Source organism: Perna viridis, chromosome 7, assembly GCF_037379345.1.
Source record: "Perna viridis isolate PV_CMFRI_1.1 ecotype Kerala chromosome 7, ASM3737934v1, whole genome shotgun sequence".
NCBI lineage: Eukaryota > Metazoa > Mollusca > Bivalvia > Mytilida > Mytilidae > Perna > Perna viridis.
This window is the reverse complement of record NC_142451.1, coordinates 39,722,697-39,855,596: the sequence shown is the minus strand read 5'-3', so window position 1 is coordinate 39,855,596 and position 132,900 is coordinate 39,722,697. Positions and strand designations below refer to the sequence as shown.

The 132,900-nt window shown below is 32.4% G+C and overlaps 3 protein-coding genes, 1 long non-coding RNA gene and 2 pseudogenes across 10 annotated transcripts; 1 reads left to right on the top strand and 5 right to left on the bottom strand.

The window, feature by feature from the left end:
• The first annotated feature begins 18,487 nt into the window (after window positions 1–18,487).
• LOC148612670 (uncharacterized) lies at window positions 18,488–55,809 on the top strand. 2 transcript variants are annotated; one of them, XM_088594319.1, is made up of 16 exons: window positions 18,488–18,642; window positions 22,827–23,010; window positions 23,567–23,621; window positions 24,464–24,630; window positions 26,709–26,796; window positions 27,466–27,543; window positions 28,072–28,240; window positions 28,812–29,188; window positions 29,363–29,450; window positions 29,820–30,237; window positions 33,606–33,825; window positions 34,603–34,744; window positions 35,702–36,558; window positions 38,248–38,346; window positions 39,590–39,672; window positions 40,254–55,809. In XM_088594319.1, the coding sequence occupies exons 2-16, from the start codon at window positions 22,973–22,975 to the stop codon at window positions 40,297–40,299; spliced, it is 2,925 nt and encodes a 974-aa protein (XP_088450445.1). In that variant the 5' UTR covers window positions 18,488–18,642; window positions 22,827–22,972; the 3' UTR covers window positions 40,300–55,809. The 2 variants fall into 2 exon arrangements, with proteins under 2 accessions (XP_088450445.1, XP_088450446.1); XM_088594320.1 differs by having other exon boundaries at window positions 18,510–18,642; window positions 22,878–23,010.
• A 265-nt stretch (window positions 55,810–56,074) lies between these two features.
• LOC148612669 (uncharacterized) lies at window positions 56,075–62,868 on the bottom strand (annotated as a pseudogene). The gene is made up of 8 exons (XR_015924461.1): window positions 61,018–62,868; window positions 60,473–60,554; window positions 59,900–60,010; window positions 59,515–59,606; window positions 58,137–58,227; window positions 57,749–57,878; window positions 57,103–57,255; window positions 56,075–56,333 (listed from the first exon to the last, which is right to left on the bottom strand). The product of XR_015924461.1 is annotated as an uncharacterized LOC148612669 (transcript).
• Window positions 62,869–71,867: 8,999 nt separating this feature from the next.
• LOC148612668 (uncharacterized) lies at window positions 71,868–73,080 on the bottom strand. The gene is made up of 2 exons (XR_015924459.1): window positions 72,855–73,080; window positions 71,868–72,319 (listed from the first exon to the last, which is right to left on the bottom strand). It is a non-coding gene; the product is annotated as an uncharacterized LOC148612668 (long non-coding RNA).
• Window positions 73,081–73,284: 204 nt separating this feature from the next.
• LOC148612667 (uncharacterized) lies at window positions 73,285–87,593 on the bottom strand. Of its 3 annotated transcripts, none has more exons than XM_088594316.1 (10): window positions 87,497–87,587; window positions 80,106–80,143; window positions 78,567–78,645; window positions 77,951–78,032; window positions 77,394–77,504; window positions 77,031–77,122; window positions 75,702–75,792; window positions 74,956–75,085; window positions 74,365–74,516; window positions 73,285–73,604 (listed from the first exon to the last, which is right to left on the bottom strand). In XM_088594316.1, the coding sequence occupies exons 2-10, from the start codon at window positions 80,110–80,112 to the stop codon at window positions 73,485–73,487; spliced, it is 864 nt and encodes a 287-aa protein (XP_088450442.1). In that variant the 5' UTR covers window positions 80,113–80,143; window positions 87,497–87,587; the 3' UTR covers window positions 73,285–73,484. The 3 variants fall into 3 exon arrangements, with proteins under 3 accessions (XP_088450442.1, XP_088450443.1, XP_088450444.1); XM_088594317.1 differs by lacking the exon at window positions 87,497–87,587 and adding an exon at window positions 79,525–79,570 and having other exon boundaries at window positions 80,106–80,126; XM_088594318.1 differs by lacking the exon at window positions 74,365–74,516 and having other exon boundaries at window positions 87,497–87,593.
• Window positions 87,594–91,764: 4,171 nt separating this feature from the next.
• LOC148612666 (uncharacterized) lies at window positions 91,765–101,492 on the bottom strand. 2 transcript variants are annotated; one of them, XM_088594314.1, is made up of 10 exons: window positions 101,439–101,492; window positions 99,864–99,903; window positions 97,986–98,064; window positions 97,004–97,085; window positions 96,092–96,202; window positions 95,640–95,731; window positions 94,238–94,328; window positions 93,833–93,962; window positions 92,855–93,006; window positions 91,765–92,444 (listed from the first exon to the last, which is right to left on the bottom strand). In XM_088594314.1, exons 2-10 carry the CDS (start codon window positions 99,868–99,870, stop codon window positions 92,325–92,327), a joined length of 864 nt encoding a protein of 287 aa, XP_088450440.1. In that variant the 5' UTR covers window positions 99,871–99,903; window positions 101,439–101,492; the 3' UTR covers window positions 91,765–92,324. The 2 variants fall into 2 exon arrangements, with proteins under 2 accessions (XP_088450440.1, XP_088450441.1); XM_088594315.1 differs by lacking the exon at window positions 101,439–101,492 and adding an exon at window positions 100,418–100,795.
• Window positions 101,493–105,727: 4,235 nt separating this feature from the next.
• On the bottom strand, window positions 105,728–120,128 carry LOC148612665 (uncharacterized; annotated as a pseudogene). The gene is made up of 11 exons (XR_015924458.1): window positions 119,849–120,128; window positions 119,529–119,578; window positions 117,887–118,028; window positions 117,497–117,578; window positions 116,469–116,579; window positions 116,172–116,263; window positions 112,288–112,378; window positions 111,939–112,067; window positions 110,788–110,939; window positions 107,740–109,063; window positions 105,728–105,942 (listed from the first exon to the last, which is right to left on the bottom strand). The product of XR_015924458.1 is annotated as an uncharacterized LOC148612665 (transcript).
• Between the last annotated feature and the right edge of the window lie 12,772 nt (window positions 120,129–132,900).

Here is a 132,900-nt window from a genome sequence, read left to right as displayed (position 1 = left end):
TGAGTATCCTTCACAAAATTATCTCCCCTGATTTTGAATTCTACAATTTAAATCTCTTATGAACAAGGGCTGACATTTTCATCCCGATGAGCTTGTTGTCTCTTTGACATATACACCATACCTATTCCCGTTATATTATAAGAAAATCCACATGTTCACTTCAGCATTTTAAACAAAACATCAATAAAATATAAATATGTAAGCTTTCTAACTATGTATCACATTTTGCATGAATCTTAGCTGAAATGTTACTCTACTTTCTATGCAAAATTAAAACTTTATCTATGAGAACAATCATTGCACTACTCTAACGATGATTTCATTTCTCTTTAAAGTTTGGAATATTTGTTTTTTTTTAAGAAAAATAACGATTCAGTAGTATTCAGAACTATGGAGGGGGGATACCGAGGCGACAATAAGACATTTTTTTCAAAATGGGTACATTTTAAAATACAAAATATCGGCAATATAGATGGGTGAACAATGAGACAATTCAAACATGAAAATGTGAAAACAGGAAATATTATTTACATTTTACACAAAGAGGGAAACCGATTAAAACAGATAACATTTGACATTTTATATCTGAGGTAAATTTTATTTAAAAAAAATACTTAAAAAAAGTATATATTTTTCGGAATATGAATCATGTTGTAGTCCAAATATCAGAACTAGATAAAATAACAAACTTTTCTGTGCTAAGGAACCAAAACAAATATAGGGATGACGGGTAATTACAGAATTACCGAACTAATAAAATCTAGGCAGAAGTCAAAAGAAGTAGTTTGAAACAAAAGTTCGTATAACAAATGGCAGCATCACGATAAAAAACGGAAAGTTGGAAAACCACCGCAATGGTCCTGAGTTGGTAAAGGCAATGAAAGGTAGGTCAAACAAATTTTTATAGCGCGCCAAACCTCCTACTTCGATTACAGTACATTTTTCCGGTATATTTGAACACATGTACAAATTGGCAGAATCAAATTGCCACCAGTTATAATCGGTATCAACATGACACATTCAAGGCAATTGCGTTGTGAATATGAATTTAAAACGAATAATACATGTGTCCTCAATGTAAACTCAAAATCCTACTTCCGCTTCCTTGTATAGATTAAGAGACAACATATTTGCTAAAACCCAGGCTTAAGAAATTGAACTCAAGTTACCATTACTTTCATGAATCAGTGACATGTTGAAATGTACTTTCGCTTAAATGCTTTTACAGCTCTAATACCCTTCCTGTTAGCTCTTATATATCGCACTAGGTTGAAAAAACTTATTTAACTTAGTTGTTTTTTCTCACCTTAATTCAACACCTTGAGCAAAATATCGAAACTCTGAAGCTATAAACGTACATTTGGATATTACGACCACTACGGAGCACAGTCCGCCGATAAATGTTATAATTGAATTGGAATATTTTATATGACCACAAGCTATTACTTTGGTAAGTTTTCTTCATTCGATATGAAATCAAGTCTGTTTTTGTCAAAGAAAATTATTAGTGTCGGGTAATATTTTTATTAGTATAGATCATCTGTGACTATGCCAGTTCATAGAATGAAGTATCTTCGTAAAACGGCTTGAGGCATCATGGTTAGATGTCTTCATTTAATTGACTCGATGTGTTATTCTGTACAGGTCTTAGCAGGTCCAACTTACAAGAATATAATTTATCATTAGATAGGCTTAAAGATTTTTTTTAAAAAAGGCATTTCTGGATGAAAGAGTAATCAAGTAAACCAAGATTATAGCGGAAATCAAAAGAATGTAATCCAGGGACAAAGACCAGACAATGAAAACAATGATTGATTGATTGATTGATTGTTGGGGTTGAACGCCCGACCAGCAATATTTCAGCTATATTCAGGCGATGAACATGAAGTGGATGATAAAATGAACATGAAATGATGATGAAATGAAAAATGGGATGGGACATAACGATAATGGGGTCGACAAATTTTGATTGCCACTGGAAATAGGGAAAGGTGGGTAGGGTCGGGCAATTTAGCCTACTGTGGCGGAGCTAAAAGTTCCTACTCCGGAAGAATACCACAGTAGGGTATTTTATTGTGCGAGGAAAGTGGCGTCTTTCCCAACACGTTGCACCATTATGGTTTGCAGTCAGGTTTTCCGTATTATAGCCTGACAACCCCAGCATGTAACACGCCAGGGGTACCCCATTCCACCATCTGGGGCACACAACCCAGTTGCTCTGTAGGCAAAGCGCCCTAGCCCCGGGCGAGGGTTTTGAGCACTATTTAGTCGCCATTTACGACAAGCTTAGCGCTGCTGCAGGCCTATTCTTTTGAGACCCGGACCTGCACGGGGCAACAAAGAACATAAAGTATCTAAAATACTAGTAGTACATACAAGGTAACAAAAGTAAATGAGCAACTCGGACTCCACTAAAAACTGGGAGCATGGACCAGGTGCAACGCTAAGGTAAGCGTCATGTGCTTTTCTAGAAACATCCGCCGAGTTGCTCATAAAAATTCAAGGGGTAGACGAAAGAGGAAAGAAAAACTATGACACGTTGAATAAACCAGTTTTCATGGTGCAGGTGGATAAGATCCAGGAGTTCATGATGACGACTATAAAACTTCTGAAGTGATGACTTCAACTTGTAGCAACATAACCCTGTTTCAGAACCTAATTGTAAGAAGTATAGCGCGATACAAAAAGTCTGCGTAGTTACGGCAAGCTCTGGCATAAGGTATAAGTTGTGATATGAAAACTCCGTACGCAGGTGCTGAAGGTATGTTGCCTCAGATGAAAGGAAAGTTGACAATTCTGAATGAAAAATTGATCACATTTGTCTTAAAACTTGGTCAATAGTTTTCCTTTACTATCGACCTCTAAATGTAGGTCAAGATATAAGGCTTGACTTCACAGTCTCTGTAGTATACTTTATCTCAAGTTCTTTAGGGTAGATGCGATGTATCAAATCCTCGAAACTAGGATTGTTTAACAATTATACGTCATCTATAAAGCGGAAACTGAGATTAAATGATCTTGCTAAACGATGTTATTTCTTTCGGATCAGATCAGCTATGAAATCAACCTAAGGGTGACGGAAAAGATCAGCAAGTAAAGGAGCACAATTTGTTCCCATTGGAATGCCGACCGTTTGTTGAAGAAAACACACTGGAAAATATGATCTCGATAAAATCATCTTCTGTATATTTGAAAGATGATTTGGAATTATGTTTTACAAAGTATGAGTAATCTCTACAAGATGTACTAGGTGTACCAACTTTTTTGGAGAAACAACTTTGTATAATGTTTTAGTCGGGATTTTAACTGAGTATGGGGAATTATGTTTTGATAAGAATCTTGAATTGAGGATCTCCAAAAGAGGAAATCATTGGCAAGGATGGTGCTTGAATATCTTTTTGCACTGTCCGTATGTACCGTTTGTACTCTTACGTACAATGTCTTAATCCAATTTTGAATTCCATATTTATTATTCTATTAACTAAATTTCCCGTCAATAGACCTCAACAAAAACCCTATACCGCTAATAAATCACATCACTAAATCTCTTCGTTCATCATTTTGAAAATAGAAGTATGGGACACAAGACTGATAATTGTCAAAGAATATGCAACGAGGCAAATGTAATATGCATTATATTGACAACTCATCTTCGTCATAAAGTAAGTGATGGGACAGAAGGTATTTCTCTGCTATGATATTACTCTATATAACACTCCAATCAAGTGGTTTTTTTTGCTAATGAAATGAACTTCATTATTTTAACATTTAATATATTAGAAAACACACAAATGAAAAACAAAATTATGCTTCGGTAGAAATTACATTGATGTGAAGTAAATGAGAAAACTTGTTTAAAGAGTATTATACCTATGTTTGTTTCGGCATCGTAATGTTTGAGACTAGGCTTGTTTTCCATTAACAGGTACGAACCAACTTTAATTCTACTTCCGGTTTGTCTGGTTCGTCGTCTGAGACGAACCACTTGGTACGAATCCATAATGGTACACGAATCTGTGGTTCAACTGGCACGAACCACATAACCGTGTGAAAACTTACCAAATTCAAACATCGATACAAAAACATCATTTGTAAATATTAATATATTTGTATACATTGTATATGCATGACACATCCAATCTGTTATCATGGTACTCTTTAAACAACACAAAAACGCCCATAAGCATCCTAATATAGGAGAACATAAATCTAAACTTTACACAATATAGTAACTTACAACGGTTGTAGTTATCAGTTAGTTATCAAATCAATGAAGGTGGTGTGTTTTGGATTGAATATTGATTCTTTCTTTGGAGCTTAACATCAAAATTAAAAATGGTATTTTTAACCTGATTGCTGACATGCAAAGGTTACGCTCTCATCACGTACTTTACGATGTCTTCATGCAAAAATACACAAATGCACAGATCAAAAGATTCTAATTTAGGATTTCCATTTCATAAAATTGAATTTGTAATCAAAATCAAGATCAAAAATGATAAACCGTTCAAGCAAGTGCTATCCATATAGTATTTTAACACAATATTCAAAATATAATTATTGGAATGATACGGGTTATGCTATTCTAATGTGAGAAGAGATATCATTATAATTTACCATTAATTGAAAAAGTGTTAATATGCAGTAGGCATTATCTTCGGGAGAGCACAGCATTTCTTTTTGGCCAGTATTATGCTTCACTGTTAACAACAGCAGATACCGTTAAATACTCATATTTATTTGAAATAAAGTTATAATTAAACTATTTGTATGTTTTGAACCACGTATGCATTTGTCCATTTACCTAAAATAATGGCATTTTAATATTTACAGTCTCAGAGACAAGTTTGCAATTCAGGTGAGTGCAAAAACAGTCTCCGTCATCCGAAGCCGCAGCGAAAAAAAAACAATTGTTACAGATGATGCACAACATACATGTAATCAATTGAAATCAGTTACATTCTCACAATGCTTGGCACAGTAAGCATTTAAAATTGAATTTTCTCTGAGGAAATATGATTTCCTTTAAGGAAATGCGGTTTTCCTTTAAGGCAATGCCAATTCTTTGAGGAAAAATTACACATCAGATGTCCTTTGAAATTTCAAAATAAGACTTTGCTTAAAGGAAAAGTTTTTCCTTAAGGGAAAACATCCGGGTGAAATTTTCTCAAAGAAAATCTCATGTGTAATTTTTCCTCAAAGGAAATCTCAAGTGAAATTTTTCCTCAAAGGAATTTCCTTACAGGAAAACCGCATTTTCTCAAAGGAAATTCATTTTTAAATGCTTGCTGTGCTTAGACGCTAAGCATTGTAAGAATGAAGCTTATGTCAATTGTTTACTAGTATGATGGTGCATCATTTCACTGTTTGTCTTCGAAACTGAGTTGTAGATGAAAACAAAAGGGACGACATTAATTGCAATGTGACAATCAACATTGTACTTACTGCCAATCGTCTTTTGCTATTCTAACACAAAAAGCTAAATTACCGTATTATGAATGAGAAATCATTTTAAGGTATTCTTATTCGTGGTATTAAATATCGTACTTGGAAAAGGTCGTTGACAATTTTATATCATGGTTTCAAATTTTAAAAATTCATTTGGGCTTTGGATAATTCATTGATTGAATGATAAAAAAATAAATGGCACTCAACAGCAGATAGTTTTTCCGCGTGTTTTTATACATTATTCTGAATCTTTTTCCTCCAGCCGAGGAAAAATTAGATTATAGTTAAAATTATTATGTACAGTACCAACAATCACTAGATTGCAGATCTGAAATATCATTCCAAAGGAATAGGAAACATTGAAAAATAGTAATAAATCAGACACTGTTTTCAAACGAGTAAACTTGGCTTTGACGTTTTATTTGGCTAATAAGGGAAACTTATGCTATGATTTGTCCATTTAAATGAATTACTCTTAATTGCTGTCTTCGTTTCTGTGTCACGACGACATTGTCCCAAGACATTCCTTGACCATTACGAATAATTTGAGTAAATTGACTCCAAACGGTTAAAACTGAACTTCGGCTTAAAATTGACTTCGACAAAGCCCTTTGGTAAAGTACAGTTGTCCTCAAAGCATTTGAAATGCTTCAGATTTAAAATCTGAGACGATTTTTGCTTTCAATTTATCTGAACAAAGACAATACGTTTTATATAAAGTAAAGAGTTGACACTGTTAGGATTCTTATTTTAACATCTAACGAGTTTGTCAACTGGAGAATAATACAGTTGATTTTCTTGGTAATCTCCTAAGTATGGATTATAACGATAGTCCATCGTTTTCTCTTAATGAAATATCATAGGAAACGAGTAGTTAGGAATAATGAAATGGGTATTAACTCAGTGGGCAATTAAACAATAGTATCAATTAACTGAAAACGCTAAATATTCTTCTGAAATTCACCATTTACGTCTCTGAGATGTCTTAATGAAAATTCGTTTTAATATGGGCTTTTATTTCATTGGGTATGAAGAAATAGATAATTTCATTTCAAAAACGTGTGGTTTTGTTTTTGTTTTGTTCTGTTTTCTCTTTGTTTTGTTTTGATTTGTTTTTGATTTGTTGTTCTTTGTTCATATGGTTTTAAAAAATACTTCAAAAAAAATGGCGGAAACGAACATCATTAAAATTCCTTATTAACAACAATGCTTTGATAATTTGTATATGCTTTATGTGCTGTCGTAAAGAGTCATTTGTTTTTCTTTTTGTTCATATCAGTGTATTCTTGGCTGTATCATTTGTCCTTTCAAATTTAATTATGCTGTGAGTATTATTATTTTTTCAATTCTATAGAAAGGGACATTTTTCCGATAAATAAAGTATTTTGGCTAATGCAGGCCATTTCGTTTATCCCAGTCAGATGCGTTTAAACTGTAGTCATAAGTCATATGTTATTATTGGTTCTTTTCAAACTAAGCTGACGTATTTTTAACTCTTAGACATACTTATTCCGGAGTTCGGCATTGATTAACTAAACAAGAAATCGGCATTTCCATAACACAAATCTTTCTACATGATCCAATATTGTATGCGTTGCTTGATGTAGAGATAATGATCATATTGAAACATTTATCCCCTATATAAACAAAATTTAATTTAAAAAACAAAAATGTCAATAAGAATGTCCAAGAAGAATAAAAACGATTTTTTTCCTCAATTCTCCTTAGGGAACATGAAAACACCACTGTATTTTAACAGCCATTCAGATTTCAGTAAGACTTCTTGACGCCGTAAGTCATTTTGATATCGTTTTTGTTAACTTGGCGTAATGAAAGAAAGTTTCGTGGAGAAATGTCAAACCAGGTATAAAAACATGAATTGCATTCTATTTTCTAGGAGAAACGGGATTAAAAACACACCTTACATCATACAGTCGACTCGACTTTACTTAAGGACTTTTTGCATCGCGCTAGAATTCCAACAAGTAGACTCTAGAACAGGATTATGTTGCTGCAAGATTAAAGTCATCATTACACAAGTTTTATGGCAGTCATCATGAACTCGTTGCTCGTTCTGGTGTATCTATCTGCGCCATGAATACTGATTTACTCAACGTGTCATAGTTTTCCTTCCTCATTCGTTTACCCCGGACTTGACGTTTGATGAACAACTCGGTGGGTGTTTCTAGAAAAACACAGGACGCTAACCCTACCGGTGCACCTGGTCCATGCTTCCAGTTTTTAGTGGAGTTGCTCATTTGCTTTTGTTATTTTGTATGTATGATTTTATTTACTTCGTGTTCTTTGTTGTGTGTGTCTATTTTCCATGTCTGGTCTTTGTCCCTGAATTACATTCTTTTGATTACTGCTATAACCTTTGTTCCCTTGATTATTCTTTAATATACCTTGTTGGGTATTATATGACCATGCCTGACATATAACTTCCGCCAGGTAAAACTTGGAATGGAACTAAAGAATTTTCATCACGGTAATCAAAGAATATAATACAAGGAAAAAACTAGACTGGGAAACACACACAAACAACAACAAAAATGAGACTTCACTAAAAAATTGGAGCATGTGCCAAGTACACCGTAAAGCGTGCATATCGACTACTCTGCAGGTAACACGAAAGGGTCTTTCACCTAACCGATAAAAAAAATGAGTCGTCATTTGAGTGCGCATGCCAACTGTACCACTCATGCTCGCCTAAATCAAATAACGTTTATGCAAATGTTTCTTTCACCGTTAAGCAATTCCTTGGTGTACGTTTCTATGCATAGCTTTCCATTTTACAACGTTAACCACAAAGCAGGGATTTTTCGATGCATTTATCGTTTAATGAGATCTTCCTACAACCTTTCAGAAACATCTCTGCTTCACCCGTAAGGAGAATGTATTAGTACACGCGTGTGGGAAATTTCAAATTTTGATATTAAAAAGTTGAACAAACCTATTACTCTGAAGATTGGAAAACTAACTCCATTATTTAATCAAAACTGAAAACATTTGAACGCATCAGATTTTCATCATTCCAAAAATTGATTTAAAAGATTATTAATGATAAAACTGCGAAATATTTTAAAGACCCATTCTTGAATTCTCCTTAGTACACCTTACATCAGAGATTACATAACCTTTTAAGAGGCTGTCCATGTAAAAATCAGGCGGATCTTATGGTTTAAGTGGCACAGGTTCAATTTTATCTCACTGATTTTTTTATTCCAATGTAAGAAATATATCATACATATGTCAAATAGTATAAATGGATGACTCGTAAAATGGTTTATAAATTCCCTCCCCCCCCAAAAAAAACAACCAAAATTTTGTTCAAATTAAAGTGTTATTCCCCTTTTTTAATGAATTTTAATGTAACTTATTTCTCTTCAGGTGTAACAAATTAATCAAAAAACAACTTTCAAATTGGAGAAAGGGTGTATTTGTGATATGAAATAGGTGGACATTTTTAGAAAAAAAAATTGCCACCCATTGCCTGATTTTTGCTTGGACACCCTTTGGAGTACGGGTACGATTATGATCTTATATGAACAATTACGTGCTTTACTTGTTTGCTTGATAATAATAATATAATTTTGTAATAAAGTGCATATTTAATAATAATATGATTTTGTAATAAAGTGCATATTTGAATCAGAACGCTTAAAACGCATCATGTTGAAGATAAGATATTGCCACCTACTGATTTGTCATTCGGTGTCCTTGAACAAATTAAAATAAAGAGATGAAAAAAGATACCAAAAACTTGGATTAAGAATAGATAAATGCCAAATGCAAGAAATTGACTGTTGAAATATAAGAACAAGTACAAAAATACTCAAATTAAGCAATCAACAAGAACTATAGTTCATAAATCACAACAAAAGTAAGTCAACTTTATCGGAATACAAGTGTCAAAGAATTGTGGTTCACGTGTGGTTGCAGAATTAAGATTTAATTTAAAATTAATATAGTAAAAGTTTGTACACGTCCTAATTTGAAGTTAAACAATGAAGTAAAAATAATGAAAGTACTATATAACATTCCATGACCAGAAATTCCTTTGAAATACACACACACACACACACACACACACACACACACACACACACACACACACACATACGAAACAAATCGTACAACCCACGAACCCTACTATTACAACTAAACACAGACTAAATATCACACAAACCTCTTCTTAAACTCAGTTGTTTCGTAAGTAAAAATTAGAGTTTCCCGCTTCTTTCAAAACACCCACCATGCTGCTCGTTGGAGGTTAAGGTCAATTACAGAAGAAGGATATTTACGGCAGATACGGATAATGGTCATTGTAACGACCTTGAACCTTTTATAATGACAACTGTAATTTATTGACAACCTATGCTTGTCTCGGTAGTAATGAAGTAATTCGCTGAGCACATTACAAAACAAATCTGTGTATTGGTTACAATTGTAGAAAGGATTATCAGCTAAGAAACGAAAGTGCTGTATAAAAAACTTTTTGAAAATTAAGTTTGGGTAATGTAAGTCGTCGTACTTGTCATAGATTTTAATTGAAAGTTTACTCATTTGTTAATTTCGAGATGCATGAAGTTCAAGGTAAGAGGTTGGCTATAGAATCTATAACTTTTAGCTCTTATTAGGAAGGGGCGATGAGATATTGTGTGGGTCACTAAATTTAGGATAAAATATTTTCAAACCTCATCCATATAACAGTAGATGAAATAAGAGGACTCTGTCATATTGTAATCCTTTTTTTAATCAGTTATAGGTAAAGTCAGCCTCGTTGGAGTATTTGAATGATCAGCAAGTAGAGGAGCACGATCAGAGAATCTCTACTGTTAAAACTGATATTCCAATCTGATCAAATGTGTTGCCTATCAAAATGTTCAAGGTGGTAATGATTTCATTGTGGCTTCTTGTGACATTTGACAAGGTAATTAGGACCGTATACCTGCGCTTCCCGTCCTTTGTAGAAATAAATAAACGCCTTTCCTTTGCGAATTTGGAAAAGTAGCATAAAAAGTAGGAAATCGAAAACTGTTACGTTACTACAAATTCTCTGTAAGTCTGTGACAATTTGTCAAAGGTTACATCTGGATCTTCCTTGTATAGCAGGTATCACATAGTTTGGTTAAATATTAGCTTCAAAATACAAAATTTCAATATCATTTTGTTTAAATTATCTGTTACAGTATTGAAAAGGGTTGTTTTCAATATGAAATATATAATAGAAATTGATGAAGCATTACTTAAAGCTGACAAGATTGTAATGCAATTTAATGAAATAGATGGTGTTAGAGTTGCTTGTGTATATGAACTATTATTTATATTCTTTTTTTTAGTTAACCGTTCTTGGACTAAACCATCACCATATATTTCACCAGCGTCTGAAATATTGAATCAAGCGGTTTTTTTTACGTTTGGAATAAGATATTTTAAAAATGTTATCATAGAACCCGGTGGAGATAGACAATATTAAATAATTAAATACCAATCCATATAAAATAGTAGAGGTGATTCGTGGTGCAGAAAACCCCAATTGAACAAACGATGATTTTCGATCTATGCAAATTAGTTACTAGTATTATAATCTCTCTTGCTTACAGTTCTGCATTTTGAAGAAAACCATACATGTATAACCCACTTATATTAACTAAATCGAGAGTGAAAACACTTGTTACGAAGTGCACATTTCATGTAGAATCTATAAAATTTGTATCACAAAAGCTCAACCAAGTGAAAACTAAGAGTGGTAATGTGGTCTGTAACTGTTTCTGAACCAGAAATAAAAGTGAATTTATTGGATTTTTGATACGCATGAGTCATCCCTGTCTGATTTTAATAAACACTGCTACTTGATTTTCTATCTTTTATTAATTAGATACTAGTCCATATAAATTCAGGCACTGCCTAAAGTGGAGGTTATACATGATACAGATAAACCCACTGTACAAAAATATTGTTGGGGCTACTTATGCTATGTTTTAAATAACGATAGTCCTTTCCAGTAGTTAGATCTGTACGCTTTAGAAAATCATATATTCATCTCCCACTTAAATCAACCAAATCAAGAACGATCATTCTTACAAAGTACAAATTTCATGTACAATCATATAATTTTTATTTCAAAAGCGCAACAACCAAATGATAAACTAAGACGTTATTTTGTTTGTAACTGTTTCTGAACAAAAAATTAAGTGAATTTGTTAGTTTTTTTAATATGCATGAACCACCGCATATCTGATTGTAAAAAAGGCTGTTTCCTAATTTTGTTATCCCTTTTCAACTAAGCAGTCAATGAAGCAACGATTCAATTTTAAACAGTTACTGTTTTAAACTGATATTGTGCACATATATTGTGATATATTTTCAATCTTTAAAAGTAAGTACAGTATAAACTTACAAAACCATTAACGCAATATTTTAAAATGAAAAATCTAGATAAAAGGGGGGATGTTTCATCCTTTCAAAAAACTGGTCATTATCATTTGAAAAAAAAAATCAAAAAATCAAAAAGTTTCAAAACTCGTTCTAAGATTTGGCTTGAATTTGCAAATGCATGTAACAATTTTTTTGGCAGATATTTTAGTCTACTACAAAAATACCGATAATATCCAGTATAGATCTCAGTCCACTACAAATATCGGTTATTTTCTGTAGATATTCTCGGTCTACTACACATATCGATATTTCCAGTAGATAACTGAGACTACTACAAATATCGGTTATTTCCAACAGATATTTCAGTCTTCTACTGATATCGGTAATTTCTAGTAGATATCTCGATCAGTCTACTACAAATATCGATATTTCCAGTGTATATCTCAGTCTACTACAAATACCGGTATTTCCAACAGATATCTCATTCAACTACAAATATCGCTATAAGTTCTAATGAAGTATCAATGTTTTAAAAAAAAATATGTCTACAAAACATTACACCTGTAAGTCTCGCTGTAATACCTAAAGTATTTATTTTCATTCTATAGGCATCATTTTTTTAGTACATTGACTTTTTAGTTGGGTATTGGTCATATATCGGCAATATATCAATTATTGCTTTCCTTTTCTTTTACATTACTTGTTTCATGTGAATTTTACTATGTTCGTGACGGTGTCGTATAATTGACATATAATTAACAATTACTGATGGAACAGAGAAACGGTGATTCATATGACAGCAACCTCGACGTTTGAATCGTGACCAATATTAATTGAAACTTTCCGTATTGGATGCTGTAATTGCACTCCGAAACCCAGTGCTCTCTCAATCTGCTTCTCCTTCTTATTGTTGGGTTTCAGTATTCTGGTTTTATGTGTAAAATAAATCATTTAATATTACATAATGAGGATTTATGTTTGACATTTGCGTAGTATCATGACAGATGCCACTAAGGGAATGGGTTGTTCAATCATAGCCATATGAAATACTATCATTAATTAGGATAAAAAAAAACATTAGCTCTTATAGAGCTGTCTGTTTAATAAAGTCGCACATTATTAGCATCTGATGGGATTGCGTCATCTATAAAAGCAAAATTCATTCAAAGTTGATCAAACGGTAATAATTGGTAATGTGAATTTTCTGTGACTTTGGCACTTCGGCAACAATGAAATAATATATAATTATAAGCCACTGTGGTTATGTAAAGCCCATTGAACTGGTAGACTTTACAATATATTTTCGCGAAAATGACGATTGGTCTTTCTTAGCTGTGCCATCGCGTAAAAATGGGTTTTACAAGAGCTAGTCGATCATCTGTAAATCCACTTGTTGCTAGATTATTACTGGATTATACTCGATTGCAATACGAGTTACCATTCCGGAGCACCTGATGTCATTCCCGATTTTTTGCGGGGTTCATATTGCTAGTGCTTCATGTGTGTGTGTGTGTGTGTGTGTGTATGTGTGTGTGTGTGACGTCTTATTTCCCTTATCTTCAGTTCGGTTCGCTACACTGTATATGTAGTCTCTGCTTCATGTGTTGATTTTTCACTCAAATTTAGTAAAAGTGCGCCAAAGCCGATTTTCGTAGTCACAAGCTATTTTCAAAGACAAAAAGCTATTTCCTGATATAGTTTTGGGTTGAATTTACTATCAGGGTTATGCCAGATTGTAAAAAAAAATAGTTTACGGGGCATTGATCGGATTCACTGAACAAAAACGATAAATATCTAAGACTCAATCGACAAAAACCCTATGTCACAAATTAGGGTCCCCTTAAAAAAATACATAGAAAAATATAAAATACTCAAAATGAAGAACGCCCAATAAGTTTTCTAGGGGGAAAATGGCTAGAAAACACAATTTTAACAATTATTTTTACATCGAAAACGATTTAAAATTTTCCCACAATATACGGATGTTCCATGAAATACAGTGAATTACGTTACAATATTCCAGAAACTGTAATGGAAATGTAACTGACACATATGGTAAGTCTATGTGAGGAAAAAAATACCATGAAATAAAAAACAATAAGAAAATAAATGATTCACACGTAATGGATAATGTTTTTATCGAAAAAATACATGATTTTTATCTTTTTTTCCAAATGTGCATTTCATTGTGAATTACGTTACGGTGTCTCTTGCATCTGTTAATGGTAGTAGCAAACTTTCCATATTCTTATTTATACACACACCGATGTCAGTCATAAATGACTCTTAAACAGATTTTTCAGGTGCTACATATTTTTTCACATCCTTGGTAAATTACAATTCCATGAATTACGTTACAGTGAATTACGCTACGGTAATTTCTTTTAGAGGGATAAAAAACACTGTTCTCTGAACAAATTAACTGTAAATCATTATTACTGACATCGATTATCATACGGGCATCTTTAGAATTGAAGTTGTGACGCGGGAACAATTGTAAAGGCGTTCCTGATTAAACATTTCCTCTAGTACCGGTGTCCTTAATTTCTGTTAAGTGCAATTATTTAGATATTATTAATTTTCAGTTTAATTTAACTTAGAAACGGAGAATAGATGTATTGGGTAGATGTTATGACAATAGGATATTGCTATGTATGATATATATAAATCAAGCATTGGTATATATTACGATGTAACTTATTTCACAATATTGTAACGTTATTCACCTGTTCATAAACTGTGTATTTTGATTACAGAAAATGGTTTTACATGTTAACTTGTCGTGAGAAACATTAAATTAATGCTAAACAAACATAATAATACCTTTCAAAAAGCAAAAGCCATTCAAAAACGATTTAATCATTGCGAGAACTTAAGTAAGCACAAAAACGATATGTAAGCTTCTTCGTGAACTGATATAGATAAATTATTTCTTGTTTTTGTTTATTCAGATCACTTGAAAACAAGGAATATATATTGATATCAAGCATCATTACAATAAAATATTTGATAAGGCACCTTTAAGTATATACCAATGATCAATTTCAATTTCTCCGCTATAGAGATGATGTATTATCTTTAAACAATCCTAGTTTCGCGGATTTGATACATCGCATCTACCCAAAAGAACTTGAGATAAAGGATACCACAGACACTGTAAAGTCAGCCTCATATCTTGACCTACACACAGAGGTAGAGATTGACGTTAAATGAAAACTATTGTCCAAACTTTACGACAAACGGGATGATTTTTCATACAGAATTGCCAACTTTCCATTCGTCTGTGGCAACATCCCTTCAGCACCTGCGTATGGAGTTTTCATATCACAACTTATACGTTATGCCAGAGCTTGCCGTAACTACGTAGACTTCGTATCGCACCAGACTTTTTACAGTTAGGCTTCTGCACTTCTGCAACAGGGTGTATGTCTGTTTTCCATGTCTGGTCTTTGTCCCTGGATTATATTCTTTTGACTACCGCTATAACCTTGGTTCCCTTGATTACTCTTGCTACAAAATTGAAGTTATCAATACAGAAATTTTACGGCCGTCATCATGCACTCATGGATCGTTACGGTATATTCATCTGCACCATGAAAACTGATTTGTTCAACGTATCATATTCCCCTTCCTCTTTCGTCTACCCTGGAATTGACATTTTATGAGCAGCTCGGCGGATGTTTCCAGAATTGCAGAGGACGCTTACCCTACCGGTACACCTGGTCCATGCTCCCAGTTTTTAGTGGAGTCCGAGTTGCTCATTTACTTTTGTTACTTTGTATGTATGATTTTAGTTACTTTATGTTCTTTGTTGTGTTTGTCTGTTTTCCGTGTCTGGTCTTTGTCCCTGGATTACATTCTTTTGATTTCCGCCAGAATCTTAGTTCCCTAGCTTGATTACTCTTTCAAGTGACGTTACAATATCAGCGGAAAGTTGTTTCTGTGAATTAAGTTACATTTTAAATTTGACATTATAATTATTTCTGCTAGAAGATTACTCGTTGATCAAACATCTTATGTTTTGAAATATACCATAAATATTAATTATAATACGTTAAACAATTGATCGAACCAATTGTACCATTATTTCCTTGCATGCCAATAAAGACTTCTATATTTCTTCATGTGGTGCACATAAAAATGACAAACTTAACATATATGATTTTTTTTTATATTACTGGCCAAAATATTACATTTAGTTGTCTTTCGTGTTTAACCTTCCAATTCTGTTATGTGTTCTAATTAGAGCATGAGAATGCCATGGGTTTTTATATGTTACACTGTTATAAGTGAATTACGTTACAAAGTCGGTCATTCCCTTTAAGCTAATCATAAACATTCCAATTAGATTTGAATGCACAATTGTTTTCTATGTATCACCTAAAAGATGTATGAATGGAAATAGGTTGCTAAATTGGCCTTCATCATTTGCTAATTATATTTCCAAAGAATAAAAAAAGGAAACTTGTTTTCAATTTCATTTTGTTTTATTATTTTGACTAGATGTTATAAAATACAGAATATCTAAAAAAAAAAAAAAAGATAACAATTTCTCAACAAATATTTGTTTCGTATTGTGAATTTATTATGCATTTATCGGATGATATCATTTGAAGCTCAGTTTTGAATAATTGTATGATGAAACCTTTATTAATCAACATGGATGTCCAGAAGTAACGTAATTCACTACCAAAATACACCGGGCATTTTCAAAATTTCGTACAGGACATAAATCAACTTATCAAGAGCTATCTAATGCGTTTTCTTGCAATTCAAACTGTTTTTTTTTTTTTTTTTTTTTTTTTTTGTTATTAAATCATTTAAATTGTTTTCAGTGTTCAAAATGTCTGGTCGTTTTTCCGTCCCTATTGGGGCACTTTAACTGAATTTGAATGTTTTAGGCCTTGCGTGCTTATGGATTTAGACGTACATGAATAACCTCAATGCTAACGCTTTGGTATTTTTGCCGAAATTTTGTCACAATTTCAAATCAAATTATAATCACTTTCTAGGGACAAACAGAAAACATACATTTGAACCAGGAAAGTACCGGTGTGGTGCTTATTGAACGAAGCTCTTGCAGATAGTGCAATGGGTTTGCTTTTACTGTCCATAAGACCGTTGGTATTGGTGTCTGATTCTGGAATACGACCGTGTATGATTCTTGAAAATTGTCGGCTTTGTCAGACAAGTAAGATTTTTATATCCTGCAAGGTATTATATGATTCCCTTGAAAATTTGCATGTCCGTCTGTCCGTCCATCCACTCAGTGTCAGATGATAACTTAAAAAGGGCTCAATGTTTTTTTAACTTTGCCAAATTGTTTACATGATAAGTTAAATTATACGCTCCCGAAGAAAGCGTTTATGATTTTATTATCAACTTGGTTCTGTATACTTATGGCAAGAAAAAGCATCAATATCCGGTTTGTACCTGCATTTTCAGGAGCTGAGAAACAGCATAATGGTAGCTTCATTTGCGTATACTTGCGTATGTGCGATTGAGAGCCAAACCAAAATATTTGCTAGTTTCGATAATTAAATACAAATCAAAACAAAGATTTTCCAAGATAGGGTTGGCCTTATAGCCTGCAGTATGGCGTCCAGATGTTTACGGAAATTACGTAATCAATATTACCCATAATTCTCAGGTCATAAAAATTGCGAAACGAAAATAATCGATAAAAGAAAGAATCGAAACGAATCTATTCGATAAAATGAATCAAATTGTTATAAAAACATAATTTAACTATACAAAATGAACAGAATGAAGCGAAAATAAATGCAACAAAAGAAATCTTTGAAGACTTTTCGAAAATATAAGAACCATAATGTTAACCAGTGTCGGACAATTCGACCCAAATGCATTTCGGACCATGACAACCAATAATTCCTTATGAATGCAGGACATATCGCCGAATAGACATTTCAGACCACGACAATCAGTAAAATACTTTAGAACAATTATGTATCATTACAAAATTTGCCATACTTGACGGTCATAAGTATAAAATATCCAATCAGAGCTGACAAAAATTATCAAAGTTGTTTTTAATTAATGTTTCTTCGGGAGCGTTAAAAGGTTTCACCTTCATCATATTAAGTATCAGCAAAATCCAAAACGTTATGATAAAAAAAAAGAAATCGTGTTTGGGATTATTTGAATCGCGTAGATCAGACTAATCGACGTTCATGTCGACGTCATGTTAAAGTTTTATAAAGTAATTTGGTTTGCTGAAAGCTTGTTTCAAATCACATTCAATTATAAAAGTATGAAGCTTATCGTCATTTTTATTTTTCAAGCTTGTAAATACTGTTACATGTATATGCTGGTACAGTATATATTATGTACTAGAAGCTACTTTGATTTCAAAAGGTTTTAGTTTAAATTTTTCGGGTTGGAGGCTGTTTTTTGTTTTTGTGTTTTTGTTTTGTTTTGTTTTGGTTTTTGGTTTTTTTTTGTTTTTGTGTGTCTTTGTGTTTTTGTAGTGTTTGTTTGTTTGTTTTTTTTTTGTTTTTGTTTGTTTTTTTTGTAAATAGTATAATTTGTAACCCGAATAATCCAGTCGTTATATCCTGGCCTGAAACCAGTAATCCTGTATCCAACAAAATACGACCGTTATTGTTTCATGTTTTATAATTTTGAATTTCTTTTGGGTCATAAGCTTATCCGGAAAACAGGAAGCACGCCATTTTTCCAAAACATCTGTCCCGAAGTTAATCCAATTGAGTTGAAACCTTGTTTGTCAAGCTTAAGATGATGTTGCACGAATGCAGTCGTTAGTGACACAAAACAATTGTTGTTTTCTCACGGGTACGGCAGGTTTGATGAGATTTACTTGCGACAATTACGTTAATGTCGGCTTACAAATCAGGCTCTTGACAAGTTCAAGTTTTATTTTAAGTCTGTGCGTATAAAACATTACAACACAAGATCTAATGAGTTTTTAAAACCGACATGAATAACGGAAACTATACTACACGTTACTCACATACACAATTAAATACCAACAGTAGCAATGCGTGCACCAGGGGCAGGGGTTCGTAACGTGGAAATTGAGAAATTCTTTTCATACAAATATATACAAAATGATACAAAAACAATTTAAATGGTAACTAATGTAACAAATAACAATTAAAATTCATTCTGAATTAATACAAGATTCACATTTAACAAACTAAAGAGACTATTTTAAACAGTTAAGTTAGTTTACATTGAGAAGGATTATTTTGGCACATTTTAAATCATAATGTGGCCATTCCAGACAGCAGATGTGAAACATATCCGTTCACTCTGGTCCTTCTTTGTTCCATAAGTTTTTTTAACACATGGGCCATTTGTATTTTAGACCAAGGTTTAATTGATTTTTTCGCCCCGTGCAGGTCAGGGTGTTAAAAGAATAGGCCTGCAGCAGCGCTAAGCTAGTCGTAAAAGGCGACTAAATAGTGCTCAGAAACCTAGCCGGGGGCTAGGCGCTCTGCCCACAGAGCAACTGGGATGTGTGCCCCAGGTGGTGTAATGGGGTACCCCTGGCATGTTACATGCTGGGTTTGTCAGGCTATAATACGGAAAACCTGACCGCAAACCATAGTGGTGCACTGTGTTGGGAAAGATGCCACGTTCCTCGCACGTTAAAGAACCCTGCTGTGGTATTCGATAGGAGTAGGAACCTTTGCGCTCCACCACAGGAGGCTAAATTGCCCTACCTTACCCATCCAGCCTTTTTCCAGTGGCAATCAAAATTTGTCGACCCTATTATCCTTGTGACCCATTCTTTTTTATTCTTCATTTCATGTTCATTTCATCATCCATTTCATGTTCATTGTCTGAATATAGCTGAAATATTGCTGCTCGGACGTTAAACCCCAACAAACAAACAAATTGATTTTTTCTTTTTTAAACCAGTAAAGACGATGCATCAACTTTGGCGTTAGTCATCATAACTTCTGTGACTTGTTCTGTGTCTGACTAACATAAAACCCATCCACTTTTAAGCACATGGGCCTGTTTCCGCTATCAAATATGCAGTCTAACTAGCATATAACACGAACAAAAAACTGTTCAGTTTATTGTGAACACAGTTCGTGATGACATTAAATTAAATTCAATATTCAATATTTTTATTAGTTCTAACACATTTACAGTAAATGGTCATAACACAAATAATAGAAACAAAGTATGTAATAATTTCAGACAACAACAACAAAGAAAAAAGAAAGATATAAAATTTGATTAACGTAGGAACTTTCTCGGTGGTGACTCAATTGTGCCAAAAAAAAAAGGGTAGTAAGAATATGCGACGTGTGACAAAATAAAGTGCATATAGACATCATAGAAAGAGTGGTTGTAAATAATTACAGTATATTTTGGGGTTTAATATTAATTATTTTGAAACCGAGTTTCTTAACATCTCATTATCTCAACAATTTAAAGTTAGTGGTCTTGACATTTACTGATATATTCAATGAAGGCCTTGAGAGCTATTATTGGGCTGCAATTCAAAACAAATTGTATTTTGTTTTCTGTTAATGAGTTTTCATTATTAGTTTTAAGCTTAGTAATTAGTTCTTTTCTATATGAATTGTAGGCTTGGCAATGAATAAAGAAGTGCAATATATCTTCTATTTGCCCAGTGGTACATTTTGTTCAAATTCTGTTATTTTTAAGGATACTTTATAGCAACCTTTCTCTATTGCTAGAGTGTGGGCACTTATTCTATATTTACAAATTGTTGAACTATCGGACTTGTATCTACAGACATCAACATAGGAAGGCCTTTGGTTTTGTCTATAGATAGTATTATAGAAAGATAATTTATTGATTTCACCTATACTACTATTTTGGTTTTGTAAGGTTTGATCATGGAGTCTTTGTTTGATATTAGATAAGACATTTTTGATATTGCTGTTATTGTCAATTAAGTAGCCAAAACCAAGTTTCTTTATCCCTAATTTAATTGTCGTTATCCATTTATTTGAATCCAGGATATTTGTATATATTTTGTTTACCAATGTATTCGCTGAATTGGAGATATGTTCCCAAAATTTTATTGCTAGTATTTTTACTTTCTCTTGTACAGGGTGTCTATTAAGCTCAGTTAAGTATAGTCGTACATTTGTGGATAAATTCAACAACAAATGTCAAACGAATTGGGTGTTCCCGTCATGATTCCATATGTTTTTAACGCAAACCAGACGTGTGGAGGATTAGCCTGAAAGGGCTCCCCGTCCTCGTATGCATGGACAAGGACTGCCTTTATTTAGAGGTCCATGTTTTTTTTTCAAGTTTGAATTCAATGGTATCCTGAGAAAAATCAAAAGTGCTTGATAGATTGGCAACTTCAAGTATAATATATGGGTACAGGACCTAGATAAATGAAATTTCAATGGTCCTTCATGTAGATTTGAAATTGGACCGTGACTATTTTGAACTCCTGGCATTTTTAATTAGATACTGATACCTCTGATCAGGGTGAAAACAATTTCATTTTCAAAAAATTCAATCATTAGACATGATGATGTCTGTTTTGTTGACTTGTTGAACAGTTTATACGGATTGCATATGCAGAGTTGGACAGTTTGTTACTTGTGAGATGAAACAGTAGCTCTTTTGTTTATGGCTATATGGATCACTACTAGTGCAATTTATGATGAGTGTGCACATACAATGTTTTACATGGAAAAGCTCCAGATGAAATTAAAATTTCCTCATAATCTTGGTCAGCTACATGTACATGTATCTGATCTTAACAAATATTAACTCATTCTAAAATTAATGATTTCTGCCTTCTGGAACAGAATAAATTATCTACAAGATTAAAGTCATCACTACAAAAGATTAATGGCCGTATCAACAAGTCATGGATAGTGAAGTGTATCCATCTGCACTTGTTCACTGTGTCATAACTTTACTTTCTTCTTTTGTTGAAGAGGGACTTTTTATAAGAACCTGAATGTTTCCAGAAAAGCAAAGAATCCTACATGTACCCTACTGATGAATCTGGTCTATGCTCCCAGTTTTTCATAGAGTCCAAGTAATTTGTTTTTATTTCTTTGCACATGTTATTTTGGTTATTTATTGTTCTTTGATGTTTGTCTCTTTCCACTGTTTGGTTGTTATTTTTGGATTGTATTGTGAAACCGGGTTCCCTTAATTTCCATTCCATGGGTTAACAGGGCAATGAATGTAATATAGAATAATGTTTACTAAAGAAAGATCAATATATGAACATATCAAAGTGAAATTAGAGACAATACGCAATTATAAGAATTAAATTAATATTCATAATCACATGTTTACAAAATTTTATGGCTGTAAATATACACCTACCTCACCATATGATATGCAATGTGATACAAGGGTGACGATACAATACATTTTGATCTGATACACCACAGTAAGTTGTCGTATACAAAATGTATTCCTTCAGTTGGGAATAAAAAATATTCAACAGATTTAAAAATGAAAAATTCTGTTGGTCTAGTTTCATTCTTAGAGTTTATTACTTTGATCTTAACATAGATTAATGGATTTTTTCTTGCAAGACATGTCCTACTTTACTATATGCATAGTAATTTCATCAATTGATTGAAAAACAAGTTGGTGTTTTGACCTGTATTGTATCGTGACCAAAGGTATTGTGATACATTGATATTGCGAAGAATTATTTTATCCATACAAAACATATGTAATATAATATATACTAATTAGTGACTTATAGATTACCATAATTTGCTGTGGATGGTGGGAAAATGTTATCTTAGAATTCCACTTACATTTACATGTTGATGTTTCCTGTTTTGGTGCTAGGACTTGTCAAAATTCAATTCCGGTCCAGTTTTTTTTTTTGGTCTCAAATTTCATGTTTGGCAAATTGAATAGCAGACTGTTTAAGATACATGTATCATGGATTTTTCTAAAAAGATTTTTTCTAATATGTTAATAAACAGTAATATAGAATTCTGGAATGGACTTTTGTTAATTTTATCTAATTTCAGATTAACTCAATGGTAGTGAATGTGTTTGTGAAATGAAATATCTTCTTTAAGGGACTGGTTCTTGTGAATCAAGAATTGAATTTGTACCTGTATAAGTAGGAAGCCAACATCTGAATTGCTGATACACAAACATTGAGAATATAGACATGCCAAGAAAAAGACCAACAGAAGCTTCTTGGGATAGGTAAACTTCCATTTTGACTTCCCCATAGGGTGCTACAATTCCTTATCCTATGGCATGTTTCACATGTTCATTTTTGTCATTGAAAAGTAAAATTTTGTAGCAACCTTTCCTGCAGATTACAGAAAGTTTTTAGAATATACCCAGCAGACCCTACTTTCAGCTGCATCTGTAGTTCATTCTTCTGAATAATAGTTGAAGTCCAGAGTAAAAACAAATGTTATCAGGACCTTTACATGCTTAATGGCATGTACATGTAATTCATTATGATATGAACCTGTAGATGTCATTCAAACCATGTTAAAATTACTGTAAGAAAACAATTGAACATAGAAATTAATTTCTGGTGTTTATTTTTCTCAATCAAATTCATGTTCTTTTTTCGCACTTGCTGATGTTGTAAATAAAATGAAAACCCTGCCGAACAACCTACTGAAATTTTATAATGAGGGAATCATAAACAGACTGTATTTCTTTGTGGCTTTATGCAAAGATATATATTTGTTCTTTTTAATGATAAAAGTTACATGCAGAAATTACTTTTTGTTTTTATTTTCAGTGATGATGAGCTTTTAAATGAAGATACCTTCAGTTTTTCTGCATCTCGGTCTAAGGTAGGTATTGAAACTGTTACCAGTAAAAAAAAATTCTGTAAAATACCTCTGTTATTCGGCTGTTTCCCCTAATGAAAGTTTCCAAACTTGTCCAAAAGTGGCTAAAAAAAGTTATTCCAAATAAGATTATAATTCCAAAAAGTAAGTGAAAGTGTTGCATATGGTGTTTCTGCTGAAAACAACACTGGTAAATTGTTTATAACTTGTTTCTTTTTGTAATCATCTACTAAGTACAAATTCAAGGTTTGTACCATTTTCCAAAATTCTCCAATTAAAAAAAATTGACGGTTATTTTGCCAATTGATATATGATGGGGCTGTTTTGAAAAAAAGCTGACAATATCACAAGTTGTACATGTTGGACAGTATTGGTGTGAAATAAAAAGGGTCCTTTAAACTTCACACAAAAATGTTATTTAACTGTAAAAGTGAAGTGTCGGTTGAAGGATTGAAAGTCCTTTTTAGGTAAGTGAAATTTCAAAGCTCTTAGGTCAGAAATTAAGGGTCCTGGACTTTGGACCACCATCAATTGGTATCCCTGTACAATAAGTAGTAGAGTCTTGGTAAGTATCTGACAGTACACTTTCTATTTCCTATACAAATGGTCAGTCTAAATGTCTGAAAATTTCTGTAAGACCTGTAGGGATGCCATGCTTCATGCTAATGTATACACTTACATCTAACTTTAAGTAATCTTAGATAAAATCGGTTAGAACTAGACATTGGCTGCAGTTCCAACAAATGTTTTAATCTGAACACATGTTAAAACTAAACAAAAGCCTCTGGTTGTTCAATTTAGCCAAGTTTCACTGTATTAGTATTTTATATTTTGGTTTTCTTTAGGATTTTGAGGAAGAATTGGATGAGGACGCCCTATTGGGTTCAGATGAGGAGGTAGATTCAAAACCTAGGATAAAACAGGAGATCTTTGCTGGCAAGAAACCAACACCTGTAAAAGTCAAAAATGAAAGGAGATGCATCTCCCCTATCAAATGGGAAAAGAAGGAGGAGTGAGTGTATTTATACATCAATAGTTTATTACGTTTCTTCCACTTTGTTGGGGAAACATATTGTCATAGATGGGCAAGTGGTCCTTCGTGAGTAAAATGGTGAGGGCTCCTCATTATTATAATAATAATAAGATATGCTGCTTCGATATTATATTAAATGAAGTTCATTTTATTCATACAAATACATGTAATTCTGTAAGTCAACAAAGGTAATAATGGCCTTCTGTAAGTCACCAAAATTTATATAAATATCAAGTATAAGGCGGGGAGCGTCGATGTGGTGTTAAACTTCTTTTATATCTAATGTCGGAAAATAAATTAACTTAAAAGTTTCTTCTTATTTTATGACTGGTTTATTTTTAGGATCTTAATGTAGAACTTGTGGAAATCGATTTGAAAGTAAATAGTCGCCATTGTTGTTTTTAATTTAGTGGTATCTATAAATAGTTACAGTGTCTGGAATATGTATACTGCTTATACACGACAGCACTTGTATTATAATTTTGAATGGCTTATTTACGACTTTAAGTCAGCTGAAAACCCATTTCCAATCATTATAACGGCTATGTACCTATTTTCTTCAGTTTCTTGTCTTCAGTAAGCTCAGGTCTTAAAGTTTGAATAAAGATAACTAAATGCATGACTTCATCACAATGTCGCTAAGGACACTAATTGCCCGAATGCTGATTGTAAACATAGTTCCTTAAAAATAGTAAAAGTGAAATGACTTTACCAATTAAAACTTTCAGATAAATATTAAACTATTAAACTTTAACTGAGATGTGAAACATGTCTGTTTCTTAATAAAAATAGAGATAATCAATATATCTAAAAATAAAACTTCTGGTTATGCTGGCATGCTGACAAAATGAAAGTAGTCAATGAAATTCTAACTTTTGAAGATAGTGGAAAAATTAACAAAAATATGACGATTCTACTGAAGCTGCAAATAGATTGCATCTTTTAAGTAGCTGTCTTTATAAAAATCAGACAGGAGGTGATTCATGCATGTCAAAAACCCTCCAACTTCTTCAGAAACAGCTATGGACCACATAAATAGTCTTAGTTTTTCATCTGGATGTTGCGCTTTTGAGATAAAATTTGTATAGATTGTACACCAAATTAGCTCTTTACAAGAGTTATTGTTCTTGATTTGGTTGATTTTAGTGGGAGGTTAAAGTGTAATTTTTTCAAAAGTACAGATCTAAGTACAGAAAAGACCTTTATCACATAAAAATATAGCCTATGTAGACCAAAGAATCATCATTTGTTCTGTGGGGTTTTCTACACCATGAATCACCTTACCATAGGCAGTGTCTTAATTTTATATGGACTAGTATTTAAAAGGTAAACATTCATCTTTAAACATGTAAAATTCCTTAATTTCAACAAAAATAACCCATATTACTCCATCCCATAAATCTCATTACTTTTGTTTTGAAACTTTTATCAAATGAGACTTTTCCCAACATATAACCACAATGTAACAACTTTAAAGATACTGAAAGCAGTTTGACGTTAATAAAGTATAAAAAGATATAAAAGAACAAGGAATGCTTTCCTTGTGGCTATTACAATATTGTTTTTGCCCTGTCCTTCTGTCCGTCTGTCACACTTTTTAAGCACAACTCTTCAGAAACTACTGCACTGAATTTCATGAAACTTTGTAGTTAGCAGATGATATGTAATTGTGCATATTATCAGGAATTCAAGATTCACTGAATTTTGTGAGAGGGCTACCCCTTTGAACTTTAGAATTGGGGAGACGTACATATTTGTAGGGAAAAACAAACTTTAATAATACCTTGCTCTACGAGTCATGGGGTACAGGAACTCTTTACATCTTCCCATCTGTTCATCCATCTCTCTGATCACCAGATTAATTTTCTTAATTATATAAGAAATTTATAAGGTGTTGGATAGGGACACAGTGTCAGATTGTCATATATACTTATTTTTTATTGCTATTAAAGCAATAAACTGACTTTTGATTTATTGCTCATAATTCTGTTTTTATTTAAGATCTTTAGCTAACCATGTTGAAGTAATAAATGTTTTCTTGTTCTCTTTTCTTGCAGGAAGCCAGATGAATTTGAGTTTGAGGCTGATGATATTGAGTTACTTGCCCCTGATGAAAGCACAGACTTTCCTGTTGAGACATCTCAGGTACAAGACAAGTATAATATGGTTGTAAATATCAGTATTATTCTTCATATGGTAATTTTGCATTTGTTCAGCATGCAATTGAGTGATGCTTTCTGTCAAGCCTCGACAGAGTCTGAGTTTTGGAAGTCTCTCTAAATACTGCAGCCAGTCCTCTCAGAAAATGCAAGAATCTTGCAAAGGCAGGAAAAAGTGAATGATTTTACACAAAGCTCTCCAATTGTCAAACAAACTTAGATTTGGATTTTGTCAGAGAATTTCTAAAGGCCTGTCTGCAGCAGTTAGGAACGTCTGCTGCTGCATGGAACTAGGCTTTCTAAATCTTAGAAAATAAAAACAATGGTATCGTTGAGATTAATTAATTCTGGTTAAAAACATAAACATTATACTATAAAGCATCTTAGTTTCACGCTTCATGATATCAATCCAATATGGCTACTATTTGTTGTTGCGACTGACATTCTGACATTATTTTCACATTTTTTTCCTAATTGGGAAATTAGTGAAAATAAATCATTCACAAAAATCTATGTATAAGTTTTATTAAATTGATACTGCACTAAACTAGGATTTTGGATAATACAGAATAACTTTTTGTAGTTGTATTTTATGTATAATTAAAATTTGTTATTTGTTTAAATTGGTTTTTAAAATCATTATTGTTTTCTATAGACCATGGACAATGATGAGGAGACAAATGGAGATGATGTTACTGCTGAAGACATTGATGAAGGGGAGACAACTCATGAAGTATGTTTTTTTTTATCATGATCATCTATTTCATGTAAGATTAATATCATGTGTCAAGTAACATACTGTGAAAGTACTGTTTTTCTTGGGTACCAATATTTGTTGTTTTCATGGGTATGCCAAAAGCTGAAATTTGGTTGCCAATGAAAAGGAGAATCCCATTGTTGAGTATACTGAAAACTTCAAAACCACGTATTTATGAATCCATGAGCTTGAGGTTCTCTCTTATCCACAAAAATTGGTATCCACCAATTAAAGTCCTTTCACGGTATATTAGTCATAGTTTCCATTAATAGGCATTTTGGAACTGTTATTGAAATTGATGGAAGGCTTGGTCACATGTATTTATGTATCTGGTCTTAGTATATTTTAGCAAATTTTTTTTTATGAATTTTTCAGCATTTTATCACAAGGGTATGCCTCCTCTTTTTGCCTTGCAATAATTCAGTAGTAATTTAGGCTTTTAATATCAATAAAATGTAGTCTTTTAATATATTTATGGATTATTCAGGTTTTTTTGTTTTGCAGAAGTCCCATTTGGAAGCTGAAGTAACACATGATGACACTGAAGATAGTGATGATGATGATGATGACAGACGAGGTGGTCGTTTCAAATCAGAACGACAAGATATTGTCAAGGTTGCAGTAAAAACTTCTAAATCCTCCTCATCAACAACTGTGATACCTGATAATCTAGGTAGGGAATTATGGACCATTTGGAACTATCTTCATTAGAGATAAAACATAGTTACATTAATTTCAGAAAAATCTTTTTGAATACTTTTTCTGACATAATTGTATAGGTAAAACTAGGACTCATCAGTCCTTTCCACAAAAAATCATTAGTGTAATATTAGTCATAGGTTATGCTGTCACAACAGATCAAAGTATTGTGATGTCCTCAGTGAGGACTAATTTTACTCGTTTGATTTTTTGTGTATTTTTAACCAGAATACTGTAAATTTTGAAAGATTTTGAACTTTTTAAAGAAATGTTTCACTGTTCACAGATACTGCAATACTTCTTGATTTTTGAAAATTAGTTATTTCGCTTATTCTGCAAGCAAGGAAATGAATGTTAATCAGTCTACATTTAATGTAATTCATCATTGTGTGAGTGGTAGACACAAAACTAAATAGCCATGAAATAAGATTGACATCCTTAATCATGAAAGATAAGTACCAGCAAAAAGAAAAATTGGTTTACAATATGGTATTTAATTATGGCCAAATAAACTTATAGCATGTAATTGAACAATTTACTTACAGAAATATCTGATGAACAGCAAGCTCAGATAAATGAATTTATGTCAAATCAAAAAAACAGAAGGAAAAGACCATTTCAAAGGATTCCCCCATCACAGCAGTTTAACCAACCCAGGACGATACAGACTATTAGTTCCACTAGTAATTATACCCACAATAATTCATTTGTAATGGCACAGGAGCCACCTCCATTGGTTCCCCAGCAGCCAATGATGTTTGATCCTCCTCCACAGAAACCAAAGATTCATGTCAATCCACGGTTTTTCCGAGACAACATGCCCCCTCAGATTGCCCAATCTAGTCAGCCAATGATGTTTGACTCTCCAACTAGATCTCAACCTATACCACAGAGGCCATTTGGTGATGCACATCCACCACGGGTGAGTCCAAGTTATTTTTGGCATGAGTAAATTGTGAAATACAATTTTTAAAAATTTTTAATGTTTAGACATAAAAAAAGTTAAATTCTTTTGGAAGTAGAAGAATTAAGGCATATTGCATTATTTTACTAATTGAAAAATACTGTACAGCAACAACAAAAATCTTTTTTTCAGATGGATGCATTCAGACCACCAACATCCATGCATCATGCTCCAGGTCCTCGTCAGTTTGGTCACCCTCCTACCTCACAACATTACCATGGTAAGCATTATTACATGTAGTTATATTGGCTTTTTTTCAATTTCTCACAGTTTAATTAGTTATGTTTGTTATACTGTTTTCCTTGGACAGGAAATTTATTTATAATCAAAGTAAGCATTAATTAAACAATATCCACAAATTACTGTTTAAGATACTACAATGAGCCCAATTACCTTATTCTATTTCATCCCCTATGACTTCTTGTGAAAATTGATTCTGCTGTACCATGGGACTGTCAAAGTTTAAAAACGCATTGTAATTTACAATAGTATTATGACACAGTTGCATAATGACACTTGTCCAATAACCTGAATAATCTTTTTTCACTTCAATGTAAAGCATACATGTACTTATGTTTTTGATTTGTAGGACATCCACCAAGGTTCCCTCCACAGGATCACAGACCATCATTTTTTGGTGGTCCTCCTCGTCAAGGGCCCCCACCTCATATACATCAAGGCCAACCTCAAGTCAGACATGAACCACCTCATTTCCAGCATGGACCCCCAAGGCCACTCTTTGAACCTCAACGCCATGGTCATCCAGGTCCAAGGTCTTTTGGTCCAGGAGATCACATGCAGGCTCACCAACCGAGACCTAACCGTTTCCCTCAGGACCCAAGACAACAACCTGGTCCCAGGCCCTTGATGCAGTTTCAGCAGAGGAATGCAGGACCACAACAACAGAGACCACCATTTCAGTCTAGAAATAGTGTTCAGAATCCCAGGATGCAACAGGGCATGGGCAGGGGTCAAAGGCCAGGTGTCAATCAACAACCAGGACAGAGGTACAGTTAATTTAAGACATTTTATTGGCAAAATGTGACAAGGTAATCACTGCAAAATTTACTTGAATTTGACTTTTATTAGTGAAAGAAATGTAAATAAATTGAAATCATATGTACATGTTCCAATCAAATTGCCGTATTTTTGTGTATATTATGCGCACATTTTTTCATAGAAATCATTTACAAAGCATAGGGGTGGCCATTATACATCAATATGTAAGAATTGACCACGAAATAAAAGATTTTGGTATAAGAAAAGACATTGCGTAATGTAAACAAACAAACTGAAAGTGAAATGTTACTGAAAGGAAGTTTATCTAATCATCTCAGTATTGAATTTTAAGTGATATTTTCTTCAAATTATGTTTTACTGTTTTAATGACATATTTCAGACAATGGTTGTACAACATTTCTTTCTTATGAAACAGGGTTAGAGATTAAAATGAAACGACTAAAAACCAAAAAATAGCAAAGTCCTTTTTTGTCAAACCTTTCTTATCAAATGCTTTTACAGCTGAAAATGATTATTCTGATACTTATTTTGATTGTTTCTTACAATTTTCTTCCTTAAAACTATGTTTTAAAATGAAAAATTGCGAAATTAGACTTACAACAAAACCGGAAGTGTCCAATTTTCCCGCCTTATGATTTTATTTTATATGCCATTTTATACATCCTGTTTCAATTTTATCAAGCTTCGAAATAAAGATTACATGATATTTTAGTCAGATTATAAGTTTCTTTCCTTCACATTTTCATAGGAAATACTGCATCAAGTTAAATAATTTGATCAAGTGCAAAAAATATCGATCTTTTGTCTAACAAAATTTTACTGCAGTCTATGTCTGAAAAACTTTTTTTCACACGTTTAGACCTTCAAAATTGCACTGTGCACAATACATACATGTAAATGCATATTATACACACCAAATTACGGTACAGAAATTGAAATGATATTTAGTTTTACATACATATACAGTTCGCATGTGTACATGTACAGCAGTTGAATTTAGTTTATACACATATGCCAATTTAAAATGGATACATGCCACTTTCCATTATACCGTGTATTATACTAATGTGTCATACTTTACAAGACATGAGATGGTCACTTTGAGTTTCATAGGTTCAACATAATTCTACCTGAAAGTTAAATACTGGTATTCAGATGACTCAGAGTCAGACCTTATCTGCATGTAAATTAGCATTGGAAGCATAAATATTCTGATTTCTAACTGTTATTGGTGAAATTAATTAATACATGAACCTTTGAATGACTTTGATTTCATCAGGCTGCCACCTGGATAGAATGATGTTCCTTGTGTTTACAAGATATTGCGATATATTTTTAGCTCACCTGGCAGAAGGCCAAGTGAGCTATTGCCATCACTTGGCGTCTGTCGTCATTGTTAACAATTTTTTCAAAAAATGTTGCCCTTTTTCGATGTTTTTTTGCTATTTTGAATGTTATTTCTTTCAAAAATCTTCTCCTCTGACACCACCTGACCAATTGGAACCAAACTTGGAATGAATGTTCCTTGGGGTATTGTGCATAGAACTGATATGGGGATTTTTGATCCATCGAAAAACATGGCCACCATTCCTAAAAATAGAACATAGGGGTCAGACAGTAGTTTTTCTCATATATCTCCAAAACTGTTAGGTTTAGCAAAATTATTTCTATAGCTGAAATGACCCTTATTATAAAGCTTTCAAAAGTCTTAGGGATCAAAGTTGTCAGGTGACTTCTGTAGTAGTTATTGCCCTTGAAAAATGAGTTTTTTCTTGTTTTTTTTTTTAATAGTTTTCAGCCAATATCTTTTAAAACTATAAAAGAAAGAAACGTTCTATAACTGAAATGATCTTTATGACAATCCTACCAAAGTCTTCTTGAGTCCAGTTTGTTGGACAACTCCTTGTTAAATTCATTGCCCTTGAAAGACAAACTTTAACAGGTGAGCAATTCAGGCTCCTGGGAGCCTCTTGTTAAGTGATGTCACAATGATTGGAATTAAAATTTTGCCAATGGGACTATGGCACCCTTACCCTTCAATTCAATGGGACATTTTCAATTTTAATGGACCATTTTAAAAAATAAATACGGGACAAAATTTGGAATAGCAGTTAAGGCTGGCTAGACATAGATATTGAAGACCAAATGTACATTTGTAGCATAAACAAACTTTAATTTTCACTACAGATCAAATGTTTATAAAGAGTTAACAATTAACGTGTCAATTAATTGTCACATCGAATCAATTTTCTTTACTGTTGTTTGAGTTTTTATACTAATGTATTGTCTAGTCCTTTATCACAGTCCACAGATCCCCCGTCAGTTAGACCCTTACTTGGCTATTAAAGTAGTTTATCACAAATGATAGGAAAAAGTCTATTTTTTTGTTGGCTGCAATCAGATTTTAGATTTTTTTGGGGTGCTTCACAACCAGGTAATATGTCTCCACCTCCACCATTATCAATATTTTCAATAGGAGGTTCATAACTGTGTCCAGCTGCCAAGTTAGTTTCTACAACAATTGCAGTTTGATTCTGGTAATTACCATCATTAATATTTTTTTATGCATTGAAAAAGATAATTTCTTCTGTTTTGGGCCTGGCTTAAAAATGTCTTTGGTGGCATTTTCAATTTCAAATGGGATTGCCAGTCCATGCTTTTCTGATATTATCAAATTATTTTATTTTTATTCTTTAAAACAATTTTTATTGTTCTTTCAAACGCGTACAACTCAAGAAATATGTAATCTAAAAAATCGACATAGTACCATTTCATTCCCTGGTCTTCAAATCTTCTCGAAAACGTGGCGATCAAAACATTCGCCTGCAGCTAATGAAAACATTGTTTAATGACTCATTCATGCCTTTCACAAGTAATGGACAAGACACTCCACCATCAATGATAGAAACTTAATGTGCGCACATGATGCGACACATTAGTCACTCAATGCAAGAGAAAATGTGACTATGGCGCACGGTAATCCCAATCACTGATGTCACAAAAATTACAAATTTTATTTCACCTATGGGTGATTTAAAGAATCAAACACCACTGAGATTGCAAGACAGAGAAATCTCAGACACCTTAGGTTTCCTAGTCTTGCATTTTCTGGTGGTGTTTGATTATTTTTCTCACTTTTAAAATTGATTATATGATTAGTACGCCAATTTAGAATGCCCTCCTTGCAGAAGTTCCTTTGAATTTATCAGATGTCATATAACGTTTTATTGTGACATGTTTCATTTCACCCATGATAAGGAAATCTCACATGGCTATAATAGGAATAACCTAAATAACTTTTAGTTTTTTTTAAATTTTTAACATGTTTAACTTATTTCTGTATCAATATTTGTAGATTTCAAGCACCAAAAATATCTGCCCAGCAGCAACACAGTAACAAGATCTTACAGAAAGCCAGAGAAGCTAGAGCTAAAAGGTTTGGTGCTGTTCAGAATATCCCTGTCATTGGTAGCACCAAACAGGCAACTAAGCGACCATCTACAGATGATGAGAACGCTTCACCTCCGAAGATGGCTAAATCTGCTCCTAACATATCTACTGAGTCAGCAGTCAAGGTAGATATACTAGATATGAAAAGTAACTGTAGGTCAAATTTTATGCCCAGCTAACTATATTATGGAAGTAAGACATCTATCATGCATCAGGATTAGACAAGATTAAAATAGGTACAAATCTATCTACTGAGTAAGCAGTCAAGGTATATGTTTTTGATTTGAAAAGAAACTGGAGGTTAAGATCAAATTTTATTCCCTGCTTGTTGTATTATGGAAGTAAGACATTTCTCATGCACCTGGGTTAGCTAAGTACATGTAGTATATTAATCTATCAATATTTTTATGTCCTCCACCAGGAGAAGTCAGGCATGAAACTTGCTGTTGTCCCATACATTTAAGTCAGCTGACTCTTTAGAATACTTTGTAAACACATATAGGATATCAGCATTAGCATGATTGATTATCATATGTGAGCCTTTTGTTTCAGTCATATTACAGTCACTGATGTTTTACAGTTTGAGACATCTGTGTTACTTTTAATTTAGCTTGAAAAGCTTTCTTTACCCTACAGGTGCACCTGGTCCATGCTCCCAGTTTTTAGTGGAGTCCGAGTTGCTCATTTGCTTTTGTTACTTTGTATATATGATTTTAGTTACTTTGTGTTCTTTGTTGTGTATGTCTGTTTTCCATGTCTGGTCTTTGTCCCTGGATTACATTCTTTTGAATACACTATAACCTTGGTTCCCTTGATTACTCTTTAAGATACACATTGTGTGCACATCAGTGTGATCATTTTTTATGATGAAAATTGTCAATGGTCAGCTTTTCTTTTTCAAGGTCGGAGCCTCTGATGAATACCTGAAAAGGATGGAAGAACAGAAGGCAATGAGGGAGAGGATACAGAGACAGAAGGAGCTTAAACGTCAGATAGAGGCCTCTAAGAGGAGGAAAGAGCTCCAGCTAAAACTGGCTGCACAAGGTATGCTATAATACACTTAACCAAATATGCATGAAGTTTAAGAATGCATAATAATAGTTTCTCATTTATTGTATGATGAATTTTGATGAAATTCTTCATTATGTGTACAAAATATGTGGAAAGAGTAATCAAGGGAACCAAGATTCTAGCGGAAAGCAAAAGAATGTAATCCAGAGACAAAGACCAGACATGGAAAACAGACACACAGAACAAAGAACACAAAATAATCAAATTCACAGATACAAAGTAACAAAAGTAAATGAGCAACTTGGACTCAACTAAAAACTGGGAGCATGGACCAGGTGCACCGGTAGGGCATGCATCCTCTGCTTTTCTAGAAACACCCACCGAGTTGCTCATAAAAAATCAAGTCCAGGGTAGACGAAGGAGGAAAGGAAAACTTTAACACATTGAACAAACCAGTTTTCATGGTACAAAATTGCAGGTATTGTTCAATTATCTAATTACTTTTTCATAAAAAGTCAAGTCCAGGGTGGAGGAAAGAGGAAAACTATAACACATTGAACAAATCAGTTTTCACGGTACAAAATTGCAGGAATTGTTCAATTATGTAATTACTTTCTCATAAAAAGTCAAGTCCAGGGTAGAGGAAAGAGGAAAGGAAAAAAACAGATTAGTTTTGAAACAGAAATTTATCATAAATAGAAGCTTTCAAAGGATGAAATACATATTGCGCTTGAATGTTGAGTTTGTACTTCTCTCAACTGTTATGGGTTCTACCTCAGTATTAGTTCTTAAAACTGTATTTTGTGAACATTTCTTAGTACATGTACAAGTATGAATTTTGGTGTATAGGTTTCTTCTTTTTTAGTGGGAAGAGGGGGGGGGGCAAAAATATTGACCATTTAATTTAAATTTTAATAATGATTTACCATTAATAGAGAAAGGAACCCCCTTTTTGTTATTTTATCCTTTTAGTTATTTTATCCTTTTCAGGGAAGGATATATCTGAACTAGATGATAGTGCTGATTCAATAATTAGTGATGACACAAGTGCACCCAGTGTGGGTAGAGGTCAACAGATAGGTCAGAGAGGTCAAAGGGGACAAAATCAACGGGGTATGCCTGCCAATAGGGGTCAAGGACAAGGGGGCATGCCAGTCAACAGAGGTCAAGGGCAAAGAGGCATGCCAACAAACAGAGGCCAGCCTGCTTCTGTTAGTCAAGGACAAAGGGGTATGCCTGCTAACAGAGGTCAGACTGGGAATAGAGGAGGTACAAATGCAGGTAGAGGACAGGTTTATCAACAGCAGAGTGCTGTTGGAAGAGGGAACTCAAATAGAGGAAGAGGCAATTTGAGAGGTGGTATTGCACAAGGAAGGGGCAAGTATGCTCCTGGTCAGACAATGGAATTATTAAGTGATGGTACAGTTCGCATGCTTGAACCACATGAAATTGTTCCAATTGATAGTGAACCAAAAGTACCACTAGCAAGAACAGTCGTTCCTCTTAACCAACAGGAAATTCAAAATAAACCATCTCAAAACACTCAAGATACAAACAGACAGGTAAACCAGCCAAAGGTCAAAAGGATGAAAAGAATTATCAAGACTAAAAAGAATGCTAAGGGTGAAATTATTTCTCGAGATGTTATCATGGTGCCATTAACTCCAGAAGAGGAAGCTCAGGCTTTACATGTGGAGAAAAGTTCTCAAGTGGTAACATCAGAGAAACAACAGCCTCAACGAGTTGTTTTGGTAGGAGACAGAAAGGAAATTACTAGGACTGTAATTGGAAGTGAACAGAAAGAGAATACAAGGACCGTTATAGCATCTAGTCCTCAAAAAATGACAGTAAGTAGCAATTTTTTGCCTTGTTAAAAAAATTTGGTAATATAACATGTGAGTTGGAAATACACATGTACATGGCACAGCTATGTCAGTTTAATCTTGGTTATACCACCTTTTTAACCTGAAAGTTGCTTTTTAATATGAATACTGAACATTGCTTGTGAGGCTTAAAATAGACGTTCCATCAAACTGGAAAAGGTATCAGACAGGGCTGCAGAAATGGATCAGGGAAGTGAATTAAAAGTGAAAGAAGCCTTTATTTTTATTTGAATTAAAAAACCAAAAATTTTTTTTTTAAATATTTACATTATCTAGTTTCAGTATGGTGAATTATTCTAAAAAAATGGACAATTGTTTACCTATCCTATCTCTCCCCATTTAGCTTTCGTCCCTTTTTCTCAATGATTTTACATGAACACAATGAAAATGTACAATGTATTAGTACGATTTTTAGATGTAGACCGGGGTTTGACACTAACAGTAATACGGTAGTCCTGTGCCACCCTAATTTTAGAGAGGATTACCCAGAAATTTTAACGGATAGTCCTTTGGGCTACCTAAATTTATTCTTAAAATCTTACTATACCGCAAGATTATTTTGAGGCCTACCTAATTTATTGATGAGAAAGTCCTTTGAGCTACCTAGCTGAAAAAGTTAGTGTCAAACCCTGTAGGTTGTTGCCTAACTCATATTAAGGCAAAGAAGACAGAAAAAATAGAAGAAAAATATGTTTCCAAATGCACATTATATAACAAGCTTTATTAAAGAAAAATTTCGGATCTAAAATTTTTACAAATCAAATTTGTGAACAATGAACATTTTAATGGGAAAACTCAGGGAGATTTAGCAAATATCTCAACTGCTAATTTAACTTCGAACTGGACGTGATCAGTAATTGTGTATTTAAGAAATAAATCATGGAAACTCCATTTTATCAATGTTTTACCACGGGCTGACCATTTACATGTATGCCACATTATTTTACTGATAGCATTGGGTAAAATATCTTCATAAATGGTCAGCCCATGGTAAAGCAATGATAAAATGGAGTTTACGTGGTTTATTTCAATTCTAATATGACAATGACGGTACTTTTTTACATTTTTGTGACCTGTTACGGTAACCTTAGACCTGCCATATTTATCTGTATTTGGCAGTATACTTCACACAATGACATTTGAAATGGTCACTAGTGAAACTTTGCTTTGTATTTTTTATAATGGAGGAAAGAGTGAATTAAATTGTTTGCATTATAAGGTCACAGTGTTCACACATGGACAGGTACATTGTTTCTTTCATTGACAATTGTTACTGTTTGGTTTCATATGTGATGGCGCATGAATCACGTGCCAAATGCTACCCAGTATGAGTGTAACTGATTTTTACAGAATATAATACAACTTTTCTAAAACATAACATTTAATATTTTTATTAAATAAGAATTTCATGTTAATTCACGCTACTGACATGAATGAAAACAGCTGATACACATCAGAATGTTACATGTGATTGTTTACATGATTGAGGTGGACAGTAATTTACACACACACAAGCCACGCTCAATAAGTTGCATGCTGCTCATATAGCAATCAAAAATCTACCATAGTTGTGGTCTCAAAGCCAGTTAAGGACGTCATGTTAGAATTATTGTATTTATTATTTAGTGAAACTTCATTCAATGTGATTTTCAGGCTCAGAGTTCTAGGAAAGCTGTTAGAGTTGGTAACTTGTCATCATCAACATCTGATGCCTCCATTAGACGACTATGCTCTACTGTCGGAGCTGTAGAGGTAAACAATTATAATGGAGGGCGAAGTCCTCATAATGGTTATCAATTTAACCTTTGACCTTAGAAGCATTGACAGCCTGATTTCAATCTGTCAGGAAGTTAATTTGTAATACCAATTTTAATACAAAGCAAGGATTTTTTTAATTTTTGTATCTTTAACAACAAAAAATGATTATAGCTCTCATCCTAAAATTTTCTTGTAAGTTGATGTAAAACTTTTGTTAAGTGCAATAGGTCTGTTATTTTTTCTGACCCAGTTGATATAGTTTCGCTTTTTACCCTTTGACCTTAAGGATGCTCTTCTATGGGAATGCAAATCACCTGATCGCAATTCTGTTTTCCGATTGGCCAAATACTGCTTAGTGGCATTCCAAAAAAACTGTATCGAAAATTTGACATTGTGTGCCATGTGTTATTTTCTTGAAAGAAATGTAGAAACTTAGAAAAAGTACTAAATTTTACAGCATCAGCTATCTTTCTTTAAAGATAGTACTTATTTAAAATATCAATATATTCAGCTCTTACATATTACGCTTGCCTCATATGTCAACAAATTACTATAAGGTAAAAGAAAAATATGTTTGTTTCCTGTTACCAGGAAAATGCGTTTGAACATGTGTATTTATTTGTGATTTAATTTTTGGGCATTTTAGGTGTTAGTTATTACAAGAAACAGGCAATTTACATTATGTGATTATAAAAATTTCATTAATTTAAAAAGTTATGTGAGAAATATGTAAATGTTATTAAAACCATTTATCAAATTTTCGATATATTTTTTTAAACAATAATGGTAGATTCTAATATGAAATCCTGCTTTAGACCACAGTCATGGTTTAATGGTAATAAACATATGACAGACACCATAGACTTACGATGGTCTTATTTTCAGCATCGTAGATAACTTCACCGTAGAATCTAGTTCCACAATAGTTGTGCAACGAATATGTGCATTTTTTTCTTTATAAACATGCAGAAACTAGGGATATTAGAATTGGAATTATTCAAGAGACTCCATTTCATCATTGTTTTACCATGGGATGGCCATTTACGTCATTATTTTAACCCACGCTATAGATTAGGGTAAAATATAACATGAATGTCCAGCCTGTGGTAAAATGATGATAAAATGGAATCTTTTTGAAATTTTTCTAACTAGAAGATGGTTCTCTAATTTTTGAAATGTTAATAAAAAAATGTAAATATTAATGTAACATACATTTATTTGACTATATATTAAACAGAGTATTGAGAAGACTGGTAAGTCAGCTGTAGTAATGTTTGAAGACCCAGAACATGCTGTAGTTTTTCAGGAGAGATATAACAGGTTTGTATTGAAACATATTGACCTGCATTACCAGCAGTGAAAACAGGTCTAGTAGCGACTTGACTCTGTATGTCATGCTTAAGGGTACTTTCTTTGTGTAATCTGTAACTCAAAAAGTAATTAACCAAATTTATTCATACTTTGCATTGTGTTCATATACATATTGAAGATGTGCATCTTCAATTATGGAGAAATCTTATCATTTTCTCTACATTTTTAGCATGTCAACCTTAGTCATTTTTTCAGTAGAATATGCTATCATAGTAAATAAGTAGTGCAGACTGTTTTTTTGTACTTGCTCACTGTTAATATACATATTGAACACACTTGTATGCTTGCATATATATGACCGTGACACAGGTCCAGACATATAACTAATTTTCTTTTTCATGTCAAACATTAACTCAGAGAAGTTGTCATGAAACTTTGGTGGACTATGTTTATTTATTGACAAAAGCTCCTTCTTAATTTTTTGAAATAAATGTTTGATAGCACTTTAAGCACTATAAAAGGGGGACAGGCATATGACAAAAGTTTAAGTACAGCTGTTTATTGTTTAAATACCTTACCTTTCTTTGTAGACACATGATAGACCTATCTCACATCACTGTGGAATTAATTAGGTGATGCTTTGTTCAGATGTAACAAGGCATATAGTTGGTTGGATTAAAGATCAAAGCTTTTATCATCTGTGGCGTTACATACCTTACTGTATGGTAATTGTGTGATGAGGTTTATGTAAGGTAGGTTGATGAGCAGATGACAGATTGAATGGATCTGATTGGTGGATGAAATAAGCCGGCAGATATTCAGCAGTGAATGTACAGATGAAATTTTATTGATAAAAATGGCTCAGCAGATTGATCTCAAAAGGCACTATACAGATGAAGATTGTTTTTAGAAATGATGGCTTGGTTTATTTTGATATGTTATTCAAATATAAAGCCTTGAGTTTTGTACATGATTCTGCTTAAAATTTGTACAAATATTTTTGGATGTACAATTATCAGAAAGGTTAATCTTATTGCTACTATGACTTGAGCTTTTATACAATATCCTGCATATGATTGTATAATTGTTTTGGTTGTACATTGATCAGAAGTAGCATAATTTATTGCTATGCATTTGGCATTTATTGTGAATCATGCAATGTGCTACATGTATTACGCTTTTTATCATGTTTAGTTATGAAGTCTTGATGCATTTACACACTAGCCTATTTCAAGGAATTGGGCAATTTTGTTCATTAGTTGACTATGACATGGCTTTCTTGATTATAAGGAGTCCCTTCATTACATCCTTAACGGTCTTTTTCAAATGTGAAAGATGTCTTGATACATGCCAAGCAGATGTGGTATATGGAAAGACAACTCCTAATTCCAGTTTACCATGCCAGTATTTGGATACGTCTGATGAACTTTTTCTTTCCCCTTAAGTGTGTGAGAAAATGGATTTTTGCTTGCATTGCTTAAGGATTTCATTGAACTTTTTTTGTACTACATTATGTATCAAGTTCAATTGACTACAGCAAACTTAGTGCTAAACTGAAATGACAGTTTCGATCAACAAAATGATGTACCGTCAAGTACAGATTTTTGTTTCTGTGAGGGATGGATACCTACAGTATATTGACTTGGGAATTTATACATCACTGGTGTTATTTGATCACAAAAACTGTCTAGATGGAATGGGCCATTAACTTTACAAAATCATGTGATACACTGATGTTAAAAGTGACCACTGTCACTCAAACAATTGAACTGTGCTAATCTAATTCAAACATGGAATACACTGAATCAGGTGTAATAAGATGATCACCAGATGCAAACATTGGATACTTTATTACACAGATATGAAGCTCTACTGTGTTCCAATGATGACCAGATGATTGAAATGACAGAGTTACGACATTCAACCCTAATGGAATGACGTTAATGGAAGTGACCATAACCTTCCTACTCAGCATCTTAAGATTCCTCTGTAAGGGTCCTATTAAAGAAAACTTTCTCTTTAGACTATGGTTGGATTGCTTTTCTCATTCAATTGATTACAAACCCGATTATGTAGCTCCCTTTTCTACAATGATTTTCAGTGTTGATAGGCAATCTAGTTTACTCTACATTCTATCAAGGCAGGCATTGTTCTGTTTGTAAGGGCTAAAAGTGGCAATTTTTTTTCATTTGTCAATAATTTTTTGTGCTCTTTAGGTACTAAATAGGTAGTTGGATTAGAAGTCAGTTAAGTTTGAAGATGATGGACGGGTGGTCTTGAACTTCAAATACAAGATGCTACTTTGTAATCAAGATCAGTTACAGTAAGAAATTTAAAATGCCTTTCATTGTATAAATACATTTTCTTAACAGGACACAAACATGACATAGTCATCTTATACTGTTTTACATTGTTTTCAAATATTTTTTTTTTTTTTTTTTTTTTTTTTTTCTTTTTGTAAAGTATTTTCTTTTAAACTTTGTAGTCTTCACGGTGGGGAATCATGTGACAAATGCTTATGATAAAGTGTTGATTTGAGATGCTTAAATGAAAATGCATATTTCTGTGTGAAAAATTTTTATGAAACCTAGTGCACAATATGAAGGCTTTAATAAAATAAATACGTACCAAAATATTAATTTTATGTTTGACAGGAGGTGAGAATAGCTATGCACAGTATCAGTGATTACTGACAATGATAAACTGTTGGAGTGTTCCCAGTTTCTAATGAATGTAGAATTAAAGCAATGGTGTGTATTTTGTTAGAAACAAAATGTTTCACATGGTGAAATAAGTTTCATAATAATTTCTTACGTAAAATATGCTTTTGATACATTTTCTCCCATGTAAATGATCTCAAATTTACACTTTATCGGAGCTTTTAGTGATGTGATTCGCCACCTTGAGTCTTTATTATGGGCTATTTTTTATATAAATATCTATTTTTTTACATCTATTGTATAACTTTGGACATCAACCCTTTGAGCTTATAATGTACTGATGAACTTGATTACTTGTTTTGTACTTCGCCAGAATATAGCTGAAATATTGCTGCTTGGTGTTAAACTCCAACAATCAATCAATCAAAAGTAAGCAAAGGTACATTGTAGATTAAAGAAAATCTCAGAATTAGGTGCATAAGTTGTAAACTCATCTAAGAAAATGAAATTCAGCATTCAAGACATTGAAAATGTTTATTTTTCCTTGTAATATTTTTTTTAAAACTTCTATCTTTTCAATTTTGATTTGATTTTGTTTAAATCCAGTAACTAAATTATTCCAAAAAATTATGACTCAGACTTTTAACTACTGCTGTCATTGTTCCATTCATTCAATGCATGTAGGAATTAACAATAATCCAGTCTCCTTTCTGTTTAGGAGACCTTTAAAATTATTCTTCGGTTTTCCCTTTACCAATTTGTGAAAGCTAAAACCTGATTGGTTAACCAGAATGTATTCTGGAATAGGTTATTTTTATTAAGGTTTTTCACATTTGGCAAACACACTGAGACAGTTTCTGTTGAATTCTGATAAGAAGCACCATCACTTTTTAGAATTCTGAATTGAAAACCAAAGAACTGTTTTTCTCTTTGTTATTGTGCTTATAAGGGGTGGGGTGAAGGTAAATTGTAACCAAAAGTGTATATTCATCACTTCAAAATATCACTATTGAGCTAATGTTGTTATGATTCAAATTTTCATAGAAATTTCAATTTTCATTTTGAAGGATTTTCTTTTGAAAAGTATTCTTCAAGTGATGCATGATTAAAATTAAAATATTATGAACCAAGACATTTTTGTGAAACAAGAATATATGATATCTTAAAATTTTGTACTGATATGCCTGCCTTGAATCTGTCCATTTTTATTTGAAATGAATAAGAAATCTTTTTTTCTCTGTTTGACTGGAGAATGAAGAAAGTAAGTATTATTATTTTTATGTTTTTTTAATAAAAGTGTTAAACTTTTTTTTTCCCAAATTATACTTTTACACAAATTTTTAGAATTCCTTGGCACAGTTTCTCTCCAAGTTCAAGTACAATAATTTAGTTTGTAATTTTATATACTTTATAAATTTCTACCTATTATTTTACTGCGTCCAACCATAGAACGCCCCTTTCCCTTCAGCTTGGTTCTATCGTATACATGTACATGTTAAGTCCCTTTTCCTTTGAATGATGGATGATATCTATCATGAAAATATGACATCTTAAGGAAACTATCTCCTCCAACAAGTCTTGTTCATGTAGAATCCTCCTTTCCTATCAGTTCTAGATAACACTTATCGTGAAGATTTAATATTCACAACAAAATCGTCTTTCCAATAAGTCCAGGTCAATGGTGATTCCATCATATTTGCTAATGTTTACCCATGTCCAGTTTGAAAATGCAAAAAAGTTTTATAGCATCATAAACAGTATTACAAAATGAATGCTTCTGTTAGATAACTTCAGTTTAGTTTCTAATTTTATATACATCATTTCAATTCACTCATAACTGTAGATATACATAGTTAGGACTTGCATAGTTTTTATGATGAACAGACACAGTGGATCTCACCTCTCATTTGTTTTATATAACATTTGTTAAACATTCATTTCAATTATGTTTTATAAATTACATTGTACATATATGTAATATTGATGTAATAAAAATGTGTGGGTATTTTAACTCTTCTTATTGATGTCTACTGATACAGAGCTACTTGTTTTAAAATGATATACTATTTGTTGCTGACATTCTTGCTAATGATGATGGAGTATTCAGAAACCAATGTGATTTAAGTGTTATTCTATAATTGTACAATGTATTCAAGAAAACTGATTTATTTTAGCTTAAAATATTAATACTTTTTGAAGTTCTATTTCTTTTTACTCTTTGTTGATAAGCAATGTAGTTTACAACTTCTTAAGTAATCTAGATATAAAAAGAAAATGCTGAACTCTGATAAGAATTATCAATTTGTTTAAGTAGTAAGTTTATATTTGCTAATTTCCTCAGTATTCTCTACAGCTTGAGTAGGTTGTCCCTTTACCAATTTGTATGTGAATGTCTATCACTACCATTGCATTGACCTAACTGGTTGGGTTACTTTTGATTTGCTTATGTGCACAAAAGACACTTTCACAATAACAGGAGAGTCATAAGTTGTTTGGTAGGTGGGAATCAAGTGGAAACATGCATTTTCCACCGTTTGATGTCTGCAAGCAATCAAACACATTTTTTTTGTGATGTTGCTTTTTTAAGGAAAGAAGCATTTTCCCACTTGCTTTCCACCCAAAAAATAATGACTGCCGTATTTATGCAAGAGTCGATGGCAACCTAAAGATACTTAGAAATAAATGTTATTTTTTTGTTGTCGTGCATGTACAAATTGGAAATGGCCAAACCAACGGTAGCTTCAGATGAGCATAATGTTACCTTGGGCTCAAAAATGGAAATTATTCTTTTTTTTTTATTTCAGAGTGTACTGTCACTTCTTTTTCCACTAAGTGCACCTTCGTTGGTACATGTTTTCTTTTTTATTGATGATGCCATGGTAGTTTTAAGCTTTGTTCATACTCCCATTCCATATCAGTTCACAGTACTAATGAGAAGTATAGATGAGTATGAAATAGAGGTCCCCTAGACCCTTTTAGTATGGGGTTACACCATGCATCATGGCCCAATTTCTTAAATTGAGATTTTCTTTAATCCTTGAATTTTCCTCAAATATTCATTTTCAAGCAATCTGATTGTCTGATTGGTCAAAATTTCAGTTGAGGAAATATTTGAAGAGATCATCAGTTTAAGATGTTTTCTTAAAATGTGTTGATTGAACCTAGCTTAAAAATGTTCATCTATTATCTGATTTGCAATTTAAAATGTGCTCATGTTGTGTTGACACACATTTATCACAATTTTTGCATTTTAACAAATGGTAAAGGAACTGCTTCCTGTTTCGAGAAAATAAATGACCCATGCATAGGTGGGATGCCCCAAAACAACCTTCACAGATTTATTGGGAAACAACTTTAGGAAGTATGAGTTGGCTCATTAATCTTTGTATTGTAATGTCAGCTTTAAGTATATTATTCAACTTCGATTTATGTGATTTTTACTTTTTTTTTACTGTACTTCTAACAAGCATTATCCACACAAAATCTTCAACAAAAATCAAATATTGATCTCAGTATTTATTACCTCTAACTTAGTGGACCCTTCAAAGTAAACTGTATTATGTTCTTTCACTTCTTGTTTTGTCTCTTATTTTCTTATTTGTGCAATCCGTTTACTTTCCATTAATTCTTTTTGTTGATAGCAATATTTATTTTTTTATTGACCATTTTTTCATTCCTTGATAGATAAAGGTCTGTACATTTTACACCATTATAATTAATGTGAAGTGGCCTATTCCATTTTCGTCTAGTATTCTGGTGTAACAAGTTATTGTGATTGTTGTCTGAAGTGTGATTTTCTTTGATGTAAGCCTTCCACCAACTTAAAATCCAGGGCCCTGTTACATGACAAAAAAAAACAAATTGAGATTTTTCTCAAATTCTTCCTCAGCTCAAATTTTGACCAATGTTGCTTGAAATTGAAGATTTAAGGAAAGCTCCAGGATTTGAGGAAAACTGAATTAATTTTTATATGAAACCTGGCAAAGATGCTCAATTCATAGTGAATTATGTATTGCTTTGAATTTTGTACCTTTACTCTTTAATAAAAAGAACTCGTAACCTACCTGCCATATTTGGAAATATCCGACATGGAGAGAATTGCCAAACAAGATATTTTAATGTCCTTTTCTTATTTTTATAGAATCAAATAGCTGAATAGAAACACTTAAATATGTCATTGATTTCTGAATTTTCTGTTTAGTATCTCTTATGATATCAGAGATGTGACACTAAACTATAAAATATCATGTTCAGCTGAAAAAAACTTGAAGTGATGAAAGTATATGTATATGAAAAACAATATACATGTAGTTACATCCTTACAAGTATTCAATTGGATGTAGTTGTTTGACATATACCATGTAATTTGTATTTTGGTAAAATGTTCTTAACTTTTTTATTCCTGAAATGAATCTGTTATAAGTATTAAAAAATGGTAGTTTGAAAAAAAATATGTTTGTATTGACTTATTTAAAATAATCATAAGTTCATGAATCTATTTGGGCCTAGAGAAACAATGGTTTGGATTTTCTTCTTCAGTTAGCCACAATCTTGGGAAAGTTTTAATGTTTTGTCTTATACATAAATGTTAAGTATCAATGATTCAATTTTTGTTATGATTGGTATTTTTTAATTTTATTTTTTTTCATATTTTTAAATAAATTTTTTTAATTAAAAGAAAAAAACATTTTTTTTCTTTCGAAGCTTCTGGTAAAATAATAAAGCATGTTTTTCTTAGGTCCTATTATCTTTTCTTATCTTGCAAACATAAATGCAGAAATTAAACGTTTCTCTTTTAAACAGTTTTGGAATGTCTTTCTTGTCAAGTAAAGTATCAATATATTCATTTCATGGAATAACTTTTAGCAATTAAATGATATCAATTTTATGCATGCATGTCATTCAAAAGTCCAGTGAAATGCAGTCATTGCCTATTTTTCATGCTATTTCAGATGATATCCATTATATTGCATATTCATATTGGTGATTCAATTTTTATCTTAGTTAAGTATTGAAAGATTATTTTCCCTTGAAGCAATGACTTTTATTAATTGTCCAATTTTCTGAAACCAAAAGGCTATGCAATTTGTAGGAATCATCTTAAATTACCTTTAAATGTTTTTTTTGTTTTTTTTTTTGTTTTAAGTTTTCATTAAATTCTGTAACATGCATGTTGATTCTACTCACAGGCAAATGAGTGATTATGTTTGACAATTGAGAGTTTTGATTATGAATTGCAATAATGAAATTATCAGTTTCTAGCAAAGGAATACTGCAAAGTTATCGTCATTATCTCATGAAATATTTCAAATTAACATCCTTCAGTGGATTTTTGTACTTGTTTCTCGTGAGCTTATTGATTTATGTTGAATTGATTAGAAGTTATAGCTTTGAAAACTAATGAAGTCATATTGATTAAGAATATCTATTTGCACATAAAAACACTTTTTACATGTATGGTGGATCAGGTTTTTTATATAGAGAAATTTACGCAATTGACAGAAATGTTCATTTCAAGGAGATACTCAGGTTTCAATGGTTTACTGTTTACTGTTTTATTTAGTTATTAGTTTTTTTTCTATGTTTGAATTATTTAATTTCAGAAGTGAAACGCTTTCAGATTGGAAAACAAAATTTGTCGGTCATTTCATAGACCAAATTTTGTAATATGACAGTGATGTCAACATTTTTTAATGATTTACTCCTTGAATTTTGATATTAAAATTAAGTTTCAAGGAATGCCTTGTATATTTTTTTGTCTTTATGAAATAACCGTGGTGCACATTTGAAAATAACCTGCTATGCAGTTATTTAGTGTGCACCCCTTGATTGAGGTTATTTCTTCATAGACGGAAAAATATAAATAATTTCTTAAATGCCTGTTTTTGGTGTGCAGAAATAGAAACGAACTGTTGTTTTATCCTTTTAGTAACGTTTTCTTGTGAGTTGTGAAAAATATGTGTGCAAGGCAGATTCAAATTATTATTTTTTTTTTGCTTTGCGAAAGAAGACCAACATTGAATAATTTCTTGTTTCTCAGACACTTTCTGATCCTTTTTTTCTCCTTTTTGTATTTCCACCTCCCTTGTCATTTTATCTTTGTATACATAATGTCAAAATTCACTCCATTTTTTGTGCTGTAAAATAGTGAAAAGAAGCATTTCCTTCCTTTATTGGTCATCACGAAAAGTGGTCTGAGAACCATGAAATTAACTTCGAATGGCATAAAAGAAAAGGGGATTGATTTTCATGCACTTAAAAACAATAGTATGAAGTTGCATCTATTACGATAAAAAATCGATATGCCCATGTTTGGTCTGAAATATCATTAATTGCTTGGTTTCAGAAGTTTCACATTTAGGCTAAAATTGACTACAGGTATATGAGGATTAGATTTGTTTCTGGTTTGTTGTGCAGAATGTGAGCAAGTTTAAGACTTTTTTTGTTTTTATTTGACGAAGAAGTAAATGTAACATAAGGATGTACAGTTAATTGGATACTTCACTGCAGCTTCTGTGTAATATGGTAAATATGTATTATTAGTAGATCGAATGACTCTTTGAATTGAATATGTGGTATTTAACGTTAAGTCATTATAAAATGATTGACATTTTGAATGAAGATTGTCTTAGATTTCTAAAATGCCTGATATATTGTTACAGCTGAGTTTGACTTAAAATTTTTGTTTAGGGCCCTTGATTGTTCCATCTAAAATGCTTCAATAAAGTATCCATTTTCTTGTGATAAGGATAATCTGTTGTTTTTATATTATTGTGTTAATTATTAACACATATCACGCATGAAGATCTTGTACTTTTCACAGTTACTTATTTCTCTATAGCTTGTTTTGGACATTTGTTTGTTTTAAAGTTAAAACTAACAGAGTATATTTTTTGTCAATTTTCCTTCCTTTCCGGCCTTTATTGTGAGTCTTTGAAAGGTGAATTCTCTGACAAAATGACAATGCATTAATTTTTTTATTTATTTTATTTATTGGGAGAGTATTATTATTGATATTGAAGTCTTTTTGAACATCTTTATCATACTTTTGAGTGACTCAGAAGAAAGTTGTGAATTAACTAGATGTGGGTGAGAGATATTTTATTAGTTAGATGTGTAGCAATATATCAGCTATTTTTATTCTGAGACAACTTGATTAATTGATGACATTTTATTATATATTTTACATTTCAGTAGTCATTTTGTTTGTAAAAATCTTATGCTTGTAGTTAATCCTGTATAAAAGAAACACTTCAATTTCCAAATACAGGCATAATTTTCTTCAACTTTAAAACAGATTTTAGCTACTTTTGCTTCTGAAGTATAATATCAAATTGTGCTGGATTATGTATGAGCAGCTTGAAAACGATGTTTTTACAAGAATAACCTCCCCTATTTCTATGGTTTGATAAATCTTTTAAGTTTTTTCTCAATTGACCAAAATCATGTCTGGTAATGTGAGTTCAATAGGCTACTAATTATGAACAACACAGTTCTTGGTTGAAGCCTGTTTTTCACATTTAAAGGCTTTTTTTTTTATACCGGATTGATTATGAATGATAAGAGTTACCTATATTGTGATAATTTGACTCTACAGTTTATATGGGTATTGCTGTTTTTCTATCATCCATTACAGATACATTTTTACGTTACTCTGTATAAATCAGGCAGGTGGTGGTTCACTTATAAAAAAGTTACGAAACTTTTTATTGCTTAAATGCAAAAATACAAACCTTGAACATACTTTCAGCAAAAGTAGTAATGCTATATAACACTGCTGAAAGTGCAATACTGAGAAATCTCAGACACTCAAGGGTTATAGAAGTTAAAGAATATCTGATTTTAACCGGAAGTTGTGTAAGGGTTTCTTAGTCTTGCATTTCCTGTCAGTGGTTGATTTTTTTTTCACTTTTAAGATTCATTTTATGAATAATATGCCTATTTAGAATACCCTGCTTGCCAAAATCCCTTTGTATTCACACATCATGATTTTTTTGTGATTTCACAAACATCAGTTTTTATCTCACCCCTGATTAAAATATTGAATATCCTTGTCTTAAATTTGAGAAACCTTTGTTAAGAATGGAGAGAATTGCAAGGTGATATTTGACTTGTTAAATATGGGACAACTGACAAGGAAAGGTATTACAATTGAATCGGTGTTCAGTTTATTTTTATATTTTTTATCACTCTGGGGCCATAAAGAGATTGTTCTAAGATGTGTTAAACGTATTTCAGTAGCAGAAATTTCCAAAATTTCCACAAGTTCCTATAACCAAAGGACCTGTCTGATTTTTAAATGTTTTTTGTATTTTTACTTTTTATTGTTGCCAAAAAAGTGCCAGTTTTCCACTTTAGATATTGCCATGACCATGACATTCATTTTAGCTTAAATGAGCCCTCTTCGCAAGATCAAAGTCTAAGTAGTTATATCCATATAAGCTTGTACTTAATTTTTTACATCCAGTATTATTTTTATGGTGTAGAAAGCGTTCTTTCTAATACAGATCTCAGGTCAGTATGTTATGGTGCTAGATGTAAATGAAGTCCAAATTTTACACCTGTTATTGATATGTTATTGTTTATAGCTTATCATTTATTGACTGTGATATTTAAGCTATTGGCACGTTCACCTTGTTTTTTGTCAAAGGAGTTTTTGTATAGTATATGTTCTTGTGTTTTAGTCTGTGGTATGTTGTCTTACTCTTAGAGTCCATTTTAACTACATATACTCCTTGTATTTACTACTTATAAAAATTAAGATTATCATAAAATTGCAAAAAAGAATTAAGAATTTGAAATGCAGTAATGTTTTCCAAAATATTTTTTTTAAGAAGTTATGTTATTACTGATTTAAGAGGTAATAACATACATTTTGTGAAATTAGATTTTAATTGATAAAAGTATAGATATATGCATGTATACTAGGGGAGTCAGAGACAAGTTCTAGTTGAGGATGTCTAGTTGTAAAGGCCTCTATGCTTTCATATTGCACATTTATATTTAATACTTCGCTTATTTGCATTCAGTGGTTCCAAAATTACATATACAAGCTTCAGTTCTGTAGAATATGTTGACTAATTTCCCCCGTAAGAAGCTCTTTCATGTTTTGTATCCCATTTGTGTAAATGTATGTAATTGTTATGGTATGGCCTTTAAAGTAGGGTTGTCAAAATCATCGGAAATTACTAACCGGTTAAATGTTAGAAGGCAAATACAACTTTGAAATTTCCAATATTTTTTTCTATTTGGGGAGTTCACAAATTCATTTATTAATTGTTAGAACTTTCCATTGATTAACCAATAGATTTTATTTACAAGACAAATACAACTTTGAAATTTCCAATATCGTTTTATATTTGGCAAGTTCACATATTAGTTCATTGATGACTGTGTTGCTTTTTCTGGGGTCTGCGAAAATACTGACGAATATTTCAACTTAAGACTATTTAGCATATTGCTTGTCACGCCTGTGTATGCTGGTTCAAAGTTTGCATTTAATTTGTTTTTCATCTGCACTTCTTTAAATAAAAATAAGACCAAACTTTAACGGCGGCATTTTCACCTTTAATTGCTATGGTTATTACAGAGTGCTAAACAGTGAAACAATGCAGAAAACCAGGCTGTAAAACTGACTTTTAATTACTTATTTTGATAACTGTTAAGAAACGTTTAATGTTGTAGTTAGCCTATGGTCAAACAACCTTCGCATGTCTTAATTAGATAACGAATTTTTAATATGTATACGATCAGTTGAAAATAACAGTAAAATTAAATCTAAAAATTAATAAAGTTTCACAGTTAACCAAGTAGCTATTTTGGTATTCGATATTTGGTACCGCCGACTGTTAACGGTTTAATCGTTCCCATTCCTACATAAAAGTTGCTCTTGGTTGGAATGAAGTCTTTTATTAACGAGCTTTTTGCTTCATTTCATAAATGTGAAAAAGACAATTTGCAAATGACTTAAAGGTTCATTTAGTGCCCTTTATGCATTGTCGCAAAACTTGAGTTATACAATATAATGAGTTAGAAAACTATAGATTTCTGTAAATGACCGTTGAAATTTCATATTATTTCTTTACAACAGTGGTTGTCCTCCCTTGTCATCATTGGTTTTTGTTTGTTTGTTTGTTGGGGTTTAACGCCCGAGCAGCAATATTTCAGCTATATTCAGGCGATCAACATAAAGTGGATGATAAAATGAACAAGAAATGATGATGAAATGAAAATTGGGATGGGACACAAGGATAATGGGGTCGAAAAAATTTGATTGCCACTGGAAATAAGGAGAGGTGGGTAGGGTCGGGCAATTTAGCCTCCTGTGGCGGAGCCCTATGGTTCCTACTCAGGGAGAATACCACAATAGGGTTTTTTAACGTGCGAGGAACGTGGCATCTTTCCCAACACGGTGCACCACTATGGTTTGCAGTCAGGTTTTCCGTATTATAGCCTGACAACCCCAGCATGTGGCACGCCAGGGGTACCCCATTCCATCACCTGGGACACAAAACCCAGTTGCTTTTTGGGCAGAGCGCCCTAGCCCCCGGCTAGGGTTCTGAGCACTATTTAGTGGCCTTTTACGATAAGCTTAGCGCTGCTGTAGGCCTATTCTTTTGACACCCGGTCCTGCGCGGGTCTGTCATCATTAGCTGTGTTCAAACACCAGATCAATTAGAACCAAAATTGGTGTTAGTGTTCGTAGGATAATCCTGCTTAGAACTGAATTGAGAATTATTGATCCGTCACAAACAGGACTGTCATTTCTAAAAATAAAACATGAGGGTCAGACAGAAGTTTTTTTTAATATATCTTCAAAATTGTTATGTCAAACCAAATCTGTACATGGAAAATATGTGTATGATTGGATCTTTTTGCGGTAAAATTTCTGTGTTAATATGCTCAACCATTTTTGCGTTATCTGCCTTCTTTGACATCTATTGCTCTCTTTAATGTTATTACTTCAAAAAAAAATCCTCAGAAAATACTGAACAGAGTGAAATAAAAACTGATAAGAATGATCTCTAGAATTTTTATTCAGAATAAACATGTCCACTTGTCCATAAATAGAATGTTTCTTATCGAGAGATTCAAGCCTTTTGGAGCATCTGGTTGGGTATCCGACATTAAGTTTCATTATAAAGTCAGTCTATCTATTTTTTGTCTTTGCACTAAATGTGCTTGCATACAACTGATACTAACTTCCTAGTTCATGTCGTTGTGGAAGTGTTTCATTGTTAAATTTTGTTGACTGACAGACAGAAATTGGTTTGAAACGAATGTCCACGTCTTCGCCATAACAATGTAATGAACTCAATTTTTGTATACGTATATCAAATCTGTCAAGCATGCATATATCTTTACTTTTCAAACAAAAAATCTGATGTTTATATTTTATACTTACATCTAGTCTCGCATTTAAATTAAGTCACTTGTCGAAATTACATTTAAGTCATTATTTTTTATGAATATATATTGAATTTTACACTATTTTTGGTTGGCATATTTAAACCATTTTTGAGGGTATTTGGGTCAGTGAACATTGGTTGTATCGACGGAAGGAATTCGAGTATTAGTTTATTTTGCGTTAAAACATAAGTATATTTTGTATGATATTTCAATCGACCGTATTGCGAAGTAGATGGCAGTGTTTTTTGGGGTTTTTTTTTGGCATGTTTTAATCTGAAAACTCTTTCTTTTTTTATTATATTGAATACAAGAATACTAGATCTAGGAATACTTTCGTTCAGCAGTTTCCGGTCTGTCATACTGAATTTTATACAACAGCTTACAAATGTACGGTCTAAATGTCATCGGTGCTTCTTTTGTTACTTCTACTATTTGAAAACGTTGCCTTTGATTCTTTTTTCTACTGATTGTCTTCAGGGTTTTGTTTGTTTGTTTGGTATTGTTTTGGAGCAAGGGGTCGCAATACATTTCTAATAATGACTGTGTCTATTTATTTATTCAGTGCTATAACAATGCAAAGAGGAAATTCCATTTTGTATGCCTCTAGGATTTGCTCCGTCAAAAGTTGTTTTATGTACCTCTGTTTGTTCTGCAGTTTTTTCTATCAGTCAAATCTAGTCGAGCATTGATTTTTGTCACCATCCACTCATAGAATTATAAGTTGCGCATCTCTAGTATGATAAAACCCAAAAATGGTGTGTCTTACTTTTATTGTTATTTCAATCGTCCTTTCTCTTACCCTTTTTTATGTTATGCAAGTCTTGCACATACGCACTCACTTTACCCATTGACCTGCTTTATGAATATGACAATTTCCTTACTTGTCTAGTCTTTCTTAAAGGATAGATGTATTAAAAGCTGTTTACCATCTATGAACGAGAATTGGCTATTTGTGCTTCAGTAGACTTGATTACTCTTATCTCTTTACTAGAAATGATTAACATGCGGCCCTCTTTCAATCATTCTATTGCACAGACAATCAGAAAGTTTCATGTTTAAGGCGTAGCTAACCCAACTTTCAGACTTTGTAATGTTTTAGTCAGTTTTTTCTTTCCATTTTATACATGGGTGAAATGTCTCTGAGTTACTCAAATAATTCCATGAACATATATTGATAGTGTGTTTTCTCTCAATCTTGATCCTTAGTCTAGGTGTTTGCGCTTTGAGTTTTGTCAAATGGATTTATAAACTGACGTACATGATTTATGTACAACCGTCAAAAAGCGTTATTAATTAAAGTTTAAAAAATTATGTATTAGTATGTGGTTTTGGTGTCGAAGTAAATAGTGACTTTTTTTGTTTGATTGATAACTTGATTATTCTCTCGCGTGTATACTTGGTCGTATGTTTCCTTGGAATGTTTGTTATTTGATATCGATTAATCATGCTTTCCATCGGTTTCACTTCGAAATGTTAATCTCCGAATGTCCAATTATTGTCGTAGTTTCCAGCTCATTTTTTCGTTGATGGCGTTACTTGTAAATTTTAAGTTTCTACTATGGTATATAAGTACCAATCATATTTGTTGCCAGTTTCGATATACTGTACACGTGTTTCAAGGAGTAATCTTTACCATATTGACATTTTTGTATTGTGTATCAATATTTTTAGTGCAATACTATATTTGACAATTTTATTTAATCACCTATGTCAAACTCTAACCATTTTCATTTCAGGAAACTGAATTTATTATTACGATTTCTATTTTTTTTCAGGTTCACGTCCTGTTGTTAACAGATACCGTATATTTTGTTATGTGTGCAGCATTGTTTACACTTTTTGGATTTTATTATACAAGTTTTTTTTATAACCCCTGCTTGCAAAGTGCGGGGTATATAGTGATAGTTTAACAAATTATACTCTTGTTACTTATTATTGAACTGTAATATATAATATTTTACACATTTACTTGTTCTTCCAGGTTGCGTTTTATATGGATGAAAAGATTTAAAGAAAACTATTTATGTTCAAATCAATTTTATCTCTACTTTTTTACAATTAAATATATGATTTGGAAGTTTTGGTGTTCAGTATATTTAATTGTAACGTGGCTGTACTTAGGCCATGTTTAGAAGCTTTTGGACTAGCTGATTATAAAACTATCACTGGTCAAACGAATGGAACCGTCTTTGTACTGATGTCTCGATTACGTGTGGCATTGACTTGCGAAAAATCACTATACACGCAAAGTAAAATCCAACAAAGATCGTGATCAACAATACCAATACTTCATGAAAAATGTTTTGAAATAAAATTCCATTGGAGGATCACAGTACTGGTCGTCAGATTTAATATCTCATTTATTTCATCCATGTGCCATTTTGAACTTATCATTTTTACAATTTAAGTAACAATGTGGAGCTCTTATTCAGGTAATCGTTTACAATAAACAGCTTTACAAAATCAAAAGAGAACGGAAGCGTCATTTTCTTTCTTCAGTAGTGAACTGTCGAATCAATGTTTCTGATTTTGCCATTTCGATGAAATCTTTCCCTGTCATATCTGTTGTGTTGGTACATTTAAGCAAATCTTCGTTAGAAAACCTACAATAGATATACAACTGATGTATGAAAAAAGAACCTTTGTACCATGTTACATGACCTTCAACATTCAAGTATCCGGGACGGATACACATATTTTGAAAAGGAGGAGATGCTTTAGGTTATTATTAGCTCATTTTGACCCAAATTTAACATGAAATGTCCAAACAGAAAAAGGGTGTGTGTTTCAAGCCCTGGAACTTTTTGCCCGTTTCCACTGTTGAATATTTAAGATCAAGGACAAATATATCTTTTAAGATCAAGTAACATGGTTTAGCAATATGCCTAATATAAAAAGACCTATGACCGACGAACAACACAAAGTACACAAAAAATAACAGCTAGTTTAAAAAGAAAAGTTCCAATACAAGTTTAGGTAGGCAAGTGAGTAATTTTAATAGCTCTCGGTAGAATTTGCCCTTCATGTTTTCCAATATACCCTTTTTTATTACCAGAGAACACCTGTGTTATCTATTGGGCACTGTCTTTTCAGTTGGAAAAGCTGTCAATTATAATGATAGATGGCAAATTTATAGGTTAGACATATATTTAAAGTTCAAAGACGGTGTCCGAAACATCACATAGGTGTTCTCTGGTAGTTAAGTAGGACACATTGGTATAGTGTAGAGCAGAGTTCTACATACAGTACAATTCAAATTACTCACTAGCTTTAGTTTGCATTGAAATTGGAAATGGCCTATTTCATCTAGATATGAAACGATCAACTGGAACGGACAGTTTCTTAGTAACAAAGGATACATTTCTACCTACCTTTGTAAGTGGTGAATAAGATGGGTGATGGTGTTTTTTCGTCGAAGAATTATTTGCTCTATTATATGCCATCGCGACACATATTCTTCGTTTATCACTTGTGTTGAGCTCACTCATATGAAGTGTATTACTATGAAAGAATACAGCGTCTCCTGAAAAAAAATGTTACAAATGATGAATATTGGGTGTTGCTCAAGAGTCTTCATGCTAAGTATTTTAATATGTTTATTGTTTCGACAGTTACTTTTGCTATCAACTGAACACCGTTTTTTTCATTTTAAATCTTTAGATAAAGCGTATATTCATTTTATTCTATAGCCATGTTTAACCAAATAAACATCGAAACATTAACTCCTTGGAAAAGGATATGTTGCCGGTAGGCAAAAGCTATCATTCTAAAAGTTAAAAGTGTTACCATGATTGGCCAATATGTAGTATACGTTTTCAATTTGACGACGACCTCAGTAATAGATATGCGTCCTCATTTATCGGACTGCAAAATGCCGTGACAAATACATGACAGGTAGACACATGAACCGGCAATTCTTACTGAGCACACATAATATGGCATGTGATAGTAACGAAAATCAACCAACAGTGAATTGTGCAAAAACAATAGTAAATACTGATATCTCAAATCTTTACCTGGTTTCAACCCCACAATGTCTAAAGGAAGTTTCTTTTTGATTTCCTCCAATCGTCCCAAGTCAGGAGTTAATTGTCCGTCATATTTTGAATGTGACAGTCTTCCACATTTATGGGATCCCCTTAAAAGCTATAAATACCAGGAATAATGTGGGTTATATTCAAAAGATGTGAACTGATTTCAACATACATATTGAAACAATTAACTATAAGGATTGGTTTCTAAACCTTGCTACTAGTTTTTTTAACTATTGTTAAACTTGTCTATTTACAAAAATAAATGTATTTCTGGCCTGTAACATTAAAAGCTGTATGACTGCAATGTTATCAGAATAATGAAAACAGAATCCTAAATATGTTACGTATGACAAATGAATGGAACCTATACCTGTAAGCAACCATTTCCAGTAGTACATTCGTCGATAGCTATGAATATTATTCCCATGTCAGGTTAGAGCAATCCATTATCATACCAATACCTAAAACATATTAAATATGGGAAATTACGCGAACCATGAATCAAAATTCTGTATAATGGTGAATAAAATTTGGAATGCTTATTTACGATCAAAGGACGGTTGCAATGCAATGACTTCTAAAACACTCATTTATTTTACCCGAATTAACATGAAAAATATATTGCTCTCAGAACTTGCTATATGCAAATTAGTATATTGTAACAATATACTGTATACTGTTACAACGGATAAAGCAATTCTCTCTAGAACTGTTTTTAATATCCTGACCAAGTTTGCTGCATTACTAACTTCAGGACAAGTTGCCACGTAGCTTGAAGCGTGAACTGCCCTAAAGGTCATATCCTGATATTTTACCGCAACAAGGGGTAAAACAATTAAAAACAATCCGTCAAATTTTATTTCTTATCGATTCCAGTCCAAATTAAAATTTGATTAATAATACAAACTTCAAATCGTTATTTACTTTTGTACTATTAGAATTTTAATCGCGAACTTGGACCGATCGACGTTTTAAACGTCATAGTACCAAAGTTGTTTTTACAAATTAATTTAAGCAGCCCCAATAGTCCTGACCAATCATAAGTCTTGTAATAAATGATGCAGCAATTAACATTTTTTAGAGAAATGCCAGTTTATTAAAGGTCAGGACATGCAGATGTGGTTTAATTAAAACTACACACACTTCTTCATGAGTGTTGCAATATGCAAGGGAACAATTCTGGAAACCAAGATTCTAGTGGAAATATATAAAAAAAAATATGTAGCCATACGAAAAAGACCAAACAGGAAAAAATGACACAGACAACAAAAATATATAATAACTAAAGTAATACGTACAAAGAAACAATAATAAACGAGAAACTTCAACAGAGTTGCTTATAAACTGTCAACTACGAGGTAGACATTCGAGAGAAAGAAAACTATGAAATGCTGAACAAATCGGTTATCACGGTGCAGAGATGGATACACCCTAACTATCCTCTAGTTCATGATGACGACCACAAAACGTCTGTAGTGATGACAATTTTGTAGCAACACAACTCTGTTCCAGAAGCCTGATTGTAAGATTTTATCACTGTATAAAAGTCTGCAAGCTCTTAAATAAGCTAAGAGTTACGATGTAAAGACTCCATAAGTAGGTGCTGAATGGATATGTTGCCACAGATGAAAGGACAGGGGACAATAACGGAATGAAAAGTTATCGCGTTTGTCGAAATGTTTGGTCATTAGTTTTCCTTAAAGTAAATCTACATTTGGATATTTAGTCAAATATTAGTAAATACTTACCCATAGTCTTGGTGCCAAAGAAATCCAGCTCCATTCTTTGGCCATTTCATTGAAAACTTTGAATGGTACAGGTAAACCTCGCCTCCTAAGCACTAAAATATTGTAATTATTACTACTTGTGATAGTGATTGTTAAAACTGTTAATTCATTCTTACAAAAACTGTTTTATTAATATAAAATGATGTAAGTAATTCAAAACAGTAGGAAAGATACGAAAGTATATGCTATGTGAGTGGTAGAACTAACGAAGGTATCTACTTTCTTTCTCTGAAAATCAGTCAAACAAATAAATTGAAGTGAACATACAATAATTCATTATCTTCACCAAAAACTAATCATTCTTTGTCTGATTATGCTCAGTGTAATCTGCTTATCGTGTTCATACCTTTTCTATTAGATCAACAACCCTCTCACACCTCGCCATGGATCCGGTGACGTCATTTCCTGCTTGGTTCCAGAGAATCATTGTTGACTTGTTGCCATTCTTATCGGGTATCTGGTATTAATACATTTATAATGACAACAAAAATTAACCACGGCCTTGATGGTGAATGAAAATTATTTAGCAAGCTCAGGAAGCGGTCAGTTTAGGGCCACAGAGACACAGAATAAGCCTCTTTCAATTTATAGTTTAATTGTATTAATACTTTTATTTTAATGAAAAAAAACTATGGTCTTTTCTGTGAATAAAGATTATGGAGCTGTCAGTTTAGAAAATAACGAAAGAAATTATCATTAGAAGATTGTCAGCAAAACCATAATAGTTATAATGTGAGTAACTTGAAAACCGATAAAGTTATATTCACAAATATTACAGATTTTGTACCGAAAGATGTATTAATTCTGAATACAAGATTTCTTCTGTAAAAAATCATGATGCTGGCTAAAGATTTGTAGTGTAAATCTGTCTTGAATGTACTTTATGTAGTTTTTAAGGAACCAACAGTTCTATACGTACGTCATATCTATACTTTTTCATGTCTTCGTTATTTTCTACAATGTCTTTGACTCTTGCTACTACTTCAGGTTCGAAGAATTACCTGGAATTATAGTATTTGAATGAACATTCTAATCATGGTTGTTTCTTTTATGAAACAATGTAACTTTGTTATTACGTTCATTTTGTTCTGTCATCATAATACAGGTAAATCTACCTAAAACGAGCACCTTTTGATTGGTTTGGACAGTTGTTCGATTTACACAGGTTCAGAATACTTTTAACGAATAAGGAGGGACACCAAAGATTTTAGTTTAAACAGGTTATTTCAGTATTTCGATTTATTTAGGAATGTTTTTGACAGATTTTGCTGTAAATTATATTTATCAGCAACAAGTCTTGCTTTGTCTTGTGTACATAAATAAGTTTCCATTTTTTATTCTGTGTGTTGAACGTTGATATTGACTATAACAACATCTCTTTTTTCTGTTTTACTACATGAATGTGATAAAAAAAAAAAAAAAACACGAGTATACATAACATATTTTCTTCCCTTTTTCATTTACCTCACTAAGATATATCCATCATCATCAAACTTTTGTTTCATTTCATCTGTAATTTTGAAATCGGTAGTGTATTTGTACTCTGCACACAAAAAAAAGATAAATAACAACAACATGGCAATGGATGGAAGAAGACATAAAGAACCTTTTTGGATAATGGAACCTTAAGTGAGAATAAGTTAGTTGCGAAGCAATAATAAATAAATGAAATGCTTCACAGGGAGCAGCTTGATTAGACCATAGAGGTCGAAACCTGAACAGTTTAGGCAAGTATGGACGTACCATTCAAACAAACAACTTTGAATTTCAATTATAATTAGATATTTGACATAGGATAAAAAATTAATCAGAATCGCTGATTATAATGATTACAATCAAAACCTCAAAAAACTCCCTTCCATTGATGATAATGCCCCTTCTGAAACAATTTCAAAGCAATTCATTCCTTTTATTCAAGTTATCATGAAAATAATAAATCAGAAAAAAAAATTCTTGTTTTTGGTTCCTGGTTTTTTATTCCTACTTGCCTCAAGTCACAACCTCACAAATCAACCACAGTCTTCTCTTTGCGGCATGACACGTTGTAGTAAGAGTTAAATGAGATCCATTTACCTTAATCCAATCATCATCCAAAAATCAGAAAAAAGACTTGTTTCAGGGCTCTTTGTAGGCCTTTAATTTACCTAATTGGTTCAAGTAACAACACCAAAAATAAATCCCAGGGTTCATTTATTCAATTCTTACCCTCCCTCCCCCCCCCAAAAAAAAAATCAATCCCACTCTTCTGTTGGTGGTATGGCACTTTATAATACAGTTTCAATGTGTCCCATTCAATCATAGTCAAGTTATTGTCTGGGCATCGGGAAAATGTATGTTTCTGTCGCCCCTCTTTTGGCAAATTATTTCTAAAAGGTTCAATACAAAATATCAATCCCAGTCTGACCATTGTGTTATAAAATACTATGGAACAATGACAATCAAAATTTGTGTTCGTGTTCTATTAATCAAATATTAGTTCGTTTTCTTTTTTTTGCATAACTCGGCCTTTTTTAACGTCATTTATTTTGTGTACAACTATCGGAAAATTATGTCCATATACCAGTGAACAATAAACTCACATATAATACAACAGGCAATCAATAAGAAAATAATTAAAGTACTATCATAATGTTGGAAACAAACAAACAACCTAAGGACTTACTATACACAATCTTAATCACAAGAAAGTGCAGTTAAAAGTAATTTAGAAACAATTTTTAGATGGAAATAAATCATGATTCTTCAGGTAAAAAAATGACTTTCAGTAGTATATACACCATTAACACAAGATATGTGAGTTGTCTACAATTGTCTTGTTTCTCAAAGTGAATGTATCAGAGAAATGTTATTAGGTAGTGTTCTTCATAGATATAAAACAAGAAGAAATTTAAAAATGTCAAAAAGTGAACGAATCAGTGGAACGGTATTAGAAATATCAGAAAATATTTGTGCATAAAAACATCTAATCACTTTTATTTCTTATTCAGAAACAGTTGTGTGCCACATTTCAAATCTGAGTTTGTCATTCGTTTGATGCACGTGGCGATGAACAAGTACCTGAAACCTGCCGGTACCAGAAATACCTGCCAGTACCTGAAATTGGCTTTTGGCAAGAATTATCGTCCTTGATTTGGTTAATTTTTGTAAAAGATGAATGTATTGTTTTCTCAAAACTACATATCTGTATACAGAAAGAATGATAGGTATATAAAACATTTGTTTACGTAGATAAAAAGGCATTGTTTATTCGGTGGGTTATCTATACCTCAATTCTTGATAGTGTCTGAATTCTATATAGATCTTTTTTTTAAACTACTAGCTGTTAACTTACCATTCATAATGACAAAAAGTATACTACTAGATTTCAGTCTGAAAATTGAAGTAAATAATGTATTAACATTTCATACAGATAAATTTGTTAATAGAGTTCGTCTTTTTCATACAAATGCTGTCGACATAGGTATTTTTATTGCCGTCGCTAATATATATTTATATATAGTTCGTGAAGTTTATTCTGAATATAATATTTTTGTTTTGCTTTTATTTTACTGCTTTTCTCTCATTTTTTTTAAATTGAATTATCAACCATCAATGATTTTTTTCATTGCGCCGTATCACTAAATATTTATTTAAAACAAATCAGTCAAAAGAAAACATTTCCAGGATTTGGAATATATTTCAATGTAAAAGTTCTGATAATTTTGTAGTTGAAACGTCATTGCATTCTAATGTTGATACTTAGCCAACCAAATCCCATCAAAGACTAACTTCAGAATGATTGAGAATTCCCCTGTGCAAAATCGTTTTACGTAATAATGAACCGACACTCTTAAGTCCATCATATTAATATGTTCATAATTTGTATCCATTAAAAAGCCGATGTTGCCATTATGTTCAACTACAATGTATATGAACTGTAATAAAGATCAGGACATTGTTCAAATACAATGTATACTGGTTGTAACAGAGGACATGACATGGTACATACCTCTCACTGCAAATAATCACTATCAAATGTGTATCTTACTGATATGGAGGGCAATTTGAACATGCCTTTGGCTTACAAAGCCTCGATAAACAAACAATTCAACTATATTGCGGTAAATCACCTTGAACTAAATTCAGTGGGAAATTTAGATTTTACGTGAACATTGTTACCGTTAGCGACAAAAAGTAGTTCACTCAACGCCTATTATCAAGTTTTGATTAGTCGGAAAGACTTTTCAATTTTCTTGAATTGGTTCCCCTTTAAAAAGGCAGTGTGAAATGCATTATTCAAATTTTTATTATAAAATATCAACAAAATTAATTGAATAATATATCCCATTAAGTGTACATACTCAGCTAGAGAGTGCCCTAAACTTGCCGATTCGATTTTTACGCAGATATTGATGATATTAATTACCTTTAAGAGCAGCAAAAAACTTGATAACTTTACTGGTATATACATTTGTGTATTTACTAAAATGATACTATCATCAAATACATCAATTATTTTATAAAAAAAAATATTTAAGTTTTCACAAAAATGTGTGAAAAGTTTACATTTATTCTTATTTTATCAGATTCTGAAATTTATGGATTTTTTACGAGTTGCTGAAATCTCACAATAAATAGGTAAGCATATATTGTTCTTGCTATGACCCTGAATGTGAGAACTATTTAAACAGTAATTATCTTATACGGACAGACACCTATCCTAATTGAATTATCTCCCATTTCATTGTGATTTTTGCCTGCGCTTTCTACATGTATTGGGAACATTAAAAACGACAACAGTAGATCGTATCGCTTTCTTGACAGATTTGTAAAACGAGGATTTCTTTGGATGGATTGTTTTTTTTAAATGAATCTTGTGGTGATTTGTGGTGCCATGATCATATTTCGATGTTTAAAATTGGACCATGTATACTAATTTTGTGGGAAGTGTTTCTTGTTTCCTAGAAAGTGAAAATTAGTTTTCTCCGATGTCGCCTATAAAAGTGTCCCATTTAATCTTACAACTTTCCTTGAAGGCATACGTCTTTAAGTATACATGTGAATGTAAACACAGGGGCTCGAAGGTGGTAATGTCGAGCGTACGTACATGGGACTGTATACAAGTAGATAACCTATTTCAATTGGCATATGGAAACCGTGTTATAAAATCAAATTTCAAAACTAGTGTAGAATTTAAAAACAACTGAAGGATTCTCACAAGATGTCAAGTTACGAATATTGAACAGGTTCTATGCGAATTTTATGCTAAAACGCTATATGTCATGTTTCGAGCGAATAACACACTGAAATTCCAGTTGAAATTTCATCACAAGGTTTTGTTAGGCACCATTCTTTGAGTGAGGAGGAGCTGGATCGTAGGATCTTTTTGAACAAAACAAGTTCCAAATACTGTGATTTTTTAATTCATTCATTCATTGAATCAAATTATAATCCCATCCTCCCATAAAAATGGTCAATTTATTAAACTAATTCATTAAACTATTTTTGTAAGTTTTATTTAGAAGTAGTAGAAACAAGTGCATGCAGCACGTACCTTTAATTTAATCATTAATAAACGAAGATGAGTGACCATTGGAATTTGATTGTTTTATTTCCAGTTTCCTAGTTTAATCATTAATAAACAAATACATGTATGATTGGCAAATTGAAAAGTATTAGACGTAGTAAGTTTCAAGTTTTATTAATACTCTCTGTCAAGTATTATACTGTAACAAGAGGCAGATAACTAACACATTTACAACACAACAATGACAGACAAGGTAGACATTCATACAAATAAATAGTAAATTTTCATACAAATAAGCAAACATTATATGAGCAATATATTGACTAACATAATCACGATCGATAACTCAAAAACTATTCATAATCAGGAAGCACGTGCTAAAATCTGAGCTCAGATACTTTGTATACAAGTGGATTTGACATGTTACCAGAGACAGATAAAATCTTATTATTCTTGAATGTAAGTTATAGTAATTTCATGAGATATTTGACAAACAATGCCAATTTTTTTAGCACTGTTATATTACACAACGTCAACAGACCATACATTTTTTCTTTCGATGGTCTATTTATATAATATGCTGAAATATACTTATCACGGATTTCAGTAACTATTGCACATTTACACAAAAACAAATAATGTAATTCGTCCCCAACTACCCTCTCTGTACACAAATGACAAAAACGTTTATCTCGTGGTACCCCAGCCCATCTATCAGTCCAGTCTCTACCTGTGTTTTTGCGTTCGAATATCTGAGTTTACAGCTCAATTTTCTAAAGAAATTTGGCAGCCTCAACAAATATGGTTCAATGACCAGCTTATCTTTAAGTTTGAATAAAGTTGGCCCCTAGTAGAAACATTCATATCACTGTACATTTTCTGACAAAATTGGTCAATCAATGTCTGTTTTATTACATATTTAGCATCAAATTTACTTAAAATTGTTTGTGATTCCCACACATAACTAAGGCCTAGGTTATCAAATAATGATTTCATTCGCAAAAGCCAGGCTATATTTACATTATTATTAGAAAACAACACATATGCAAATTATACAGAGAACTTGATAATTTACTTTGGCTCAATAAATTTGACCAGAAACATAACATTCGTTGTTTTATAAGTATATCCAACGGGAATCTCCCCGTTTCACCGTAAAGCATGTAATTAGGAGTATTTGATCTAACATCTAAGATAAGTATCAAATAATACAAATGCAACTTTTCTAATTCCTTATTGCAATGAAAACCCCATATCTCTGATGAATATAATAGAATTGGTACTACTAATATATCAAAAAGCTTCAACTGTATATCAATTGGTAGACACAATCCTTTAGTTTTATGTATCAATGCGTACATGGCCTTTTGAGCTTGTTTAACTAAATGTTTTTGTGCTAGTGAAAATTTGCAGTTATAATTGAACAGTATCCCTAGATACGGAAAAGAATCAACAACTTGAATAAAAACGCCATCAAATATGGATCTATATTTTTTGTTTGATTTTCTCTTTGAGAAAACCATGATTTTTGTTTTATCCTAGTTTACAGACAGCCTTCACTGCTTACAATATTTACTAAATGCATATAGAAGCAGCTTCTTCTTCAAACAATAGGATTGTGTCATCAGCATATCATAACAAAACTATTTTCATGTACATATCAAATTCTTTTTGAAAATCTTCATTAACTCTTTCGAGGCATTTTATATCATTTTGCATGAAATATTCTTCTAAAACTGATAGAAATATTGAAAACGAAATAGGTGATAAATTTTCGCCTTGACGCACACCAATTTCTGAAGAAAAGAAACCAGATAACTCATTCCCATTTCTTACACAAGATTTTATAATATCATACATATTATAAATTATTTTAAGTATTTTTCCGTTTACCCCATTTTTTTTATCATGTTTTTGCCACAGGCCACTCCGCCAAACCGTATCGAATGCTTTTCGAAAGTCCACAAATGTACAAAATAGCTTCTTTCCAGATGAAAAGTAGATTTGAATGAGTAAATATAAACAAAATATATTATCTGTTGTGGAGTGACCATTTCTAAAGCCTGCTTGAGAAGACGGAATCATATAGATCTGCTAATTTTGTTAACCTAGAATTAAGAATCGCTGTAAAAAGTTTTCCCATTGATGACACCATTGTTATACCTCTATAGGAATTTGGATCTGTCGGATCACCTTTATTTTTGTAAATTGGTACTATTATTCCAACTAACCAAGATTCTGGTATTTTTCCAGAGTCCAGTATCTTATTAAATTTATTTTCATAGAAATGTAACAAAATATGTACAGTACTTTATATATTCATTAATAACATTATCAATGGCTGGCGTTTTCGAGTTCTATAGGCCTTTCACAATAACCATTATTTCTTCATCTGATATATATCCATTGATAATATCGTTAGTTACATCATCATTAACATTTTAAAAATTCGGTACAAATCATCTATAACATTCTCTTTATTTTTGTTTAACTCTTCAAAATAATCACGTAAAGTCTCAATTAAGACGTTGGGGGTATTGTTTTTTTACAATTATTGAAATCGTTTAGTAGCTTCCATAATCTATTCGGATCACTTCTAGCCTTCTCGCGTATTATACTCTCAACCTTAAATTCGTAATCTCTGTATGACCTATTAATGGCTCTGTGATAGTCGCTACTTGCTTGTTTTAAGCACAATCGGTTCGTCTCATTCTTATTAGCATCATAGTTTTTCTTTGCTTTATGAAGAGCTGCGCGCTTCAATTTACAATCCGCGTTGAACCAAGGCTGCTCAACCTTTTTAACACTACCGACCCGTTTTCGATTTCCAAACGTCCGTTCCGCCGTTCCAATAAAAATACTGTTCACTTTTTCAATGACAATATCGAGCTCCGTTTTAAAATTACTTTCATGAACAGCTAGTTTTTCTGCTTTGGTAAAGAAATCGTCAATCGCCTCGCGGTCATTTTGTATACTATCAATAAACTGGTTTTGTTTGTCTGCTACCCAACGAATAGGTAGAACTTTAATCTCAGCTTTGTTATTTAAATCTGTATTCTTACTCGAACATGAATAAAAATATAATGTGTATTCGACAATGTATATCGGAAAAAATAAGGTCATATTCAAGGACTTCAAATTCATTTATATAAACAAATAAATTAGGTGATGCAATCGCATAATCAATTAAACTTGTATTTTACATGTTTTTCTCCCTATATTTGCATCTTTTTCAATTCTACCATTTACTATAAAAACATCATTGTCAATACAAAAACCTATTAGCTTTAATCCAAACATATTTTGTCGACCCTGATCCTCATTACATCTAGATAGAGGGACATTTATTTGTTTCAGAATATTAACTGAATGTAGTGATTCTTGCACAGTATCAATATTTAATACATCTAATAATTTATCATCAGATTCTGTGACATCTGACAAAACACCAGTTATAGAATTAAAGTCCCAAATTAGTAAAACTTCCATATTTTCCTCCGATAGTAATAGTATATCAGCTTCAATGTCCAAATAAGCATCAACAGAGGTATATTTTGACCCTTCAGGAGGGATATAAATACACCCAATAAGTAAAGAGTCAATTTTGGAGAATGAATTTGAAAATTTCAACCACTGCACAAAATCCCAATTTGGTTTTGGACATTTAATTTTATTTTCTAATTTTTTTTTTTTTTTTTTTGTATATAACAATAATACCACGTGATTTCCTAGAACATTTATCTCTATGTTTTGCATGGTAGGAATAATTAGGAGGTATATTAAAAAAATCACATTTATCAGTTTTAGATTCTAGCATACAAAGACGTCATAATTTTGAATTGTTTCACTAAATTCAGGTATTAATAATTTATTGGCAAGCCACATACATTATTACAAATCAATCTGAGATCATTAAAAGGTTTTAAATTATCAGAAACATTCTGTCCTCTTGTTGGCCTGTCTTATTTCCAACCCTCATCATTCCGTTGATTATCGGAACGTCGGTGCTGGGACTCATCAGGGTCTGTTAAATAAATCAGTTTTCATGGTGCAGATGGATACACCATAATGATCCACGAGTTCATGATGACGACCATAAAACATCTGTAGTGATGACTTCAATCTTGTAGTAACATAACCCTGTTCCAGAAGCCTATTTGTTAGAGTTCTAGCACGATACAAAAGTCTGCGTAGTTTCGGCAAGCTCTGGCATAACGTATGAGTTGTGATATGAACACTCCATACGCAGGTGGCGAAGGGATGTTGCCACAGATGAAAGGAAAGTTGACAATTCTGAATGAAAAGTCATCACGTTTTCCTTTACCATCGATTTCTAAGTGTAGGACAAGATATGAGGCTGACTTTACAGTGTATGTAGTATTCTTTATCTCAAGTTCTTTTGGGTAGATGCGATGTATCAAATCCCCGAAATTAGGATTGTTTAAAGATAATACGTCATCTATATAGCGGAAACTGAGATTGAAGGATCTAGCCAAACGATATTCTTTCTTTCTGATCAGATCAGCAATAAAGCCAGCCTCATAAGATTGAAGGAATAGGTGAGCAAGTAAAGAGCACAATTTGTACCCATTGGGATGCCGACCGTTTGTTGAAAAACACGTCCACCACACTGGACTAATATATCTACCAAGAACTGTATATTTGAATCTAGGTATACCATCTTTTTTGGAAAAAACAACGATATATAATGTTTTTAAGTTTCTAAGTATGGGGAATAGAAATATACAGTGTTGAAAAATCATAGGTTTTAATGCTATTTTATTCAGATAATAGTCTTGAACTGATTGTCTCCAAAAGATCTTTCAAATTTTTCAGGATCCACATTGAATTAATACCACTACGGGAGTAACAAGTGTTGTGGTAGTACTGCAGACCCTCTTTGACAGTTGTGAGTATAGAAGTTAAAAGTTTTGAAAGCAGAGGATGCTTACCCTGCTTGTGCATCTGGTCCATACTCCCAGTTTTTAGTGGAATCCGATTTGCTCATTTACTTTTTCACTTTGTATTTATTATTTTAATTACTCTATGTTCTTTGTTGTGCATGTCTGTTTTCCATGTCTGGTCTTTGTCCCTGGACTACAATCTTTCAATTATTTTTGAAACTGTCCAATAAGTACCTGGATTTAGTGAAGAAATCACTTTTTTCAAATAATCTTAGAATTATTTATATATCTATAACCCTTTTTCCGTGTTGTACAAATCTTGCTTGTACACATTTACCATATCCAGTGACCTGCATCATGAATGTGACGATTTCATTTTTCAAGGATATGTTTAACATCTATGAACTATAATTGGTTATTCGTGTTTTCTACAGTAGACTAGAATACTCTTATATTTTAACTCGATGTGATAATCATGTGGCACTCTCAATCTTTCTATTTCACAGACATTCATACAGTTTCATGACTATGGCGTAACTAAACCAACTTTGAGATATTGGTTATCTCTTTATATTCCAAATCATTGGATAACAAGAATGTGTTATTAAGAATGTAGACCTAGGGAAAGGGACGTAACTCTTGAAATCAGTGATATATTTGTATCATATTCAATTTCACCAAAGCCTATTAAGCTTTCATTTGAAACAGAATGAAATCAGTCCAAGTTACTTTGATGCTTATGTGAGATTGGTGTAAAATGCTGAATACAAACGTTCCAATGATTTGTAAGTTTTGCATCCCTTACCCTAGGTTTACCTCCTTAATAGTATAATTATTAGGTAAGAGTGAATAACAAAGTACTATCATGAATGCTCAGGAATGCCTAGATTTAAGCACAAGTTATATCTTAATACGTTCTTGGCACGAGTGATTATATTTTGGTTATTCACGATAACCAATTTATTATCCCATTTATTATGTAATTTTTCTCCGTTATTGGATGTTGTTTTCAACATAAAATTTAAATTTTGTGAACGGCGGATTCAGATTCAAGTTGTGCAGTTTTGGTGGGAGAAGTTCGAGAGTGAAATTATAGAATTTATTTCACAGTGTGAAGTTTAACACAAAGATTAGTTAATAAACAGTGCTATCTATATATTTATATCTTACACTGTTCGTATTTTTGTTTTGCCTGTACTGACAACGCAACCTCGACATGAGACACACTCATTTGGTTGTTGATATTGACTTATTCCTGATTCAAGGTCCAGGTGTTTACTACATCATTATTTTATACGATATACATGGTTTATGTTTATTGTCCTGTGAGATAGAATGTTTATTTTTTCTCCGTTGTAGGAAAAGTTTTATTTGATTAGTTTCGGATTTAAATTAAAGATGTTAACTAACTTTTGGTCAATTAAAATCGTATTGAGTTGTTAATTATTGGATATCGATTAATTTTGGTCACTCGTGGTTTTACTTCTTATGTCTCCTGTTGCTCTTTCGGAAATTCTGGATTTGCAATGTTTTCATTGGGATAGCCGTTTCCAGCTCATTTTTATTGTCGATTGTGTTACTCTTACAGATCAGTTATACTTTAGTATTTGAATTTTTGTTTTGTGCGGCAAAACTTTTAGAGTGATTTTACTTTTGTTAATTCTATTAGATTACTTTGTCAATCTCTAAAAAAAAATGTGTTACTATGACGATTTCTATGTTTTACCCATGGTAAAATGCGTACAAATCTACCCCTTAGGTTGACATGAATTTCTATGAAATATTATTAAGAGTGCATTTATTTTTTTAAATCTGTTTCATCCCAGCCGAGAGAACTCATCAGGTGGCTTTATGGCTACCACTCCAGATTTAAAAATACCAAACAATTATCAATGAAAGTCTTGTGTATATATTATATCTGACTTGTTAGTACATGGTAGTACATTTGGTGAAATGCGAAAGGCTGGGGTTCAAATCCCCAGCAAGTCTTGTTTAACATAAGACTTTTATTGAATGTACATTTTGTATTATAGATTTTACATTATTATTATATAAATGTTCTATATAAATCTTATTGATACATATAAGCTCAATTGTGTTTTCTGGAAAATGTCAACATTTACTCCATGTAAAAGGATTTACTTTTTTTTATTATTTACAGAATTACTATTTAATATTGTGTGTAGATATACAATGTACCTCTAAAAAGTTTCAAACCCTGTAGGATTTGTTTATTGGTTGTCACTTTCAATCTTGATTTGGCTAATTCTTCCAGCTTCTCCTCCTCTACAATCCTAAACCTCATGGTAGGCCTGTCACTGGGTTAAGGAACTGGGATATCGACCGCTAACATTTCCTGATCAAATTGTGATAATTCAATATTAAATAATAATAATTCATTATGATCTACATTTTTAAATAAATGTGTATTAGATTAAGAGATTTTTATTTGTATATAAATGAAATATTAAAATACCTATTCATGTTAATGACATGGAATTTTTGTGGAAATAAAAGTCAGATATTTTGACAGGTCATACATGTAGACCATTAGTTTTATATGATACATTTTGTTAGTAAAAAAATATGTCAATTGTCATTATATGTAGACATGAAAGAAGTAGTTTTAAAATTAATGTTCTGACATTTACCATTTTAGCTGCAAAACTTTACTTTTTTCTTCATTTTTCTCTGTGTCTGTTGGAGGGAGGGGCTTGGCGTTAGGGGTTCGTTGATCATGAGTGTGACTTGCTGCATCATCATGCACGTATGATATAATAGGATTGTACATGGCATGGTCTGTACTTGTATAAATGAATGGTTATGTGGCTTCATTTTGCTTGAAATTATCATTAAATGGTGTAAAATTTCAGGTTTAGTAGTGGTTTTACCTGCACTAGTTGTATCACTAACTGATGTTTGTGTCTGTGGATGGGGCACGGACATTGACGTTGGAAAAATTTCCTGGTTGAAGACCTTCTTTACCACCCCGTCATCGGACGACTGTATAATGTAATGCCTAGAAAATTTGGGGATTGGCTTTTCATGGTGAACGATTTTGAACAGCCTGCCCTTGTGTTCAACCACGGTACCAATCCTCATTGGAGACACCGCCATTTTGTTGACAAACAAACATAAAAACCAGACGACCAAATATGCATTTTACATGCGCCGCCAATTCTGATAATACATTTATAGTTTTTTGTATAAATTCTCGAAGTTGGGAATTAAAAACTTTTTTTTTGCTATTTATTTACAGCAATACTGGTCTCGTCACAATAATAATGCGTGTTTACATCGCCGCATATTCTGAAAAAAAGATTGTGATCAACGGTACCAATTCTTCGTGAAAAATGCTGATGTATGTTTACGGCATTCGTCGTAAGAGATTATATATCATTGATTACAACCACATGCCATTTTGAATTTATCAATTTTACAATTAAAGTGTCAATGCGGAGCCCTCATGAAGATAACCGTTTACAATAAACAGTTTTAAAAATCAAAAGAAAATCAAAGCGTCATTTTCTTTCTTCAGTAGTAACTTGTCGAATTAATGTTTCTGTTTTTGCCATTTCGACGAAATCTTTCTCCGTCATATCTGCTGTGTTGTTACATTTCAGCAAATCTTCGTTAGAAACCTACAATAGATATGAAACTGATGTTTCAAAAACAAGTCATGACCTCTGTACTAAGCTACATGACTATAAACATTCAAGTATTTGGGACGGATTCAGATACTTGGAAAAAGAGAAGGAGAGGTTCAACGTTATTATTAGCTCGTGTTGGCCTAATTTTTATAGGAATTTATCAAACAGTAAAATGGTGTTTGTTCCAAGCAAGCAACCTTTTTTTTCACTATTGAATAGTTAGGATGAAGGACAAATATTCCTTTTAATATTGAACGAGGATCAAGTCAAATAGTTTAGCAATATAACTGATATTAAATGATCTACGGCTGACAAGCAACTCAAAGTACACCGAAAAAATAAAAGCAAATTGAAATAGACCATTTCCAATTTAAATATAAATTTAAGTAGGTTAGTGAATAATTTTAATATCTCTCTATGGTAGTACAAAAGGGTACATTGAAAAAAAAGTAGGACAGTTTGAATAGCTGTCAATTATAAAGATGGATGGCAAATTTATAGGTTACAGTCATAATAATTGACATCTATTCAAAATTAAAAGACAGTGTCCAAAAGATTATACGGGTGTTCTCGGGTAGTTAAGTAGGACACATTGATAAAGTGTAGGGCTAATTTCTACCTACAGAGCCATTCAAATTACTCACTATCCTTAGTTTGTATTGATATTGGAACTGGTCTATTTTTTTCTAGCTGTAAAACGAAAAATCTGGACGGACCATTTCTTAGTAACAAAGAATGATTTACTACCTACCTTTGTAAGTGGTGAATAAGATGGGTGATGGTGTTTTTTCAGCGAATTATTATTTGCTCTATTATATGCCATCGCAAAACATATTCTTCGTTTAGTACTTGTGTTGACCTCACTCATATGAAGTGTATTACAATGAAAGAATACAGCGTCTCCTGAAAAATATTACAAATGGTGAAAATTCTGTTTTGCACAAAAAGTCTTCATGCTAAGTATTTTAATACGTTTACTGTTTAGACAATTACTTTTGCTCCCGACTAAACGCATTTTTTTCTTCGTTTTGAATCTTTAGTTAACACGAATATTCTCTTCATTCAATAGCCATGCTTAACCAAAACAAAATCGAAACATTAACTCCTGAAGCATAAATATGTTGCCAATAGCCAAAGATTGTCATTTTAAATGTACAAAACGTTACCATGATTGGCCAAATTGTAGTGTACGTTTTCATGGCAGATGTTTTTTAAAAATAACATGAACAGTCATTAGTGAGTACAAACAATTTGGCATGCGATAGTAACACAAATCAATAAACTGGAAACTGTGCAAAAACAATACTAAACTTCCGATAAAAAATATATCACAAATCTTTACCTGGTTTCATCTCCACAATGTCCAAATGAAGTTTCTTTTTTAGTTCCTTCAATCGTTCCTTATCAGGAGTTAATTGTCCGTCATCCTTTGAGTGTGACAGTCTTCCACATTTGTGGGATCCCCTTAATAGCTATAATACCAGGAATAATACTTGCTTTATTCAGAAGATATGAAGTGATTTCCTGTGAAGTAATATCATTGGAAATTTCTACAAGCATCAAATTACAGCTACAATATTTCTTCTTTTTTTTGTTTAAATTTTTTTATTTAAAAAAAAATAAATGTATTTCTGGCTTTTAAAATCAAAAGCTGTATGACTTCAATGTTATCAGAATTAACAAAATAGATTCATAATATTATAGTATTATTGTGTAAGGTTTTACATATTGGCTTAGTTGTTGGTCCGAGGCTAGAAATATTGGGCGCCTCAGTCCAATATTTCTAGCCGAGGACCAATAACTCAGCCAATATGGAAAACCTTACGCAATCATACTTTTATTGACTAACTAGTCTAATACGCTAATCCAATATGAATTTTAAACAGTCAAATATGACGTTTTGGACGGGTAAAAGCCATATTGGACGCCGAAATCCTGTATTGGACGGGTAAGTCCATATTGGATGGCTATATTCCGTATTGGCGCACGTTTGTATTTTGTATTGTATTGGAAGTTTCGATCATATTTAGGCTAATATTCGAACGTTAGTCAATAATATTCCATATGACAAATGAATTGAACATGTACCTTTAAGCAACCATTCTCCGTCGTACATTGGTCGATAGCTATGAATATTGTCCCCATGTCAGGAAAGAGCAATCCATTATCATACCAATACCTGATACAGATTAAATATGGGCAGTTACGCGAACCACGATTCCAAACTTTATATAATATATATTTTGAATAAATACTCGAAAAACATATTTCCGATTAAAGGACGGTTGCAATGTAATGACGTATAAAACACTCATTTATTTTACCCGAATAAACATGAACCTAGTTTACTGCATTACTAATTTCAGGCATAGCTGCCACGTAGCTTGAAGCGTTCAATGCCCTTAAGTTTATATCATTATATTAAACCGCAACAAATGGTAAAAATCAAATTAAAAATAATTCGTCAAATCTTATTTCATATCGATTCCAGTCCCTATTGAAATTTGATACTTAATAATAAAAACTTCAAAACGCAATTTACTTTTGTACTATTCTTATTTGAATCTCGAACTTTGGACCGATAAACTTTTTTAACGTCATAGCACTAAAGTATTTTTTATTAAAAAATCAACACAATTTTGATAGCCCAAAAAGTCCCAACCAATCATACAGCTTGTTATAAATGATGCAGCAAATAATACATTTTAGAAAAATGTCTGGATGGTTTAATTAAAAGTGCATAAACCTCTTCGAGATGGTTACAATATGTGAGAAAACAATCCAGGAAAACTCGAATATGGTGGAAAAAAAGAATGAATCCACAGGACAAAGACCAAACCAAGGAGAACAGACACACGCAACAAAAATATGAAATGACAAAAATAGTACAAAAATGTACATACAAAGAAACAATACTAAACGGGTAATTCAGACTCAACTAAAAACTGGAGCATGGACCAGTTTCAATGGTAGGGTAAGCATCCTCTGCTTCTCTAGAAGTATCAACGAAGTTGCTCATAAACCACGGGAAACAATTGATGGAAGAAAAACTATGACATATTGAACAAATCGGTTCTCATGGTGCAAATGGATGCACCGTAACTATCCAATAATTCATGATGACAACCATAAAACTTCTGTAATGATAACGTCAATTTTGTAGCAACATAATCCTGTTCCAGAAGTCTAAGTGTAAGAAATCTAGCACGGTATAAAAGTTTGCAACTCCTGCATAATATAAGAGTTGCGATATGAAGACGCCATACGTAGGTGCTGAAGGGATGTGTTGCCACCGATGATAGGAAGGCTGACAATACGGAATGAAAAGTCATCGCGTTTGTCGAAAAGTTTGGTCAATAGTTTTCGTGAATGAAAATCAAACATTTGGATATTTAGTCAATATTAGTGTACAGTTACCCATAATCTTGGTGCCATTGAAATCCAGCTCCATTCTTTGGCCATTTAACTGAATATTTAGCATGATATAGGTAGACCTCGCCTCCTAAGCACTAAATTAAAGAAAATGATCGTTAAAACTGTTAAACCTCTCTAGTCATTCATACACAAGCTGTTTATCAAATACAAAATAATAAAAGAAATTCAAAAACTTAGGAAAGTGCGTATGAGTGGTAGAACAAACGAAGGTGTCTATTTTCTTTCCCTGAAAATTAGTCAAACAAATAAATTAAAAGTGAACATACAATAATTGATTATTTTATCCAAAAATTAATCACCCGTCTTCTGATTATACTCAGTGTAATCAGCTTATCGTGTTCATACCTTTTCAACTAGATCAACAACTCTCTCACACCTAGCCATGGATCCTGTGACGTCATGTCCTGCTTGGTTCCAGAGAATCATAGTTGTCTTGTTACCATCCTTGTCAGGTATCTAGTATTAATAGTTTTACAATGAAGACAATAGACAAAAACAACCACGGCCTTGATTGTGAATAAAACGTATTTAGCAAGCTCAAGCAATTGCCAGTTTAGGACGATAGGGAAACAGAATGTGCCTCTTTCAATTTATAAAAAAAATCACACGAAAATAACAAAAGTCAGATTTTCATTACCTGGTTGTCAAAAAAAACCAAAAAATATTATATGAGATTCTTGTAAATCGATCAAACGTGTTAAATAACTTCCCTCATATTTTATCATATTTGTAATATTCCAGATTTTTTACGGAAAGACTTGTTAATTCTGTATATTTGTTTGAGATTTCTTTTATGGAAAATATCATAATGCTGGCTAAAGCTGTAGCATCAATCTGTCCTACATGTGCTGTTTATGGAGTTTAAAAAAAAAAACAACAGTCCGTAAAACTCCTATACGTACATCATATCCATGCTTTTTCATGTCATTGTTATTTTCGACGATGTCTTTGACTCTTGCTATCACTTCCGGTTCGAAGAATTGCCTTGAATTATATTGTTTAAATGAATATTCTATCCACTATTGTTTCCTTGACAAAATAATTTAACTTTTATACTAAGCACATTAAAGGAGGTAGACCTAGGGAAGGGGACACAAATATTGAAATCAGTGATATATTTGTATCATACTCAATTTCATTAAGGTCTTCAATGTTTCATTTGAAACAGAATGGAATCAATCAAATTTACTTCGTTGCTTACACGAGATTGATATTAAGAGCCTGAATTAAAAACGTTCCAATGATTTATCAGAGTTGTGTCTCTTACCTTAGGTCAAACTCCTTAATTTTGTCATTATAATACAAGTTAATTATATCGAACAGAAATGAGTCTTACTTTGCCTTGTGTACATAGATAAATATTAAAAAGATAAAAACAGTGCATTCGTTGTCTGATAACATAAGTTAAGTTTCCATTGAAGTTTCCATCACGAGTAAACTTCTCTTTTTTCTGTTGTGTACATGAATTTGATAAAAGAAGACCAGTATACATAATATATTCTATTCTGTTTTATTTACCTCACTAAGATATATCCATCATCATCAAACTTTTGTTTCATTTCATCTGTAACTTTAAAGTCTTTGGTGTATTTGTACTCTGAAAGAAAAAAGAAACATACAAAAAACAAACAAAAAAAAAGAGACATCCATGAAATAATGCTGACTTAAATAACATGACAATGGTTCGAGTAAGACATGTAGAAATTTTTTTAAACAATGGAACCTTATACAGGTGAGATTAAGTTGTGAAACAATAAATATGATTAAATAAAATGCTTAGCAGGGCGCAGTGTGATAATCCCACCGAGGTCTAACGCTGAAATATTTAAGCAAATATGGACCTACATGTATCACTCAAACATACAGCTTTGAATTTTGATTATGATGAGATATTTGACACAGGATAAGAAGTTGACCATAATCGAAATGGTCATGTTTTTGCCACTTTTCATTAAAAACCTTCAAAATCAAGTCCAACCTTTCACTGAGTGCAATTCCCCTTCTAAAAGAATTTCAAAGCAATTTTTTAGCAGTTTTACCACCATCCCAAATCCACCTCAGCCTTCTGTTGGCAGTATGACGCTCTGTAATACAGTTTCAGAGAGTTCGATTTACTAATAGTCAAGTTATTTCCTGAACATCTGGAAAATGTATGTTTTACCCCTCCCCCTCTTATAGGCACTTATTTCTAAAATGTCGAACACAAAATATCAATCCCAATCCGACCATTTGTGTTCGTCTTTTCGTCATCAAATATCAGTTGATTTTTTTACGTTTTTTTACGTTTTCTTTTTCTTTTTTTTTTTTGAAAGTTCGACCTTTTATAATATCATTTATTGCAGTGTTCAACTACCTGAAAAATATCTCAATATACCTGTGAACAATAAACTCCCATATAATACAACATGTAATCAATAAGAAAATAATTATTATAGTATCATAATCTTCTGGAAACAAAACATAATAAAAGACTTACAATACACAAGAATTATCACATTATCACATTTCAGGTAAAAGAAAACCTATAAGTAGTATAAAAAAATCGTTAAACAAGCTATGTGAGGTTTAACATAATTGTCTACAGATTTTTGTTTTTTAAAATGAATGTATCAGGAAAATGGTATTATGTATTGATCTATAAATATGTCGAAGAAGTGCTGTAAGCATATAAAAATGAACGAATCAGTAAAAAGGTATTCAATACATCAGAAAAGATTTGTTCATAAAAAAACATCGAATCACTTTTATTTCTCATTCAGTAACGGTTGCGTGCCACATTATCAATCTTACTTTATTATTCGTTCGATGCACGTTTCGATGAAAAAGGTACCTGTAATTGACTTTTTGCAACAGTTATCCTTGTTTAATGTGGAAGACGTATGTATTGTTTTCTCAAACTACAAATATGTATGATTAAATGGCCGACAGTAATATAAAAGTCTGTTAATGTAGATCAAAATAGCATCGTTTATTCGGTTGGTTTTTGTACCTCAATTATTGACAGTGTATGAATTCTATATATATTATGTTTTTTTTAAATACTAGATGTTAACTTACCATTCATTATGGTAATAAGTATACTATTGAATTTCGGTCTGAAAATTATAATAAATAATGTATTAACATTTTATACTGATATGTTCGTTAATAGAATTTGTCTTTTTCATACAATTGCTATCGAGGTCGGTATTTTTATTGTCGTTGCTGAAATATATACTGTTCCTGAAGTTCTTCGTGCATTCCTTATCCAATGTTTTTTTTTTATTTTCTTATTACTTTTCCGCCATTTATTTTTTAAATTGAAAAATCAACTATCAAGATTTTTTCTTTGTGTGTATCCCTAAATATTCAGTTAAAGGGAAAACATTTCAAAGCTGTGGAATATATTTCAAGATAAAAGTTCTGATGATTTTATTGTTGATAGGTCATTACTTTTTATGTTGATATCTACCCAACTAAACCACATTAAAGACCAGCTTCTGAATGATACAGAATTTCTCTATGCACTTTCGTATTACGTATAACCGACACTCAAGGTCCGTCTTTTCGATGTGTACATAATTTGTATTCATGAAAATGGCCGATGTCATTATGTTCAACTGCAATATATATAGCTCACTGATCAATAAAATCTATGTCCTCTTATTGTACATAATTAAATCGCAAAATTCCTTATTATCAGGATCTACATAATAGATTAATAGATTCGATGTTTCTCGTAGATTTAGGACTTTTCCTGTTTAAAAAAAAGAGTCGAAATATTAGATAAGAGTATTAGATTTGAATTCGACTATGTACGCTAAGATTTGACCTTGTACTGTAAAATAAGAATACTATACACAGAGTAATTAAATTTGATGATATACCCAGTTAAATTCGATTTTGATCCCAGTTAAATTGGGTGTTTTTTCCAGTTAAATTCGACGTTTTGCTCTGTAATTTTCTCTTGTCTTTGATTTATAGTTTTATTTGTTTCAAACGTATTTTACATAAGACTGAGTAGCGCTCATCTGAAACTGTTACTCTGACTGAAGCGGCAAATTCGAGGTTATGATATTTATCAAGCAGATTATTTCAGTTTAGTTTTGAATAAGTCCACAACAGTTATTTTATTATTTAATTCATTATGAATCTTGATATGTTGTGTTGATCGACAAAAAGAATATTTACAACTTCCATCTCTTTCAGTTAGCTCAGAATTTTTGTAAATATCAAAGTTCCTTAACCTGAAATCTTGGATTCGCCCCTGCTAAATACAAGCCTATGATCAAATATCATCAAATGACAATTTAATACTCCTTTAATGAAGGTATGTATAAAATCGAGGTTTCGTTTTAAATTGTGAATTTACCGTTTGTCATTGAGCGTAGATTTGATGCCAGTCAAAAAATAATAATTAAACCATAGGATTTGAACGAAGATGTTAGATGATGAATACATCTAAGTACATGCATTCAATAACTTTTTTCGTGTACGAGTGCCACACCGTCTTCCTTGCCAAATTCGCCACTTTCGAAAATCATTCGTCAATGGCGAAAATGGCGAGCGCTAACTAAATCACTGTTCCTTGGTCATACGAAGTATTTGGTTATCAATCTCGACTGAAAGTAGGAAGACTGAAGGGTAATTTATTGCTGTGAAGGGAACTCTAATAAACATCCGCATATTGACGAATTGACGTGACTTAATAAGTTTGAAAATTAGAATGAAGAATTGACCTTGAACTTATTTATCTGAGCAGGGAATACTTACATTTAGTATCCTATTGTACCTGCTGCTTGTGGCATATAAATATATTCCGATGAGATGTGCAAACGACAACATAAATACTGATACTAGACTTTCGGAAATAACATTTTTTCCTTCGATGGTTAACAAACAACTTTACTAAACAATACCTTATTTAGATCAAGCAAGGAGAATTTATGCATATCCGTCTTGAAAATGAAATAAAATGAAATATACATATGTATAACATTTTAGAACGTGTTTTGCTTTTATATAGATAAAACTATATATACTGATATGGAAGTGTGATATGTACTACTAAAACACTCGGATAAAACACTAGTGCTATATCTATAAGCTGTCCTTGCTGATTTGAAACGAGGGGTATAATTTATGATTTATACGCTGTCAAGCATACGGATAGAGTCTCATAGCAACATACTTCTAACCAATCATTATCGTGACAACATGTTATTACGTTTCAAATTATAATATGCAGTGAACTATATGCATGTAAATATATTTTATTTATATCCTGATATCAATTAAAAGGTATTTTAAATTCATTTCTGATCAAATAATTTTTAATTTCGCCCTAAACGATACAATGAAATAGAATTCTACCGAGGGTGGTCAAAATATTGTTGATAGACATAGACTGCCCACTAAATAACTTGTGCTAATAAATATCCGGTCATTGTGATAGTGTGTGTTTTAGTGTCTCGTATTTTGCTCGTCTTATAGAAGCGAAGTTTAAAATATGCTAATATTTACTGTGTGGGAATGTTTTATTTAGATTAATTGATTATCTTTTTCCTTCCATAATTAGATATATATTTAGATATTTAATATAAATGAAATATTATAAATATAGTACAAGGGTATGAAGACACTTGAATACTTACAAAGAAATTAAATGCACACAATAATTACCACCACAAGACAAATAAATGTTAAAAATACAAAACACCTGTAGATAGTCCTTACGTTGATGTGTAGCATTCTTTTTAGCATTGATGAGTATCTATAGCTCTGAGGGTTTTCGTATCTAACTAAATAAGTGCGTCAACACACAATTCAGGAGTCCTGAGTGCATTTAGAACCCGACGTCGCGATAAAACATTTTCTAAATTTGAAAATGTGGATTGAACACATCATCCATCTTTCAATAGTGCTTTAAAATGTTGGTATATGTAGATTGACCAAATACGAAATATTTGAACTTAATTTGAACTTCATTTTCACAATTAGAGCCACGTGTTTCACCACATTGATGGATACTCATACCGTTAGATTAAGTAATAGACTGATTTATCAAGAATTTAGGTTATACAGATATGCATATATACATATGCATATATATTGGTGAGGTAAGCAGTGTCAGAAACTGAAAAAGGTTTATGATAAAGTAATACTGTAATGAAATGTGTAGAAAAAATCACACCATTAAATTCACACATAAATAAATATAAAAAAAACTTTGTATTTACTACTATAGAAAATACTACACTGTGTCATGATGGTCCAGCATGTGTGTTGTCCGAAAGTTATCGCACTAAATACTTTTCTGTTCTGTAAATCAAAGGGCTATGAATACGAAGTTGATCAGTTAAAAATAATAATGAATAAAGAATCAATAAATACAATGAAATAAATGAAATAATGGTTCAATTTTGAAAAAGAACATTAATATATAACAATTAACCTATGCCATGTGTTACATTAGCTAAAACGTATATAGACCTATCCCTATTTTTTTTTTACTCATTTCCTTTTAAATTGCTGGTAAACAACGTTTTAATTATAATCTACGAGTTGAAGCCTCGGGAGGTGGTCATCGATACAAACAGTGCCTAGGTGTTACCTAATCTTGTTAAGTGACACCTGTGTCTGTACCCGTGCTTTCCACCTCTAACATCTATGACCTAAAAGTTTACAACTAATAATTTTTTTACAAGCAGCAAAACTTTCGATGAGAACCATGTAATGTATTTTGGAAATCTATACGACCTGGGTCTATGTGAATGTAATTCGTCTAATATACTTAACACAAAAAATGCATACATATCTTCAGACATGATATATACGATAATGAAATCTTTTGTCTAAATTTTCTGTACTTTTCTTTTAAAGAGACCTATATTTAAGTTTAAAAATGTTATAATCCTCCATTACTTGTTCTATTCAGATAGTTTATATATGCACTAATTCTTTGCGAACAAAAATGTAGACTAATATTAGAAGTTTGATAACTCGCATTCGTTACTGGTCATACAGTACCTGTATGGGATAAACTTCCCATTTTATGGGGGATGGGGCAATGGGGATTGGGGCAGTGGGAACGGGGCGAGGGAATAATTTTGATGGTCTATCAAACAAATTGTTCTGCTTTTTTTCCGCTAGCAACGTACCTATCATAATCGTATGACAGCAATTCAAATAATTTTTAAACAAGCTTGTTTTAGAGTAATTTTTAATTACTACAAGTGTCGCAGTTCATTATTCATTGACATGTTTCTTTTTTTAATATTAACCGGAAGTAATTTGTACAATATTTAATTTCTGGTCGTTATAGATTAAATATGTTGACGCTCCCACAATATCTAAACGTAAATCATTTTGAAAAATTTATACTAAAATAATTTTGTGGCAGAGACACTCATATGATTTTAATATTGACAAATTAAACACATTGAGAGCGATAATAACAAGATCATTGAAAAAAAAAGATAAAATGCTCATTCCCTTTCAATTGGCAGAAATATGTCATTCGTCGCAATCTCGAAAAGGAGAATAATATTGCCATTTTTTATATTTTATACAAGAATTTTAGACCATTATTGAAATTAAAACTGTTCGCATCCTTAGAATCCGACGAAATATGTCATTTTTGAGTAATTTAACTGAAACCAATATGTCACAGCCAAACTTGTGATGCTATTTTGACAATTTGGCTAGATCCTTCAATCTTAGTTTCCGCTATATAGATGAAGTATTATCTTTAAACAATCCTAATTTCGGGGATTTGATACATCGCATCTACCCAAAAGAACTTGAGATGAAGGATACTACAGACACTGTGAAGTCAGCCTCATATCTTGACCTACACTTAGAAATCGATGGTAAAGGAAAACTATTGACCAAACTTTACGACAAACGTGACTTTTCATTCAGAATTGTCAACTTTCCTTTCATCTGTGGCAACACCCCTTCAGCTCCTGCGTATGGAGTGTTCTTATCACAACTGATACGTTATGCCAGAGCTTGCCGAAACTACGCAGACATTTTGTATCGCGCTAGAACTCTAACAAATAGGCTTCTGGAACAGGGTTATGTTGCTACAAGATTGAACTCATCACGACAGAAGTTTTATGGTCGTTATCATGAACTCGTGGATCGTTATGGTGTACCCATCAGCACCATGAAAACTGATTTATTCAACGGGTCATAATTTTCCTTCCCTCGTTTATCTACCCCGGACTTGACTTTTTATGAGCAACTCGGCGGTTGTTTCTAGAAAAGCAGAGGACGCCTTCCCCACCAGTGCACCTGGTCCATGCTCCCAGTTTTTTCTTCAGTCCAAGTTGCTCATTTACTTGTGTTACTTTGTATATATGATTTTAGTTACTTTATGTTCTTTGTTGTGTATGTCTGTTTTCCATTTCTGGTCTTTGTCCCTGGATTACATTCTTTTGATTACCGCTATGGCCTTGGTTCCCTTGATTACTTTTTAACGCTTTAAGCAATAATATAAGACCATAAAAGTAATTTCAAGTGTTTGCACTCATTCAATTTGCAAAAATATATCACTTTCAAGAATTTGGTCTGAAATATATGTATCACAGCCATCAACATAATAATGATATAGACCATTTTAACATGTTTACAATAAGTTTAGACTAAAAGGTATATTAAAAGTGTTCGCACACATACACTTTGCAAAATATGTTATTTTGAAGATTTTTGACTGAAATATGAGTGTCGCAACCACCAACCGGATACTAACATTGCCATTTTTAATAGTTTTTACAATAATTTGGGACCATTATTGAAATTAAAATTGTTCGCACCCTTACAATCTGTAGAAATATGTCAAGACATATATTTTGTAAGAAATTTTTTTGAAATAAATGTACCACAGCCACACAATGGTGCTTATTTTGACATTTTTTAACCATTTTTTTTTAACAATTACATAAGATCATTAAGGTAATTGTAAGTTTTTGCACTCATTTAATTTGTAAAAAATATCTCATTTTCAAGATTTTGGTTTGAACTATATGTAGAACAACAATCAACAAAAATGTTATCTGTACAATTGTAACATTTTTTAAGAATAATTTTAGAAATCAAATTGATTCACAGTTAATACATATATTTACAGTTTTAAGAATATTTTGCATGATTATATCTCATGTAGCTCGGAGTGGCGATAATACATGTAAACAATGCGGATATCGCTTGACTTCGGTAATTCTCGAACTCGCCGGCGAGATTCTAAAATCAATATTGATTGCAAAAGACTTTCTACATCCTCATGCATGTTATATGACAAAACATTTACCTCACTTTTCCTTTTCGGAATGGGGAAAGGCATTGGACAACAGGAAATAAATCGATGCAATGGGGGATGGAGCGATGGGGAATGGGGCTATAGGGAATAGGGTATGGGGAAATGGGGGATGGAGCAATGGGGTATGAGGCTATGGAGAATGGGGCATGGGGCAATGGGCTATGGGGCAACTGGGAAGTTTATCCCATACAGGGACTTTATCCCTCACGTAATAAACTTAGACTGACAAAATCAGATTTGTATCGTTTTGTCTCTTTCGATGTTAAAAAAAGTTCAGATCTATATGTAGCGCTGAAACATAAAACAACACGTTTGTCCTGTTAAAAAGAATCTAGTAAATTGTATTGTACGACACAATTAGACCACGAAGTCAAGAGTGTTGAATGTTACCCAAAATAAATTTGTGTATATCGGTGCCCGTTTGAAAATGCTTTCTTAACGTCCATTAGTTCATACATGGACACAATGAACGCATTTAAAAGGGCATTGAGTTACTTTTGTCAATAGATTCTGCCTTTGAAGAGTTTAGGATAATTACTCAGAAACAAAGTTTTGGTAGATAAGCCTTCCCATTCCTCAAGGTTCGTGCAATGGAATAACCATCAGCACCTGACAAGCGAGCCAAAATTTCCATTGAACCGTACTACTTGCCGAGTCATGCAAAACCCGGCAAATTTACACACAGTGCACTATACCGTAGTTATTCATTTATTGTTTCCCTTTGATCTATATTAAAGGACAGGAATGTTCAAGTACTCCAATATACAAAAAAAAAAATTGCTAATCATGGAACTACATTAAGCTGTACATTAACGAAACAAGGACCGAACACATTTTAGAGCAAAACGTTGAATTTAACTGGAAAACACCTATTTTAATTGAGATTATCATCGAATTTAAGCGGGAACATCATCGAATATCCTTCCGCTGTGTATTATAGTTTTACCGTACTAGGCCGAATCTTAGCGAATATAGTCAAATTTCAATTCGATACTCTAATTTAATAATTCGACTCTAAATTAAACGGGAAATGTCGTAATTTTACACGAAACATCGAATCTATTACGTAAATGCTGTACTACATGAGGAAATTAGGACATTTAGTGATCAGTGTAGGTTGCAACAAAGAAAATGACATGATACATACCTCAATACTAACTATCAAATGTATATCTTACTGATATGTAGGGCAATTTGAACCTGCCTTTGGCTTAAATATCCTTGATAAACAAACAATTCAACTAGATTGCGGCAAGTACCCTTGAACTAAATTCAGCCGTGAAGTTAGATTTTACATGAAGATTGTTGCGATAAACAACACAAATTAGTTCATTGAATGCTTATTATCAAGTTTTTATTAGTCGGAAGGACTTTTCATATTTTCCCCCTTTTAAAAAATGGGGCGCACTGAGAAAAATGCAACTTTTGAATTTTCATTTAAAGAGCAACGAAATTAATTGAAAGCTATATCCCATTCAGAGTAGAATACTTAGCTGGATAGTGCCCTACGTTTGCCGACTACAATCCTTACGTTAAAGTTCTGATGATATTAATTAGCTTTTATAGCAGCAAAAACACTTGATAACTTACATTTATTACCCTGAATGGAAGAATTCCTAAAACAGTAGCTATCTGATACAAGCAGAAATCTACCCAAGTTGAATCACTTCCCATTTCATTGTGATTTTGTCTGTCGGGAGAGAAAATGGCTGTGATAGGCAGTTGTTGGTTCTGTTACGTAAAAGGATCGAATAATAATCGAATAAATTAATTTCCCTTTCTGTTTCAACAAAATAGCATCAACGTCGAATAGTGTCGAATTTTTTTTCTCAAATAAGAGTTTCTTTGTCTGGATCTGTTTCTCTATCGTTAAATACCCTTAGCTCGTTCTCCGTGGTAAGTTCATCATTGACAGCAAACCTGTACCCTTCTCGATCTTCCCAAATATCAAAAAAGATAATTAGCCGTAGATATAATATATAACGGTCGAATCTTTGCCTCGCAACTTGTCTTTCAATGTTTTACTGTCATTTGACTAGGTCCTTCAATTTTAACCCTTTGAATGGATCCGGTAAATCTTGGCCGGTTCTAATTTTTATTCTGCGATGAGCCTCAACGACAGCAAATATTGTCACCTCAAAATATGTTTTTTTCCAAACATCAGCCTACAGCATGTTTCGGTCATTTTGGTTTTGAGTACTTCTTGCATACAAAGTTGACTCTTATTATTATTATTATTATTAAAATCTACACATTTGATTTCAAAGCTGTTGATAGGAGGTTATCCCTTAAATCACGTGAGCAGCATATCGAAATTTATAATGTATATATGAATGGTATTTTTTTTGTATTCTTATTTTGAGCCAGTCCCGTATTTTGATTAAGTCAGTTGTCGAAATTGCATTTATGACACCACTTATATGATTTTATTCTAACTTTTAGATTGTTTGTGCGTGTTATGTTCAAATCAGGTTTGATGGAGATTAGATCTGTGAACATTTGTTATATAGACGAAGGGAATTCGAGCACCAGTTAATTTTGAGTAAAATAATTCTAAGTGTATCGTTTTCGTTTAAGTTTTTATTAACCGTGTTGTAAAGCAGTGGACAGGAATCCATATATTCTCTGTTTTTAAATATGAAACATATCCCCTTTTTATTATGTTAAATACAATAATACTTGAATTACGTATACTTTCTTTCAGCAATTTATGGTCTGCCAGACTGAATTTTACAAACAGCTTACAAATGTTATTTATTAGCACATCATACCTGTTCGGGTCCCAATGTCATCGGTGCTTCTTTTGTTACTTCTACTATTTGAAAACGGTACTTTGATTCTTTTTCTATTAAATACCTTCTTTGTTTTGTTTTGTTTTGTTTGTTTTGTTTTTTTGTTTTTTAGGGGTTTGGGGAGGGGTGCCCTAACTGTGTATGCCTTTAGAATTTGTTACTACAAATGTTGTTTTAACAATTTCTGTTTGCACTGAAGTCTTTCTATGAGTAAAATCTAGTCAACCATTTACATTTGTCAACATCAATCTGATTATAACTCTACAGTATAAAGATAAAAATCCAATGGTGTATCGCGATAGACTTCTCCCAATTAGACTTCTGGATTGAATTCATGACTACAGAAGTGTTATTGTCGTCATTATGAACTCAGGGACCGTTACGATATATCCATCTACACCATGAAAACTGATTTGTTCAGCGTGTTTTAGTTTTATTTTCCTTTGTCGTCTACCTCAGACGACGTTTTATTGGTGGGTATTTCTAGAAAAGCAGAGGACGTTTACCCTGCCTGTGCATTTGGTCCATGCTCCCAGTTTTTAGTGGAATCCAATTTGCTCATTTACTTTTGTTACTTTGTACGTATGATTTTAGTTACTTTATGTTCTTTGTTGTGTATGTCTTTTTTCCATGTCTGGTCTTTGTCCCTGGATTATGTTCTTTCGATTTCCGCTAGAATATTGGTTCCCTTGATTACTCTTTCACTTATTCTTACTATTGAAACTTTCTAATAAGGACCTGGATTTAGTGCAGAAATCACTTTTTTTTTCAAATAACCTTAGAATCATTTATATCTATCACCTGTTGTACATATCTTGCTTGTACATATTTACCTTATCAAGTGACCTGCATCGTGAATGTGACGATTTCCCAACTACTGAAGTCTTTTTTCAAGGATATGTTTAGCATCTTGAACTAGAATTGGTTATTCGTGTTTTTTTTGACAATCGACTAGACTACCCTTAAATTTTAACTCGATGTGATAAACATGTGGCACTCCTTTAATCTTTCTATTTCACAGATATTCAGACAGTTTCATGACTATGGCGTAACTAACCCAACTTTGTGATATTGGTTGTCTCTTTGTTATACAGATCATTGGATTACTAGAATGTGTTATTAATAGGATAATTATTTGGTAAGCGTCAATAACAAATTACTATCATAAATGCTCAAGAATACCTAGATTTAAGCACAAGGTATATCTTAATACCTTCTTGGCACGAGTGATTATATTTTGGTTATTCACAATAACCAACTTAATATCCCATTTATTAAATTTTCTCCCTTATTGGATGCTGTTTTCAACATAAAATTTAAATTTCGTGAACGGCGAATTGAAATTCAAGTCGTGCCGTTTCGGTGGGAGGAAGTCCGAGACTGAAATTATCGAATTTATTTCGCGGACTTTTTGTATCACGCTAGAACTCTAACAAATAGGCTTCTGGAACAGGGTTATGTTGCTACAAGATTGAACTCATCACTACAGAAGTTTTATGGTCGTCATCATGAACTCGTGGATCGTTATGGTGTATCCATCAGCACCATGAAAACTGATTTATTCAACGGGTCATAGTTTTCCTTTCCTCGTTTGTCTACCCCGGACTTGACTTTTTATGAGCAACTCGGCGGGTGTATCTAGAAAAGCAGAGGACGCTTCCCTACCGGTGCACCCAGTTTTTAGTGGAGTCCGAGTTGCTCATTTACTTTTGTTACTTTGTATGTATGATTTTAGTTTCTTGATGTTCTTTGTTGTGTATGTCTGTTTTCCATGTCTGGTCTTTGTTCCTGGATTACATTCTTTTGATTACCGCTGTAATCGTGGTTCCCTTGATTACTCTTTCACATTGTTAAGTTTAACACAGGAATTAGTTGATAAACAGTGCTATCTATATAATTATATCTTACACTGTTCGTATTTTTGTTTTGATTGTACTCGATCCTTGACACATTCATCGGTTGTTTATCTTGACTTATTCCTGATTCAAGGTCCAGGTGTTTACTATATTATTATTTTAAAAGATATACATGGCTTATGTTCATTGTAGTGTGAGATAGAGTTTTATTTTAGGTTATACGAAAGGTTGTATTTTATTAGTTTCGGATTTGAATTAAAGTATCCTATTTTACCTGCTTGTTGCTTGTTACTCACTTGTATATATAAATATTGAGTTCTATGCCTTTCCTTTTTTGAGTTGTTAATAATCGGATATCCAATAATCGTAGTCACTCGTGGCTTCACTTCTGACAGTTTGTCTCCAAGTGTTTTTCAGGAACTACAACGTTTTCATTGGGGTAGCCGTTTCCATCTTTTGTTGTCGATCGTATTATTCCAATAGGTTTCAATTTTCCCCATATCAATTATACTATAATACTTGAATTTTTGTATTGTGTGGAAAACTTTTAGAGTGATTTGTTACATTCTATTAAATTACTTTTTCAAATACTAACCATTTTTATTTCGAAAAAAAATGTTTTATTATGACGATTTCTATCTTTTTCAGGCTCTTAAAAACCGTATATTTTTGTCATTTCTGCAGCATTGCTCAAACCAGGTTGAGCATTACCTAATAACATTCCTAATAATTTAATATCCAACGAGTGATCTTCCAAATGATAATGATTGAAAGGTGAAAACTTTATTTTGTGTAAAATATTATTTGCATTGCGGAGTGCAGACCATCGACCTGAAGAAAAGCATAATATATAGCCAGGTTATACAAAATAACTTGATTTTCACAAAAAGAATTAGCCAATCATAAACCTTGTTACAAATCAAATTAAATCATATGAAAACATGTACTGTCTTTAATACCAGTGGCGGTTTCTGATACTTTGAAATGGCTTGAGGGGTTCCTCGGAAAAAGGGGGTGCTTGGACATTATTTACCTTTCTTTTTTTGTGCAATGACATATTTTCTAATAAAAAGGAGGGGTGCTACCCCCTGCACCCTTGAGATCCGCGATTGTTAAAACCACAAAGTAAATCTGAAAAAGATCGTAATCAACGGTACCAATTCTTCGTTGTAGGCTTACGGCACTCGCCGAAAGAAATAATATTTCATTGATTACAACCATGTGCCATTTTGTATTTACCAATTTTTACAATTAAATTGTGGAGTTCTTATACTGGTAACCGTTTACAATTAACAATTTAAAAAAAAAGCAAAACAGAATCGAAACTTCATTTTTCTTCTTCAGCAGTGAGTTGTCGAGTCAATGTTTCTGATTTTGCCATTTCAATGAAATCTTTCCCTGTCATATCTGTTGTGTTGGTACATTTAAGCAAATCTTCGTTAGAAACCTATAATAGATATAAAACTGATGTTTAAAAAAAATCACGACCTTTTCTACTATGTCACATGACCATAAACATTCAAGTATCCAGATATTGTGAGAAGGAGATGTTCCAGGTTATTATTAGCTCATTCTGACCCAAATTACACATGAAATTCTCAATTAGAAAAAGGGGTTTATGTGTTTCAAGCCCTGAAACAGTTTGCCTGTATCCACTACTGAATATTGAGGAAAAAGGACAAATATATTTTTAATACTGAATGACGATCAAGTCAAATGTTTTAGCAATATAACTAATATAAAAAGATCCATGACTGACAAGCAATTCAAAGGACACCAAAAACAAATAAAAGAACAACTGGGACGGACATTGTCTTGGTCACAATAGTATCTTGCGTAGTGAAAGGTTTTACGTACCTTTGTAAGTGGTGAATAAGATGGGTGATGGTGTTTTTTCGTCGGGTTGTTATTGGCTCTATTATAAGCTATCGGGAAACCTATTCTTCGTTTATCACTTTTGTTGACCTCACTCATATGAAGTGTATTACAATGAAAGAATACAGCATCTCCTGAAAAAAAGTATTACAAATGGTAAAAATTTTATGTATTGCGCAATAGTCTTCAGCCTAAGTATTTTAACATCCATTCTCCGTAAGCATTTAACATTTTGAACAGAGGATGTGGCACGCATGGTCTCAGATTTACTTATAACATGCAAAAATAGTAAAGACCTATGGTACTTCTCAAACCAAAGAAACTCTTATTTTGGTTGGAAAATTTAGCAGCTAGTTATCATGGCAACAGACAGTTAAAAAGATGAAACTACTAGTTTTTCGTTCTTTTTTTTTTAATTTTCTGGTGGTAATAGGCTAGTCCTGCAAATATAATGGAAATCGGTCACCATGCGTGGCACACCATGTTAAGTGGTTACAGAGAATGGCTGTTAATATGTATATTGTATTGACAGTTACTTTCCCTAGCGACTAAAATCGATTTTTTTTTCATTTCAAATCTTTAGGTTATATTTATATTCTTTCCATTTCATAGCCATTTTAAACCGAATTAACATCGAAACATTTACTCCTTGGAAAATGATATATTGCCCATAGGCTAGAGTCGTCATTCTGAAAGTTCAACGCTTCTCCATGACCTGATTGACCAATATAGAGTGTACGATTTCATTTTGACATTGACCTCTGTCTGTGATTGATATGGGTTCTATTTATCGAACTGCAGCAAGCAGCATGGCAGATGTCTTTTCAGAAAAATGAACTGCCCATACTTACTGAGCACGTACAATATGGTATGCGACAGAATAAAAAAAAGTCAATTAACAGTGAACTGTGCAAAAAATCTAGTAAACGTCTGATAAATACTAATATCTCAATTCTTGACCTGGTTTCATCTCCACAATATCCAAAGGAAGTTTCTTTTTGATTTCCTCCAATCGTTCCATGTCAGGAGTGAATTGTCCGTCATCTTTTGAGTGTGACAGTCTTCCACATTTGTGGGATCCCCTTAATAGCTATAAATACCAGAAATTATGCTTGCTTTATTCAAAAGATGTGAACTGGTTTCCTGTTCATGTAATAACATTCATATCGAATCAATTATAAGAATTGGAAATTTCTGCAAACATCAAATTCGTCATACTATTTAAAAAAATGACTATTTAAAAGAATTAAAAAAGAGATATATTTCTGGCTTGTCAGTTTAAAAGCTGAATAACTGTAATGTTATCAGAGTGCACAAAAAAGATTCATATGACTATTCTATTTGACAAATGAATGGAACCTATACCTGTAAGCAACCATTTTCAGTCGTACATTCGTCGATAGCTATGAATATCGTTCCCATGTCAGGGTAAAGGATTCCATAATCATACCAATACCTATAACAAATTAAATATATATAATTACATGAACCACGAATCTTAATTCTATATAACGGTAAATAATATTTGAAATGTTTATTAACGATTAAAGGACGGTTGCAATCTAACGACGTATAACACATTTATTTATTTTCCCCGAATCAATAGAAAAAAAAAACATAGTGCCTTGAAAACTTGCTATATATAAATTAAAATACTGTAACAATATAATGTATACTGTTACAACGGACGCAGCTCTGTTTTTAATTTTTGACCGAGTTAATTGCTTTATTAACTTTTGGACAAGTTACCCTTGTTCATATAGCGCCACGTGGCTTGAATCGTAGCCTACCTTAAATTGGGATTATGTTATACAGCAACACGTGGTAAAAAAATTAAAAATCAATCCTTCAAATTTTATTACTAAACGATTTCAATCCAAATTAACATTTTATCCTTAATAAAAAAAAATCAAAACCTTATTTACTATTGTATTATTAGAGTCGTTAACTTTGGACCGATCGACGTTTTTTACGTCACCGAACCAAAGTAGTTTTTACAAAAAATCTTAGTAGCCCAAATATCCGTACCAATCTAAAGGTTCTTGTCACAAATGATGCATCAATTAACATCTTGTAGGGAAATGCCAGTTTATTAAAGAACTGGACATGCAGAGGTGGTTTAATTAAAAGTGCACAAACTTCTGCATAAGTATTGCAATATACAGGAGAGCAATCAAGGGACCCAAGACTCTTTAGCGGAAAGACCAGACCAGAAAAACAGATACACACAACAAAAATATAAAATTACCAAAATATAATGTCAAAGAAGTAAAGGTAAACAAGCAAATCGAACTGCACTAAAAACTTGGAGCATGGACTGGTACACCGGTAGGGTAAGCTGCCTCTGTTTTTATAGAAACACCAAACGAATTGCTCGTCGAGTCCAGGATACACGACAGAGCGAAGAAAAACTATAGCACGCTGAACAAATAAGTTCTCATGGAGCAGATGGATACACCCGTTACGGTCGTCCCCGAGTTCATAATGACAACAATAACACTCTTGTAGTGATGACTTCAATCTAGTAGCAACATAACCCTGTTCCAGAAGCCTAACTGTAAGAAGTCTGGGTATAAATAGTCTATACGCTCTGGCATAACGTAAGGGTTGTTATATGAAAATTCCATACGTTGGTGCTATAGGGATGTTGCCACAAATGGATGAAAAATTGAAAATGCCGAATGAAAAGTCATCACGTTTGTCGAATACTTAGGTCAATAGGTTTCCATTTGTAAAGCTACATTTTGAAGTGTTAGTGTGTACTTACCCATAATCTTGGTGCCAATGAAATCCAGCTCCATTCTTTGGCCATTTCATAGTAAACTTTGAATGGTATAGGTAAACCTCGCCTCCTAAGCACTACAATATTGTAATTCTTACTAATTGAGATAGTGATCGTTACATACTGTTTAACTTCTCTTTTAATTCAAAAGCTGCTCTTAAAAACTCTTAAGAAAATCTTAAAATTCTAATAACTCAAAAATCTAAAAATTAAAATTACTTCCGAAAAATAGGAAGTATAAGCCAGTTGTGTGTGTGTGTGTGTGTTTACGAAGAACAAAAGAAGGTCACCAAACAGTTAAACAGTTATCTCTATTTTCTCTGAAAATTAGTCAAACAAATGAATTAATGGTGAACATACAATTTTTTTTTCTTCTCCAAAAACTTATCATCCTTCATTTGATTGTGCTCAGTGTATTCTGCCTATCGCGTTCATACCTTTTCAACTAGATCAACAACCCTCTCACACCTGGCCATGAGTCCTGTGACGTCATTTCCAGCTTGGTTCCAGGCAATCATAGTTGACATGTTGCCATCCTTGTCAGGTATCTAGTAAATTAATCATTATACGATGAAAATAAACATAACTACGTAGGTGAATAAACATTGTTAAGCAAGCTCATGAAGCTACCAGTTTAGAGCCATGGGGACACAAAAAATTTCAATTGCACATACGACTACAAAGATTGTCGCTGGTTAATCATACAGCTGTATACCAATTTGAAAAATCTCTGAGCGTTATGCAATAAATGTAAATGGAGATAAGTCAATTTTTTGTCTATGATGAAGATAATAATACACAAAAATTGACATTTAATGTTGATCCAAAACATGTGAAATCATAATTTTTCCAATGTCTATGATAATGTTAATTCATTATAAAAATTGAACAATGAAATATATTTTGATACAAATTCAGATGATAATACCTACTAACCGCAGATAAATCATGTTAATTGAGATATTACCCTTTCCGATAAAGGAGTATAAGTGTTTACATGTATAAGACTTTGTAAATTTAGTCAAAAATAACCTGATAATAGCTACGGTCCATTTTGAATAATATTTTTTTAATACGTCTCTGTCAAGTTATAAAAAAACCATGCGATAAGACAAATTATCATTAGTTGATTGTCAGTAAGAAAAATAATATTCATTATATGAGTTACCTGAAAACCAAGGAAAAATCATTTAATAACTGTTTTTTATTATTTTTTTTCTTCTTCTTCAATTTATATTTGACAGATTTTTCACTGTAAGAATTGTTAATTATGTATATATGTATAAGGTTTCTTCAGTGCATGTACTATTTATGGAGTTTCTAAGGAAACCGAACAGTCCTATACGTACGTCATATCTGTATTTTTTCATGTCGTCGTTATTTTCAACAATGTCTTTTACTCTTGCTATTACTTCAGGTTCAAATAATTGCCTGTAATTATATTGTTTGAATGAACATTCTAATCATGATTGTCTCTTTGCCAGAATAGTTTTACTTTGTTATTAAGCATATTTAATTCTGTCATCATTATACAGGTAAATCTACCTAAAAGAACACCTTTCGTTTGGTTTAGACAGTTGTTCTTGTTTCAGAATATCTTTTAATGAATAAGTAGAGACAATCAAAAGATTCTAGTTTAGAAAGGTTATTTCGGTTTATTTAAAGCATGGTTTCGACAGGTTTTACTGTAAATTCTGAGTTTGATTTATTTTGTGTACATAGATTAAATATTAAATAGCACTCCAGCTAAACATCATGCAAAATGTGATTGATGGGTAAAAAGCCTACATATTTTTATTTTTGATATTTTGTTTGAAATGTCATAGTAAACATAAATTCACATGTGGTTTTTCATATAACCTGTGCTCTTAGGAGATAAAAATTATATAGAATGCACTGTATATTTCAAAATTAAGGGAGATAACTCTGTAAATGACGCTGAAATAGAATAGAATCTACTGGATTTTCAATGTTGATTATCTCATAAGAGCAGGAAGATTTGAATGAATAATTACACATTTCATAGTATAGACCCATAAAACAACTTAATTACAAAAATACAAATATGTAGCCTTTTTTGGGGTGTATCACATTTTTCAGATTTTGCATGATTCTTACAGACAGCTACTAAAAAAGTTAAAAATAATATATTCGTTGTTTTATAACAATAGTAAAGATTCCAGTTTTCATTATGTGTATTGAGCGTTGGTGTCGGGGGTAAAAAACTTTGTTGGGTAGAATATAACTTTTCTTTTTTTTCTTTTGTTAACATGAATGTGATAGAAAAAGACATGTTCATACATAATATATTCTATTCCCTTTTTTATTTACCTCACTAAGATATATCCATCATCATCAAAGTTTTGTTGCATTTCATCTGTAACTTTGAAATCTTTAGTGTATTTGTACTCTGCAATGAAAAAAAAACATTGCAATGGTTTGAACGTGGATCGTTATGGTGTATCCATCTGCACCATGAAAACTGATTTATTCAACGGGCCATAGTTTTCCTTTCCTCGTTTGTCTACCCCGGATTTGACTTTTTATGAGCAACTCGGCGGGTGTTTCTAGAAAAGCAGAGGACGCTTACCCTACAGGTGCACTTGGTCCATGCTCCCAGTTTTGTAGTGGAGTCTGAGTTGCTCATTTATTTTTGTTACTTTGTATTTATGATTTTAGTTACTTTATGTTCTTTGTTGTGTATGTCTGTTTTCCATGTCTGGTCTTTGTCTCTGGATTACATTCTTTTGATTACCGCTATAACCTTGGTTCCCTTGATTACTTTTTGAGGAACACAAATAGAGCTTGTTTTAACAAGAGAACGTTACATAATTGTGAATAAGTTGCAAGACAATTAGTAAAACAAATGAAATGTTTCGCAGGGCGCAGCTTGATCAGACTACAGAGTTTGAACTCTGAACATTTTAGGCAAGTATGGACGTACCATTCAAACATGAAGCTTTGAATTTTGATTATATTTAGATATTTGAAACAAGATAAGATTTTGACCAGAATTGTAGTGGTCACGTCTGTTCCAGTCAACACCTCCAAAAACAGCCCTAACGTTCCATGTATGGCAATACCCGTCTGATACAATTTCATTCTCTTTTATTTAAGTCAGACAAAAAAATCAGACAAAAAAATGTTTCTGGTCTTTTTGTGGTCCTTTATTCTTACTTGGCTCAAGTCACAACACCAAAAATCAATCTCAGTTTTCATTTTGTTGTATGGCATCTTGTAATATATTTACATATGAGATCCTTCCACTACTCAAACTACTTTCAAAGCATAAGGTAAATTATCGATTTACAAAAAACAATCCCAGTCTTCTGTTAGCGGTAAGCCACTTTTTAATATAGTTTTAAAGATTTCCAATCACTAATAGTCAAGCTATTGTCTGGACACCAGAAAAATGGTTGTTTCAGCCCCTACCCCCTCTTTTGGCCTCTTATTTCTAAAATGTACAACACAAAATACCAATCCAAGTCTGACTATTGTAATAAAAATATTGTGGAACAACGACGACTGCGCTGTGCCATCATACGACCGCATTTTGTTTTACCGCGTTCGTATTAAAATGACAATTTAAATTTGTGTTCGTCTTTTATTCATCAAATATGAGTTGTTTTTTTTTTTTTTTTTTGTTTTGTTTTTGTTTTTTTTGTGTTTTTTTGTGTTTTTTTTGTGTTTTTTGTTTTGTTTTTGTTTTATGTACATCATTAACATAAGCTGTGTGTGATTTAAAAAAATGTCTACAGATTTTTGTTTTTGAAAGTGATTGCATCAAGAAAATGGTATTAGTTAGTGGTCTTTATAGATATCAAGCATGAAGTGATTTAAGCATGTAAAAAATTAGAACAAATCAGTTAAACGGTATTAAAATATCAGATGTGATATGTGCATAAAAACATCTGATCACTTTTATTTCTTATTCAGGAACAGTTGTGTGCAACATTACTAGTCTTTGTCATTTGGGTGATGCAAATACCTGCTAGTACCAGAAATACCTGCCAGTACCAGAAATACCTGCCAGTACCTGAAAAACCTACAGTACATATCTGTATACAGAAAGGATGACAGCTATATAAAAAAACTTGTTTACGTAGATGAAAAAGGCATTGTCTTTTTGGCGGGTTATCTGTACCTCAATTATTTATAGTGTCTGCATTCTATATAGATTATTTTATGTAATACCAAATGTAAACTTACCATTCATTATGATAATTAAAGTATACTACTAACTTTCAGTCTGAAAATTGAAATAAATAATGTATTAACATTTTATATTGATTTGTTTGTTAATAGAATTCGTCTTTTTCATACAAATAGCTGTCAACGTCGGCATATTTTTTTATATATATATAGCTCTTGAAATTCTTCGTTTATTCCTAATCCAATGTTTTTTGTTTTGTTTTGTTTTTGTTTTTTATTTTTGTTTTTTTATTTTATTATTGTACCTCTATATTCTTAAAATGAAAAATCAACTATGAATGATATTTTAATTGCACCGTATCACTAGATTTTTATCTAAAACAAATCAGTCAAAAGAAAACATTTCAACGCTGCGTAATACATTTCAATGTCAAAGTACTGATGATTTTATAGTTAATACGTCCGCTATGCAAAATCGTATTACATGATTATGAACCGACACGCCATCTTTTCAATGTGTACATAGTTTGTATTCATAAAAAGCCGATGTTTTCTTTATGTACAAATGCAATGTATATAGGTTGAAGCAGAGGACATGACATGGTACATACCTTTCACTGTAAATACCAACTATCACATGTATATCCTACTGATATGAAGGGCAAACTGAACATACATGTGGCTTACATATTCTTGATAAATAAACATTGCAACTAGATTGCGGTAAATAAACTTGAACTAAATTCAGCGGGAAATTTTGATTTTACATAAACATTATTTCTGTTAGCGACACAAATCAGTTCACTTAACCCGAATTATCAAGTTTAGATTAGGCCGAAAGACTTTTCAATTTTTTTCCATTGGTTTCCCTTAAAAAAGAAAACGGCAGAGAGAAATGCATCATTTAAATGTTTTTTTTAAACAAAAACAAAATTAATTGAGAAAAAATATAACCCATTCCGATTGAAATACTTAGCTAGAGAGCCCTAAAATTGTTGACTTCTATCCTCGCATAACGGTATTGATGATACTAATTAGCTTAAATAGCAGGAAAAAACTTGATAACTTTACCGGTATATACATTTGTATATGCATTATAAATATGTAGTCATTAAATTTTTGAATTATTTATAAAAACTATATATGTTCCCAGGAATGTGTAATTATTTTTGGCATCACTCTTGTATTGCATATGCCTGAGCAGGTGTACATCAAAACGTGGAGGCTAAAAAATATAGTGCGCTTTCTTTTTGCCTTTTCCTGTTTTTGTTTTTTTGTTTTTTGTTTTTGTTTTTTGTTTTGGCAAATGCTTATCATTATTCATCAAAAGTGCAGAGTAAATATGAAGCTATGACACAAATATTTATTTTTGATGAAAAACAGTATTTTCTTGAAAAACAATTTTTCAGAAAAGGGGTCTATTTCATGAACTCAAAATACAAAAGTAGAAGAAGTCGATTTTCAGTTCGACCTGTTCTGGTGTACCAAAGTTCGTGCCTTCTTTTTATGGACATAAAAATTATTTTTGACATTTCCTTCAAGGAAAACATGGTCAAAAGTAAGATTGAAACTCCCTATTCTTTTTTTAAATCATGACAAGTTAAGGTTAACTATAGAAGCCTAGAAACCTACCCAAGTTATATCATCTCCCATTTCATTGTGCTTTTCGTCTGTCGGGAGAGGAAATGGCTGTCATTGTTGGTTCTGATACGGAAAATGATCGAATATGAACGACATTCAAGTGTGGATAACATATGACTTGTGAAAATTACTTTCTACATGTATGGGTAACAGGAAACGACAAGTGTAGATCGTGTCATTTGCTTTGCAAATTTCTTTGAAAGGATTGCTTTCCTTATCCGGGAAATATCTTCAATACATATATTTTTACCATGCGCACATATCAAACATGTCCCTACATTTACATGTATTCGATATTCCAAAGTTAATATATGCAAAATGTTTGATCAATTTTACGCATTTTCGTGTGTATAAAATCCTGTTGCTTAAGTTTCTTGTATATAAAGTAAATTTTGCAACATTTATTTCGTGTAGACACTTAAAATACCCGTATTTATATCAACATTATTACCAGATGAAATACCTTGATCCACCGTTCAGGAGGAGCATGGATGTATATGTAAATTCTTCATGTTAAAGTGTAAAAATCTGTGCCTACATGTAGTTTAAGAATTGTTATGACTGGTCTAATATAATATTTGTGCCAAGCGGTCCTGTCGTGCTAATTGTTGTCTGCAGTTCAGCTTTTTGTCGTCTTTTCGAATATTTAGTGCAAATTTTAGCGTCTATATTCTGTGTGGACGAAGTTGGCTTATATTTCAGTCAGCTGCATTCTGTGTTACGTTTGTATTCAATTCATGTCTCCAAAATTTTGTTTTGCGCCTTTTGTTAATCTTGAAAAAAATAAAGGCAGTTGCGTCACGGGTGGTGGATTTGATGGGGTGTGATAAGACCTTATAGGTTGTCAGGTTATATGAGCATAGTCTGACCGTGATACATAATGAGGTTTATTGGTGTGAATATTCACATGCCATGTATTGTAATTAGTTTTTGAACCTGAATTTAAGATATGCCAAGCTTTCATGCATTTTATCGGAGATACAGTTTGCAGAAATGTTAATCTTCGAAAACTCTACAAAAGGAGACCCCCTGTTATTTTGATCGACAATTGAAATGTGTCACTTCCGGGCTGCTTAACGTCCCTTTTCATTCCCATCATTATGCCTAATGAATAGCAAAAATTTCGAAAATTGCAGGTTTTAAGCTCCCACCGAGAGACGGACAAGACCGTCGGAGATTACCTAATGTATGATGAAATGTCGGGAGGCTCCCACATTTTAAATTTACAAGTATTCGTTATCATATATTCTAATGAAAAAGTTTCATTTTTTTCTCATTTATATATTTTAAAACTTTAAATATTTTAAAATATTATAGGAATTGATTTAATCAAAAGTAATGAATAACATTGATTTGTGTATGTACGTGCTTATTATGTTTCAGCTGTAATTGCACTCAGAAAACATTTAAAACATTAGGGATCTTTCTGTTTGTCTGTCTGCCTTTCTGTAATTACGCACGAAAAACATTAATGCCTTTTGACTCGTTATGAAGATATATATTTAGTCACTCATGCAGTGTTATCGTGTAGTTGAGGAGGAAATAGTAAAACATGATTTGTTTATTTGCCTCATCTCTGTTGATTCTGTTTTCAGCGGAACATACTTTGAGACTCGATGATCACCGAATATAATACAAGTTTGATTCAAGCAAAACGCTATTTTATGGAACAGGAGACAAAAATGATTAATTGCCTAAAGCTTTATAAAATGTAGAAGTAAAGTTACGAATGCAGACATTCTTTACAGAGCTAAGTGTGCGAGTGCACCAATTCGAAACTACCCAACGAATTATTACATCAGGCACTGAAGATAAATTTAAATATATATGCCTCCTTAATTCAAAGCTTCAATGCTTAATTTATATGCAGACATTAACACTACATAAAACATTTCTCTGACAGATTCGTGAACGCAAACCATAAAATATTAACATTACATGTATGATATGGTAAGATATTGTGTTATCGGAAGTCCATTCATCTTACATATTTAAAACAAAAACGCGCGCGCACACACACACACACACACACACACAGACAACATATCAACACTAAAGAGAAGCCTCTAAGAATAGATTTCTTCCACTCCTTGTTACTTTATATGTCTAACAAATATTGTAAATCATAACACTAAGATATAATTCTTTTTTTTTTTACTTTATTCAACATATACTGATTGATTACGCATATAATTTTGTTCTTTTAATTTTGTTAAAAACGACGATGAAACAAATTGTTTTAATTTTAAAAAAATGAAATAATATGGAGGTTATTAAAGGGAGATACTTTTATTTCTTCTAGTAGGCACTACAGCGCCTTATGTACTCTCATTCTTTGCAAAACAAAAATAGTCAAATAAGGAGCATATGTTTTGGTTTAGCGTATTATTTGTAATTAAGCACTTCTCCGTCTAAGAATTGGGCAAAATGTATATCAGGTGTGGCAATAGAAAGAAAAAAAAACAAAGGAAAAATTGTTTGCTTTAACCAATAAATTATACCTAATAACCACCAGAAATTACCATCGAAGTGTTTTTAAAATTTTCCTTTTCAAGATATTTTAGATCAAATTTAGTTGAAATGCACTTTGGAAAACATGGGAAATACTTTTCTTGGACTCTTTCCCTATATAAGCAGTCAAAAAATGTCTGCGTCACAAATGCTTCAGGATAAACTTAAACAAAATAGTTTTTTGGTTGTTTTCTAGATGTACTGAATATATTTTAGGCAAAAATGACTAAATTGGGGAAAGTGAGGTGCCAACTATTGCCTGATTCTTCCACAGAATGGCACTTAATTTTTATTTTGTATTGTTTTCAATTATCTCTTAATTGTAACGTGAAATATGAGTATAATGCAATGAATAGTGGCATCTGTGAAAATGCAACAGTTGGATGGATAAATAAACGACAATTAAGAGCAAAAAGCTTTTTGAGAACATTTGAGTGTTCATCGGCTTGTTGACATCGATTAAAATATATAGAGGTATGGGAATTTGACATAATGTGCCACAAAATGTTTAAATCAGTTGATGATTATTTCCTGTCGTAGAAGTTTCAAGGCAGTTTAAACCATTAATGACGCATTACATTGAAATTCAGACAGGAACTTTTTTTTTCATTTTTTTCTGCTTTGTTCTAGTGCTGTTATTTGTCTTGTTTTTATTATCATTTTGGATGGAGTAAAATTAATGGTAATTCACTTTTTTGTTCGAAAATAAATGCATACTGAAAAACGAGTTCCAATGATAGACAACCCTGTCTTGGGGACCACTTGTCGTCAGCAATAATCTTAAATGACTATTATAAAGTGTTCATATGTAGTGCATTCTATGTAAAATCAATGTGATTATTAACACCATCTATTTTTGAGACCAGAATTTTACTTTCCCTTGGAAGTTCTCTTAAGACAGGTTTCAAGGTATATGATCGGGACTGGGACGTCATTTAAAATGGGAAACTATTGATATGCCTAACTCTGTGGTCAAATGGTAAAACAAATGACAATGCAACATTTTTCATTTCCTTTTCTGTTTCGACAAAATAGCATCAACTTCGAATTGTGTCACACAAGTTAATTAAATAAGAGTCTCTGTATGGACCAGTTTCTTTAACAGTCTGTTATGGATTGTATTTTGGATACCCATTCTAATGATATTAGATTTATCTCTGATCATTGTGGCCCCTTACATAGCTCGTTTTTTATTGGTAAGTTCATCAATAACAACCTCGTACCGTTCTTGATCTTCCTAAATATCAGATACAACGTCAAAAAGAAAATTAGCCGTAGACATAACGTATAACGGTCGAATCTTTGCCTCTCATCATGTCGATGAATAGTTTATTGTCTTACAAAATTCTTTTAATCAGGTTTTTTTCACATTTAATCATTTAAAGAAAACGGGTAATGCTTAACCAGTTCTAATTTTGTGTATCCTGCGGTAAGCCTCAACGACAGCTATTTATTGTCACCTTAAAATATAGATTTATGCAAACATCGGCATACAGAATATTTCGAAAATTTTGGTTTTGAGCAATGCTTGCATACAATTTTTTTGTTTTTTTGTTTTTGTTTTGTTTTGTTTTTGTTTTTGTTTTTTCATGAGATATTTTTACAAAACACATTTGATTCTAATGCTGCTGATGAAGGTTATCCCTTAAAGCTCATGAGCAGCATATCGAAATATATATTGTATATATATGATTAGTTTTGTTGTATTTATATTTTGAGCTAGTCTCGTATTTTAATTAGGTCACTTGTTGAAATTGAATTTAAAACACCATTTATACAATTTTATTCTAACTTTTACACGATTTGTGAGTGGCATATTCAAATTAAGTTTGATGGTGTTTGGATCTGTGAGAGTTTGTCATATAGACGAAGGGAATTCGAGTACCAGTAAATTCAAAGCGAATGTTTGTTTTAACTTTTCATCAACCGTGTTGCAGAGTAGCGGGTAGTGTAAACAGGATTCAATATGTTCTCTGGTTTTAATCTGAAATATATCTCCTTTTTATTATGTTAAATGCAAGAATACTTTGTCTACGTATACTTTCGTTTGGCAATTAACGGTCCGCCACACTGAATTGTATGCAGCTTACATATGTAATTTGTCTGCACACCATTCATGTTTATGTCACAATGTCATCGGTGCTTCTTTTATTACTTCTTATATTTGAAAACTGTGTTTCTGATTTTCTACCGATTGTCTCCAGGTTTTTTTTTTTTTTTTTTTTTGGGGGGGGGGGTTGTTCGGGTGCCATAACTGTGTATGCCTCTAAGATTTGTTCCTTGGAAACTGGTTCCACGCACAAATTAAATCTTAACGCGTTCTTGGCACGAGTGATCATATTTTTGGTTATCCACTCTTTCCAAAAAATTATCAACGCATTCTTTTTATGTAATAAGTTGAGAAACAAAGAGACAACCAATGTAAAAAATTGAAAACCTGACTAAAACATGCCACAACGATGTTTTTGGTTACTCGGGATAACCAATTGATTTTCCTTTTCATGATATATTTTTCTACATAATTGGTTGCTATTTTCAACATAGAATTTAATTTTGTGAACGGCGGATTGATATTCATGCTGTGACATTTTGGCGGGAGAAAGTACGAGAGCGAAATTACCGAATTAATTTCATTGTGTTAAGTTTTACACAGGGAATAGTCGATATACCTGTGCTATCTATATAATAATGTCTTACACTATTCGTATTTTTTGTTTTACCTGTTCTTTCAATACAACCTCGATTCGAGACATTTATTGGTAGTTTCTCTAGCCGAAATCATGATTCGAGGTCCCGTGGTCCTTTTCACAAAACATCGTAAGTGTAAAATTAGTCGTAAGTTATGACGTCATAGTAAATCAAAGTATTGTGACGTCATAACTTACAACTAATTTTATACTTACTATCTTTTGTGAAAAGGACCACAGGACTTAATATTTAAAAAGATATAGATGGTTTGTGGTCTTTTTTACTGTGATATAAAGTTATTTAAATGAACGTTTTAGAAGAGATTTTATTTCATTAGTTTTTGATTTGAAGTAAAGAAGTTGCCTAACTTTTGGTCAGTAAAAATCTTAGCTGATGTTGTCCGTTTGTTTTGGGTAGCTTCTGTATTTACAACTCTTTTGTTCGATTGCTTTTTGAGCCGTTAATTATTGATAATAATTGATTGGTAATACAAACTTTATTTTGTTTAGGAATATTTGCATCGCGAAGTGTGGACACGGTCTCAGTATATATCCAGGCTATACAAAATAACATGGTTTGCTCAAAGAGAACTAGCCAATCATAAAGCTTATTACATATCGTATTAAATCATATGAAAAAAATCATCTATCTGATTATAAAACTAACTTTGTATGAGTAACTCGGCAGGGACGCTTTCCCTACCGGTACACCTGGTTTTTAGTGTAGTACGAGTTGCTCATTTACTTTTGTTACTTTTGTATGTATTAATTTAGTTACTTTTTAGTTTATGTTCTTTGTTGTGTTTGTCTGTTTCCCATGTCCGGTCTTTGTCCCATGATTACATTCTTTTGATTCCTGTTAGAATCTTGGTTCCCTTGATTACTCTGACGTGTGGCATTGACTTTCTCACTATATACACTAAGTAAAATAAAAAAAAGATCGTGATCAACGGTATCAATTCTTCGGGAAAATTATGTTGTAGGTTTACGGCACTCGCCGTAAGAGATAAGATTTCATTAATAAAAACCATATGTCGTTTTGAATTAACCAAATTTACAATTAAAGTATCAATATCAAGCTCTCATAGACGTACCCATTTACAATAATCCGGGTTTTTTTTTAATCACAGCATCAACTTTGTTCCTCATTTAAAATCCTTTCCCGTCATATCTGTTATGTTGGTACATTTAAGCAAATCTTCGTTAGAAACCAACACTATATATAAAACAGATGTATCAAAAACAACGACCTTTGTATCATTTTACATGACCAAAGACATTCAAGTATCCGGGACTGATTCAGATACTTTGCGTTTGATCGGAGATAAGGACTATTCATATCCAAATCAATAAAAAAATTCCAGTAAAGTCCACCGTGTAGTTTTTTTTTAATATGTTTTAATGATTGTAGGGTAAGGCATTGAAATATTTTTTCATAACTAATCATTATGGCTAAAATCATGTGAATATTCAATAAAGTTACCAAATATCAAATTATAATGACTTATATTGATGAAAGAGCATTGCCGGGCACAGCTTGACTCAACTACTGTAGCAAATTTTAATTTAAAAATATATATTCCATCATTCTGCATGAAGGGAAAAACTTAAAATTCTAAAAGTTCTAAAATTTATGCCAAACAAAGCAACGAATTGAAACAGAAAGCGTGAAGTCTGGTAAGGAATTATAATAAAGAATATATCTTAACTCTAAAAAGTTAAGGAGTTACGTAAACTGGCAAAGTTATTGATTAGCCGTACTTTCTCATTTCAATTAAGACAGAGATTATTTTCATATTTCAATTTGAATATTTTATCTAAAGGAATCTTGGTTTGAAATAGAAAGTATCATTTCAAACATTTTCCCACGTTATAAAATAAAACCCTCAATATACCCATTTGAAACATTTAATCAGTTCTTCATAAGAGCAAACTTACTGTGGACTGGTATCTTTGACTTTGTTCTAAAAGTTCAACCCTTTCTTGAAGTTATTTATCTTAAACACCAGTATCACTTTGGAGCTATAATGACTAAAATCCTTTCAATTTGGATCACCTCCCTTACCCTAAGTCTACTATCTTGAGATAGCCATTGAATGTAAACTTTTCTATGGATTAAGTCATGTCCACAAAGACGATCTCAAAGCGTTGCCATAGGATCCGTTAAATCAGACGATATTCAATTGACATATGGCGACCCGTAACGGTCTTTGATTGAACCAAAAATGTACTGAATATTTTCTAAACATATCAGCGCTTATTGCTCACGGTCCAATCTATCGTACCACCGCCACGCTGATGAGTCACAGTTATATCTAATCATTAAATCATTAAACCACCTGACAATTGGAGTGATATAACTCAAAGCTTAGAAAGCCTTGCCGTTGGGATATAAGCAAATGGATGATATCTAATTTGCTGAAATTAAATCAGGACGAGACAGTATTAACAGTATTTGCTCCTAAAAATCCGCTTAAAGATTTCAAGAATTGTCAGTTGCAGTATCGTTATTAACTAACCTGTCATTAAAATCTTGGCGTTCAGCTTGAAGAAGCGTTACAAAGTAATCAAGGGAACCAAGGTTATAGTGGTAATCAAAAGAATGCAATCCAGGGACAAAGACCAGACATGGAAAACAGACATACACAACAAAGAACATAAAGTAACTAAAATCATACATACAAAGTAACAAAAGCAAATGAGCAACTTGGATTCCACTAAGAACTGGGAGCATGGACCAGGTGCACCGGTAGTGTAAGCGTCCTTTGCTTTTCTAGAAACACCTGCCGAGTTGCTCATAAAAAGTCAAGTCCGAGGTAGACAAACGAGGAAAGGAAAACTATGACCCGTTGAATAAATGAATATGGAATAATACGTCAGAATGCTAGTGAAATCGGGTTATGCTCAATTACGATCTATTGGAAGAAAATGACCATACTTTTCAGAAAACGCGTGTAAAACTCTCGTTGCAACACTACTAACACCACGAAAAGACTATGGTATACTTCTTCTACATAGTATAAACAACAATGTAATCTCAAAATTACAAAACAATGCATTGAGGCTTGTGGAACAGGAGAGAAAGTACGGTCATTTCACACATGAACTCATTGGCTACATGTAAACTATAGATGCCGATACAAACTTCTCCTCAATACGTTCAAAGTTTTGAGTGGACAAGCCCATGTTTATCTTCAAAATTTGATAACTTTATATGTTCATCAAGATAACTCAGTTCTCAGGATTTCATGGTACTGACAACACCAAGAGTACGGCAAAAACATGTAGAGATAGACAGTTCAGTAAAGCAGCATCGACATCATGAATAGTTTACCATGGAGTATCTGTCCTGCCAAATCCATAGATGTTTTCAAAAAGCACTTAAGTCCTTTTGATGAATATATGTAATTTCCTGGGGTGTAATTTTTAAGGTGTTATTTTGTATATTTATGACATTTTATGTCTGATTCTGTGATTGTATTTATTTTTCTTATTGATGACACAAGGGAATTTTTGTTATTGCTTTTATTTTTGTAGTTAATTCTTTTATTATACCAATGACTATTTTTAATATTTTACTTTTTACTAATATAGCTCATTAGGGAAAGTTAACAGCACATTGTGACAATTCGTTTTTTTTTTTTTTTTTTTTGGTTAAATTACTAGTCTTCCCATGCTTTGTTACACTATATACTACATGTATTTTTATTGCATGATTGTAATTCAAATCTCATACTTTGTTGCTTGTGAAGTGCTTCTAGTAATGTGAAGATATATAACGCTACATAAATAGTGTATAATATGTATTATATAACATAATATTTTAAAAAGAAGATGGAGAAGTTCCAGGTTATTATTATCGCATATTGTTCCAAGTTTTACATAAAATTCCCAAATAGAAAAGGGTGTGTGTGTGTTCCAAGTCCTGGAACCTTTTCCCTTCTTCCACTACTGAATATTTAGAATAACGGACAAATATTTTCTTAAATACTAAAGAGGGTAAAGTCAAATGTTTTAGAAAAAATTACTGATACAAAAGGATCTATGACTGACAAATAACTGAAAGTACACAGAAAACAAATAACTGGGATTGACATTGCCTCGGTTACAAAAGAATCAGGCGTATTGAAAATATTCCCTACCTTTGTAAGTGGTGAATATGATGAATGATGATGTTTTTTCGTCGGATTGTTACTTGCTCTATTATATGCTATCGGGAAACATATTCTTTTTCTATCGCTTGTGTTGACCTCACTCATATGAAATGTATTACAATGAAAAAATACAACGTCTCCTGAAAAATAATAGAAACAATTAAAATGTCAATGCCTTTTTTATGTTTTATATATAAATATATAAGTCTAAAGGATGATTGTCATTAATTCTGCGTGGATGTAAAACACGGAGTTCTTTTATCCAAAATCTATCCCGCTTCCCACTCTCTCTCACTCCAGAACGTGTTTTGTTCCACGATTAAATTTTGCATTTTGTTGAAATCATCGAGACAGCGGTTTGGTAATCGGAAGTGTTGACTCTCAGCCCCCAAAAGCAAACTACGCAAACCGTCTGGCTGTCTGAAAGCAATTGTAGTTGGTTGGGGTAAGAGTTTGGAGTTTTTCTCGATAGAGGCCCAGTGCTCACGAATGGTAATGTGGCTGTTTTTAAGGCAAGGGTGGTATGTTAGAACACAAGGAGTTCTTTTTACATTTTTTTCCTTGCCCTGTACTGCCACAGGCTACTCCTTGGGGTATTCTGAATTTTTGGAACCCTTCTTTGATGGTCTTTTTAAATTGTTCTTCAGTTGATCTAGACGTTTTTGAAGGATTCGTTATTGGTTTAGCCTATGGGCTTGACCAAATTGTATACTCTTAGTCAGGTGAGATGGATAACAGCTCTTAGGCGTAAGGTTTTGGTGTGTGCCCGTTGGTTTGGAATAAAGGTCCGTGGACAGCTCTCCCACTGATAAGGTGCTAGAAGTATCGAGGAATGAGATGTTAGTAGCAGATATTTCGTAAGTTGAAAGATGTTGATATATATACACGCTACCGTGACCTCATGAGCTGAGTGACCAATATGGAGTGTAAGTTTTCAATATAACCGACAACATCTGTCTGTTTTAGATATTCATTCTCTTTTATCTGACTGTAACAAGCAGCTTGGCGAGTGTCTTGAAAGAGATACGAGTTTCTTATCCTTACCGGACACGTAAAAAAAGGCATGTGATAGTTACAACATCTCAAAAAACACTTAATTGTAATAACCGTCCTATAAATCTTGATATATCAAATTTTACCTGGTTTCATCTCCATTATGTCAAAGGAAGTTTCTTTTTTATTTCCTCCACTCGTACCATGTCAGGAGTGATTTGTCCGCCATTTTTGGAGTGTGTCAGTCTTCCACATTTATGGGATCCCCTTAAAAGCTACAAATACCAGAAAAGAAACATGTTGTCTATGTTCAAAAAAGTAAACTGAATTGCTGTTGAGGTAAGATGAATGGATTTGTTTAACAAGCATCAACTTCTTGCTACCAGTATGTCTTTAATTTTGGCTTATGTTTTAAAAATATTTTTGTAGATTGTAGTCTAAAGGAAGAGTGGCAGCTACGTTATGAATATATATACAGATATTAAGAACCTAAACCTGTAAGCAACCATTCTCAGTCGTACATTCGTCGATAGCTACTGATATTGTTCCCATGTCAGGGTAGAGAATACCATAATTATACCAATATCTGAAACAGATTAAATATGTAAGATCTATCAAGGGAACCAAAATTCTACCAGAAATCAAATGAACGCAATTAAGTGTCAAAGACCTGAAATCCACCCAAAAAAAAATAAAAATAAAAAAATTAATAACCGAAATAACACGTACGCAGAATCAAAAGTAAACGAGCAACTCGGGCTCCACTAAACGACGAATCAAAGTTTCATGATGAAAATAATATTATGAAAGTGTAAGACAACATACCGGATGCATTGTATAAGAGAGTAATCAAGGAAACCAGGATTCTTGCGGAAATAAATACAATGTAATCAAGGGACAAAGGGCAGACAGGGAAAACAGCCAAACACAACACAAAATACATAATAACCAAAAATAACTGCATACAAAGTATTAAAAGTAAATTAGAAACCCATACGCCACTGAACACTGGGAGCATGGACCCGGTAAGCGTCCTCTGCTTTTCTAGAGACACCCGCCGAGTTGCTCATAAAAAGTCAAGTCCGGGGTAGAAGAAATAGGAAAGAAACAATATGACACGTTGAACAAATCAGATTTCATGATGCATATGTATACACCGTAATGATCCACGAGTTCATGATGACAACCATAAAACTTCTGTAGTGTTTTTCAATCTTGTAGCAAAATAACCTTACTCAAGTAACCTAATTTTCAGAAGACTACCGTGGTGCAAAAAGTATGCGTAGTTACGGCAAGCTCTAGCATAACATATGAGTGATATTAAAGCTCTAAACACTGGTGCTGAAGGACGAAATGAACATGGGCAATTCGGAATGATAAGTTATTGCATTTGTCTTATAGTTTGGTCAGTAGTTTCCCTTACCATCGATCTCTAAGTATGGGTCAAGATATGTCTGACTTCAAAGTGTTTGTAGTACTTTTCCCTTACTATCGATCTCTAAGTATGGGTCTAGATATGTCTGATATCAAAGTGTTTGTAGTATCCTTTATCTCAAAAGTTCTTTGGGGGAAGATCGATGTATCAAATTACTAAAACTAGGATTCTTTTACGATAATACGTCTATATAACGGAGACTGAGATTCAAGGATCTAGCTAAATGATATTCCTTTTTTGGATCAGATCAGATATTAAGTCAGCCTCATATGAGTGAAGCAATATGTCATCAAGTAGAGGAGCAAAATTTATTCTATTGGAATGCCGATCGTTTGTTGAAAAACGCGTCCACCACATAGGACAAATATGTTGTTTATCACAAATTCCAGTATTTTGCAAACATCTTCTTTCGACATGTTTGAATGATGATTTTGAATATGAAATATACATTGATTTATTTGTAATCCGAATTAACTATAAAAATCAACTGCGCTGAAAACTTATTATATTTTGATAAAGACGTTGTAACAATATAATGTAAACTGTTGCAACGGACGAACCGATTTTCTCTAGAACTGTTTTTTTTTTTTTTTATTTAAGTTATGCTTGTCTTACTAATTTCGGACAGTTTACCCTTGCACATAGAATGCCTCGTCATCTGCACCATGGGTACCGAATTCACAATTTTCTACAAAATCTTCACTTATTTTTTTTCACCGTTACAAAAGCTTGATGCAAAAAATATAATAGCACTTGCAGGTTTTTAATTTAAAATGATGTTGCTCACCCAGTTATTTTATGAAATATAGTCAATTAAACACATTTTTTTTCACACATAATCCGATGGATTTATCAACCACCCGGAATAGATTTATTCGTAAAGGATACGATCTTCAAATCAATGTCTATTCTTTTAAGTATTGCACTACAAATAATCTTATCCGTTTAGTACTTGACGTTACTACTCCAAATGCAGACTAATGGAATCGTATAGTGACCGTTTATTTCTCAGGCCGGTAATTTGAATGGTATTATCATTCTTTATCATTCTCGGCGGATGTTTCTAGAAAGGCAGAAGACGCTTGCCCTACCGGTGCACCTGGTCCATGCTGCCAGTTTTTAGTGGAGTCCGAGTTGCTCATTTGCTTTTGTTACTTTGTATGTATGATTTTAGTTACTTTATGTTCTTTGTTGTGTATGTCTGTTTTCCATGTCTGGTCTTTGTCCCTGGATTGCATTCTTTTGATTATCGCTATAACCTTGGTTCCTTTGATTACTCTTTTAAATATGTCCATAGCTAGATCTCAGTTGCTGTCAGCATTCTTTAACTGGTTGTTTCATTTTTTTCTATACATTGTATGTTGAGGTATTCTATAAAGAATAATTGTATATATTACTGTGTGAATTTTATGATTTGTTTATTTGTTGTTGGTGTTCATTTTTAATCTTACATTAAAGGGGTGTGGTTATAAAACTGGTTTAACCCAACCGCAGACATGCATCTTTCAACAGGCAGGATATGTAGGTCATTAATAAGTCTTCGTGTCGTTATTTGACTTTTTAGAATATTTGACCATATGTTTTCCTTTTAGCTTCGACGTCTTACCGGATTTGACTACCCTACGAACATGACACCTTCAAGCCACAATAGAAACGATAATTTGACACTAGTCAAAGGGACAAAATCACTCCAGACGATTCACTATTACAATTTTTTATTACATCGCTATCCTATGAGTGCGTTTAAATTACTAAAATTTTTATTTAGATTGATATGCCCATTTCTGGAGAGAGGTAAGATTTATTTTATCCTCTAATTATAATGCACTTTGATATTTAATGACATTGCTGTTGTATCTATTCTGTGGCTTGATTAAAACAAAAACATTTTATTGAGTTTTAGTGTATACTTACTCAAATCAAATGTTTTTTAATATGACATATGTTCGGGATACACGAACATCTTTACGCAGGTCCAGCTGTAATAAATGTTAATATTTTCGATTTCTTCTACAATTTATTTCTTATGAAATATTCCATTACATTTTGGACCTGTGTTCATTATTATTATGGCACCATTCATTGCTTTGTGATATCAAGTTCAAGATCAAATTCAAAATGTTTAACAATTCATTTATGACTGAAGCATGTTTTCTGATGATTTTCCTTTGCGTTTACCTTATTTTGTCGATTTTGGACATTTGTTAAGTATTTCCAAGTTGTATGTTGCGCATTCAGCATGATACTTGGTTCGTTTTTACTGATTTAACCCTAATCTTAATGTTGGTCAAAATAATGTCTTCGTGTCCTTAATTGACTTTATAGTTTTATTTAAAGGAGAGTCATCATTCTGTTTCTGTGCATTATTTTACTTTTGTTGTATGGGCCTTTCCGAGCTTGCTTGAAGGTATGTTTACACTTATTGAAGACCTTTGGTTATCTCTGTAAGTATTTACAATTTTAAAGGGGTTATACAATGTTATATTTGTTGTGTTTCACCATTTTTTTCTATCGTGGCTTGAAGCGTATACTGCCTTAAAATTAGTAATACCATACCACATAACTTGGTAAAAAAAATTTAAAAAAAAACAATCTGGAAAATTTTATTTTTATTGAATTTAAATTTAAAAATTTGATCCTTTATCAAACATTCAAAACTTTATATAGTAATGTTTTATTTAAATCGCGGACTCGGACCAATCGATAATTTGACGTCACAGCACTAAAGTAAGTTTTATAATAATACCCTTAATTGCCCATGTAGTCACAACCAATCACAAGACTTATTGGAAATTATGCAGCAATTTACACTAGGATTTGCCAGTTATCTGAAGTTGCAGTGGTGGTTAAATTAGAACTGCGGTAACTCATGCATGAGTATTGCAATATGTTCAACTACAGTTAAATTATTTTTATTAAATATGAGTAACTACTGTATGCTTACTCATAATCTTGGTGCCAATGAAAACTACTTCCATTCTTTGGCCATTTAATTGTAAACCTGGAATAGTACAGGTAAACCTCGCTTCCTAAGCACTGAAATATTGTAAATATTTCTAATTGAGAAACTAGTAATGATCGTAACAAACGATTTAAACCTCTTTAGCCCATTGTTTTTTTTTTCTCTAAACATTAGTCAAACAAACAAACTAAAGGTAACCATACAAAAATCTATTGTTTTCTGTAAAAACTTTTCATCCTTATCTATTATCCTCAGAGTAATCAGCACGATGAATTATACCTTTTCTACTAGGTCAATAACCCTCTCACACCTGGCCATGAATCATGTGACGTCATTTCATGCTTGGTTCCATGCAATAATAGTTGACATGTTTCCATCCATGTCAGGTATCTATTATAAATACTTTATAATAAAAACAAAACCAGTTGTCTTGTAGGTGAATAAACATCGTTTGGGTCACGGGGTTGCGAATTTAGGGTCACTGGGAAACATGAAAATTTAAAAATGCACATAAGCCCACAAAAACTGTTTAACTCTGTACTAATACGGAAAATTCATGAACGTTTTGCATTACAAATACTTTGATGAATGTGAGAAATCAGTGATTTTACCACTATGACAAAAAAAAATAATGTACGGAAGAAATGACTTCAGAGTTAGCTAAAACCTTAAAGTATGCATTGATAACACTAATAAAACAGTTGAAGATACTGATGTTTAAATCAAACTATATTGTCTGTTGTTTATTTGCTTGGTTTTGTTTGGTTGTTTTGTTTGTTTGTTTGTTTTTGTTTTTGTTTTTGTTTTTTGTTTTTTTTCCTAATAGACTGTAAAGATATATATGATATCGGGACGTGAATCATTGAGGTATTTCACTATCTAGTTGCCGGACATAAGATTTGTTTATCAAGAAAGCGAAGCGAATTTACAATGAACTGCTTTTTGGCAGTAATTTTGAGTAATTTCCTCTTTCATTTATTAAGACATCACTAAAATAACTAAATACATATTACCATTAGTTGATTGTTAGCAACAAAATAATCGTTATTATATGCGTTTCAAAAAACTAATATCAATTTAATAATTTTTATGCAATTTTTTCATATTTAAAATAGAACATTTTTTTTACGCAAATAGTTTTTAATTCTGTTCATTTGTGCAAGGTTTCTCCTTAAATGCGATACTGTGAATACATTCATGCTGCTGACTATATATTTATTGTACCATAAGTCTTTCATACATGAACTATTTGGGTGGTTAATTGTTATTCCAGGAAACCTAACAATCCTTAAGATTCCTATACGTAAGTCATATCCATGTTTTTTCATGTCATTGTTATTTTCTACGATGTATTTGACTCTTGCTATCACTTCCGGTTCGAAAAATGTTCTGGAATTATCATTATATTGTTTGAATGAACATTTTTGTCATGATTATTTCTTTGACAGAAAAATTGAACTTTGTAATTAAGAGCATATAATTACATCATCATAATACAGTGAAGCTTGCATAAACCGAACATATTTTGGACTACAATCTGTTTGGTTTAGAGAGGTGTTCGATTGACCAAGATTCAGAATACATTTAAACTGATATGGAGAGACATAAAAAAAAATTAAAGTTAAAATAGGTTTAAGTTTATTTTGGGAACGGTTTCAGTAATGTAAATTTTATCTGCCTTCATTGTTATTCATTACCTCATTACGATATACCCATCATCATCAAACTTTCGTTTCTTTTCATCAGTAACTTTAAATCTTTAGTATATTCGTATTTTGCAATAAAACCTTCTGAATTTCATATAGTAGCAATGGTTTGATGAAGACACGTTGAGTATTTCTGAAGAACGAAACATTATATGAGTTAGAATAAGTGTATGGCAGTACATATATAACGAAAATTGATAATGAAAATTTTTGGAAACAGACAACCGAACGACTAATAATACACCAAACTATATAACGAGAAGGTAAAGTATTTTAGGCAAAAAAAAATGATTTTTAACACCACTTTACTGATACATTCCCTTTCACTAATATGTTCACTTCGAAATCTGTAGAAAATATATCAGTAAAATTGTGTTACAAATTCATGAATATTGGCCTTTGTATGTAATATTGTGTTAAAAATTCATGAATACCTGGCCTCTGTATGTATTGTTTTGTTTTTGTTTTCAGTTTTCTTTTATGTTACTGGACCATATAGTGTGAGGGTTTTCTCGTCTTTAAATGAAAACCGGTGGTGGCCTTGAACTGACATTTTTCATCCGGGCTTGGATTGTTGTTCCTTGGATATTTTTACCATTTCCATTCTCGTATTATCGTTATATTAAGTAGTGGTGCTTATAAACACAAGACAAGAGGTGATTCGTGCTTGTAAAAATTGAAAGAAGCAGTAAAACGGTATAAAAATACCAGAAAAGATGTGTTTAGCGCATGTTTATGAATGAATGAATGAATATTTATTGCACAAGCAACATGATTGCTATAGCACAATACATATATTACATATACAACAAATGTAACAATGCAGTTCTATGTTTCCAAGCTATAAACATAATTTTCTGTGCCAAATTGTCAGATTTGGCAGTAATCAAAGTTTTAAGCTTATAGGCATTTGGCCATGAGCAAAAATATCATGGTAAAAAACGAAATCTAAAAAGTCTAAATGCTGGACAAACTAATATAAAGTGGTATTTGTTCTCAATGGAGTTCATATTACAAAATTTACAAATACGATTGACTCTTTCTATATTTTCATAACGACCAACCTCTAACTGTAGCTTCAAAGTACCACTACGTAACTTACATAGTAAAGAAGTATCAAAATCATAATTCAGATATGGTTCAAATTCAAAACAATATTTGTAAGACATATATAGACAGAGTATTTCGCTATCAGCAATACTAGCACTCCAAGTTTGATAATATTGGTCTACAATACGACACTTGATGTACTCAAATGATATATTTATGTTTTCTTGGTTCTACCATATATCTAGGTCAAACAACAATGGGGTTTAAACATCCCATCTTTGTTTTTTTTTGTTTGTTTTGTTTGTTTTGTTTTTTTTTTCTTATTCAGAACAGTTACGTGCCAAAAAACTAGTCTTAGTTGTTGTTGCAACTTGCGATCACAAAATATATCTGAAATTGGCTTTTTGCAAGAGTTATCGTTCTTGATTTGGTTTATTTATGTGGATGGTGGATTTATACATAAAGTTATATAAAACTTTTGTTTATAAAGATCCAAAAGGCATCGTTTATCCGGTGGGTTTGATTTTCCTCAGCTATTGACCGACTGGGTTAAATATAGTTACAATACTATATGTTTATTTACCATTCATCACGATGATTGAAGTAATGTAGTAAAAACCTTTAAACTTCAGTCTGAAAATTTGAATTAATAGTATATTGACATTCCATATGGATGTACAAATACAAAAACATCCACTATTAAACCCCATCAAAGGCCAGTTACTGGATAGTATGGAATTCCCTTATGCAAAGTCTTATTAAGTTCATTTTGATATATCTTTTCGACGTTATATAAAATATCATTCGTACATACTTATTTTTAGTCATACAAAAGCCAATGGTGTAATTAAGTTCAAACGCAATGTATATAGGTTGGAACAGAGGAAATGACATGGTACATACCTCTCACTGTCATTACTAACTATCAAATGTACATCTTGTGATTTGGAGAGTAATTTGTACATACCTTTGGCTTAAATATAAAAATAGATGACGTGATAAACAAGGCTATATCATGACTAATTGATAACTTCAGCGTTATATTTACTTATGCGTGTTCAGATATGTACCAAACAGTTACTGTCATTTAATAGATTAGTTGTTTTATGAAAACTATTGAAGTGCAAAGTTTATATTTGTTCTTATTTTTATTGGATTCCGAAATGCCTTATGTTTGTTTTTATTATTAATTGCGGCAATCACACAATTTATACTTTGAAAGGTAAACTATATTGTTCTTGCTATTACCCTGAATGGAAGAATTCTTTAAACAGTATCTTATAATTGACTAACAAACAGTTGATAAAGGTTTATTAAACAAATGCCTCATTTATATTTACATATAAAAATACATGATTTAAAGATAACTCCAGAAACCCAAATTGGTTACCAAAAGAGAGCACGTACTACTGATCACATATTCATTCTGAAAACATTTATAGGAAAATATGCTTTGTCGGTAACTCTTACTTTCATACACGTTTCATCGATTTCAAAAAAGCCTGCTGACTCAATCATACACGAAGCTTTACTGTTAAAATTATTAAATATTGGCATCAGAGGTTCTTTTTTATACAGTGCTGAAGAGAATGTATAATGAAAATGTAATGATAGTTAGAATCAATGACAAATTCACGTCTGGTTTCCGTTTATGTGTCGGTGTGAGACAAGGCGACAATTGTAGTCTCAATTTATTTAAGATTTATGTAAATGATTTGCCTATTATTGTTGATAAAACTTGTTAATCTGTACAACTTTGTTAGATTAGTTTGAATTGTCTACTTTATGCCGACGATGTTGTATTGTTTTCAACTACAAGAAAAGGGTTACATAACTGTTTGCAGAAAATAGTGAAATACTGTGATACTTGGTGTTTGAATTTCAATTTGGAGAAAACAGACATTAAGTATTCGATAAAAGCTGTTAAAATTCAATGGGAGGTTTGATGAAAATGTACTGAGCTATAAATATCTTGTACATATAGTTGGTATGGATTATTTTTCAATCAAGTTTTATTAGTATTTCTCAAAATGATTTACATCATAGGGCTCTAAAAAGCCTTTCTCAAATCAAAAAATGTTTTGGTAAACTCGAAAGAAGCTTTCATATTTTTGATCAAACGACAAAAATCAATTTTACTCTATGATTCAGAAAATTGATGAACATGCAATATAAACTCAAAGCACTGTAATACTTATGATTTGAAGCAAAAGTAAAAAAACTTCAACCAGAAAACCTTTGTTTGAAATTTTAGAAATATATTCTTAGAGTCCATAATAAGGCAACTAATTTATCTTTTAATGGGGAACGTGGTCGTTTGTCTCTTCATATGCATATCATTTGTTCAATTTCAATGTTTTCCATTGAATGAGAGGGTTTGACAAAAACCATACACGGCACCAATCACATAAAATAATGTAGATTTACACAAAAATGGTATTCGCACTGCGAATACTTGTTCCGAATATATTTTAAATCAATGGGATGTTTCTATGAATAGTTTTGATTTGTCAGCAACGGTGTGAGATAGAGTAATCAAGGGAACCAAGGTTATAGTGGTAATCAAAAGAATGTAATTTAGGGACAAAGACCAGACATACACAACAATGAACATAAAGTAACTAAAATCATACATACAAAGTAACAAAAGCAAATGAACAACTCGGACTCCACTAAAAACTGGGAGCATGGACCAGGTGCACCGGTAGGGTAAGCGTCCTTTGCTTTTCTAGGAATACACGCCGAGTTGCTCATAAAAAGTCAAGTCCGAGGTAGACAAACGAGGAAAGGAAAACTATGACCCGTTGAATAAATCAGTTTTCATGGTGCAGATGAATACACCATAACGATCCACGAGTTCATGATGACGACCATAAAACTTCTGTAGTGATGACTTCAATCTTGTAGCAACATAATCCTGTTCCTGAAGCCTATTCGTTAGAGTTCTAGCGCGATACAAAAAGTCTGCATAGTTTCGGCAAGCTCTGGCATAACGTATCAGTTATGATATGAACACTCCATAAGCAGGTGCTGAAAGGATGTTGCCACAGATGAAAGGAAAGTTGAGAATTCTGAATGAAAAGTCATCACGTTTGTCGTAAAGGTTGGCCAATAGTTTTCCTTTACCATCGATTTCCAAGTGTAGGTAAAAATATGAGGCTGACTTCACAGTGTCTGTAGTATCCTTTATCTCAAGTTCTCAAGGGTACATGCCATGTATCAAATCCCCGCAATTAGGATTGTATAAAGATAATACGTCATCTATATAGCGGAAACTGAGGTTAAAGGATCTAGATTAAGGATGTGTTGGAAAGATCAACTTCACTATAATGGTTACAAATGGAAAATTGCGCAGTTATTATGAATTCAAAAATATTTTAAAAAGTCTTACCTACATTCAGTAAAAGATTTTGAAGATATAAAAGGTTTTACCAAACTTAGACATAGTGTTCATATATTGGCAACCGAAAATTGGCGCTTCAAACTTGTAGATAAAGGAAAACAGTTGTGCAAATTACGTTCTTCAAATGTTGTAGAACCTGAAATCTTTTTCCAATGTCCAATATATCACAGACTTAGACAAAACATTTTAGATGTTTCATAGACGATTTGTAAGAATGTTGAACATTCATTTTTTTACCTTTCCTCGTTTGTCTACCCCGGACTTGACTTTTTATGAGCAACTCGGTGGGTGTTTCTAGAAAAGCAGAGGACGCTTACCCTACCAGTGCACCTAGTCCATGCTCCCAGTTTTTAGTGGAGTTCTTTTGATTACCGCTATGACCTTGGTTCCCTTGATTACTCTTTGGCTACTTTCACGTTTAAAAAACAGTGAACTTTGTAACACCTTTTGTCAAAAAGCTTCGAAATCAAGACAACTTTATACTAAAATACAAAAAAATACCAGTTTTATATATTGCAAATTTCGATATGCTGTACATTCGTTTCAAGGAGTATTCTCTCATCAGCAGCATTAAAATCAAATATGAAGATCATAATCAAAGTATTATTTGTATACCAGAAGTACTCAAAACCCAAACTATCGAAAGTGGAAGCCATCACCGAGAGGTTCTACCATGCATATGTCATGCAAGGAATGAAACCTTTATGTTTTACGTATTTTTAAATTTGGAATACTGCAAAAAATTCATAAATAGGGTAAATAAAATATGATACAATTTAGTATGATATAATAAACAAGTATTTATGTTTCAATATGTGTATGCGTCCTTATTCTTCATTAATATTTATTTGCTTTTTGTATATATCAGCTTAACAATTATATAATTTTTTAATCATTTATGTTATATGCCCTTAATGGGCCCATCAACAAAATATTCTATTCTGTACTATTAATTGCTAGATTGAGGATTGAGTATGCATATATTGCATCTACCAACACAAAGCACCCGACGGATAAAATATTTGCAAAGACAACACACATGCATTGCTAGATAAAGCTTGGTACACATTGCACTTAATGGTAAAATGTTTGCAAAAACAACTCACATGCACTTTTAGATAGAGTTTGACTCATTTCAATTTGGTTTGCTGCAGCACACAATGCCTTTGAATGATAATATGTTTGATAGAGCAACTCACCTGCATTGTTAGATAGAGTTTCATATTTCGCATCTGCTCTGATGAACAACACAATGCACTTAAAGGTTAAAATACTTGATAAAGTAACTCACCTGTACTGATCGATAGCATTTGTTACATTTTTGTCCATGCTCCTAGTTTTTAGCGGAATCCGAGTTGCTCATTTGCTTTTGTTATTTTGTATTTATGATTTTAGTTACTTATGTTATTTGTTGTGTATGTCTGTTTTCCATGTCTGGTGTTTGTCCCTGGATTACATTCTTTTTATTACAGCTATAACCTTGGTTCCCTTGATTACTCTTGTCTACTCTGATGTACAACACAATGCTTTTGAATGATAAAATGTCTGATAAAGCAACACACCTGCAGCTTTTTAGATATAGTTTGATGTATTTTCATCTCCTCTGTTTTAAAACACAATGCGCTAGATGAATTCAATGCTTGATAAAGCAACTCACCTGCATTGTTAGATAGAGATTGTTACATTTTGTATATGCTCTGCTGCAAAATACGATGCACTTAAAGGATTACTAACTGTACATTCTCCTCCAGCAAATACAGGACCAAGAACAATATTGCAAGGAGTCGTAGTGAAATAGAACAATAAAATTGTTATTGGTACCTATTAAATCTTCATAGAGACCAATGAAACTTGTACAGAAGTCAGACAAAAAGAGAAAAATGATTTTGATATCGAAATTGTCAGAAATGTATGGAACAGTTTTGTATGGGATACTTTTTTGCGCACAACAAATGCTAACATACATACAAGTCTAACAAAGTTAAAAGAGGTTCATTCAGTTCAGTATAATTATCATTCAAAACTGACAACGCTAATGTCATATTTTTTTGTCTTAGCATATCTTGTGATGAACTAGATATTCTTTCGTTTTCATTGTTTTTCAATGACAGACAACCCATGGCAAGCAAGTGCACCATATATTTTTTCGTTGTTTAATTGATAATTTACATACTTTAACTAGATTCCTTAAAAAGACTCAATGTATGCTTATTGGTACTCAGCAGAAATTAGCAAAATGTCGCAAAACTTATATTAATATAGACAATATTGTATTAGAAACTGTTGAGGATTCCAAACTTTTAGATATTATTATTGATTGTTATTTATCTTGGTCTTATCAAGTGGATTTTTTTACCAGAAGGATATCTAAGTAAATTGGTGCTTTGAAACGTTTAAAAAGCTTTATGTCACCTGAAGCGCTTGTTTAAAGGTATACAACTCTGTCATTTTTCCTCATTTTAATTATTGTTGCACTGTATGGTCTAATTCCAAAAAAATGTGGCAAATACAGATAAGATTTTTAAACTACAGAAAAAAGCTGCGCGTATGATTTTGAATGTGCATAATATTATGATATCATCTAGTGTATTATTTAACATATTGAGGTGGATTCCAATGCCTGATTATTTTATATACAGGAAAGCTACTTTAGTGTTCAAGTCACTTCATCAGTTAACACCTGAATATATTTATGTTTTTAAATATGTACATGAAGTGAGCTCTAGAAACACCAGACAGCGAAAGAAATTCATTATATATACCAAAAGCTGGAACAGAATATTTTAAATGATCCTTTGTTATGTCAGGTAGCTTGTTATGGAAAAATTTACAATCGAGCATAAGAAACTGTTCTACAATTGAATGTTTTAAAAGGACATACTTGGATAATTACTTTAACATGTCGACCAATAACTAGACATTTTATAGTGAATTCCCATCATATACATGTAATATCTATTTAAAATTGTTATTTCATTTAATGTATATTTTATACTTTATGTTGTAAATTATGTATATAATGCAGGACCATATTGTAAACTAGTCTATGGACTGAATATGTAATTCTGTTGAAATAAAGGACTTTATTATTATTATCATTATCATTCTCTATATATCTATATAAACGTCTTAAAATGTGACGACTATATTCGCTACACTGCTCCATTCCCAAATTTGACAGTTCTAACAACGTTGGGAATTTTTCAGGCCTTTCTATGCTTACATTATCTTCCCTGTATCAATTTTATCCGATGGACCATGTAGCGAATAGAGTCGTCACATTCAGAGACGTTTGTATAACTGGACTGATAAATAAACTCTTTTGTTTGACAATGAACAAAAAATATCTATTTGAAAGCATTTAATTGTCCTTAAAATAGTTGGCACCGATTAAAGTATATATAGGTAAGGGGCTTTGACATAATAAGAACAAAAAGTTTGATTTACTTTATAATAACTTCCTGTTGTCGAGGTATCAAAGCATCTTTAAAAGATTAATGACGCGTTACATTGAAATTCAGACATAATGAGCATTTGTTTCTGCTTTGTCACTAGCGCAGTTCTATTTTACCTTGTTTTCATTATTATTATTTGAGGGGGTTCAATTGATAGTTAATCACTATTCAAAAATAAATACATTGGTTGTGCATAAATAAAAAAGAAGTTCCAATTACAGTCAAACCTGTCTTGGTGACCACTTGTTTTCAGCAATAACCCTAAATGACTATAATATAATATATCTATGTAGTGCATTGTATTAAAACTAATATGTTTATAAAGACCACCTATCTTTTAAGACGAGAATTTTGCATTCTCTTGGAAGGTCACTTAATAACGAGAGTAGGTATGATGTATATGTGAAAGAGTCAACGACCCCACCAAGATGAAAATATCAGTCCAAGGCTATTCATTGGTCTTCAATTAACTACGAGGAACCCTCATACAACGGGGCAGGTTTCACGGTATATGATCGGGACTGGAAGCATTATTTAACCTTGAAAACTATTTATATACCTCACAATTGTTCTAAGAGCAAATGGTAAAACAAATGACAATCCAACACTTTTAATTTCCTTTTCTGTTTCAACTAAATATGAGCATCAACGTCGAATTATGTCCCATGAGTTTATCAAATAAGAGTTTCTCTGTGTGAACCAGTTTCTCCAGCAGTCTGGTTTGACTTGTGTTTTTGAGGATACCCTTCCCTATAATACTAGATTTATCTCTAATCACATCTGATCCCTTACATAGCTGGTCATCTACAAAGTGTTTGTACCCCGCGGTAAGTTCATCAACGACAGCAACCCGTGCCGCCTTAAATTCTGGATCTTCCCAAATATCAGATACAATGTCAAAAATATAGTTAGCTGTAGAAATTATGACGGTCGAATCTTTGCCTCCCAATTTGTCGATGAATGGTTTATTGTCTTCTAAAACTCGTTTAACAAGGTGTTTCCAATTCAACTCTTTTAGAAGATTGAGTAATGCGTCATCAGATAAAGATCCATCATTGTTTGTATAAACGGATATATTTCTTGAAAAATTTATTCTGCCAAGAGCCGTATCCAATTCGTCAAGTACATCAAGGGAAATATTTGAAAATACGTCATCAGAGAATAACCTTGGTATTCCGTCAAGAAGATAGGTATAAATATCATTTTTAGCGTCCTGATCCAGTTTATGAAACTCAGAATCATTCGCATTACTTTTAACTATCTGAGAAAAAGCATGAAATACCTCGCCTATTTTCCATAGTTGTTTTGTCAAGTTTAAGTTGTCTACTAATACTTGTGCAATGTAGTAGGCTTTGTCCTCGTCTTTCACTTTTGAAGATCCGTGGACGCCAGCGGAAGTTAATCCGGTGAATAAAATAATCATAATAAATACAAAATGGATGTTAATGTACGCCATATTTTCAAAAAGCAAACACTTATTGTCTCGTAAGAAAATGTGAGCAAATTTTGACAAAACGACCACATTGTCAGGTCTTTTATAGTGAAACACTGATAACAATACTTTGCACCTGTTCTAGCTGCCAACGAACGGCCCATTGCATGCTGACCTGTGGTATCAAAAGCAAGCTTAAGTAAATTTGAGACAAACCATTATGAACATTCTGGAAACAGGGCAAAAAACGAACATATTTTACCTGAGAAGCTTTGATACACAAATAATTGAATCTTATTATAGGTTGAGTTTTATAAGTTTTTCAATGGAAGTAAAAATGACGTATCACCCAATATGTTCGTAAATGATATGAGGGGTATTTGGTCACGTGACTGAATCATATTAATATAATTTTATACATTTATGTGGATATACACTAGGAAAAAGTAACCGGAAGATTTGCTCTTTTAAACTAAACCAGGCACTATCATGATCACTCACATAAATGTGTGCTGTTCATGCAAAGGGCAAATAAATTAACACATTAAAAGTGGGCCTCAATCTTATTAAGGACATGAAATTAAAAGGAAGGGACAAAGTCGTTGGAAATGTTACATTTCATCATATGACATTTAGCACATCTAATCTTATTCCTGGGGTTTCTATGTTGTCGATATGGAACAATGCATATATAATATATTTGTATTACAAAAATACATTAAACGCTCCTTACTAAATTACGCCAAGATAAAATAGAAAATCAATTGTTTTCCTTGCTTAACATTTATTTAAATTACGCCAGTGAGGCAAGGCTGTGTTATTTCAAAATCTTAGGAACACTAAAGACATGTGCAATTTTGATGCATCGGGTCTGCAATTGAATATCTAATTTGAACCATCTTTTTTGTGGTGTTTTTTATTTTGATTTTTGTCCTTATGTTTGTTTGCTTTGTTTTGTTTTGGTGGGTTTTTTGTTTTGTTTTGTTTGTTTGTTTGTTTGTTTGTTTTTCGTTTTGTTTTGTTTTTTTTTTCTGTTTTTTGTTTGTTTTTGTTTTGTTTGTTTTTGTTTGTTTGTTTTTATGTTATGTTTTTTTTTCTATAACTGTGTCCTTTAATGAATGTTCTCCATACAGTGCAAAAACCCGCATCTTATATATTTTTTTAAATATTAATGTTTTGTGTTTTTTCATACTCCAGAAAGAATAAGTTATGAAGAATGAGTTAATAAGCTAGCAAAATAGCAAAATCATAGGTAGTAATTCGCTTCGGTCCATATCATTTAGTGGGGTGACCAACCAATCCATATATTGCCATATGACCCTCAGCATCATGACTGTTGGTAAAGTCTTAGAACTTGAATGCTACCTTTTCGATATTTTATAATAAAAAATGAAAGGAAAGTATTTCCTTCCAACATGGGTCTGAGACAGATATTTTCATTTCTTTTTTTTTTCTTTTTTTTTTGTGTGTGTGTGTTAGATATAGTTTGGTTTTGTTGTTTTTGTGTTGCTTTAGTTTGCTTGTTTGCTTTTACTTTCTGCCTTCCTCCATTTTTTAAATGATATAAATCAATTTACATATATGTTTGCCTTTGTGTTTAATGCTTCATTATTAATAGTTAGAGGCTGACTGATAACCCTATGATGCGACCTATTTTTCTGAAATTGTACAAAGCGAAGTCCCTCAGAACAACGGATAGTATCATTGTCATTCTTTCAGGTTATTATCATTTCCTTAATATCGGCGTTTGCCCTTTCAACAGAGCCCTGACTTTGCGGACAATTATAAGTTCCTCCTACAGTGACTTTGGTTCAGTAATTATATCAGCCGTAAATTATCTACCGTTGTCACGCTGCAGAATAGAAAATTTCAGTACGCTTTCGTTTGAAAATATATCGCTCAAAATAGTCTCCAAAGAGTCGTTTCACTTGGCGATTTATGTTAGCAGACTGTTTTTGTTTAAGTTCCATGCTATTTTTATGGATTCCTTCGTGTTCACAACATTGATGTATGCAGTCTCAATCAACGGGTACGTATCTTCTATGGCCACAAAATATAAAATTCTGTCATCTGAAAGTTCCAATAGAGAATTTCTTAAGGATACGGTTTTGAACTTATGATGTTATAATAAACTACATGTAAAGCTGATCAATATTAATTTAAGAATTTCTAAAATATTTAAAATATTTTGCAATATTTTTTTTCATGAAGGTGTTCAAAAGATATTGCCCGGAAAACATATTCGAACGGACGGACGTATGTTGCACAATATATATTTATGAGGCATAATGTTTTGGGGAGGAGTTACCCGGGAGGGTTAGTTCTACGTGAAGTGTATGTGCTGAGTACTGCTGGGCATAGACTTTTATTTACTCTATGACTGGGTTGATGTGTCTATGATATATTATGAATTTCCAATTATTCCTTTTATAATAATCAACTACAATCTTGTTGTCTTCGTATCAGCTTTTTCAAGCCAGACACGTGAACAAGTCATTCTTCTAAAGGAGATGTCTATCTTGATCTATTCTGGTGCTAGCAGCGTTTGCATTTTTAACCTTGCTTATCGGTTCTTCAGTCTTAGATTATAAATTGTGTAGAGCACATTATGTTGTGGTGTATTATTTCTAGACAGTTCTAGAACTTCTTGGAAAATCTGCCTTGTTGATCTACCATTTTCAAGCAATTATAAATCAACTCTCCGATTCAATTTCTTTTTATTTGTGAATGAAAAATGTTCACATTGAAAAATATTAACAAAAGTTCAGGAGATGAGACATTAGTGTCAATCACCCTTAGTATTTTTAATTACTTACCCGAAGGGTATTTAATGACGAGACTATAGGTAAAGGCAACATACAAATAATAATTTGTACAATATTTTCATACAAATTTTAATTTGTATGGCATTACAACTTGTACCCATCATATGTATATAACAACATGTAGCGAAATACCGTTTCATACGTTTGTTTCAATTGATATGTGTATGATAATGATGATGACGTATTTACCAGTCTTCAAATTTTCTGGAATATTTGACCAACAAATTAGTTACAGGTGTCCTGTTAGGTTTCAGGTAAAGAGCTCTGTGCTTCATGTGTGTTTAAAAGTCACCATTTATGTTTTAGATCACTCTTAAAAGTTGTCAGTTTGTTTTGATTATTCGTTTTTAGTGTGTTTTTTTTATTCTAAGGATATTAGATAACTTAAGAAGTTAAAGTTCTACATAGGGGAAATAACCACATCTACACTGGAATAAATTGTACATGCGGTTATCTTTCTTTTTTTACAACGAATGCGTATGGTTAAATTCAGTTTCATTTAATGTTATGAATTATACAATAAATAATTTAATGCCCACCTGTCTCTTTAAAGGAAAAACACTATTGTAACGGTTAATGTAGCTTATATGTGGCTAAATAGTTTTAAATAATAATATATGTGGTAATTATTTGTGTTTCAAAATATTTATTTTGAACACTAATAGTAACGTATATCGTGGTGGTTACATCCGGTTGCATTGTTTATCCTTTAGAGGTCGCAACTTTTTCTTTATGTTCCTTTCTTTCACGGCAGTATTTTGGTTTTATTAAATGCTTGAAAAATTGAGTGTTTATCTAATCACTACTTCCTCATTTAATTATGGTGATTGCTAATTGGTGATCCGCTTTTTCATTTTTTGTTCAAGAACCTTGATTTGATTCTTTAAAAGTTCTGCCTCAATAGTTATAACATCAAATGCGCTCATCCTTAAATCTTGGAGTACAATATCACCCATGAAAAACTGATACATTAATCGTAAAAATGTATTGATTATTGAGGTTGACGTCCTATTCCACTCCTAACCGTATGTAGGTTAATGGTATTACATGAAAGCTTCAAAGCGAAATTTAATTTTTCAATGTATTCAATGTGGAGGATTGCTAGTTCCCAGGCAGTTAACCTCGATGTACTATGGAGTTAGGGTGAAACATTATCTGTGGCTTTCGGGGTAAGGGTAATAGAGTTTTTTTAACGGTAAACAGGTGCATAATTAGACTAAATGTATATGCAAAATAACGGTACTGGGTGTTTTGATGATGACGCGGTTGTTAACTATTTTAATAAAACATGAAACAAATAAAACAATTCTTTAAAGTTAAAGTAAGACGATTATGATTTGAAACATAAACATGATGTTCATAACTTGGGGACAAAGAGAAATAAATCTAATAAGGAACAAAAAAGGAGTACACATTGAAACTAACGAATTAACAGGTTAATCCACACTCTTCAAAAAATGGGTGGATGGACCATGTGAACTTGTAGGGTACGCTCCCTCTGTGCATCCAACAGTGTCCCATATCTGCCATTCAAATATACAGTTTTAGATAAATCATTAACTGTCCATATGTCTTCCAAGGTTAAATCAAAGTTCAAGAAGTCGTCATTTTAACCAATGTGAATGACCAATATGGTACGTCATGTTTTTAATTTGATCTACGAATATTTTTATGTTCTTTGTTGTGTATGTCTGTTTTCCATGTCTGCTTTTTGTCCCTGGGTTACATTCTTTTGATTTCTGCTAGAATCTTGGTTCTCGTTATTACTTTCTTCCATCTGTCAGATGTGATTCCTCTTCACAAGACTTGACCGTCATCGAGCAGCACGATAGGTGTCTTGCAAGAAGTGGGATCATTTCATCCTTCCGGAGCACTTTAGTTTTTCCCCAGCTTTCTAGCTTTTAATGGCGTTCTTAATAAGTATCTAGGAGCAAGTGGTGTCGGTAATGCAATGGATTGAATGTTTCTCAAGCATACGACAGGATAACCGAAAGACGTATTATGACGAAACTGGGATGACGAGTGATAAAAACTATTACAGTCAACCTTATTACATTCTTGAGTAAAGGGAAACTTTGATTAAATTGTTTTATAGTATGGGTGATTGTGTTTTCAAGGAACACACTTGGGCATATTATAAAGCAATAATGTTTCACAAGGATTTGGTACAAAGTTGCTGAAACTTAAATGTTTCTTTACAAAAAGGAGCGAAAAGTATTTGTGTTATTCATTTTTTATAATTTTTTTCTGTAAATTCGTTTCCTTCGATTGGACTTCGTCCTTTCTTTTGCGCTAACACCAACTATGAAATTACAACTCCACTAATACTTGAAATTTTAGAGCAAATATTGTGAAAGTATTATTGTTCGTGGATTTCTAGGGTTTGGTTAACCACGACATATGGGTCCTAACGGAAACGAAATTTCCGTTCGTTTGTATGATAGAGTGGTCAAATCCACGAATTTAAGAATTCACAAACTGATCATTTTCCTCTAAACCACGTAAATTAGAACCCACGAATAATAGTACTTTCATGTTTTTGTTGAGTTTTCTCTGTCCTCTCATCTTTCTCTGTTTCTGTATTGTTTTGTAGTTTGTGTTATTCGTATCCTTAATCTTTTTAAGTCACATATTTGATATCTTTTATTTTTCCAAGAAGGTTATATAATTTTATATCTCTATCTGCTTTGTAAACAAACTCGTATACGATGAAACCTGTCTGAACTAAACCCCTTTCAGTCTTTAAAATAAGCTTGAATTGGACAGGTTTCCAAAGGCTCAAAATAAATATTAACTGTTAAAAAGTATTTTAAAAGGGTCAAGTTTAGAAAGGTTTTCTG

Coding starts and splice junctions, on each gene's coding strand:
- LOC148612670 (XM_088594319.1), top strand. CDS start 22,973: ATGCCAAGAAAAAGACCAACAGAAGCTTCTTGGGATAG. Junction 28,241..28,811: donor TGTGATACCTGATAATCTAG/GTAGGGAATTAT, acceptor ATTTACTTACAG/AAATATCTGATGAACAGCAA. Junction 33,826..34,602: donor CTACTGAGTCAGCAGTCAAG/GTAGATATACTA, acceptor TTCTTTTTCAAG/GTCGGAGCCTCTGATGAATA.
- LOC148612667 (XM_088594316.1), bottom strand. Junction 75,086..75,701: donor CGGAGAATGGTTGCTTAAAG/GTACATGTTCAA, acceptor CTGGTATTATAG/CTATTAAGGGGATCCCACAA. Junction 74,517..74,955: donor CATTGTGGAGATGAAACCAG/GTAAAGATTTGT, acceptor AATATTTTTCAG/GAGACGCTGTATTCTTTCAT.
- LOC148612666 (XM_088594314.1), bottom strand. Junction 94,329..95,639: donor CATTGGCACCAAGATTATGG/GTAAGTACACAC, acceptor AATTTGTTATAG/GTATTGGTATGATTATGGAA. Junction 92,445..92,854: donor CTTATTCACCACTTACAAAG/GTACGTAAAACC, acceptor TATCTATTATAG/GTTTCTAACGAAGATTTGCT.